General features: G+C 40.2%; 4 protein-coding genes across 4 annotated transcripts in view; 1 reads left to right on the forward strand and 3 right to left on the reverse strand.

The window, feature by feature from the left end:
* Window positions 1-15881, reverse strand: part of LOC307120036 (uncharacterized protein) — a 20207-nt gene extending 4326 nt beyond the window's left edge. The window contains exons 1-4 of the mRNA XM_079806862.1: window positions 15792-15881; window positions 12941-12997; window positions 12493-12593; window positions 1-564 (exon numbers count right to left, since the gene is read on the reverse strand). The exon at window positions 1-564 is cut by the window's left edge and continues 2090 nt beyond it. Of these exons, the coding sequence (XP_079662988.1) occupies window positions 1-564; window positions 12493-12593; window positions 12941-12969 (694 nt within the window). The 5' untranslated portion in view covers window positions 12970-12997; window positions 15792-15881. The remainder of the gene's footprint in view (window positions 565-12492; window positions 12594-12940; window positions 12998-15791) is intronic.
* A 14653-nt stretch (window positions 15882-30534) lies between these two features.
* Window positions 30535-39210, reverse strand: LOC307119686 (uncharacterized protein). Its single transcript, XM_079806111.1, has 3 exons — window positions 39175-39210; window positions 38943-38976; window positions 30535-32128 (listed from the first exon to the last, which is right to left on the reverse strand). Exon 3 carries the CDS (start codon window positions 32119-32121, stop codon window positions 30592-30594), a length of 1530 nt encoding a protein of 509 aa, XP_079662237.1. The 5' UTR covers window positions 32122-32128; window positions 38943-38976; window positions 39175-39210; the 3' UTR covers window positions 30535-30591.
* Window positions 39211-42798: 3588 nt separating this feature from the next.
* LOC307119444 (uncharacterized protein) lies at window positions 42799-46737 on the forward strand. Its single transcript, XM_079805715.1, has 2 exons — window positions 42799-42828; window positions 44319-46737. Exon 2 carries the CDS (start codon window positions 44322-44324, stop codon window positions 45882-45884), a length of 1563 nt encoding a protein of 520 aa, XP_079661841.1. The 5' UTR covers window positions 42799-42828; window positions 44319-44321; the 3' UTR covers window positions 45885-46737.
* A 5526-nt stretch (window positions 46738-52263) lies between these two features.
* On the reverse strand, window positions 52264-67291 carry LOC307119712 (uncharacterized protein). Its single transcript, XM_079806159.1, has 3 exons — window positions 66635-67291; window positions 57132-57180; window positions 52264-56955 (listed from the first exon to the last, which is right to left on the reverse strand). Exons 1-3 carry the CDS (start codon window positions 67037-67039, stop codon window positions 55322-55324), a joined length of 2088 nt encoding a protein of 695 aa, XP_079662285.1. The 5' UTR covers window positions 67040-67291; the 3' UTR covers window positions 52264-55321.
* Between the last annotated feature and the right edge of the window lie 57520 nt (window positions 67292-124811).

The following is a 124811-nucleotide window of genomic DNA, read 5'->3' on the forward strand; positions in this document are numbered from 1 at the left end:
CATCTTCAAAAGAGGTCGGGTTACATTGTAGCTGGAAGTCGCCATAAAATGTACACTTGAATTTTGAGGCAGCAGTCTTCAGATTTTTATTTAGATTAATTTTTGAACCAGCTGAAATGCCTTTTAACTGCTCTAATGCAACTTTTACTTCTCCGGCTATCACCCTTTTGTCCTCATCTGAAGAAACTTCTCTGTCAAAAACAAAGCAGGCATCTGCTCCGTACAGCACTGCTGTCACTACATGTGTGGCTACATCATTGTCATAGTGAGCCATGTCTCCAGAAGTAAAGTGGTTCATGACCAGTTCTTTAAACTCAGTGGTTGAATGATAAAGTAATGTCAGTCTCTGTTGATTGAATGATTTCTTGGTGTCCTTGAGATAATTGGCAGCTCCACTTACACCGATGAGTCCTCCTAAAAAACTCAGTTTCAGACAACCATCAATATTCAGCAATTTAGATTTTTCCTCAAACGAGTCTGAAGCTGTGACTGTGAAAAGTGTATTGATTTGGGGTTTAGTGATTATGTTCTGTTGCAGCTGCTCTTTACTCCAAAGTCTGATTCCTGTAATAGAGAAAAATGAATAATTTGTGTCTAAATACTTTATTCATTAATTAAACAGAAATTTTCTGTTTCTTACCCCCATTGGCCATTCTCTTCAATGTATTTTTATATTTATTTACATACATTACAGGTGAATCACTAAATATAAGAAACATCTGTGGATTATCACATTAATGCCATTTCATAATGCAGAGCTACCAACAAGCACAAATAATTCAAACCATATATAAAAAACAGACAGAATAAAATAAATGATTAATGAAAATCAGAAACACAGAAAAAGACACAATAGAAGCAATAATAAACTGACTGAGAATGGAACCAGACATGTGCCATCATCTTTGATGCTTTGGATTGCAATTGTGAAGTGATTGTGTCTATAGCACGTTGTCACCATTATGCTGTGTTTAGTTCATGGACTCGATAACGATATGTATCGCGATAGACACATGTGGCGGAGGGGGCGTGGTTTTGCAAGGTCTGTAGCGGGAGAGAGAGAGCCGAGCCGAGTGGTGAGTAAGTAGGTCAAGTGCTGAGTAACACCTGTGTCTGATTGCAGTAATTGGCATGGAGAGACTGCATATAAGCTGCAGATTGTCGTTTCGATAATCTCAACACGCACAACCGCCCATTTTTGCCGCACACACGCTCGTGCTGACGCGTCGAGTATAAATTTTTTTACATTTTCATTATTTGAGTGTTTTTCATGGCTGTGTTGACATTTCTGCCTGAGGGGATTATAATCAGAGGAAGGTTAAGTTTAAAATAAAAATGTTTAAAGGTCCCATGGCATGAAATTTTCATTTTATGAGGTATTTCAACATTAATATGAGTTCCCCTAGCCTGAATATTGTCCCCAAGTGGATAGAAATGTTGATCGGTGTAAAACCGAGTTCTGGCTGTCTTTCTCTGCCTTTGAGAAAATTACAGGCCAGACTAGCCAATCCTGAAGTCTCCTGTTTTGACGTCCACACAGGAACGGTTATCTCCCTTTCCTCCACCCAGAGAATCTGGCACGCCCATGCAAACGCTCGAGAGAGATCATGGCTTGTGAACGAGTGAATGCTGGCAGTTTCTCAGTGTTTGGATGTACAAATGAAAACAGAAGTCTTTTTTTTCAGTTCCTTCTGATCTGTGATCAGTGATTTCTTATGTGTAGCTAATTTTTTATTATTCGTGCACACACTGCGGCTTCTCTCTCTCCCGACAGAACAGTGTTTTCATGTTTTCTATCTTGTGAGTCAGTGTTTTTGTACGTCCTCATCGTGTCTATCTGTTCTACAATGTGCATACAGTCATGAGTTTCTGTTCAACATCGGCAGACTCACATCTCTTTAGAGATAAACCTCACGCAAGCCGAGGCTCGGGCTGCACTGACCGGTCGGCCTTCAACATCCCCGACCCCCAGTACTGCATCTGGCCCACAGCGGAGGCACCAAACGCGGCGCGAGATTAAGCAGAAGGGGGGTAAGCGTGAGGGTATCCGGCTAGGCTAGCCAGCTATCCCCACAATAAACTGGATTACATTCGATTACTGCTGTTGTGTCTTTGTTTGAGCTGTGTACTCAATGCGCGTCACTGACGCTTTTCATATGATTGGAATATATCTAAAAATAATGCTATAATCAACACTTACTAACTCGTTCATCTCGCTGTAATGGTACATTGCATGTGTTACAAAGTTGGTAGAATAATGATGAAGACGGACTCGGCGTGACTGGGACTCGTGTTTATTCAGAACTCTCAGATACAAACACAATAAACTCGCGCTGACAGACAGCGCTCTCACAACTCAGTAGTTACTATAAATAACTTTGTTAGCAATCGCTCCGTCTCCGTGATGTCCGGTTCGCGAACGAATCATTCTTTTGAATCGGTTCTTTTTAGTGAACTGAACCAGTTCACCAAATCGAACTGAATTGTTCTAAACGGTTCGCGTCTCGAGTCAGCGCTGATCCATAATTTACTAAAGTTACTAACTTTCTGACATGAGTGACAGCCCCTCCGACTAGAAATAAACTAATAACCTGAAGTACATTCTAGTAACTACAACAGTTCACTGAACTGAGACGTGCTGAGAACTGATGTGAAGTGAACTCAGGTCCATCCGTCTCTCTGGCAGCAGCTTGTGCGTCGTAGACCTCGTTAAACCACGCCCCCTCCGCTCATTTCAAATGCAAAGATGTCAGCCAATCACAACAGTGGCCGTTTTTACTGAAGTCTCACAGCAGACACGCCTCTTGAAACAGGGCATTCAGCCACAGGGCAAACAGTAGTATAGAAAAAATGCCTTTTATTTCTAAATTATGACATTTTATGATGTAAAAGTCATACTAACAATATAAGTACACCTCAGGAAACATTATAAAATAATAGAAAAATGCCATGTCATGGGACCTTTAAATGTAATATATTTTTCTCCTGGTCCTTATTTTAAATAGGTCATAAAAAATTTTAAATAATTATCGATATCAACCAGTCCTAACTTTTTAGTTTGTATTTCTTCAGTTCCTGTTTTCATAGTTGTGTTTCCTACATTTCCGTTACTATGATCACCACCATTATGAGTTAATTTATATCAGCTGTGTATATTTCATTATCTCATTTGAAATATACCTGCCTTTTTGGATTGTTATTAAACTTTGGATGTTTGGAACCTTATTCTTCTGCTTTTGCCTATATTTCTGCACGCACCATGACACGTGTGTGAAATCAGTCCAGTGGCATGACAGATTGTCACAGGTGGGTGGGGATATCGTCTTGAGGGTCAGAAGCTTCACTGGAATGGCTCATTCAATAGGCTCAAAAGTAGCCATAGACAAGCCTTCTAGCACCACAGCCTGTTCCCAAGCTAGAATTCTAGTGCGGCTTGCAGGCCTCAGCCTCAGTGTACCATGGAGGAAGCGCGTCATTAATGGGTGTCTCCCTAACGACTCGTGGTAAGCAGCTATGGTCGCCGCATATATTTTTAGAGTGGAGGGAGATAACCCTGCAGAAAACCGCTCTTGCAGAAACTCCAGCACTGTACCAACAGGGCAGTCAACTGTGTCCAGCTGACGATCTCTGCACCACGAAGTGAACACTCTCCACTTCAGGGGGTACGGCTTCCTCATGGAGGGAGCTCTGGTGTGACGTATGGTCTCAACAACCTCAGTTGAGAGACCTGACTCTAGAAGTCTGGCCCCCTCTGAGGCCAAACCAACAGTTTCCATAACTCTGGGTGGGGGTAAAAGATTAAGCTCCCCGCCTGAAACAGAAGGTTCCTCTTGACTGAAATCTTCCATGGAGAGCCGTAGAGGAGGGACACAATGTCCGAGAACCTCAAGCCGGACAGAACAGGGCTACTAGTAACAGGGGGGCTGGATGCGTAAGGGAGAACCAAAAAGTGTGTCATTTTTTTAGATGCGAACAAGTCCATCTCCGCTTGGTCGAACTACTCCCATATCTATTCCCTGGGCCTCAGCCCCTGCCTCGACAGAATGCCTGCTAGAGGTGTGAATCGTCACTGATCTCACGATTCAATTCGATTACGATAATCATGTCAACAATTCGATATCAGGATGCATCACGATTCATTGCATCCTCAATTTTACTGCACATGGCTACGTTTTCATCAATGAATACAAGCAGTAAGATATATGAACTCCCTTTTTATTTGATCTGCTCCAAGAAAGTAAGCTTCCTGAATACAGCAAACATCAAACACAAAATAAGTCTGAACACAGCAGACGACAGGAGTTTTTAGAACAACAAAAACAATTAATTAGGCTACTAAAAGCGCATAAAAGTAGTGTACTTAAGTTATAATAATGCACACATGATCGCAGAGCATCTGCTCTTAACATCTGCTCTTAACCTTGATCATGCATAGTGGGTTGCCCCTCAAGGAAAACTCCTTGGTCTTGAGCCACCACTGCCAGGGTTTCATGTACAGTAGGCCAAAATGTATCATGTTGGACACAGCTGTCATCAGGGGTGATAGAGCTTGTCCAAAGTGAAGAATGCGATATTGGTTTGCCCCCAAAAGCGAATCTCAGGAACTTCCAGTGATGAGTAAGGATGGGTATGTGAAAGTATGCGTCTTTGAAATCTATTGTAATAAACCAGTTCTTGGATCTGATTTGAGTCACGATTTGAATAAGGTCAACATTTTCGAACTTGAGCTTTCTGACTGAGCAATTTAGTTGGCAAATGGGATGCAACCCCCCATCCTTCTTTGAAATTATGAAGTACCGGCTGTTAAATCTAGACTTCCTCTCAGGTGGAGGAACGCATTCTATGGCCTCCTTGCCCAAGAGAGTTTTTACTTGTTCCATTACCAGAGCCTGCTTGGGGCCCACCACAGTGGTAAAAATCCTGTTTAAATGAGGTGGATGACACCCATAGTGGATTTTGTATCCTCTTTCTACAGTCTGCCGGTCCCATTGTGACATATTTGGCAGAAGTTTCCACACTGCCAGATGGTCTACTAAGGGAACGATCCTCCGCCTTTTTCCGACCCGACCCACATTCTTTCCAAGGGAAACTCCTTCTGTTGTGCTCTGTACAAAGAGCTAGCTGTGGGCTCTGGCCATCTAAATCCGGCGGGGGAGGTAGCGCTTGAATGTTGCCACCTGCTTTTTTGCCTTTCTCGAACCTCTTGACTGCATCGCTGAAGAGGCCAGGAGGGGTAAGTGGAGCGTCCAAAAGAAACACCTTGTTTTTAGATTTTATATCAGACCAGTTTAACCACAGATGTCTCTCCGTGGCCATCAGGGCTGCCATAGAATGGCAGATGGCTCTGGCAATCTCCTTAGTGGCCCAAAGAGAAACATCTGTGGCCCGGTGCAGCTCCGGGTTTACCCCCTTGCCTTGAGGTCTCTCAGCAGGTCTGTCTGGTACGCCTGCAAGATGGCTATTGTATGCAGACACGCACCAACCTGACCTGCTGCAGAATAAGCATTATCCACCAAAGCTGCCGTTGTTTTGCACGGCTTGGAGGGTAATGTTTTGGCCTTCAGGGACAATACCGTAGAAGGGGACCGATAGCTAGCGAGCGTCTGTTCCACCTTAGGCATCATGCTCATTTAACCCATCAATGTTAGCATATATGTTGGACTGGCTGAAAGGGGCTGAAAAGCCGGGCTGAATTTTTTTTTTTTCCATGACTTAGAGGTTTCATTACGCAAATCGGGAGGCCCCGGCGGAGAGGTTGCCATTTCCCTTACCGAAAACGTTCATCTTATTTACTTTTGGGATGAGCACCCTGCTTCTCGGCAGGCCAATCAATGTTTAACTGAGCCACAGGACGAGTTACAACCTTAACAAGCTCCTCGGCTCCTGATAGATTGCTTCCGTCTCCTGTCTCCTGTCTGCCCCCTGCTCAGCTAACTTAGTGTTTGTAGCTCTGTACAGTCTTGCTTTTGAATCTCTATTTTGATATTTTCTTTCTACTGCTAAATATAACTTACTCATCACCATACATTGTTTAAATATTGCCTATCACATTAAATTTGACATCACTAGCTTTTAATCTAAATCACCATCACACGTTAGCATTTCGCTAGCCTGTTAGCTTGTCATCTCTGCACCCGGGTCTCCTGTTCATTAAACAACCATGGTGAGTTGGATTAGTAAATAGTGTCCAGCAAACAACTGTGGTAAATTGGATTAATAAACAAACACAGTAAGCCATGTCATCACCTGTCATTGTCACTTGCACTGCATGCTGCATGTTTAGTATAGGCTTCTCCATTGGTGAACAGGGCTTCACATGTGATACATGTAAGGAGGTAGTTAGGCTGACAGAGAAGATTTCAGAATTAGAAACAGGCATCCATACTTTATCTGAGAGTAGTGAGGATGTAACAGCTTTAGACACTGATTTGGATGCGAATAGCTTAGTGAACTCTGTACATTCTTCGGTTCCGGCTGCAGGGCCCCCGCAGCAGGGAAACTGGGTGACGGTGAGACGGCATAGGCTCTTCTCTCTAGTAATTTGGCATATAGTCTTAGAGCTAAACCATGACTCACTAGGGCCCAGGTCAGGAAGCAGACAAACTGGCTAAACCGACCATCTGCTAGCTGTCTCACGTCACCGGAGTCAGATAAATCCCAGCACATAGAGACTCTTTCACCTAGATATTATCACATAGAGACTATGTGTGTCTGTTCCCCGAATTAGTAAATACAAAAAAACATCAAAACCATTCAAAAGTAAAAATTGAATACATGTCCAACAAATAAACAACAGATATACAGATGAACAATTGATAAAGCTTGGGTTGCTGAATATTCGAGCCCTTTCCCCAAAAGCGCTAATAGTTAATGATATCATTACAGATAATAATCTAGATGTGCTGTTTTTTGACAGAAACATGGCTAAAACCTGACGACTACATTACTTTAAATGAGTCCACCCCAAAAAATTATTGTTATAAACACGAGCCGCATCTGAAAGGCAAAGGGGGAGGGGTTGCTATAATTCATAATAATATCTTCAGTATTACTCAGAAGTCTAGTTTCAAATATAATTCCTTCGAAGTTTTGGTGCTTTATGTAATGTTATGTAGTGTAAATGATAAATCCCGTTTAACATTTGTGTTAGCTATTATATACAGGCCACCAAGGCACAATACAGACTTTATCAAAGAATTTGCTGATTTTCTATCAGAATTAGTTCTGGCCGTATGTAAATTACTAATTGTTGGTGATTTTAATATCCATGTAGACAACGAAAAAGACAAATTGGGATTAGCATTCAAAGACATTCTAAACTCTATTGGAGTTAGGCAACACGTGTTAGGACCCACTCATCGCCATAATCATACTTTAGACCTAATATTGTCACATGGAATAAATGTTGATACCGTTGAAATTCTGCAGCAGAGCGATGACATCTCAGATCATTACCTAGTATCATGTATACTTAATTTAGCTAAGGCTGCAAAGCCGCCCCATCGTTTCAAAAATGGCAGGACAATCACTAAAGATTGCTTTTTAAATAATCTTCCTCATCAGTATCATCTCCTCAGCATCCCAGATAGCTTAGAAGAACTCGATGTTGCAACAGAAACTATTGACTCTCTCTTTTCCAGCACTTTAGACACAGTTGCTTCCATGCACTTAAACAAGATTAAAGAAAATAGTCCAACGCCGTGGTACAACGAGCACACTCGGGCCCTTAAAACAGCAGCCAGAAAAATGGAGCGCAACTGGAAGAAAACAAAATTAGAGGTCTTTCGTAATTTGTGGAAAGAGCGTATTATCGCATACAGAAAGGCCATAAAAACTGCTAGATCTGCTTATTTCTCGACTCTCTTAGAAGCAAACAAACACAACCCTAGGTATTTATTCGATACAGTGGCTAAATTAACCAAAAATATAGCTTCAACTTTTGATGTTTGTAAACAGCACAGCAGTAATGACTTTATGAACTTCTTTACATGTAAGATTGATAATATTAGGAATAAAATTTTAACCATGCAGCCGTCTACTACAGTATCACATCAGACAGAGCATTGTAGTGTCACTGAGGAAAAATTACACTTATTCACTGCTATAGGAGAAGAAGAATTGGCTAAACTTGTTCAATCATCAAAATCAACAACATGTATGCTTGGCCCTGTACCGACTAGGCTATTAAAAGAGATGCTACCAGAGGTCATAGTTCCTCTTCTTAATATCATTAATTCATCTTTGTCATTAGGATATGTACCGAAAAACTTTTAAGTTGGCTATTATAAAACCACTTATTAAAAAAACGCAACTTGATCGTACAGAATTAGTAAATTACAGGCCAATCTCAAATTTACCCTTTCAGTCAAAAATACTTGAAAAGGCAGTGTCTTCACAATTACGTTCCTTTTAGAAAGAAATGGTATCTGTGAGGATTTCCAGTCAGGATTTAGACCGTATCATAGCACTGAGACTGCTCTCATCAGAGTTACAAATTATTTACTCTTATCATCCGATCGTGGCTGTATCTCTCTATTAGTGTTACTCGATCTTAGCGCTGCATTCGATACTATCGACCACAACATTCTTTTAAATAGACTCGAAAATTATGTAGGCATTAGTGGAATTGCATTGGCAAGGTTTAAATCATACCTATCTGACCGTTATCAGTTTTTGCTAGGACCGCTACTCTTCACCCTGTACATGCTACCACTGGGAGATATCATTAGGAAGCATTGCGTTAGTTTTCATTGTTATGCTGACGATACTCAGCTCTATATTTCTTCACGCCCTGAAGAAACTTACCAATTCACAAGATTAACGGAATGCATAGCTGATATAAAACATTGGTTGACCAGTAATTTCCTGCAACTCAATTCAGAAAAAAACAGAATTTTTCATTATTAGACAAAAAAGCTCCACAAGTAGTAACCTAAAATACTGTCTAACACTTGATGGCTGCTCTGTCAAGTCCTCGTTGTCAGTGAGGAACCTGGGTGTGCTCTTTGATACCAATCTTTCGTTTGAAAGCCACGTTTCTAGCATCTGTAAAACTGCATCCTACCAATCTAAATTACGGCACATGCTCTCAATGCAAAATGCTGAACAGTTAGTTCATGCGTTCATGACCTCAAGGTCATGAACGCATAGATTGTTCGCATAGATTATTGTAATGCTCTACTGGGTGGTTGCCCTGCTCGCTTAATAAACAAACTCCAGCTGGTCCAAAACGTAGCAGCTCGAGTTCTTACTAGAACCAGGAAGTATGACCATATTACCCCAGTTCTGTCAACACTGCACTGGCTTCCTATTAAACATTGCATACATTTTAAAATCTTGCTTATTACTTACAAAAGCACTAAATGGTTTAGCTCCCCAATACTTGAGCGAGCTCTTAACATATTATACTCCATCACGTCTACTGCGGTCTCAAAATTCAGGCCAGTTAATAATGCCTAGAATATCGAAATCAAAGGCAGGTGGTCGATCCTTTTCCTATTTAGCACCTAAACTCTGGAACAGTCTTCTTAGCATTGTTGACATGACATCATCAGAAGAATGGCATCTATGCTAATGATAGTCTCTCTGTTTTATCCCGAGGTTTACTACAGTCAGCCGGATCCGGGCCGTATCCAGATCAGATGCTGGACCTGCGCCCAGAGAAGACCAACGCATGACCCTGAAGTGTATGCAGAGACCGTGTCAATAAGACTCCCCCTGAAATTGCCTCAGCGACACATCATCCACAATAAAACCCGTATCCAGCATGTTGCCTCCGATCTTTCGAATATTGCACTTTAATAATTGTTTCATCAATACGGCATCCTCAATAAACCCATCTCCGGCATGATAACTCCGTTATTTTGAATATTCCTATTTAATAATTGTTTAATCGACACATCATCCTCAATAAACCCGTCTCCTGCATGTTGCCTCCGATCTTTCGAATATTCCAATCTATTATGACCTCTGACCTGTAAAGTTGTCAGAATAATAATCATACGCTGTTTGTTAATTGGTCAGAGGAGAACTGGCACCCAGACTGAGCCTGGTTTCTCCCAAGGTTTATTTTTCTCCATTAGGTCACCTGATGGGGTTTTGGTTTCTTTGCCACAGTCGCCTCTGGCTTGGCTTGCTTGCTCAGTTGGGGACGCAACATTTTTCAACTAACTATCCAAAAAAATCTAATTATTAAACTAAATTAACCATATAAACTAAATTACTGATCTAATTACTGATTTAAAGCCCACATTGTCACTGTATGATAATTGAAATGAACTGATGACATCACCGTTTTCTCCAAAACGTCTATACGGCTGAATAAAATTAACTATTAACACTATATAAATTTAACACTGAAGCTGCTTTGAAACAATCGGCATTGTTAAAAGCGCTATATAAATAAAGTTGACTTGACTTGACTTGACTTGACTGGTACTCAGGGGATGAGGGTGTGCCAGGCTGTCACATAGAGAACCGCAGAGTGGGCTTCCGATCCCAGTGAGAGAGCTCTGGATGCCACGGCTGAGGGCAGAGAAAAGGCAGAGGAAAGGCAGAGATCGTCTCTAACCCCTCCGCGATATCCATTTGTGAACCCCACAATTACAGCCGCCGCACTGCATCAGAAGCAGCGGGGCCAGAACCGCCGGGAACTCAAGCCTAATCACTCCCCTTAAAGAGTGACATGCGGCTTGCTGAGGCACAGGAGCTGACAATGTTTGGTCTGGGTGTGCTTTATAGCTTCCTGGTCCTGACATCAACCGCCTGTGATGTTCCGTCATGCCATTGGACTGACTTCACACACGTGCTTCAGATGCAATCACACAGAGGTGTTCCCTGACTCTCATAAATCACATAGCATTTTTGGTAAAATAGTATTATATTCTCTATGGGGTCTTAAAGTAGCCTGGCTCCGCCCTCCTACGTACTTCCGCTCAATTTTCATTTTCCTTCAGTACTACGTCTGGGACTGCTGTATATGCTTAGGTTTTCTCCCGAACAATTTTTTATCGGTCCAATCAGCGAACAGAGGGAGTGGCTGAGAGCGATGACGTTGATGTTGTGCGCTAGTTTGAGTTGTAGTTCAGTAATGGCGGCAGTGAAAGATGCGAGTTTGTGGCAGTGCTGACGAATGTCCAGAAGTTAAAGCCGGAGTGTGGCGAGGTGGACGAGCGAGCGAGACATGGGTGGAGCGAGCGAGATCGGTGTGCGTGATTGAGAATGAGACACTCCGGTCTCCAGTCCTCTCATGAGGGAGCACGGAGGGATATAAGGACGAGCGACACCGGTGAAGGACGAGAGTGGACCAGGCCTGGATTTTAAGTTGTGTTTTGTTTATGTTTTGTTATGTATGTGCGCGGCAGTCGTCCGTGAGGGGCTGCCGCTTTTACTTTCATTTTGTGTTTATTATTTGATTAAAATTTGTTAAACGTTCGCCGGTTCCCGCCTCCTTCTTCCCTGAACAAACAAACTCCGTTACACGGAGCAAGAACAATCACTGCTGAGTTTTGTTGGTGGCCATGATGTTGTGGTCTGGGAAAAGTCTTTTTCAGCTCACTCTGTTAGTGGTGAAGGAGTTGGCTGAAGCAGTTAGTCTCCCACCACCCGGGAAAAAACCCCAGGCTGAATTACCGACTGCTTTTGACAAACACCAAGGTCGTGTGGTAATGTAATTGTTCTCCGAATCCACATCTCTGAGTTTTCAAGAATATATCACTTCAAAATTCACTGTTTATATCCTTTTTAGACCCCTGCAGAGCACCGTGCGGTTGCGTGCGCTATAATTTGGATGCATTTCTAGACTTGTATTTCTTTAAATACTGGCAAGAGTTTACAAGAGCAAAATATTTCATCACCGCTCAAAAAATAAAAGAAGAAAAGCACGTAGACATTTGAATTGGGCAGTTTATTTACGGCAGCATTTATTCTTATCATACCAAGCACATGACATTTTATTTACAGCATCCAATCATGTTATGATTGCATGAGATATGCACCACGAGAGCAGCGCGTTCTGATCACAAAACTCTCCTCTCCACCGTGAATAAATCACAATCCGAATGCACAAGGTTTTATCACTGACACTGAGGTGGTGTGCACAGATAATGTGAGAATCAAAGGCGAACGGCGTGTGACATACGCCACGACCAAATGTTAGCGATTGGTTAGGCAGATCCAGAGTGGCACTGGGCAGATCCAATAGTTTTAAACTTCAACAAAGTTCCCGCCTTCAAGGAAGTAAACGCTTGTCAATGGAGAGTGGCCAGACTATGTACAAATTAAATGTACGAGAGTCTGGTAAGACCAGGCTAGTCTTAAAGGCCATAAGATCCGAATGAATGCTGGGAAAGATACAACGTTTTAGGGCTGTAATAGATTCATATTGCCAAAAGGTTTAGTACACCTGTATATTGTTTTATTTTACTATATTTATTCATGTGCCTTGAAAACATTCAAGACTATACATATTTGGGGTAACAGTCCGTTCATCACCTGGTACGAGAGCATCTCTCCTGCAGTCATACAGCATCCCCACGTGGAAGGGTCTCCCTAGAGCTGCAGTCTCTATTGAATTCACTCCCACTGGATCCATGCTAGATAAAACACAGAAAAGAATAAATAAACCTGATCAATATTTTTTTTAAGATATTATTGTCATTCATTTTGGAATTTAGTTCCTAAAAATGAGCTTGTCTCTAGAAACAGCGCAGTGCCCTGAAATTCCTCATATTTTAATCAAGGTTTGTATTGTAGCCTAAATATTATACTTTTTGCAATTAATTCATCCCGAATTCTGCCTATTTTTGTTTTGTTAAACAAAAGGTGAATTTAAAGCATAATATACGTACATAAGGCGTGAATGAATGGTTTCTCTAACAGTCAAATGAACAAAACAATTAAATCCAGACTCAATTTGCAGTGTATAATAATGTAGTCTTACCTTTTTGAAGACAGTTGTGTGTCTGTCATGACTGGTTCATCACAAAGCAATGTGTTGCTAGATAAAGTAAAAATAAAATTATTCTTTGTGCAAAAGACATTAGTCAACAATGTCTACCGAAGAGCTAAATAAACTGTTAATATATACATTATACATGGTTTATTATCAAGCACAGCTTTAGTTCAGTCAGGCCACGTAGGCATAGTGCTGCTGTCAGCTGTTAAATCAATCCCTACCATTCTCCTATTAGACCGGGATATATATACACGTGACATTACTGCTCAGGAAGTACACTTGAACTGCTCTCAGCCCTCCCTCCCTCCCCACTGTAAGTGTCAGCATATTACTGTCCACCTTTTGGCTGTCATCATCTTCTCTTTTTTTTCCAGATTACCAAGGCTTCAAGTCCTAGCTGTTATGGACCTCACTGGTGAGAGACACTCATCCTCATAGCAAGCTACAGTAGACTAGGGATGGGGAATTTTGTCAATTTCTCATTTTGATAGGTCTCAAAAAATGAGCACTCAAGTAGGTTATCAGGGGCGAGGCGTCTCCGTCATGGAGATATGAAACCCTTTTAAGACTATTACGAAAATTAATGTTGATAAATACAAACATGACATGAAAACATGTCTATGAAAACATGAACATATGACTTGAAAAAATAGCTGCTAGATTATGATGCATAAATGTTTTTAAAACAAAATAATCGTCTCAAATAATAATATTGTCAATAATATTGGGCATTGTATTTGAGCTGAAACTGTGAATACACCACCCTGCAGAGCTTTGCTAGCGGGTTAATAAACTCAACCAAACGCATCCTATATTAGATTAATCAGATATATGCCTATTAAAACTTACATCAGCACAAAAGGACGCAAATGCGCACGTGAACTTGATCGTGCTAGTTTTTTACAGGCTATGGTTTGAAAGGGAAACTCACATTTTGAATGCACTCTTCCCTTAACAACAACGCTGATACACGGGCAACTAAAGCACAGAGAAATAACATTCTATTACAATCATGTTCTCATTATAATGCTATGTTCATAACAGATTGGCACTGCACATCTTGCACTTCATTTTATTTTACATGATCAAAGTCGAATCGAATAGGCTTCATTATGAGAAACAACTTTGAATAAAACAGGTCTACTGTTAAAAAACATGAAAACAAAATAACACTGCTGCATCAATGATTTTGAAAAAGAAATAGCCTATCTAAAAAGATTATGACCGTAATAACCCAGAGCCGATAATGTCGGGCATTGCATTTGAGCTGAAACTGAAGAGAATGAACATCAGTTGGTAACGGCAGCGCTTTGCTAGCTGGTTAATAAACTCAAACGAAGGCATCCTTTATGACATTAATCAGAGTTCAACAATATAAAAATAATCTTAAAACTTGCATCTGCAGAAAAGGTCCCGTGTGCGCACGTGAACTTGACCGGGCTAGTCTGATGTAACTCTCGTTGGGGATTTCCTTGAACAGATGATACACTGGGAACTAAAGCAAAGAGAATTTACAACATTCCATTACAATCGTGTTCTCATTATAATGCTATACATATGACAGATAGGACCTGCACATCTTGCACTTAACTGTGATTCCAGGCATCACTGCAGTGCGCACTTCAATTTCACTTTATTTCGCCAGTCTGGAAGGCATGTTGTCTAACGCTAACTAATCAGACCTCAGGTAGGCCTACTGCCCAAAATGCCGCAATAACTAATCAGAAAAATCGACAAATATTTTTTAAAGTCAGGGCAATCATCGTTTTCATGATCGATCGTCGCTGTCATGTTCAAGTACTCGATCACTGTTGCCCATCCCTACAGTAGACGTCACAGGATTCACTGCATGTTTACACATTACCACTATTCCATTTAAAGACATTACTAAAGTGTTTTAAATAATCTATCACTCAAGCAGATGGTTCCATGGGGGTCAATGCAAAGCTCTTGTATGTTCTAGTAATCATGGAGCAAGAACCCCCATAAAGAAACCATACCACCAAAGATAAACTGCGTTTCAATAAACTGAAGTAATGTGCCAAAGTGGTCCTGTCTTAAATATCCTAATACATAATAATATGTATTATTGTGCATTTTCACTATCAGGGCAGGGTCATTAACAGCGAGACCAAAATAAGCATTTCCTCTGTCAAACCGTAACCTGCAGCACAAACTATTTTTATGTGATCAACTGCACAAAACAATTAACCTGCATTTGTCCAAAAATGCACACATTTACAAAAATAGATGCATTCTCATGTTCACGTCATTTATCTTTAATTTATATCTTTAATACATTTTTTTGTGTCCCGTCTCATGACATTTAGTTTCAGCCAGAAAAAGAAAGTGAGCTCCCAAACAGAAAACTGTTATGGCATTGGTGTTATAATGTAAATTCTGACAAATGTATATGTACAAAATATGGATATGCATTCCAAAGTCACACAGATGGAACAGAGGAACACCAACATATGAAATTAAAATAAATTCACGATTATGGCAATGTGTGATTTATCTTTAATATCTGTTATTTATGAAGAAAAATGTATAAGAATAAAGTAGCATCACACATATATTTCTGCCACATTCTGTGATCAGAATCCACATTAGATCGTAAATGGATGTTATTTCAAACACTGAGAAAAAGGTTTAAAATGTCATAATTGTCGCTGGTATAGCAGACTTTAAGATGACTGATATGAAAAAGAGAAATGAGTATCTGTGCTGGCTGTCCTCTTGTTGTGTATCAAATATTATGTCTTTTGTTACTTTTTAACTAGTGGGTCTCAACAATAATCAGGCAATAAACAAGTTTTAATGTGGATCTACTTACGGTTTTTATATGTCCTTCCAGTTCCAGTTGACTTTAAACACTTGGATGTGAATAGGTCAACAGTTGTATTTATAGTAGGCATGTGAGGACACATATAAGGGGAAACCCGTATGGTCATGTGATTTATGAAAATATGCAGATTAATGTGATTTGAAGAACAGAATTCCTTTCCATTTGAACACCCAGAATATATTGTTTATAAACTTTGTATTTCTGAAATCGTAACTGTGTGTTTGTGTATCAGCAAGAACCTTTAACTGATATATACACTATATTGCCAAAAGTATTGGGACACCCCTCCAAATCATTGAGTTCAGGTGTTCAATCACTTCACGGCCACAGGTGTATAAATCAAGCTCTAGGCCTGCAGACGCTTCTACACACATCAGTGAGAGAATGGGCCGCTCTCAGGAGCTCAGAGAACTCAAGCGTGGTACCGTGATCGGTGGACACCTGTGCAATAAGACCATTCAGGACATTTCCTCACTACTAAATATTCCACACTCAACTGTTAGTGGTGTTATATCAAACTGGAAGCAACAAAATGTTATATAGGGCCCTCTAGTGGCAATAATCATAAAGTGCACTAACACTCAAAATCTATTATGCTGTTTTAACTAGTCTGCATGAACTGGAATTATTTATTTTTTCTTAAATTTTTGGGTGAATGTAAAGATAAAATAAAAAGCACAATAAAAAAAAGATTTAATTAAAGAAATCATCTAATTTGTATACTTACGATCATTTTGACCCATGTCTCAAAAGGGGAGAGGATGAAATACATACACATTTTTCACTATTGCTCGTGTGCAATATGTTGCCAACCCATACAGTATTGTACTATATTGTAAAATTCAAACTAATATACACTGATTCAAGTCAGACACTAATCAATCAGTGCTGCGTTGCATGAAGTCGAACACACCTCTTATTAATGGCTAGGGCCATACTTTAAGAAACAACATCTTCACGTCTACTTTTCCATTGTTTTTCAATTTAAACATGCTAGACAGACAACGCTTCACAGCATAAAAAAAGGCCCCCAACAACAGGTTTACATGCATGTGTAACCCCTCCTGTTCGAACCGCCAAACCCGTGTCCGCCGACATGAGAGTCGGACGCTCTAACAAGGAGGGTAAAGGCTGCAACCTCTAGCATCAGTCTCTAGAGCATCTCTTGAGATCAGAGGAGTGAGGTTTACTCGCACAGCAAACACTAGCTGGCCTCCATTACACATGCAAGGTCAAAAAACACTTTCATTGTCTTATAATATGCATTTATGTTTACCTTATTTGCTCAACGAGTCTCAAAAGATTTGATAAATTTTTCTAAACCCCTCTTTTGCGTGACGCTAATCTGCGGTGATTGGTCAGATCAATGACCCAGTTAGTTGTGATTGGTATACTGCGTTCAGCGCATGATGGAAACGGAACGTATGAACAGACATGGCATCCATTTTGCCTTTCAAATTGAAGCCTCCATCGGAGAGCAGACAATAAAGCCTGTGTCACAGTAGCATGTTACTAGTGGTGTTTACAGACAAAATACTTCTACTGGTTAACACGGAGTAGGCCTACAGTATACAGTGCTCGCATCACTTACATTGTATTATAATAATGATGGTGCTTCGCACTGTTCTAAAAATAAAGACTCAGAGAGGACATTTTTGTAGTTGTTTTGTGTTTATGTTAGCGAACCTAGCCCACTGCTCTGTGGTAAACACCCAAACAGTCATGGTATATGCGTTAGAAACATATTGATAAAGCACTGCAGTAGTACACCAACGTATTGATCTATTCTTTACCATTACTCCAAGTAATAACAACGACAAACATTAGACACACTTCTAGACAATTGACCTATCGGTAAGCCCCGCCCCCCTTAGTTCCCTTTCGTTCAGTCACTACGACGTAACGTTAGTGACTAACGAATGGGGGTTTCGCTTAGAAGCCTATCAACTTCGAGTTTTGAGAAAACGCCCAATGGCGTGCCAATGCCATGGGCATGCGGAATTTGCATACGTAACTCCGCCTCACTGCGTGAGTATATAAGGAAGTACGAGGCAATATCGCATTATGTTTCTGCTTTCGGAGCCAAGAGTACCTACCTCTTCACTCCTACAGCCTTCTGAGACTCTGTCAGCTTCTTCGAGACGAGCAGCTTTCCAGTCGGTGTTGGTGTGACGGCGCGTTCCAGTGATCGCATACTTCCTGCCTGCTGATCTGTGCAGTGGATCTGTGCATCCAGCTGGTGTGTGTTTCCCTGGGCGCTTCGGCATCGACTGCAAGGTTTCCTCTCATAAAAGAGCTTGCACGTGACATGTCCTTTTCAGGATGTTTCGTCCGTGCACTTCTGGGTGCGGTAGATCGTTTTTTTCTTTTGACGGGCACGAGCGCTGTGTGACGTGTTTGGGCTTTCAGCACGCTCAGGCAGCGCTCGTGGATGATTCATGTTCCCTCTGCGGGAACCTGGCCATCTCAGTGCTTCGATCGAGACTCCGTGAATTCCGTGCTGATGCCGGAACGAGAGTCCCCTCCGCCACCCCCCAATCTGCGGTCTCCTCTGGAGGCGGCACTTTGGCTGGTGACCAGGGTGATCTGAGGGTGACGGTGTGGAACAAAGCTCCGACGCTAGTTCCTCGGCCCACACCCCCCTCTCAGGCACTTGACCCGGTCCGCGCTCAAGCGTCTACATCGGGGCCGGCTCCTGCTGTCCCGACTGTGGCGTTTGGCGCGGCGGAAGAGGAAGTGATGTCTATCGCCGCATCACAAGGTGGGCTGGAGTCATCTGAGGATGATGATTCGGCTGTGCTGCCACCTTCGGGTGCGCCAGCATTGCCCGAGTCGGACCCAGAGTTGACAGCCATGCTGTCTCGGGCTGCCGCAGCGCTTGGACTGGAGTGGAACCCTCCGCCTCAGCCCGAGCGTTCGCGGTTGGATGATTGGTTTTTGGGGGCGGCGCGTCCGGACACCCGTCCGGCCGCTCCTCCAATACCTTTCTTCCCCGAGGTGCATGAAGAGGTTGCGCATTCCTGGAAGGCCCCGTTGTCTTCCCGTGAACGTTTGGCGGCCTCTTCCGCCTTCACCTCTCTCGATGGAGCCGCGGCTCATGGGTACACTGGGGTCCCCCCAGTCGAACGTTCTGTTGCGATGCAACTGTGTCCTCAGAGCGCTTCGTCCTGGCGCGGTGACCCAAAGCACCCCTCCAAAGCCTGTAGGTTTTCGTCATCCCTGGTGGCGAAGTCCTATAGAGCTGCGGGGCAGGCCGCCGCTTCTTTGCATACCATGGCAACTCTTCAGGCTTACCAAGCCAAGTTGCTGTGTGAAATGCACGAGAGAGGGGCTGATCCAGGACTCAGCAATGAGTTGCGTGCCGCCACCGACCTCGCTCTCCGGGCGACGAAGGTGACCGCATGCTCCCTGGGTCAGGTGATGTCCACAAATGTGGTCCAGGAGAGACACCTATGGCTCAACCTGTCTGATATGCGCGACGCTGAGCGAACACGTTTCCTCAACGCCCCCATATCGCAGGACGGGCTATTCGGCGGAGCGGTCGAGAGCTTCGCCCAACAGTTCTCGGCCGCTCAAAAGCAGACTGAGGCTATAAAATACATCCTGCCCCGGCGGTCAGCTGCTGCCTCCACCCCACCGCCCGCGCAGGTGCCTCAGCCTGCTCGCCGCCGAGGACGCACTCCCGCGGCTTCCTCCGCCTCTGCGCCACCCAAGCAGCAGCCTCCACCCGGGCCGCGCAGAGGCAGCCGCAGGAAGGCGTCCCAGTCCGCTCCAGCCCCGCAGCCCGCGAAGAAACGCCAGGCTAAGCGGCGCTCCTGATGCGGACGGCTCAGGGATGGGCAGTTCTTTCCAGGAGACGGCGGCAGGGCCGCTCCTTCCCCCGGTGGAGGGCCGGGGGAGAATCTTTTGTTCAGCTGCTGGCCCCTGGGTCAGCAGCACCCTAATGTGGTTAAAGAAAGAACTGACAACCCCATCCCTGAGCCCCCAGAGATCGGTGACGGCAGTGCACGCCACCCTCGGGTCTCGCCACTCTCGTCCCTCTCTGTCGCCAGCCCCCTGGCGGAGCAGACCCCAGTGGAACGCGAGTCCTTCCCTGGTCTCCTCTGTCAGGGCGCAGCCGTTAACCGTGCTCCGACCCGGGGACGCCCAACAGCCTCCCCTGTCCGCGCCGGTAACGCTGCCTCGCTGCCCCACCCAGGGTACGTCTGTCGTCCGTATGACCCCGTTGGTGCAGTCTCTGGAAGCCTGGCTTCAGCTTCCGGGGCTGTCCCGCTGGGTTGCCCGGACCATCAGGCTCGGCTACGCGATTCAGTTCGCGCAGGCTCCTCCCCGTTACAGGGGAGTCCGCTATACCATGACCGGGGCCCATGCCCCCGTCATGCGTGCGGAGATTGCCACTCTACTGGCGAAGGGTGCGATCGAGCCTGTCCCTCCAGCCGAAATGAGGTCGGGGTTCTACAGCCCCTACTTCATTGTACCCAAGAAAACCGGTGGGTTACGGCCAATCCTGGACCTTCGCATCTTGAACCGATCCCTTCACCGGCTTCCGTTCAAGATGTTGACTGCGAAACGCCTTTTCCAATGCGTTCGTCCGTACGATTGGTTTGCAGTGATCGACCTGAAGGACGCCTACTTCCATGTCTCCATCCTTCCTCGACACAGACCATTCCTACGGTTTGCTTTCGAGGGGCGGGCATACCAGTACGCAGTTCTCCCATTCGGGTTATCTCTGTCCCCTCGCGTCTTCACGAAGATCGCCGAGGCAGCCCTTGCGCCCCTTTGGCAGCACGGGGTCTGCATCCTGAACTACCTCGACGACTGGCTCATACTTGGCCACTCTCGAGAGCAGGTTTGCGGACACAGAGATCTGGTTCTCCACCACTTAACCCGTCTGGGCCTTCGGGTCAACTGGGAGAAGAGCAAACTTTGCCCCGTGCAGAGGATCTCTTTTCTCGGTGTGGAGATCGACTCGGTCGCCATGTACGCGCAGCTTTCGAGCGAGCGCGCGCAGTCTCTGCTGACTTGCCTCCGACAAATCGAGAGCAAGAATGCGGTTCCACTGAAACTATTTCAGAGGCTCCTGGGGCATATGGCATCTGCAGCCGCGGTAACGCCGCTCGGATTGCTTCATATGAGACCGCTTCAGCACTGGCTTCGCGATCGAGTCCCGAGATGGGCATGGCAGTCTGGCACGCTCCGGGTCCAAGTGACTCGGGCCTGTCTACAGACGCTCACCCCGTGGTCGAACCTCAGCTTTCTACTGGCAGGTGTGACCTTAGAACGAGTTTCCAGGCATGTTGTCGTATCGACGGATGCCTCTGCCACGGGCTGGGGTGCCATGTGCAATGGACAAGCAGCCGCGGGCTCCTGGACAGGACCCCAGCGCCTTCTGCATGTCAATTGCCTCGAGTTGCTGGCAGTACGGTTCGCCCTGCACCGCTTCCGAGCGCTGCTGAAGGGTCAACATGTGCTTGTCCGGACAGACAACACGGCTGTAGTAGCGTACATCAACCACCAGGGCGGTCTACGCTCCCGCCGTATGTCTCAACTCGCCCGCCATCTCATCCTATGGAGTCAGAAGCGCCTGAGGTCCCTTCGTGCTGTCCATATTCCGGGAGTCCTGAACCATGCAGCCGACGAGCTCTCGCGGTTTCAGCCTCTCCCGGGAGAATGGAGACTCCATCCCCGGACGGTTCAGCTGATTTGGGAACAGTTCGGCGACGCACAGGTAGATCTGTTTGCCTCCAACGACTCTTCCCACTGCAGCCTGTATTATTCCCTGACCGAGGGCACGCTCGGCACGGATGCACTGGCGCACAGCTGGCCGCGGGGCCTACGCAAATATGCGTTCCCCCCAGTGAGCCTACTCGCACAGCTCCTGTGCAAGATCAGGGAGGACAAGGAGCAGGTCCTTTTGGTCGCCCCGTACTGGCACGGCCGGACCTGGTTCCCCGAACTCATACTCCTTGCGACAGCCCCTCCCTGGCCTATTCCTCTGAGACCGGACCTCCTTACTCAGAGACGGGGCACACATTGGCACCCGCGTCCGGACCTTTGGAGCCACCACGTGTGGCTCCTAGACGGGACGCGGCAGGTTTGAGTGGCCTACCGCCTACGGTGGTCGCCACCATCACTTCCGCTAGGGCAGAGTCCACTCGGCATGCCTATGCGTTGAAGTGGAACCTCTTCGTCACCTGGTGCTCTTCCCGCCAAGAAGACCCCTGGAAATGCCCGATCGGGTCCGTGCTTGAGTTTCTCCAAGAGGGGCTGGAGCGAAGGCTGTCTCCCTCCACCCTCAAAGTATATGTGGCCGCAATATCTGCCCACCACGATCCCTTGGAGAACAAAAAGGTAAGTCAGCACGACCTGGTCATCAGGTTCCTGAGGGGAGCCAGGAGACTGAATCCTCCTCGCTCTCCTCTCGTACCCTCTTGGGACCTCGCAGTAGTGTTAACTGCTCTGCAGAGAACTCCCTTTGAGCCTTTGCGGTCGGTCGATATTAAGTTTCTGTCTATGAAGACGGCTCTGCTGACCGCATTGGCCTCAGTCAAGAGGGTCGGGGACCTGCAGGCATTTTCGGTTGACGAAGCGTGCCTGGAATTCGGGCCGGCTAACTCTCACGTGATCCTGAGACCCCGGCTTGGATATGTGCCCAAGGTTCCCACCACTCCATTTAAGGACCAGGTGGTGAACCTGCAAGCGCTGCCTTTGGAGGAGGCAGACCCAGCCTTGGCATTGCTCTGTCCAGTACGCGCCCTCCGCGCTTACGTAGACATGACGCAGTGTTTCAGGACCTCAGACCAGCTCTTTGTCTGTTATGGTGGAGAGCGGAAGGGAAGTGCTCTCTCAAAGCAAAGGCTGTCTCACTGGATAGTGGACACCATTGCTTTGGCTTACCAGCAGCAAGGCCGACCATGTCCCCTTGGTGTGAGGGCACACTCCACCCGGAGTGTGGCTTCCTCTTGGGCTCTAGCGCATGGCGCCTCGCTAGCAGACATCTGCAGAGCTGCAGGCTGGGCGACACCCAACACATTCGCCAGATCCCATTCAGAGATCACGCTACAGGCAGCTCTTGATGACGTCGACTGGGACATGTTCCGCGCGAGTTCTGAGGACGTCAGCGAGTTCACAGAAGTGGCGCTCTGCTTTATTAACACACTGACAGAGCAAGCCACACAAACAATAACTATAACGTCCTTCCCTAATCAGAAACCGTGGGTGGACAGTTCAATCCGCACTGCAGTTAACTCGCGCACCACCGCTTACAATGCCGGTCTCCTAACGGGGGATATGAGGGAGTACAAAGCTTCATGTTACGCTCTCCGGCGCGCCGTTAAAGCCGCAAAACTCCGCTATAAAGACCGAGTGGAATCTCATTTCCAACTCAACGACTCCCGGCGGATGTGGCAGGGACTGAGGACCATCTGTGCTTTTGGAACTAAATCCTCTGCAGAGGTGAGAGCTGATCCGTTACTGGTGAACGAGTTAAACTCTTTCTACGCTCGCTTTGATGGTAATCGCGGCAGCGCGACTCCGGAGAGTGACGCGTCAGAGAGAGTCCCTCAGAGCAGCAACGGTCACGTGATCTCTGTCACGGAGGACGAGGTTCGGAGGGCACTCAAACGTGTGGATGTCAGGAAAGCTGCTGGGCCGGATGGTATTTCAGGTCGTGTTCTGCGGTCCTGTGCTGATCAGCTCGCAGGGCTCTTTACATCCATATTCAACGAGTCCCTTGCTACATCTGTTGTCCCCACCTCCTTCAAACGATCCTCCATCATCCCTGTACCTAAGATCAGTAAACCCTCTTGCCTAAATGACTATCGTCCAGTGGCTCTCACATCTTTAGTCATGAAGGTCTTTGAGAGACTCATTAAAAACAACATTTGCTCCTCCATTCCTGACACTTTGGACCCTCTTCAGTTTGCCTATCGTCCCAATAGATCGACTGAAGATGCCATTTCTCACGTCCTTCACTCCTGCCTCACTCACATCGACAGCAAAAGTGGGAACTATGTCAGGCTGCTATTTATTGACTATAGCTCAGCCTTTAACACCATAGTTCCCATTAAGCTAACACACAAACTCCTGGATCTAGGCCTGAATTCTTCTCTCTGCCTCTGGATTGAAGATTTCCTCACTGGCAGACCCCAGGCGGTGAGAGTAGGCCAGTTCACCTCCACCTCCATCACCCTGAGTGTTGGAGCTCCACAGGGCTGTGTGCTGAGTCCCCTGCTCTACTCTCTCTACACCCATGACTGTTTGTCCACACACAGCTCCACCTCTATCATCAAGTTTGCTGATGATACTGTTGTCCTGGGTCTCATCTCCAACAACAATGAGACGGCATACTTGGACGAAGTGGAGCAACTGACATCATGGTGCCAGGACAACTGTCTCTCTCTGAATGTTAACAAGACCAAAGAACTGATTGTGGACTTCAGGAAGAGACAGCATCGGTCATACTCCCCTCTCATGATCAGCGGGACACCGGTAGAGAGAGTGAGCAGCTTCAAATACCTGGGTGTGAACATCTCCGAGGATCTGACCTGGACTACACACATCCAGACACAGGTGAAAAAAGCCAGGCAAAGACTGTACCACCTGCGCCAGCTGAGGAAATTCAGGGTTTCACCAGCCATCCTGAAAACTTTCTATCGAGGGGCGATAGAAAGTGTCCTGACTCAGTGCATCACAGCGTGGTACGGGAACAGCACCAGTCACGACTGCAAAGCCCTGCAAAGAGTGGTGCGCTTATCCGAGCGCATCTCAGGCTCAGCTCTCCCGTCTCTGCAGGACATCTTCACCAAACGCTGCAGAGGTAGAGCTACTAAAATCACCAGAGACATTAATCACCCTGCAAACTCTCACTTCACCCTGCTGCCATCTGGTAAGCGCTTCCGTAGCCTGATGGCAAAGACTGAAAGACTCAGGAGGAGTTTCTTCCCCCAGGCCATCAGACTCCTGAACTCAGTCACGTGACTCACTTCACCCCCGCACACGCATAAACATACGGTCTTTCAACATTAACATCCACATACTGCAATTGCACTGCACTTTACTTTACGTCCCTATTGTTACTGCGTAACAACCTGTAATAAACCTTGCACATTATACTTCTTTATATATACATATTATATATTTTATGTTAACCACTTATTTTTAAGTCTACAGTTTATCTCACTTATCATCCACATATTTTTTATATTTTTATTTTTATCTTATTTCCTATTTTTATCTTTTACTTGATTTATTTATAATTCTACTTATGTTAATACTTTTTATTCTAACTTTATTCTATTTCTATTTAATTTCTTGTAACTGTTATTTGCACTGTCCATGGAGCGGACCTGTTTACATTTCACTGCCAGTTGTATATTGTGTATATAACTGTGTATGTGACAAATAAAACTCTTGAAATCTTGAATCTTGATTCTACAATCTCCGAGTGGAGCCAGTGTCCGACCATGTACTCGCCCCCCCGAGGGGCCGGTGATGGGCCAGGCTCAGGTGTCTTCGCTTGCTCGCCACTCCACTCCACGGACTGGATACGTGCGATATTTCCTCAGGTGAGCTCCCCGAGAGCCCTGAGCTCCTCCAGCACTGTCGACGCCGACATCAGTTCAGTCTGCCCTTTCGAGCCCAGACCCTCATGTCCGGCCAGGTGCCCCATGTGCATGGTTCCCTCCGGCGACCCCCACATGTGTATTTCACCGTAAGTCTCCGCAGTGAGCGGGTTTCTTCCCTTGGCGTGTCCCCGCCACCCCTAGGGTTAAAAATCCACCTTCGGCTGGTACCCTAAAGATCTTCCATATGCAACCCTCAGCGGGTCATATGTGTCTCTTAAGTCCTCCCCACGGGTAGGCATTTTTGGCATTCCCTCACTGGGATATGCTTCCCAGTGTACCTTGGTAATCCTGTGTTAAGTGGGAGTCCTTCGTCCGTACTAGTCTTACGACAGGGTACTCACACTTACGCAGGGCGCTGGAAGACAGCTGAGTGGCGGGATTATATTGGGACCCCCATTAGTTAGTCACTAACGTTACGTCGTAGTGACTGAACGAAAGGGAACGTCTCGGTTACGGATGTAACCCTCGTTCCCTGAGGAGGGAACGGAGACGTAACGTCCCCTTGCCACTTCAGTTGTGCTACCTGGAACGCAGGAGTTCAGTCTTGGCTCCTCAAGCAGGTAACATAATGCGATATTGCCTCGTACTTCCTTATATACTCACGCAGTGAGGCGGAGTTACGTATGCAAATTCCGCATGCCCATGGCATTGGCACGCCATTGGGCGTTTTCTCAAAACTCGAAGTTGATAGGCTTCTAAGCGAAACCCCCATGCGTTAGTCACTAACGTTACGTCTCCGTTCCCTCCTCAGGGAACGAGGGTTACATCCGTAACCGAGACGTTACTGTTGCTAACTCGGACAAATAAACGGAGTTGCTATATCTTACAATGACAGCTGTCAGTGTGAAAACCTTATACCCATATGTTTTTGGACACAGAATGTAGCGTATATCCCGTCCGAATGATGGCCAAACTTTACTGATGGTTTATCAAGTTTATTATGTCCTTTTTCACTCCAAAAAATCATCGTAAGAGCTTAACAAACAAAGCATAAGAAGTGTACACTAACGTCTTATTCACAAACTCTCTCTCTCCGTTGCATTACCATTAACATACACAGCAAACTACACAAAAACACTCATACAACTAACAGTAAACAAACATATACACAGACCGTATATGTTTGTATGCCTTTTCGAGGGTGCAGTTAATAACTGGTAAACTTTGTATCTGCAAAACAACTCCGATAAACTGCGTGAGAGCTCTTCCTTTCACCAACTTACCCGTGGACTACAATACCCATCAAAATAGGAGTCCTCCTTAGTGGGACAGATAATATACACTTTAAACATTTCAAAAATTAAATTAATTTACATTTAACCAGTTTAATATGAAGAGGCACTGAAATGTAGACCTTCGTGTTTTTGACCTACACCGTTACAGGTTACATGATGTGAAAACAGTTAGTTATTTAGGTTTGTATGTTAGCAGGGACTTTAATCGTAACTTAATGAGAGTTTGACAAACAGAAAATCCTCTCAGGATACCTGGAATCAGTGTTACAGTACCTCAGGCACGACATTTGAGCATTTTTGTAGCTTAAACACCATCAAACCGATGAGAGCTTCGGATTTTCCAATGTTTCTCTATGGCGCTGAAACCTATAGATGTCCAAGTTCCGGTCCCAGCGCAACTGATACTCAACTGCCATTGGCTCATCTGCATTCAAGGGGCGGGGCTTACCGATAGGTTAATTGCGAGGAAACACATATTGCTGTTAGCTGGTTGGCCAGAGACCTACAAGCTGCGCGGAGCGTACACAACACACACACACACAACTAAATACATATTGTGCATGATACAGAACATAACAGCAACAATTATTAATCATAATACATTGTAGGTTGTGATTCGGAGGTTGAAGAAGCAGTCGTCAGTAAAATGACAGGAACACAGCACAAGGTTTGGGCTATACTAATGTGGTACCATTGCAAAGATAAACTTTAACCACTGATTCTTCACATGCTTGTCCTTGGGCAGTGAAAAAAACAACTGGCTTTACATTCACATTGTAGAGCACAGCATCTTCTCGACTTGATGTATCCACAGGAATCAGCTGCAGTGTTTAAGTTTCCCTGGTGTCTGCGCGTGCAATAAGTGGGCGGGCAATTTTATGCTAATGTTTCGTCATGACATCACAACAAAACGGTTTAAGATTCGTTTGAACAACGATTCATTTAATTGACTCCGAGTCAACTCTTACTTTTGAGAGACAACTTTATATACGGTGCACTTTCAAATGTAAAACTTTGCAAGATGTTTTCATTCACTTAGAGCTGTTACACACTACATGAAAGGTAATTTTCAAAAATCCATAATAGGCGCTCTTTAAGATAAGTGTTACGCAATAGCATTCAAAGTTGTAGCATACGAAAGCTTTTTCTGAGTAACCCCTGCTTTTTTATCTAACAGTCTTTAGTGATGCTCACTTTCAGTTAGAAGTCACCCTATTTGCAGGTGCAATTGTAATTATAACATGGGGGGTGTCCCCCTTGGTAGAGATCGCGTTCGGGACGGGTGCAATCGAAAAGGGCACTTTCACTTTCAAGGGGGGGGGCAGCTACTGGTCCAGAGAGCTTATAATTTCTTAAAGATTCGGGACGGCATGCCGAGTTGAATGATATCCAATTTCTAATAACCCATAACCCAAATAACCCATACCCATCAGCCATTTTGAATTTTGTTGTAAAATGTTGTATTTTATGAACGCATTAGTGTATCATTCCGGTATGGGTAATTGGCATGATGCCCTGAAGGAGCCTGAGAAGTTTCAAGTCAACGCCACCTAGTGGTAAAATCAAATATTCACATGCTTAAAACTATGTGGTTGACTTATTTTTACTTGGAATCCTGAATCCTTGCCAAGATCCATCAGTACCAAACATGCTAGGTTTCGCCTTATGGTTTGTGCAACATTGTGATGTAGGGCCCTATCTTGCACCCAGCGCAATTGACTTTGTACACCGACGCATGTGTCATTCCTATTTTGCACCCGCGCAAAGCGCGCTTTTCCCTCCACAGAAGCACGTCGCTAGTGAATGAACTTGCGCTCCTTGGGCGGTTCAGCGCAAAAAAGGAGGCGTGTTCCGGCGCAAACAATCCCTGGTGCTATTTTGCTGTTCCATTAAACAATTGCGCCACTGACCAGAAAAAACCTAGTCTAAAGTCAGTGGCGCGTTGTTCATTATGCTATTTTAAGGGCGCATGCTTGACCATAATGTATAGCGTGCACAACGCGCATACACTTTGCTCATGTAATCTACACAGATGCAACAGTTATTTTTGCAAATCATAAATTGTTACACTAAAAAAATATTAACACATGAGATGACGGAAATCATTGTGGTGTGCCACGAAGATGTGAAAAAATAGGCATAAATCTAGCTTACAAATGATTCAGGCTAATTGTAATAATTAAGGATAAGACCTGTTTGCCCAATAGTGGCAAGACATATATGTATATAAGGACATCTGACAAATTGGTTTGTCCGTCAAGAACCAGGAAAAAAAATCGACTGAAAAAACTGAAAGACTGAAAAAAAAAAAGACTGTGAAATCACCTTTACCATAATGTACAACATTACAACTTCACTTCTCTGTCTTTCACTGCTCTAACAAGAACATCAGTCTCCTCGGCTGTGAACCGCTCCTGGCGTGCGCCTGGTAAATACGCCATAATAATAGCAATCCATAATGGAACTTGCGCACCTGCTTTTAAAGGGAATGTTGGATGACGCTCGGATTGGTTTATTCACGTTACGCCCAAACCACACCTATGAATAATGAAGCTACTTCAGACCAACCCATTTTAGATTTGCGCCGGGCGCAAGAGCCATTTATCCCGCCGGGAAAATAGCAACAGCGCCAAGACCCGCCTACAAAGTTACTTGTGCTTCGCGCTTTGACACTTGCGTTTCAGATCGTTAAAATAGGGCCCGTAGTGTTTTAAAGAAATATCTTCAAAACTGTTAGTCCGAAGTCGGATGTGGGTCATTTTTCAAGTGCTTCATTTTTCACAGAATTTGAGATGCTTATGTATGGGGGCACTCTGAGGACACAAAAAAAGCGGTGGGACTGTGTCACTTGGTTGCGCTATAATTGAACAAAACATGAAATTGGCTTTAACTACAGTACTGTTGGTCTGATTGGCTTCAAAATTACATGTAGTGTCTTTGTCTCAGTTGATATCATATTCCATTATGACATTGGTGTACCTTGTAAAACATGGCCGTCTTTTTAATTACAAAATGACAAAAAAAGATCAAAAGCTGTAACTGCAATGGTTTTCCATGGATTGGCATATTGTTACGAAATGCCATGTTTCTTCAGCACCATGTCCTGAAGGTACTCAGGGCAGCGCTCCCTTGTGGTTTTAATGAAATTATATTATAAGAAATTATATCTCATTACAACTCAATGTATTTATGGTTAAAATAGTCTCCAAAAGTCTATTTACTTACTTTTTTCAATTGATCTGCTGCTAGTTTCCTTATTTACTTCTGTTGTGCTTGGCCTCGATAATTGCTGCTTGCAGAGATATTTTTTTTTTGATAGGGCTTTTCAACAGATTTGCGAAAGGGTGAGTCAAACAGCTGATGCTGTCTAATAGCAGCATGCTTTATCTGGATATTGATAATAATCAAAATATGATATTAATTCAAATTTGGTCAATGGGTATCCTTAAGCCTGTGCTCAGAGGATTACATGACTGCTTTGATCAAGGGTGGTATTTGGCCTGAAAAGTCTCTGATCGACTGCATTACAGTGTAACGGAGGCCAGCTAGTATTTGCTGTACGAGTAAACTTCACTCCTCTGATCTCAAGAGACGTTCTAGCGACTGATGCTAGAGGTATGCAGCATTTAGCCTCCTTGTTAGAGCATCTGACACTCATGCCGGCGGACCCGAGTTCGAGTCCTGCTTGGAGCGGGCTGTTCGAACAGGAGGGGCTACCAATGTAAAAACTGACTTGTCAGAAGGTGTTATTAATAGCAGATTTATTAAAGACATAATATCCTCCATAATCAGAATCCTTCAAGAATAAAAAAGGCATGGCATGACTGATAACTGAATGAATGAAGAACACAAAAAAAACAACCAGATTTACAAAGAAATACATTTTTATTTTATTTTATTTAACTAGATGATGGATTTTTTAAAGGGTTATTCACAATATATTTTCATGTATTTCAGTGCTTGTTTTTTTTCTTCTCCTGCTCTCTTCTTGATGTTTTTCAGTATTTCGGCCTTTTCGGGTTCATTTATTTCCTCCAGCTTCTCAATCAGAAAATCAATGTGCTGAAGTGTGATCAGAGAAACAGTGTTGAGTGCGATCATCTCCAGAGAGTCCACACAGTGAAAAGCTTCCATCACCAGCTTTATTTTCTCTTCCTTTAATTCTTTCAGCTCTTCTTCCAGCTTCTTGACCAAAGACACACGCTCACCAATCTTATCATCATATTTCTTCTTTAACTCTTCATTTGTCCTCTTCTCTTTCTTTGTCTTTGTTTCATATATTTTTGCTTCTTTGATGTGTTTGCTGTAGTGGCATTTATTAGTGCACACTATACAGTGATTGTCTTTCATCTTGCTGCACTTTGAGAGATCTCTGACCCACCAGCATCCTGGATAATGACAGTTTTCCTCACAGACGGTGCAGCACATCGCCATACTGGCTTTAGAGCGATCAATATCAACCTTCTCTTTATAGGGCACGTCAACTTCATACTCAAAGTTCTCATCGTTCTTGACAAATTCTTGAGTTTGTTTCAGCTCATTTTTCTTTAGTTCCATATTTTGAATATGTGATTTTATATTGGACATTTTTGTCTCCAACTTCTCCCGTTTTTGCAACACATCTCGAGTCATCTTCAGGGTTTTTGGTTTTATATTGTCAAGCAATTTGAAAAATCCTGTCATTCCTTTAAAACTGAGATTCCCTGATTGCTCTTGGATCATCTGATATTCTTCATGAAATGTCTCCCCTTGGCAGTTGTCAAACAGGAAATACACTGGCTGATCCTTGTCATTCACTGCACACTGGAATTTAGCCTCTTTAACAGCCGTCAGGACATTTTTAGGGTGAGCACCATGTGAGTATGTGACGAGCAAGACAATGTTTTCAACAATATCTTTCCCAAATAAAGACTGAACAGCATCAAATATGTATATTTGTCTGTCGGAGAGTCGATTTTGGCTTGCTTTAACCACCAGGCACACTGCATCTATTTTATGGACCCAGTCATCACATTTGCTTAAATTAAGCAACCTTATTGCGATCTCTTTATCATGCTCAACTCCACGTGTGTCTCCATATCCTGGTGTGTCGATGATTGTTAGATTGATTGGACTCTCTTGTAGATAAAACCCATAAACAGTGATGCTGGAGGTCTGACTCTGAGCTGATGTTCGGTCACTCTGATCATCTGTGATCTCAAACCAAACCTTGTCTTCTCTCTTTACTCCTAACATGTAGTTGATCATTGCATTGATTAGTTTTGTTTTTCCTGTCCCTGTTTCTCCCACCATCAGAATGGTTTTATGGGGTTTCTTTGAGTCTCTCTCCCCAAAGATAATTTTTCTACATGGTTCAGAATCATCAGGAGAGTCTGTTGTTGATTTCAGATGGTATCGAGTAGGAGTCCCATTCTCTATTACACTACTTTGATTGATGATTGCATCTAAACTGGCCATGTTCTGTCTGCAATGTAAAGCAGAAAACAACATAACAAAAAGACATTTAGGAACAACAGAATGTCACTCGCAAATCATCACATATGGTTGCTTGGTTAGGACATTTTTCAGCATTCAGGGTACTCCATTGCTTTCTGTTGTTGACCACTTCTTTGCATGCATTTGTAATAGTAGAAATTATTTTATAACTATTTCTAAATAAAAGATATTTTGGAGCACCTAACCCCTACTCTAAACCCACCCACTTCTCAACAATACAAAACACGTAGCAGGAAAATAAAAGTACAGTCACCATACAGTATATTGCAAACGCTGGCCAAAAAACAGTATAAAAATATTACAAACAACTTGTGTTGCATTCCAAATCTTCTGAAGCCGTACAATAACTTAAACAGATAAAACTTAAGGTTTTAATCTCTGAAAATGATCCCGCTCCATGAACATGCAGTCATATCTCATGAAAAAGATACACATTTTAGCATGACTCAATCAGTCACGAAACACGTGAGAGCCAATGCCACGAGAGCCATGTGGTGTTTTTTGGGGGTAGAGGGAGAGCGCAGCACAACCTAACACTTTTTGACTTTCTCAGCTTGTGTAAATCCATTTGGGGTTCAGAGTATTTTTTCCCCATATTATTTTCACACATATCTAGTACAATTATGTGGTTTTGTTTAATTAATACAGTGTATACTATTTTCTTTATTTACCCCGAAAGAATAGAAGTGAAGTGTGACAACATGCCCAATTGGCGGAGCATGTTGTAACATCACCATTTGAAATCTGATCTAATAAAAAAATATACAAGGAAAACTAAAATATTGTCAATAAAATATAATTATTAACGTTTATATAAATTATGGATTTGTTTAATATATGGAATTTTCGTTATTTTGATATCATTTCTGAACATTGACTCTCAGTCTTTATTCACCTGGTTTCTCAATAGAATTCAACTAACTATATTGCTAACATAGAATAGCATAGTTCTAATATCGCAACTGGGATTTAAACCCAGCCAGTGTCTGCTGGTTAGGTGAGCATTGAAGCCATCTAAACTGCTAAATAACAGAAACGATGCTCATAAAGATAATAAATGATATTGCCTCAATACAGATACAGGCAAATTATCAGTGCTGGTGCATTTGACACTGTCGATCACAACATACTTCTTGACAGGCTGGAAAACTGGATTGGGCTTTCTGGAATGGTCCTAAAATGGTCCAGGTCATACTTGGAAGGAAGTTATAATGTGAGTATAGGTGACTATAAATCTTAGTGGACATCCATGACATGTGGAGTCCCACAAGGCTCAATTATTGCACCACTCCTATTCAAGCGGTACACGCTCCCACTGAGCCAAATAATGAGAGAGAGAGAGCCAAATTGCCCTATCGCTTAACGACTACAGCCCCATTGACTCCCTGTGCAAATGCATTGATGAAATTAACAATTGGATGTGCCAAAACTTTCTTCTGTTAAACAGACAAAACTGAACTCATTTGTAATGGAGGCCAGCTAGTAGTTGCTGTTGTAGTAAACCTCACTCCTCTGATCTCAAAAGACGCCCTGGCGACTGACATTAGAGGTTATAGCCTTTAGCCTCCTTGTTAGAGCGTCTGACTCTCATGCCGGCGGACCCGAGTTTGAGTCCCATTCAGGGGTGCGTTTCCCAAACAACAACGTTACACACTGCTTAACTACCATAGTATGTTGCATCGTTGAAGAAATCAACTAGCTAGTCACGACTGTTTCCCGAAACCGTATTGCCGTTCAACCACGTTGGTTAATGATGTCACGTGGTGGAGTAATAACTGTTTTTAATGAATTAGTTTGAGATCGAATTCATGCTAGATTTTTTCTTTTTTCAGTTATTTTTCTTTATTTCCAGATACACATATAGGCTCGTTCTTACGTACTATAGCATGTACGCGCATGTGCACTCTTCAAAAAAGGTGCTTTAAATCTCTTGACAAAGACATAAATGACATTTGTATGTATTCGAAATAAAAGATATAGGTTGTACTGAATGTCAGCTTGCTTATTTTGCTCAAGATAAGGATTTTTTAAGTCCACATGTCATGCAAACAAGAAACTATGCTTCTAACCAGATCTGTCGTTGCAACGACAAAGTTTGCGATGCTGTTTGCGAATGTTTGTTGGAACCATGGTTTCGGGAAACACGACTTGTTTAACTATGCTGATAACGACGGAACTTGCTACCATAGTTGGCTAACGATGCTTTTGGGAAACGCGCCCCAGAGTGGGCGGTTCGAACAGGAGGGGTTACAAATTGCATTTGGAAATAAACATGAAATTCTCAAGGTGAATGCATACCTTGAGGCTAGGGGTTTAAAAAAAAAAAAATCTAGTTGGAATCTTGGTGTGATTCTGGAGTCAGACCTTAGTTTCAGTAGTCATATCAAAGCAATAACTAAATATTTAAGTATACTATCACCTCAAAAATATTCCAAGAATTAGATTCTTTGTTTCCAGACAAGACTTAGAGAAACTTGTTCATGCTTTAATCACTAGTAGGTAGACTATTGTAATCAGTACCGTCGCAAGGGCTGTGCCAAGTGTGCGACCGCACAGGGCCTCGCGCAAAATAAAGTGACAGCTGACTTGATGATGTAAAGCCAATAGTTAAAGTTTGTTTTTGTAAGACATAGTTAAAAATGTGTCTTGTGATGCTGTATTATTCTGCTTGTTAAAAATGTATTTTGCTGTAACTTGCTTTTTCTTTTTTTTTACTTACAATATTTCTCTGTGCGTGAGACCATAGATATTATCATAGATATTAGGCTACCTGAGAAGTTCAAGTAAATAGGCTACTTTTGAAATCCGCGCTCATTGAAGGATGTGCATTTATTGAATGGACGGATTTAATCTGACGGTACGAACAAAAGGTTTTTATTTAACACTATAAAGTTAAATAAGCATATAGGCTTACTATTACGCACCTTTCAGAGCCGTCGAACAAGTTTTTAAGCGTTTGCAAAAAGCAAGGAAATTGTCAGACATCCATTTAGCGCATGTTCACTGAGGAAAACAACTGAAAAACAGCACTGGTTGTTCTCTCAATAATGTCTGTTTATTTTACTGACTGAGAAATCACTTCAGATGATTCAGTGAGAGAGCAGTCCAAAATTAATTAAAGTGGATTCAGGCCGTTGTGCAAATGCGTTTGACCCATTCACAATTTAAAACATAGGCCTAATTTAAGTGCCAAAATGTGCGCTCTGCGCAGTTCAGTTACACAGTTTAACTTCTTTGACCTAATGCTGTTAAACTGAATATAGCTACCATCTTTTCTTAAATATTTACAAAAACAACAAATTTTTCGTCACTATAGTAAAAGTAGAGCCCTGTTAACAGGGCCGTGCCACTGCCCCTCATCAGCTGAGGTGGCCCTCTTGCCCCCCTTCCCTCCCTCACCCCCAGAGTATTGCCATAAAAGCGTTCTGTTTCGCTAAAAATCCGCCTATCCGCTCCGTGTTTTTCCGCTCGCTCCGCAGAATCGCTCCCGCTCTCTGTGGAGACGACAGTTCTGTAATGTTGTCATCCCATTAACAGGTAAATTACAAACTACAATCCACATTACAGACCGTGGTTTATCTGCGGAATTAGTACACTACTTTGGTAGTTTGTTTTTATATTTCTGTCGGTAATGTTTTGCTCCTGGTATTCTGTTAGTGCTAACAACTTGTGCAAAATATTCACGCTCTTGGAAGATAATTAATTGTCTATTCAAATTATTGTACCTGTTCTGATCTAATATAAACAACACCAAATGTGCTGTTATCAGTACACTTTGTAGACAAAAAACAATGACTTCACAAAAAAGACCAATGGACTCAAAAATGGAGGCTAAAGCCCATTGAACTTTGCAAATATGGATTCAAAGTCAGCGGGTTAATGGTAACACTTTATAATAACTGCACACTATGAAGCATTAATTAAGCATTAGTAAATAGTTAATTCATCATTTATAAAGCATTAATAGACATGAATAGGCAGTTTATAAATACAGTTATAAATGCTTTATTCTTGATTTATAAGCATATCTATAAATGTGTTTAATAATTGTATTTTCATACTTTATAAATGATCAATTAATAATTTCTAAATTAAGTATTACATTATTTACAAACCAGTTATTTAGGAGTTGTCCGTGGTTCATAAGATCATTTAGAAAGTGTAAGTAAAGGATTAATAAACTATTTAAATGTACATTTATAAATCTTATTATTGAGATATATAATAATAGTTGCTCAGTTATAAAACATTTAGTAGTTGTCAGTTAACTATTTCTGTGAGCTCATCTAAAGTGAGGACTATTTATGCCTCGTAAAGCTTTTACAAAGGAGATTTAAAGGCTCAGTTCTCTTCTGCACGGCTGTTCTCTAATGTTTTAAAGTTAGTACTGTTTTGACAAAGCAAAATATTTTATTATATTATTATTGTTTCATCTAAATTTAATTTGTTGTATTTTGGAACTCTTTTAATCCAGTGTAATCCACTGGTATATTTTTATTCAGCAATGTTTACACTTTACAGAAAAGTATTTTTATATCATATTGCAGAAGCTTAGTTTCATTTGACTGCAGTTATGTTTTCTGGCGGTCTACAGGAATATTATTTTATATGACATTTGAAGAGGTTTAATTTTAATTTGATATTAAATTACTAGTTTTTACAGTCTCCACTTTTGCATTTTGAAATAAATATTTCTGTGCTATATTCCTCTGTGTTGTTTGTTTTCTTTTTCTGTGCAGAAGAGAACTGAGCCTTTAAATCTCCTTTGTAAAAGCTTTACGAGGCATAAATAATCCTCACTTTAGATGAGCTCACAGAAATAGTTAACTGACAACTACTAAATATTTCATAACTACCTGAATTAATTATGAATTACAGTATACATTTTAATAAAGCATGTATTAACACACTGAGCAACTATTACCATATGTCTAAATAATAAGATGTATACATGTATATTTAAATAGTTTATTAATCCTTTACTTACACTTTCTAAATGATCTTATGAACCACTGACAACTCCTAAATAACTGGTTTGTAAATAATGTAATACTTAATTTAGAAATTATGAATTGATAATTTATAAAGTATGAACATACAATTATTAAACACGTTATAGATATGCTTATAAATCAAGAATAAAGAATTTATAGCTGCATTTATAAACTGCCTATTAATGTCTATTAATGCTTTATAAATGATTAATTAACTATTTACTAATGCTTCATAGCGTGTAGTTAGACAGTTTGTCACACTTTAAATCCTATAAAGTATATTTCACATTCTAATCAATTGTCTGAGTTAATACTAGTATAAATAATCATATTTCAGATATTTGATCAAGAATATGTTAATAGGATACACTTCTAAATGAGTTGTATCATAGGGTACAATGCTGGGGCTAAAGGCACAACCTAAGAAAAAATGCTTTTTAATCATGCATGTCTAAGTTAATACTTGTTAAAAAAAATCTCTTTAGCAAAGTTTGTACTATGAACTACATTTATTTTGATAAATGAAATAATTCATTATTGTTCATAAATATTAAAATATGTTAATATTCAAATATTTCAAAAATACAGATTTTTAAAAAAAAGTAAAGATTCTGAAAGCATTGAATGAGATCCCATAATCATTTAATAAAGCTTTACCGTACTAACAAATACAAATATTTTTGCAAATATGATGATTATTATCCTATTTTTAAATCTGATGGTTTCATTATTAATATGGTGATTATCTCTAAGGTGGACACCCAACTTGATATATGATATTTCCCATCAAAATGCCTGTGCACGGCCCTGCCTGTTAACATACCCCTGGGCATCGCAGCCCTTGTGATGGGCCTGATTGTAATGGACTCCTCACCGGCCTTCCCAAAAAACCATTAGACAGCTGCAGCTCATACAGAACGCAGAGCAGAACCAGAAAATATGACCATATTACACCAGTCCTCAGAACCTTGCACTGGCTACCGGTTACATTTAGCATCGATTTTAAAGTATTATTACTGGTGTATTAATCACTGAATGGTCTAGGACATCAATAAATTGCAGATGTGCTCACTGAATTTAATCTATAAACAGATTTACATTTACATTTATGCATTTGGCAGACGCTTTTATCCATAGCAACTTACAGTGCCCTTATTACAGGGACAACCTGGAGCAACATGGAGTAAAGTGCCTTGCTCAAGGACACACTGGTGGTGAACGCTGGGATCGAACCAGCAACCTTCTGTGTGTCAGTTCCATGGTTTAACCCACTGGACCACCATCTCACATGGTACTGGTAATATCATCAGGATCTAGTCCGTTAGAAATACAAAGGGTTCACTCAAAGCAAGGAGAGTCTGCTTTTAGCTATTTATTTTTGGTTACTATTTTATGTATGTATGGTTAGGGTGTCTGGTCGGGAGAGTTGAGAGAATTGGGAAGTGAGACGGTGAGTTTACGCACATACTCAGACAGGGAGCCCTGAATTTAGTATTTTAGCCTTTAGTTAAATACAAATGTTTTTATTATTTCTTATGCATTTCATTTGTATTTCTTATGCATATGTTATTATTTGATCATTATTTGAATATATTATAAATAAACTTGCCTTGCCATGTGTTACAATTAGCCTGCATTAGGTTGTGCACCGCTAACCCCTTTTTTTTTTTTTTTTATAATTATTGTGACTGCACTTATACGTGCATGACCAGGCTAACAGGTATTTTATTTTAAATACAATAAACACGATATATGTACATATAAAATGCCAGTGAGTAGTGTTCTTACCTTTTGGTAGAGTCTGTTTCCTGTTTTGAGAGTCCTTAGAAAAAAGAAAGAAAAGTAATTATATAATATATAAATTTGTTTTTATTATTTGTTTACATTAAATCTATGTTTAATATACCCCCCCCCCCCCCATTTTATTAGCAAATATCTACACAGTCTTAGACACAGTTTAACTTGTTAAATATCATCTCAACATCACAGAAGAGCAGCACAAGTTGATTTACAATATTACCTTACATGTGCTTCTTTCTCTGACTCAGGTATTCTCAGACAGGATGATCTGCAGTTGTATTTATACATGAGACAACACCCATTTATGAAGGTCACATGTTTTCCAAGAAATGTCAAATCATTTGTTCCTTATAATTGAAAATGTGAAATTAGTTGTCAAATATGGCAGAGTTTTAGGTAACACTTTACAATAACAGTACATGAATAATCATGTACTAATACCTGAATTATCAACATAAACTCATGATTAGTGAAGATATGAACTAATCATGAGGCAATGAAGCGCTAACATTAACTACGGCTGGAGTCTTAAGGATTCCTGCATGAATAACAGCAGCTTTAACTACATGTTAGAACATGTTTGATTAATGCTTTAATTAACATTTAGGGCTAACTAAATCAATCAGGCTCCATGAGAAGGAATAAGAAATATTTTGACCTAAATGATTTGATTAAATTGAATCACTTTATTATTGTAATGATTTAAACTATTGACATCAGCAGCTTCGTCATAAACATTACTGGTAACACTTTACAAAAAGGTTTTATTAGTTAACATTAGTTAATGTATTAACTAACATGAACTAAGCATGAGCAGTTCATTTGTTACTGTACTTGTTAATCTTTGTTAACGTTAGGTAATAAAAATACAGCTGTTCATGGTTTGTTCATGTTAGTTCACAGTGCATTAACTAATGTTTACAAGATTTTAATAAAGTATTAGTAAATGTTGAAATTAACAAAGATAAATAAATGCTGTAGAAGTGCAGTTCATTATTAGTTCATGTTAACTAATGTAGTTAACTAGTGTTAACCCACATTACTGAAAGGTAGTATTAGTTTGTCATTTTTTTCACTGATCCTCCTTATAAAACTTAAAAAATACTAGATCGAATAATAATTTATCTTAAAGGGTCTTAATCTGTTTTGTGGTATTCTCTTTCCCATCAACTACTGTGACAGTTCCTGGGGAATCGGTTCCCCAAAAAATAACCAAACAGGAAGCATGAACTAAGGTCAAGGGATCGTTTGCTGGGGTCAGCAGTTCACTTTTCATCCAGACGCAGGCCATGATGATACCGTACCTTCATTATCGGACCTTTCGAAAAGCCATGTGCATCATCACTTAACTGGGCTGAATACTAGTTGTACTAGTACATGTGTGTGTGAATTAATTATGATGTGCCTCCTCAAGTAAAGTCATGACATAATGACGCTAGCATTAAAATGCTAGCATTACTGTAGGAACATACTGTAGCTACTAAACATAAATTAACTATACAAATCTGTGGTAGTTCTAAGTCTATTTTCCACATTTGATTGTACAGATATGTGTAATTAATGGCTAAATAATCATGTGGCATTCCAATTATTTGCAGATTATGATATTACAGATTATATTATGACAGTATAACATTTCAAATTTTTTCAAATAATTCAAATATTTCTTATGTATTCTTACAAAGCCTAATTGATTTACTTTACCTCGAAATTTTAATTAATGCATTATCTATCAAACATGTACTAACATTAAAGCTATATGTTTTCTTCATTGCCTCGTGATTAGTTCATATTAATCATGAGTTCATGTTGAAGTAACTATTAATTCAGGTATTAGTACATTTATTTGTGTACTGTTATTGTAAAGAGTTACCGTGTTATATATAATATGATCTCAACATTTACTAATACAATTTTATGATTAAAAAATGATATCTGTTAACATTAGTTAATGCATGTGCACTAACAAGTAGGCCTGCATGTACATTTTTATGAATTTAACATTAACAAAGATTATTAAATGCTGTAAAAATATATTACTCATTGTTAGTTGCAAGTATTGAATTGGGCTTAATGCAAAATCTTCTTATTTTTCATTTATATGAGAAACAATGTAATAAGAAATAAGGTGAAATGAGGGGGGGGGGTCGTCTTGGTTTTATGCAGTTGTTGCATAGCCTTTATGTAGATTATTATAATCTGCATACAATAATCATCAATCATTATACAGCAATTAGTTATGGTCTTCCAACCTTCGTCGAGTGGTAATGCAAGAATGCTGATATTCACTGAAGGAGAGATGTCTTATTGTCACCACACAACAGTCCACATAAACATCACTTGACACACTCGTGATCGTTTAAAAGGAACTAGAGCAGGAAAGGGTGATTAAGGTGAAGAAAAGTTCATCACAACTAACTTTGTCCTGCTTTGTATCTCTATATTCATTCAAGTTATCTTCATCACTCAGTCATATCCACTGAATGTGACAGATATATCTGCACAATTTTATACAAATAAATATATACAATATAGCTAAATCTTAACTTGTTGATCCTTTCAAAATATCTTGGATATACCGTGTTTGAAACCTCAGGGATCGGTGCCCATCCTCCAATACAGCAGAAAACCCCAAAAATACAGTGAGACGGGCTGTGTCAATACTTTCAAAAAGCCTCTTGGTGCGTGGACATTATAAAGCTAACATTGTACTTATTGAGCTGGAAAGAGATTGACGGATCTGAGCAGACTTCTCTCAATGTTTTGATTATGCCTAGGAGGTTAATATTGGGGGAGAGAAACCCATAAATGGCATAGTAATAGTAATTAATGGACAATAAATTAGGTTAAGAGAATTAATTTTAACTTAAAAAGTCTACTTCACCTTTAATGAAGTGCCGCTATAAAGACTTCGCCTGACACAACGTGACAAACAAACAAAAAATATGCGTAAAACTATAGCCTAGTACCAAAAACATGCAAACATACAAATATAATAACAGGACATGTCACAAAATGCGACCCTAAAAAGGACAGAATACTCAAGAATAATCACAATGTAATCAACAAGTTCTGTCGCAAAATGAACATCATAAGCCTTTTTTATTTTTAGGTTAGGTGTTAAAAAATGACAGTGTGAATGCTAAGCGAACCAGGACTAAATGTGTCATTTTCTTTTTTTTGGTCTGAACCAAAAGAACCAAGAGAACCGAACCACAACACTGTAAAAAAATATTTAAAAAGTAAGTTACCTGGTTGCCTTAATTTTTAGTTCATTGAAATAAAAATTTTTAGTTAATACAATTAACATTTTTTGGAATCGACATCACACTTTATTCAAATATTATTAAAAGATTTTGTAAGCATGTTGCATAATTGTGTGTTTTATTTGTAATAATGCAGTGAAACATGCCAAATTGTGCTATTTTCATGATTTATCACAAAAAAGATACAAGATACAATAATATTTTGAGTTTCTATTTATTAAACCAATTTCCTTCTTTGTATTAACTCTTTTTGTTTTCAATGAACTCAAAAATTTAAGGCAACCAGGTTACTTACTTTTTTAAGTTAAACCAACAATATTTTTTTTACAGTGAAGTGTGAACAAACCCTAAAGTTTTATTCCTGGTTAAATAAAGGTCAAGTAAGCATTCTCTAAATGTATCTTTACTGGGGAAACTGCATGTTTGAATCCATGTTTAAAACAAATCTCAATTTTTCAACCATTAGAAAAATGTATTTGACACTGAAAATGAATTGACACTTTCTTGGAAATCATGTGACCTTCATAATGGGTGTTGCTCATGTATAAATTCATCCGTAGATCTTGCTGTCTACAAAACCTGAAGTGGGTCCGAGAAAGAAGCACAAGGTAATATTGTAAATCAATTTGTATTGTTCTTCTGTAGCCTCTGTGACTTTGTGATGATATTTAGTATCTCAATAGTGTGTAGATATTTGCTAATAGCCAGTGCTTTTTAAGTACAGAAATGATAAAAAGGGGAAGAACAGATTTAATGTTCCCACTGAAAAAAATAAGTACCAATATAAATTATGTTTAAACTTTCTACAATTTTTTACTGTCTTTGTCTTTCTGTTCTAAAAATGAAGGGGGGTGGTTAACATGTATTTACAATGAGACTGTCATTTTATTCGTTAGATCTTAATTTCAATAAGACTGTTAAAACACATTTCAATAATTAAATATGACTCTAAAATCTGCTAAAATAATCAACAAACAGTACTATTTACACCTTTCATGCCATTCTTACCCTTTCATTATTTCCAGCCCATTTAGTTCATCTGTCTTTTTCACCATGAAAAAGTCAAACTACAAAATACAACCAAAGTTATATTCTGCAGTGGCTACAGCAGGGATGGTTATAGTGTCAGTTGATATTCAGAGCTTAGCCCTAGACTTCTATGCATATGGAGCCATCCTTTGATTTAATGTTATAATATAAGTATTATAATACTTTAACCCTCTAAAGCCTACTGGATCATAATTGATACATGAATTTCTAAGGCCTCTAAATGAACAACATGATCAAAACGTTGCTGTTGCACTCAATCTACAGCATGCCTTCTGTCATCTGATTGATGGTTTAGACTTTTTTTGTCTTTTAGTCCATCTCTTTTGGTCGTGTTCCACGTGTCTTTTTGCTGTGAAACCTTTACTGATATTTATAAAGTAAACATAATCCTTTTAAGGTAACACTTTATTTTAAGGGTCCAGAATAATGCATTAGTTAAGCGTTAATTAAGGGTTAACTTGTTCACAATCACAACTAAGCATTAGTTAAGCACGAACACACTAGTAATTAATGATTAACTTTACATTTAAAGGGTCCGTAATTATGCATTAGTTAAACTAGTAATCAATGATTTGCTTGTTCACAATTATGCATTAGTTAAGCATGGACACAATAGTTATTAATGATTAACTTCACATTACAGTAAGGGCATATTAGACATTATTTACAACTTAATAAGCCATATATTATTTTTCTGTAGCTGTGTAATTATATGTCTGTATTTTCTGTTAAGTTAACTGAAGAATAAGCTAGTAATTATGTTTAATTACTGTTGATTTTGCCGTTATAAATTGCTAAAATAGTGTAATAAAGACAATTTGAGCCCCTATTCTGAAGTGAAAGTTTTATTCTCATTAATTATGGCACTTATTGAATGATATTTAAATTTATTAACCAGAATAAGCCAATAATTAAGCCTAACTACCATTAATACAGTACTAATAAAGGCAATTTGACCGCCTATTCTAACGTGAAAGTTGTATCCTCATTAATTATTCTATATATTAATTTTCTATTCTAATTAATTTTTGCTTTACATTGCTGACAGAAAATGGCCAGTTTAGGACCAGAACTAGGCAAAATGGATGCAATCATCATTCAAAGCAGTGTAATAGAGAATGGGACTCCTACTCTATACCGTCTGAAACCAACAACAAACTCTCCTGTTGAATCTAAACCATATAGAAAAATGATCTTTGGGGAGAGAGACAAAAACAAACCCCATAAAACCATTCTGATGGTGGGAGAAACAGAAACAGGAAAAACAAAACTAATCAACACAATGATCAACTACATGTTAGATGTAAAGAGAGAAGACAAGGTTTGGTTTGAGATCACAGATGACCAGAGTAATCGATCTTCTGTTCAGAGTCAGACCTCCAGCATCACTGTTTATGGGTTTTATCTACAAGAGAGTCCAATCCATCTAACAATCATTGACACACCAGGATATGGAGACATCCATCGTGATAAAGATATCACTACAGGCTTGCTTAGTTTAAGTAAATCTGCAGAAGAGATTCATGAAGTAGATGCAGTGTGTCTGGTGATTAAAGCATCTCAGACTCGACTCTCTGACAGACAAATATACATATTTGATGCTGTTCAGTCTTTATTTGGGAGAGATATTGTTGAAAACATTGTCTTGATCTTCACACACTCACGTGGAGCTATCCCTAAAAATGTCCTGACGGCTGTTGAAGAGGCTAAAGTCAAGTGTGCAGTGGATGAGCAGAATCAGCCAGTGTATTTCCTGTTTGACAACTGTCAGTCAGACGCCGCTGATGATGAAGATGAAATTCTGGAACAGCCATGGAATCTCAGTTTTAAAGGAATGACAGGATTTTTCAAATGTCTTAACAACATAAAACCAAAAACCTTGAAGATGACTCGAGATGTGTTGCAAAAACGGGAGAAGTTGGAGGCAAATATTTCCAATTTACAATCACATGTTCAAAATATGGAACTAAAGAAAAATGAGCTGAAACAAACTCAAGAAGAGTTAGAACATGTCAAGAACAATAAGAACTTTGAGTATGAAGTTAACGTGCCCTACAAAGAGAAGGTTGATATTGATCCTGCTGTAGCCAGTATGGCGATGTGCTGCACCGTCTGTGAGGAGAACTGTCATTTTCCAGGATGCTGGTGGATCAGCGGTCTCTCAAAATGCAGTGTGATGAAAGATAATCACTGTACAGTGTGCACTAATAAATGCCACTACAGCAAACACGTCAAAGGAGCAAAAATATATGAAACAAAGACAAAGGAGGAGAAGAGGACAAATGAAGAGTTAAAGAAGGAATATGATGATAAGATTGGTGACAGTGTGTCTTTGGTCAAGAAGCTGGAAGAAGAACTGAAAGAATTAGAGGAAGAGAAAATAAAGCTGGTGATGGAAGCTTTTCACTGTGTGGACTCTCTGGAGATGATCGCACTCAAGAGTGATTCTGTGTTCACACTCCTGCACATTGATATTCTGAGTGAGAAGTTGAAGGAAATAAATGAGCCTGAAAAGGCAGAAACACTGGAAAACATCAAGAAGAGAACAGGAGAAGTGCTGGAATACATGAAAAGATGCATCAAATCAGAGAAGTGCACCCTGGACCCTATGTGATATAATACTATATATGTATTCATTAAAAGATTGTGTTCATATATGCATAATTTGTGAGTTTGACCCAAATCCTTTTGTTGTTTAGAGAATATTTGTCCTGAGAAAATGAAAACTTGAATAGTGAAAGTCTCTCTTGAAAGGCTCAATATCTGAACAATGTTGTTAATTGATTTTACTGCATCTTGTGTTTGTGCTCACTATAGTCCCCTGTTAGCCTATTAGTCCTGAACAGTTCCATCTCATTGGTAAATAAAAGGTGTCTTATTGTCTTTCTTTACAGAATAGCATGCTCTACTAGCACTAAAAATGCCCTTTGCTTGTTTAACACATAATGTATTAACTTCTGCATAAAGTGTCCTGGGAAGATCCAGTTCATTCAAGTTGTGTTTTTAGTCACGACTAGAGATCATATGATTATATGACCAATCTTTCATTCAGAATAAAACAAGACAATTCTGCTTGTGTAAGCTTTTTGGCTGACCTCCTTAGTAAAGTTAACTCAAATCACCAAATAAGGATCCCAAATGTATTGTCATACAAGGAGATTTTTTTATGAGGATCTTATTTGTTTTGTCTGTTCATGCATTAAATTAGCTGTCAGTTAGCAGTCACTTTTTTACTCTTCACTTTCCAAATTGATGCTATATACCCTTGATCTTTTATCTTAAAATGCTTTTCTCTTTTTTAATATTTTTTCTAAAAGTGGTTTTGGTATAACAGAGTTTCAAAGACCAATGCCTTTATTTTATGTAAAATCTGTAAAGCATTTTTATGTAAAGTTGTGTGTCTATATGACCATGTGTATAAGATATCATCCTGATAGTGTTATTTGACAATAAATAAGACAATTGTTAAAAATATATAAGCATATTTCAATTATCCTTCTCAGAGTGAATTTGCTGTTAAACACTGCCATATGATAACATTTCCTCAATTCTTTAAAAATGTCTGCTGTTTGAGAATAAGCACAGAGACAACAACATAAACATTTAAATGTGTTATAATAATGCTTGAAGAATCTTCATTCCCAGAGAACTAACAACAAACAATATTTGCAAGACATGGATAATATTGTGATATTATAATATGTGGTTGTATTATTGTTATGTGAATAACCCCCAAAAGCTATTCCTTCAGTTCATAGTTCATTTAGGATTTAAAAAAAAAAAAATACTTTACAGCAGATCATCTTAATCACAGTTTAATTCATGCTCAGATTTCATTTTCCTCATTTGGTTTTACATGTGCGCATTAAGGTTGGTCACTTGGAAAAGAAAATGGATGTCACCTTCACCGGATACATCCTTTTAGAAGAGCATTTAAATGTTATCATTAAATAACTGTATATTTTAAATTGGTCCAGATAAAGCACAAGTTTCATGACACACAACCACCACTTCATGGCAGTTTCTATACTCTCTGGAGCTTCTGACATCAGCTGCAGTCATCAAACACCAATAACTGTCATAGAGCAGTCACTTTGCTGATTGCTATTTAGCGCTTTTGTTTGTAAGCACAAATAAAGCTTAGTTTAGACGTCATATTGGACATTCCAATTTCTCCCATTCATTTTAATAAAAGTGGTCTATCTTTGCTATACGTGGTCTCTGGTGTTGCTCAGAGACACACAACGATTGACTTGGATTTAATTTAGTTTGGTACCATTTTTGTAAGTGGAGCAAAATTAAGTAATCAGTAATATTATGTCAGCAGTATCACACTAAAAATCATGCCACACACAAAAAACTGCTTCTTCAGCGGTTCTTTGGGGGGGTTGAGGTGCTATATAGCAATACTGTATACCTGTTCTTTAAAGGTTTTCTAACTTTTTTAGTAATCTTAGTCTTTAAGTTTAGCTGGGGAAAGAATGAAACATTTAAATGCAGTGTATTTCCTAAAGATAACGTGGTTCTCAACCTTTTTGCCCCCAAGGCCCTCCATAAGGAAATATTCCATTGCTCCCCACACAAGAGTTTTGACCTCAGAAAAGCAGTGATTCAAAACAGCTTTTACCATTGTAGTGAATTCCCATTCATAGCAAACATATATAGATGATGCATCAACAGTGTAAACCCTTGTGGAGTGAACCGTCGGAAGGATTTTAGGGACCCACATGTCCAGGGGTCCCACTAAATGTCAATTTTCATTTTAAAAGAGTAAAGGAGATAAGGGTAAAGGAAATATGCAGAATATTATTAATGCAGAACATTATTATTTCTCACAAAGAAACAATTTATATTATTAGTAAGCAAATATTGCACTACAGATGCATCTTTAAACAACAGTTCTGCTTTATGTGACAGTGGGTGGATTGTGTTCTGTTATTTTAGAATATGGGAAATTTCCACAAAACTTTTTCTGGTTCCTCCTCTTTGTCTAAAATGTATCTTCCTCAATATAAGCTTGAACTATTGAACTGTTGTTCTGAACATCAGAAAAACTTTGCTGAAATATATCCATTCTTCATATAGAAATAATTGTTTAGGCCCAATTTAAAAAAAAAATATTAGTTTTGCTACTATTTTCACAAGTACTGTGTACATTTTCAAAAGGCCAAACCGATCACATTTGTAACACAGATAGTTATTCTTTCAAAACCTGATCCCATGCTTTCCTTACAGTTATACAGATTTTCAGTCCACATAATAATTTTTATAAACAAAAGATTATTGTAATATCATGTAATGAGAACATTTGGATTAATCACCAAAACACAACAGTTGTTACGGAAGCACACTCAGAGACTAAGATTGCAGTGCAAGGTTTGGTTTATTGACAATAATTGAGCAGTATGGATATGATCAGATAAGTAGGCCGAGAGTTGGAATCTTCAACAGAGCAATAATCCAAACTTCCAGATCTTACAGATACTGGAGAGTTGACTGACCAATGACTGAGGTGAAGTGTGTGCTTACATGGTTGTGCTTATGAAGGTGCAGACGAGGTGCAGGTGTGTGTGATAATGAAGCGCATGCAGGTGAGAGCCAAGGAGGATGCTGGGAAGTGTAGTGCAGAAGTGTAACAACAGTATGATCTTCTTTCAATTTAGTAATTTTAAAAAATTGGTTCATTTAATAGCAACAATGCAAGATACATGTTTCGTTGATGATTTACTTACAGTAACACAGGCTACAGATGCCACATTAGAAAATACACTTACCTAACTTACATATATACATTTCATAATGTTTATAATATTTGTAATAGTATCTATTCAGTGTGTTATCAAAATGTGTGATGAAGTTACGACACAGCCATGAGGTTTTGTGCTATAGAAACAGAGTTTGCTGCCAATAGAGTAAATGTTCTCACTGTGCCATATGACCGATTGTATACTGTAGTTGACCTTTACTGTATAAACATGGTATCTGTTTACAGTATCACATTATGGCATACATACTGTAATGTTAAATGCTGTAATTGATGCCATCAGTCTCCCTTCTGATGCATCTCTGATCAATCTGATGTTATGCAGTCATTGACGGTTTCCTCCCCCTTGATCTATTGCAAATCTCTCTGTCACACACACACTCCAAAAATATTTCATTTCATTTGGTTATCCGTATCATACCGTATAGAATTCTATACATACCAAATGTTTCATTGATTATTTCATTGCTCAGTTGTATCAAATAAACTGAAAATGGAAGAGATGCAAATCAGAAGTTTGATAGTAATAACTTTATTAAAGGCAGTTACTGTGAATGAAATGTTTATATAGATGAAACACTTACTTTGTGATGTGAAAAGGACACTTTGTGATTTTGTGTATTGTCCTAACACAATTGAAAATTAATTCATTTTTAAAAGTTGCATGTAAAAATAATTGGGCTTGAACCCTAGTCATAGTGTAATGTTTGAAAAAGTGCACTTTTGATGACCTGTTGTGGTATAAGTACTATGAGTTTTGAAAATGTAACACTTGCTTGTGAAAATTGCACCAAAGCAATACAAAAAAACCCTCCAAAAAACACAACAGTACTTTTCTGGAAGATCAAGTTTTTACAAGAAAGTTTCCCTTTATTGAAGGAATAAAAACTCTATAAAAGGAAGCTCTACATTTATCATGATACAGTGAATATGATTAAGTGAACCATTGTGAATAGTTTCAGTTCTGTTCATTGCAGTCTTACACAAGTTTGTGGTGGATTTTGTTGTTTCTGCCTTTCTTTCACACGGAGTCAAGTCACTGAAAGTTCAAACAATGTCAATATACCACATATGATGTAAATCTTTTGTTTTACCCTTTCATGTTTGGTATCATTTTAAATCGTCCCCTTGGAATTATAAGGTTCTATCTGACATTTTTGTCAAAATTGAGTAATTCACATATTCTTATTCTGTGACAACTTCTTTACATTATGTGATGGTTTTTTTTTAAGTTTTTAAGTTTTTTGGAACTTTTTATTTAGAAAATAAAAAGGTTCTTTCTACACAGTCAAAAAAACTTTAAAGCTCAATATCTCCAAACCAGTCAGAATGCAGATAGAACCTTATAATGCCAAGTTGGCGAAATGTCTCATTGCAATTGGTAAAATGGTCTCAATTTCACTGCAGTCACTGCTATTACCAGAACGATTGAAACCTTATGAGAATTCTGTTCTCCTGGTGTGGGTGGTGTCAAGTCACCTTCATTTCTATAGCGCTTTTCACAATATAGATTGTTTCAAAGCAGCTTTACAGTGATAATAAGAAATTAGTGGAAGAGAGATTGTTTTGGCTGTACATCAGCTCTAGAAAAAGTCCAGCTAAAGTTTTTGATTGAATTATTTCCACTGTGAATAATCATTAGTTATTTACTTTGGGGCCATGTGCACAACACCATTTTCAACTAAAATAGAAAACTCTCAATGCGTTCTGGCCGCTCATCCGCACCGCAAGCGTGTTTCAATACGTATGTGTGTATGTGCATAGTTTTTCTTTACAAAATGACTACAAAATTGCTTGTCTGTTTTGCATAATACAGCTTTTTTTAGACGTTACGATCATTTTAATAACGTTTTCTTCTGTACAGAGGGAAAGTGAAGGAGGCCTTTACAGGGGAGAGTCTAGTTGACACAGTCTGCCTTGGTCGTGTCTAGGCGCAGGTCCTTCATCTGATCTGGATCCGGCAGACTACTGTAAACCTCGGGATAAACAGAGAGACTATCATTAGCGTAGATGCCATTCTTCTGATGATGTAACGAGTACATCAGGTGTTATAGGGAGTGGCTACAATGTGTATGTAGACAACTTCTACTCAAGTCCAAAGCTATTCATGGATCTCTACAGCATGAACTTTGGAGCATGTGGCACCTACAGGGACAACAGACGAGGATGCCCCCGCACAACCACAAATGCCATGATCAAAAAGGATCCTAGGGGCACCATCAGGTGGATCCGTGACGGCCCTCTGGTTTTTGTAAAGTGGATGGACACTCGGGAAGTCTCTGTCTGCTCCACAATTCACCTGGCCTTCTCTGGCAACACAGTTCAGAGAAGGGTAAGAACTCAGGATGGAGGCTGGGACACCAAATCCATTCCATGCCTAACCCCTGTCACTGAGTACAACAAGCATATGGGAGGTGTTGATCTTTCTGATCAACTCATCCAATACTACTCCGTTCACCATAAAACGATGAGATGGTACAGGACATTGTTTTACCATTTTTTGGACATTGCTGCGACCAACAGCTACTTAATTCACAAGGAAGTTTGTGCAGAGAAGCAGCAACAGCCCATGACCCATAGGGATTTTCTGGAGGAGCTGACAGCCCAACTCTGTGGTGTTACCGTTGCTGTTCCCCCCACCCAGCAACAAAGTGACCATGTGCCTGTGCCAACATCTGACCAAACTGATACCAGCAAGAAGGCCTCCTATGGTAGAAGGCAATGTGTGAATTGCAAACAGACAAGGCAGGTCAAACAGGCCACCCCCTGGAAATGCAAAGCCTGTGATGTGGCCCTCTGTGTGATTCCTGATAGGAACTGTTTTGAGGCTTAATTGGCACCTGTAAATAATCAAAATCCAAAGAGGCCAAAAACGCCTGGACTTTTTTTGGAAAAATGTAAATAGTTTTGGTTCTGTACAAGTTCTCATGTTTATTCCTGAGTTCCAGGACCCCAAAGACTTTTTTCCAGAGAAAAATATGCTTAGCTTTTATTTATTTGTGTGTTTTCAATAAATATTTGAGTGATTCAATTTCCGTTTTATGTTTTCATTTGTCTTTATGGTCCCATAACTTTTTTTACATTCAGGTGACATCAATGCAACACCAATATACTGACAGTGCAACTTGTCTTGAAAAAAAAGAGGTGTGTCAATTGTCTGTGCACAACAGGGTTGATGTTTTACAAGCTTTTTTAGTAAATAAAACCAGGCGGAAAATTAATTGTAAAAATACCCTTAGGTCTTAAAGGGTTAATGTCTTTAATTGGTTAAAGAAAAAACAACCACAGTTATTTAGTTTCACATGTTTGCCAATCATATTGTCCCTGTAATGATGTAATGAAGGCCCAAAAATGTCATAGAACAATATATATACAGCCATTATCGGGGCCAAGTGCAAAGAAGAAGACAAGACATGCCAAAATGGCTGGAAGTGTCAGATCAACTGCAGCAATGAGCAATTAAAGACCTATTAAGGTGATTTTAGGGAAAATATACGATAAATACAGTCGATAATAATGATTTAATGATTTATCACTTTCAACCAATAGGTGGAACAGTTACGAAATGTATGTGGTGTGGTCAGAATAAGGGAACAATGACACATGCAAAGTTTGGTGTCAATATATCAAAGCAGGGTGTCAATATAGAGTCAATATGTCATTGCAGAGATATAGCCACAAGAGGCCATTTCATTATAAGTATGGACCACATGGCGGTGCTGTTTTGAAACCTTTTAAGTACCTTAAAGGCATGGTGCTAATGGCACATACCAAGTTTCGTAATGATACACCAATTAATTTGTAAAGTATAGCATTTTATATCATAATACTGCATTGTAGTCTATGGGAATTTCATTTTTTGTTCTATTATAGCGCCACCAAGAGGCAAAATACTATCATTTTTTTATGTGTCCTCAGAGTGAGCCCATAAATGTGTGTGTCAATTTTGATGAAAATATCTAATTTCATTTTAGAGTTATAGACATTTATTTGAAAAAACGCGTAAAAGACACCTGATTTTGATTGGATTTTACTCCCCCTTACAATATTTTGACATTTGGATATTAGCAAATAGCTATCGACATATGTTTCCGAACTTCTGACCCTGGTTTCGTCTCGATCGGACTAGCGGTTTCGAAGATATCAGCTAATGTTTTTAAAGCTGTAAATTACAACGCTGCACAAACCATATGCCGAAACCTGGCAAGTCTGGTATCGTTGGACTCGGCAAGGATTCAGGAGACAAAAAAGTTACTCCCATGAAACTAAGTCAATCTCACCCAAAGTTATAAGCATTTGAAAAAGAAAATTCTCCACTAGGTGGCGCTGTTTCAAATCTTCTTGGGCTCCTTCAGGGCATCATGCTGATGACCCAAACCGAGTTTCGTAACAATCCGTTCATATGTTCATAAAATACAGCATTTTGGCACATAATTCAAAATGGCCGATATGGTAAGATTGAATATCAGACGGCATGCCGTCCTGAATCTAACGAGACCACTTTTATGATTTTTGGACAAGCGGTTCAAAAGTTATAAGCAAAAATAGGCATTTTTCATCTCGCCGAAACGCTGCAAGTTGCCTCAGGTCACGCTTGTGATGACATGTACCAAGTTTGGTCTGAATACAATAAAGCGTTGCGAAGATACAGCCTTACGCCTGTTTTTGCAAGTGCTTTGTAAAATTTGTTCACACGTTTATCCAAAACAATTTGACGAATCAACTTGAATTCCATAACTTTTTGTCAGCACTGGCTGAAGATGATCTGGTTCAATTTTCGTGCAAATTGGATGAACCGTCAAGGACGAGTTCGCAAAAGTAGGTTTTTAGGAAAATTCCAAACGGCGGGAAATTTATAATGATGGGAAATGATGTCATAGGGTGACATCATCGGATCGGCATGAGCTCAGGAATCAGAGGAAAAAACAATTTTGTTTCTAGCCCTTAAGGTTCAAAAGTTATTAGCATAAACATGAGTACATATTTGGACAGGTGGTGGCGCTAGAGGGATTGAGTTAGAGACACCAAAATTGTGCTATGGTGACAGATCAGACCGTCCTCTATGAGTGTGCCAAATTTCACAACTTTTTACCATACGGTTCTATGGGCTGCCATAGACTCCCATGGCGGAAGAAGAAGAAGACGGGAAGGGTTTCAATAGGCGCCTTCGCATCTTCAGTGCTTGGCCCCTAATTAACTGCACAGTCCACATTTATAGCAAAGCAGAGCTTAGAAATGTATATCATGTTTTTCACCTGTTGAATGATATTCAGCATTTTCTCATATGACCTCTAGATAGAGCTCAAAGCATTCATAGACAGTGTTGGGGGTAACGCATTACAAGTAACTTGAGTTACGTAATAATATTACTTTTTCCAAGTAACTAGTAAAGTAACGCATTACTTTTCAAATTTACAACAAAATATCTGAGTTACTTTTTCAAAAAAGTATCGCAAGTTACTTTTTCACATTTAATTTGACTGACACCTCTCCTGCCCCCATGTTGAGAAGAATAAGTGCAGAGGCGTTGTGTGTAAACATGAGGGTTATTGTAGTTCCAGACTAAATGTGAGCATTTATTTATCTCACTTGCACAATAAAGATTCAGTACTCCTTAAAATAAATAAAATCAGTCAAATGCAAAATCAGAGTACTATGCAAACCTCCAATAATTAAATGTTAATAAAAACAACTATTTTTATGCATAATCTACCTTTATATTTAATTTACCAATGTCTTGCTGCCGACCTTTGATGATGAAAATTACTAGATTTTTTGTTTTTATTGGTAAAACTTTTTTCTCCTGCGTCCTATTCTACCATTATCCAGAATGGCAGCACAGCAGAGCTGCGCCCTCTACTGTTCATGCGTGAATTCACATTTTTACCTCAGCCTGGGGCTTATTATTTCAATTTTGGTATGAAGAGGTCTTTACCGTTACACAAAGATATAACTTTTTTGTTATAAACAAAAACAAAAACAAGCCCAGACCAGGTGAGAAAAAGTAACGCAAAAGTAACGTAACGCATTACTTTTCTTAAAAAGTAACTAAGTAACTCAATTAGTTACTTTTTAAGGGAGTAATGCAATATTGTAATGCATTACTTTTCAAAGTAACTTTCCCCAACACTGTTCATAGAGATTCAAAGCAACTTACAAATGGAAAACACATGCAAATGTGATGATAGAAAAATGTTAGATTCACATAACATTGCAGTTACGATCAATGATAATACAGCTTTACAGCACATAAGACATGTTTTTGAACAAAAATCCTATCTTCAGATTTAATGTTTGAGCATCATTTGAGACGAGGTATTGTTTGTGCTTTTAGTTTTAAATAAACGTGTCATTGCTCTGTGTATTCCTCCTCCTGCTCTCTTCTTGATGTTTCCTAGTGTTTCAGCTTTTCCAGGATAATTTATTTCCTTCAGCTTCTCAATCATAAAATCAATGTGCTGAAGTGTGAACAGTGAATCAGTCTTGAGTGCGATCATCTGCAGAGTTTCCACACATTGAAAAGATTCATTCAGCAGCTTTACTTTCTCTGTCTCTAATTCTTGCAGTTCTTCTTCCAGATTCTGGACCACAGACACACCATCCCTAATCTCACCATCATATTTCTTCTTTAATTCTTCATATGTCCTCTTCTCCTTTCTTGTCTTTGTTTCATATATTTTTGCTCCTTTGATGTGTTTGCTGTAGTGGCATTTATTAGTGCACACTGTACAGTGATTATCTTTCATCACACTGCACCATGAGAGATTACTGACCCACCAGCATCCTGGATAATGACAGTTCTCCTCACAGACGCTGCAGCACATCGCCATACTGGCTACAGCAGGATCAATATCAACCTTCTCTTTGTAGGCCACTTCAACTTCATACACAAAGTCCTTATTGTTCTTGACATGTTCCCTGTTCTTCTCCAGAGCTTCTTGAGTTTGTTTCAGCTCGTTCTGCTTTAGCTCCGTCATGTGAACACGTAACTGTAGATTATTGATATTTGCCTCCAAATACTTCCTATTCTGCAACACATCTCTAGTCATCTTCAGGGATTTTGGTTTTATTGTGCCAAGAAACTTGAACAAACCTTCCATTCCTTTAAAACTGCGCTTCCATGATTTTTCCAGCCTCTGTTCATGGTCTTCCCCTTCTTCATCTTCTTCTTCATCAGTGGCGTCTGACTGGCAGTTGTCAAACAGGAAATACACTGGCTGATTCTGCTCATTCACTGCACACTTGACTTTAGCCTCTTTAACAGCCGTTAGGGCATTTTTAGGTCGAGCGCCATCTGAGTGTGTGAAGAGCAAGACAATGTTTTCAACAATATCGCTCCCAAATAAAGACTGAACAGCATCAAATATGTATATTTGTCTGTCAGAGAGTCGATTCTGGGTTGCATTGATCACCAGACACACTGCATCTATTTTATGAATCCCTTCTGCAGATTCACTTAAACTAAGCAAACTCTCAGCGATCTCTTCATCTTTCTCAACTCCACGTGTGTCTCCATATCCTGGTGTGTCGATGATTGTTAGATTGATTGGACTCTCTTGTAGATAAAACCCATAAACAGTGATGCTGGAGGTCTGACTCTGAACTGATGGTCGGTCACTCTGATCATCTGTGATCTCAAACCAAACCTTGTCTTCTCTCTTTACATCTAACATGTAGTTGATCATTGTGTTGATTAGTTTTGTTTTTCCTGTTCCTGTTTCTCCCACCATCAGAATGGTTTTATGGGGTTTGTTTCTGTCTCTCTCTTCAAAGGTCATTTTTCTGTATGGTTCAGATTGATTAAAATTGTCTGAACTTGTTTGCAGACGATATTGAGCAGGATTTCCATCTTCAATCTTCAATCTTTTCTTGATGAGTTCAGTTTTACTTAATTCTTGATGTAAACTGGTCATATTTGTGTCTGTGGTGTTAAAACAAAAAATGTTAATTTACACAGATTAAGTTGTTAAATTTAAAAATAACAGATTGCAATATTGTTGTGTTTTGCTATGAACCCTGGGAGCTGTTGTCTGGTCTTTAAGGTTTATTGTAGAATTTACAGAAAAAAGTAATGGACAAACATGTGCAGTGACTTACGGGATGACCAACGCTGTGAATGGGATTCCTGATGTAGAGAAGAACTGACCTGTGAATCAAAAGGGTGCAGGTTCAAACCACATGTGGGTTATTACTAGCCACATTTACATGGACACTTTTTGTTTCAATCGGAATGATTTCATGAATCCGAACAGTGTTTTCTGATTGAAATTTCAATTTGTTTGGCTATTCCAACACTGTAAAAAAAAAAATCAGGTCTCCAAGTGAAGTTTTAGTAACTTATTTCGGGAGGAGCACGTCCAGATAATTAAACCTATCTAAACAATGGAGCACGCCAGATAATGTAACCTAATCAAACCCAAGATGAGCACCCTCAGATAATTAAACCTAATTAAACACATGTGGAGCACATCAAGCCAATCGATTTAATCAACGATAAGAGGTGTGTGTATATATACAGCATATTTACCTTCTTTCGTTGACCGTTTTTATTTTTAGCATCCCTCCACCACCCCATCTCCTCACTTTAATTTAATAAACTCATTAGACGTCAACACAATCCATAATAAAATACAGTCTAGTTCTAGACTATCTTCATCATGGGGGGGTTACTCTGGGTTCGGGCCAAATTCCGAGCCCGGAGCCCTCCCCCGGACAGCACGCCAAATACGCATAATCTTTACTCCATTTAATTTGATGTACGTGTGAACTCGTGAATTGAAATTTTTTTTTGGCCAAATTGAATTTCTTGAATTTAAATTTAATTAAATTGCATCAGTTCACAGAAATTCAATTTGGTCAACTGAAAAATTTAGATGTGATCGCTCACTAGATCATTTTCAGTTGGAGACGTGATTTTTTTTACAGTGAATTGAGGTGTTTAAATTGAGCATTTTCAATTGGATTGGATATTTAAACCAAGTGTAATCGGATTGCAATGTTCCATGTAAATGCACCTACTAACACAGATTTTAAAAAATTATCAAAACTATATTCATTATAAAAATACTATATAATTTTACATGAATTTATAACTATAATTGCACCCAGACTAATTATCAATACACTTCAAGTGTGTTAGTGATTAGTTAACTTGAAGTTTGCTATTTTGAAGCAACTAATTAAGTATATTTTAGTTGTAATTAAATTGTAGTAAAGCATAATTTTAAATGTATCGAGTGTACTTTTATGTGCTAAATTGGAACGACTTCAAGTATACTTAGTATAATTTACACTGTTAAAAAGGGCATGCTTCACTTATTACTAACCAGACTGACTTAATATTTGTGTCTAATATTTATGTCTACAGAAGAGGTTTAGATGTTGATGATTTATTGTTTTGTTTGACATCACCATGATTTTTTTGCTTTAGTTGGGTTCTTGACCCTTGATTTTTGAACATTAGTTTTGTTTTGTTTTTTTGTTTTTTTCCAGCTCGGGCAAGATCACAAAACTGAACTCTGGCTTAAGGAAGGCAAAGTAGAAGCTGAGGAATCTAGTCTCAGATTAAAGTGGCACTGCGTCTCTGACACGATCGGTAACAAGCAACAAACTATACCAGATGTAATCCCCACCATGAGAAATGTGTACCGAACACTCGCCAGCCAATACAGTCCTCTTGGATTTATTATCCCATACACCAGCCAAGCTAAAGAAGTCCTCATTCAGCTCTCTGAAAGAGAGACAGAGGATGGGATAATCCTATCCCAGACAGCAACATCTAGATATTAGAAATCATATCCCAGATCAGGCCCACATCTGGTATGTGTTGAATCCACATGACATGCCCCAGACAAGGGGGGGTTTGGCTAGTTCAATAAAGACAGCCAATAATTTGAATCCGGACCTCAGTATTTTTCTGTTGTGTATATAATAAATATTGTGAAATAATTGCCTAATATAGTATTAACACTATTTAGTGCAGCAAAGATATTGCACAGCACCAAGATCTTCTCATCTGAGCTGCCTCTGCGGTGTGTCACCACTCGTCAACGTCAAAATATTTGAAATCAAAGTAGGGACATAAAGAGCGAGCTAAGATGTAAGTAGCTAAGCTAAACATTTCACATTTGGCAGCTGTTTAAGGGTTGAAATGTTAAACAACTGACAATAATAATCAGCTAAATTAATACATTTTATTTAATTTAGCCATTTTGAATTGAAAATAGGCCTGTAGTCTATAATTTACATAATTCGTCAATGTGAGGGGACAAGAAACATTAACAAAGCCGCTTTCTTCATATAACGCAGAAGATTAATAATGAATGTATACATATTGTGAATGAACTTTTAAACAATATTTAACCAGCGTTCGTAGCCTTCAGTAAATTAACCTGTCTAAGAAAATTGTTAATAAAAAAATATTCTAAGTATCAGTTGACATTATGTTTACTTCACTGACGCAGGTGAAAGTCAGAATCAGTCAGAGCTAAGCTTTAGGAGGGCAAGAGACAGAACAAGTTTTTGACATGTTTTTAAAGCTATATTTCTTATCCATTTTTGGCCTTCAGATGTCTTAAAATGCACATATGTGGATCATTTTATAGACCAAATAAATAAAGCACCTTTAGCCTTTAAAACAAGCGTGCTTACTGACCAGTTATAAGATAGAGATCCTACAAATGTTCATTTAAATTTAGTGACTACTTCAAAACTTCCAGTTTCACAACATGAAACAAAAATTAAAAAAAATGTCCACCTCCTCCCCCTCCTTCATCAACTCTTACAGCTGATGACTTTGCATCATTTTTCACAAACAAAACCTCCTCCATCAGCAGTCAATTCTCCACACCACAAACTGACACACACATCACAACAACTATCACACACACGCTCCCCTCCTTCTCTCTGCTCTCCGAAGCAGATGTCTCCAAACTCATCCTTTCCAGTCATCCCACTACCTGTCCGCTTGATCCTATCCCCACCTATCTCCTTCTGGACATTTCTTCTTCTGTTACTCCTGCACTCACTCACATTGTCAACACCTCTCTTCACACCGGGACCTTCCCCACAGCATTTAAGCAGGCTCGGGTAACCCCACTGCTTAAGAAACCCTCTCTAAACCCAGCACTTTTAGAAAACTACAGACCGGTATCCCTTCTTCCTTTCATTGCAAAGACTCTTGAGCGAGTTGTTTTTAACCAGCTCTCTACGTTTCTTGAACAGAACAACCTCCTGGACATCAACCAATCCGGCTTCAAAAGCGGGCACTCAACTGAGACTGCCCTGCTCTCGGTTACGGAGGCACTCAGACAGGCAAGAGCAGCTTCCAAATCCACAGTACTTATCTTACTGGATTTGTCTGCTGCTTTTGACACAGTTAACCACCAGATCCTCCTGTCAACTCTCATGAAGATGGGCATCTCAGGAACCGCTCTCCAGTGGTTCAAGTCTTACCTCTCAGGTAGGTCCTTCAGGGTGTCATGGAGAGGTGAAGTGTCTAAGTCACATCATCTAGCTACTGGAGTTCCCCAGGGCTCATTGCTTGGACCACTTCTCTTCTCCATCTACATGTCATCACTGGGATCGGTCATTCAGAAACATGGCTTTTCCTATCACTGCTATGCCGACGACTCTCAACTCTACTTCTCATTTCAACCAGATGATCCATCGGTTGGTGTTCGTATCGCTGCCTGCCTAACAGACATTTCTGCCTGGATGAAGGAACATCACCTTCAACTTAACCTTGCAAAGACAGAACTTCTTGTTGTCTCTGCCAACCCAGCACTTCACCACAATCTCTCCATTCAGCTAGGTTCATCAACCATAACTCCGTCCAGGACAGCCAGGAACCTTGGAGTTGTGATTGATGATCAGCTAAAATTCACTGACCACATTACTGCAACAACCCGGTCCTGTAGATTTGCAATATACAACATTAGGAAGATTAGACCCTTCCTATCAGAGCATGCCACACGACTACTGGTCCAAGCTCTTGTTCTCTCCAGACTGGACTACTGTAATGCTCTTCTAGCGGGCCTTCCGGCATGCACTATCAAACCCTTGCAACTGATCCAGAATGCAGCGGCGAGGTTGGTCTTTAGTGAGCCGAAGAGAGCACACGTCACGCCTCTCCTCATCAGTCTGCACTGGCTGCCAATAGCCGCTTGCATCAAATTCAAGGCACTGGTGCTCGCCTTCAAAGCAACCACTGGCTCTGCACCAATAAACCTAAACTCGCTCGTTCAGACTTACACACCCTCCAGGAACTTACGTTCTGCTAGTGAACGACGCCTTGTGGTGCCATATCAGAGAGGCATGAAATCGCTCTCACAGAGCTTTTCCTGGGCTGTTCCCACCTGGTGGAATGACCTGCCTATCTCAATTCGAGCGGCCGAGTCTGTAACCATTTTCAAAAAACACCTAAAGACACATCTCTTCCAGCAGCACCTGACAAATCAAGAATAGCACTTATCATTCTATTAATTTTCTGTCTGTCTAATTTATGAAAAAAATAAAAAAAAATAAAACTGTCCTGTGTGTTCTGAGCTAGATTAACTGAGACTTGCTACAGCACTTGCATACTGTTGCCCTTGACTGTTCTAGTTGCTTCTTTTGCTCTCATTTGTAAGTCGCTTTGGATAAAAGCGTCTGCTAAATGACTAAATGTAAATGTAAATGTAAATATGTTAGCTCAGGTCTGTCATGTGAATTTGTGGGGAAGATTTGGTTATCCATTCCAAATAATATACAAGCTTATTTCAGATAATAAAATGGTTGTGTGACAGTGTGTGTTTGGATTGAAAAAGGTGGTTAATGTTGTAGTAAATATTTTTGTACTGTGCAAATAGCAATAGATGCTGTTTACACCAATTGTTAATAGCAACTAGATTCTTAAAGACAATTGCCATTTACACTCGATAGATCCATCCAGCAATAGATGATATTTAAGTGCGAATAGCTAGATGCTTTACTAAGTGCAAATAGTGATATATTCTATTTACACCATATACAAGTAGCAGTCCTTTGCAATATGTGTAAATAGTAATTACATGTAATTTGTACTTATTTTGACAGAAACATGCCACTTGCACCTCAGTATTGTTGTAGTACATTAACAGGATGCAATAATAATAAATGCTTTATATGCTTTAATTCAATAAATGCTTTTATTATTATTAAACATTTCGTTAGGGACTTTATTTCCACATTTAAAACATTTTCTTTTTTTTTTAAGTAAATGCCTTTCCGATGTAATTTGTGATGAGAAAAGAAAAGAGCAAGCTCTGCAAAGGCAGATTCGAACCCGGGTTCATCACGTCCAAACAACGATTCATTAGCCATATGCTTTACTGATTGAACCACTGAAGACATTGAATGATGAGTGTTTTTTTTTTTTTATCTTGTTTGGCACAACCAGGGATTGTTAGGCGGAGCTAGTGTGAATAGCACTTGCCAACAAGGCATGCTATTTGCACTTGGTGTGAATAGACACTCCATAAATATTTTCAGTGCATCAAAAAGTGTGCTCGTTATACCAGCAGACAAGATAATCTAGCGCAAATTAGTGCATAAAAAGTCACCAAAATGAAGTATTTGAACATTATTAAATACAAAATGAGGGGAAAAAAGAAAACTCGGATCTATGGAGGGAACAAGTACAATGTAAGTGTCTAAAATGCATTCACACAGTTCAAATTAATGGTAAATGGTTTGTCCTCTTTAACAATGCAGTTAAACTAAATGTACGAATCTGAAATAACCTCAACATTATTAGCAACAGTGAAATAAGATAGGATTCACGTAAAAGTGTAGTTTCGCTCCCTGCACATTTTCGGCTCCCTGCACATTTTTGCAATATATGCAGGACACCAAAGACCCTCTTTTATACCTTTCGTGTGGGAACAATTTCTTTGTTTTCAAAACAAAGTTGCAGCTCTTAGATCTCAGAGTAAACTTTCTCAAAGTTGAACAGGTTAGTTGCCTTTCATCTCTCCCTTGCTCTCTCTGCATGTGTGTGTGCATGCATTAGGTCTCATTGATTCACTCACATGTGTTCTACATTTGATAGCTGATTTCATTTGACAAATGATTTCATTAGCTGATTTCTGATTTCATTTGACAAATGATTTCATTTGCTGATTTCTGATTTCATTTGACAAATTCCATACAGATGCTCTTTGTGACAGTCACACCTCTCTCTCTCTCTCTCTCTCTCTCTCTCTCTCTCTCTCTCTCTCTCTCTCTCTCTCTCTCTCTCTCTCTCTCTCTCTCTCTCTCTCTCTCTCTCTCTCTCTCTGTGTTTGTGTGTGTGTGTGTGTGTGTGTGCGAGTGTGTGTGTTCTCTGTGTGTGTGTGTGTGTGTGTGTGTGTGTGTGTGTGTGTGTGTGTGTGTTCATTTGTGTGTGAGCGTGCCCATGTGTGTGTGCATTAGGTCTCACCCCTTTTATCTTAGTTCTGCATTTGTGGCTGATTTTATTTGGCTGTGGCAGTCATACCTGTGTGTGTGTGTGTGTGTGTGTGTGAGTGTGTGTGTGTGTGTGTGTGTGTGTGTGTGTGTGTGTGTGTGTGTGTGTGTGTTTGAGTGAGCATGTCTTTCTACATTGCATTTTTTCTCTAGTACCAGGCCTTTATTTCTGTGTAGAAATTTTCTGATTTATGCTGGAATTATTGATTTTATTTGTCAATTTCTAAAAAAATGCTTTCAATTGGAGTCACACCTGTGTGTGTGTTTGTGTGCGTGAGTAGGGCTGTCACTTTTGAAAAAAAATCCTGTTCGATTTTTGAGACACAAGTGTTCATTGAATCGATTCTAAAATCGATTTTAAATGCCATTTTCATTTTCAACGCTAAATATAGCCTACGCCAATCCACGGACAACTAACGGGCATTAGGATGAAAGTAAAGAGGGCGCTTGAGACGCACAAGTCAGTAATATTTCTGATGATTTATTTTGTGCACAATGACAAACAGGAGTGCAACATTCTGGGAAAAAAAACATTAAGCAGAGTGGACTGCCATAACGTCAAAGAAAAACATTAGCTACAGGCTTTAACATGGCTGTGTTTACCATTATAAATTCCACACAAAAAAAATTGTAGCCCATGAAAAGAGGTTGATAATAAAGCTTAAAAGCTTTATAAAGCTTTACTAGCCTACACTGAATGTGAAGTTTGTGTGGATAATAACTTAACGTAATTATTCAACCGTTCAAAATGAAACTTTGAATGAACTTAGCTTGCGAACAGGCCATGTGTTTTTTTAATTGACCGTAACCGACACTTAAGCTATGCGGGCGTTACTGATGAAACGTGCAAATAAGGCTCTATTACAAATTATTGGACAGGAAAACAAGTCTATCAACATTTTTGGGGTCCAGAGCAGAGCGTTTTTTATTCACTATATGCCCAGCTGTTGAGAAGACGCGCTCCGACCGCACTGATGTTCCAGGGACACTCAGGTACTTCATTGCCAGCTGCGCAAGGTGGGGGTATTTCGAACTGCCAATCTTCCACCACAAAAGCGGCTCGCTGTCAGCTGGCAAAGGTGGTTCCTTTTCATAAATCAACATCTCCTGTAAGAGGTCGCTTTCGACGTCATTCACTCTTTCGTAGCCCCTAAGGGCATTTCGGGTTGAGCGAGCGGCGCTGAGAGGAATGAGAAAGCTGCTCTCCCTTCTGGAGGAAATAGCGCTCATTCTTTTCTACGCACACAGCATTGTCACAATATGAACACATGCAAGTTTTAAAAACATATTTCAACATATTAATAATACCTGTTAGTAACTTTTTAATTTGTTTAATTCGTTCAAAAATAATAGTGTAAATGTTTGGTTAAAATCGATTCCCTATTTTCGTTTTCGAAACTTGTGATGGTTGGTCCGATCGATTGTGCAATCGATTTTCGAACGTAAAGTGACAGCCCTATGCGTGAGCATGTGTGTGTGCAAGTGATCATGTTCGTTCCACATTACATTTGTGCTATAGTACCAGGACTTCATTGTGGTATGGACATTTTCAGATTTATTCTCGATTTATAGATTTTTTTTGACAAAATAAAAATAAAAATAAATTTTTTTTTCGATTTTGCCATTAATTTCAATGTGGTCATGACCAAAGGTCATGAGTGTGACTTTTTTTTTACATACCTTTAGAACAACCTAATCAAGCCCAGGTTTTTTTGTGTGTGTATGGTTAGATAACTTAGAAAAAGCCACAAGATTTCATTCCACTGAGATATAGGGAACCATTATTTTTAACTAAAGAAAAGTCGATTGGGGTCATATTGACCCCAAAGCACAAATGAGGGTTAAGACATCAATGTGTCGTCACGAGCCGCAGGGTTTAATTTGAAGTTGTCTGTCCATGTTTTTTTTACTCTAATAGAATTAGACTCCATTGACAAGCATTATATGAGTGACACACAGCAACGGTTGGAGTTAAAAATCTTCATTTGTGTTCTACTGAAGAAACGAAGACACCTACATCTTGGATGCCTTAGGGGTGAGCAGAAAAACATAAAATTTTCGTTTTTGGGTGAACTATCCCTTCCTTCTATTGTAGCCCGTGGTGGTTGTGTTTTTCAATTAATAAAATGATAAAAACTTTTTTAAGTAAGCATACCATGTCAGCGATATCATCGTTGTATCATCCGTACAAACATTCGATGTAACAACAGTACTCCTATGATCTTCTCCATCGTTATTCGTTTTTGTTGCACTGGAACACCCACACAAACTTAACAAAAACCTAAGTAACACTTTAACTACAAAAACACGTCTCGTGCCAGAGTCGCAGCTGCGCCGCACCACTGGAAGTCTAATAACAGTCATAGCAACTTTTGTTGGTAATAATACATAGCCTACACTGAAAAAAATTATTATTGCCCGATTAAATTAAGCATAATTAATTTGTGCTTGTTTAAATAATTTAAATTTAGTTTTTTGGTTTTAATTTAAAAAAATGATTTTGTTCTATGGGAATTGCATGTGTTTTTGTTTAAATTGAGATAAAATAAATTAATTGCAACCACTTACGATAAAATTTTTTAGTAAATTCAACGAATAATTTTTTTCAGTGTACCTCTGTGCCAGCTTTATAGTTTTTATATATATATATATATATATATATATATATATATATATATATATATAAATATGTATACATTTAATAAACATAAACTGGGTTTTATATGCTTTATTTGTGTTCATAATGATTAAACTATCCATAAATTATTAAAAACTCACATCAGCAATAAACATTACGTGTACATTATTGTATGTATTTTTGTATGTATTGTATTCATTTCTAATATCTTTAACTCTCCTGTTCAAACACCTTTTAAGACAAAAGATCGTGTGTGTTTAGTGCCATCACCCAGCCATCATATTAAAGACCACGGCTATTTATTGAGACTTTTCCATTTGTAAAATTATTCAGGAGTCGACTCTGAAAAACCTGGATCTGAACACCCCCAGAGAACGGCTGTGTGTGTTCTCCAATTATGTAATGTCACCGTATGAACAAAATGGTATTGAGACATTTGTATTTGTAATTGTATGTATATACTGTAACAAGCTTTAATCCTCAGAAATAAATCTCATACCTTATATGATGGACCAATTTCACTGATGGGTCTGATGGTGTGATTGGTGTGTTTCTGTGAATCTCTGCACACTACACACACAGGCTGTTCGTCCTCCAGACAGAAGAGTTTGAGTTTCTCATTGTGTAAACTGCACATCTCCTCTTCAGACCCTGATGAACGTCTCTCATCTCTCTCCTTCAGGAACGACTCACACAAGTTTTCTAACGCGAGATTAGGAGGATAAAAGTCTTTTGAGCATCTTCTCCGGCAGACAGGACACTCCTGAGTGTTTGTGGTTCTCCAGGCCTTTTGAAGACACTCTTTACAGAAACTGTGACTACACGACAGAACAACAGGAGACTTGAAGATGCCACAGCACACGGGACAAGACAGTTCTTCTGCAGATACACGAAGTGAAGCCATTCTCACTGTTTGAGCTCCAGCTGTCAAAACTTTTCTTTCACTTTGTGAACGATAGTTTCAAGAATGAATAATTGTGAGAAACAGATCTGCTGTCTGTTCAGAAACAAACCTCTCATAAATCCTTGATGGAAGTTTTTCCTCTTCGTTCTTCATTGATCTCTGATTCCTTGCTTTTGTCAAAAAAAAAAGAGAGTCAATATAACAGGAAGGAGAAATAAGTCAGTCTCTTCTTGATATGTGCTAAGAGGGTATGATCATAATTTGGTGTGTTGAAACAGGTCAAAGAACATTTCTTCAGGTTAAATTTTAACCAAATGCACAAACACAAACACACACACACACACACACACACACAAACACTCACATTACACGCACATTACACACTTTCAAAACAATCTTCATGAAATCATCACATATAGTCATTATTATTTGATGAACATTATTTGAATGTCCTTTAAATATTAAGGATATTTTTGCCTTAAAAAGGTTGGATAAGAGGAAGGTCGTATACAGAAAAATTCCCTGGCCGTTTCTCAAAACCAAGTAGGCCCTACGTGAACTTCAGACTTGTGTCCTTGGTAGTTCAGACTTGCCAAGTTCGACTCAGGAGAACGAACTCCCTATGGCGGCAGTCACATGTAGCCTAATATGCAAAATGCACGCACGCGTTGTCACAGCTACATAAACAAATTTCCGCACACAGGAAGACAGATGTTAGGGTAATATTTTACATTTATTTTAATCACAAAAACAAAGCTTTACTTCAAGTTAAACAGGCCTACATTGCTACCTACATAATAAGCTGTTTTAAATGTAAAATGTTCAATGCCTTATCGCACTGACGTGACCGAGCCCGACCCAAACCCGAACATCATTTCTAAATATCTGTACGAACCCAGCCCGGCCCGTCGGTTACCGACGGGTCCCATCGGTCTCGGGTCGGGTATCCATCCTCTAGTCTTTAGTAGCTTTTGTGGGTGTTGAGAGAGGAAATGTCATTGCTGCCAAAGGAGGCCTTTCTGGGCCATCAGATTTCAGCAAAAATATCTTAATTTCTGTTCTGAAGCTGAACAAAGGTCTTACGGGTGTCGAACGACATAAGGGTGAGTAATTAATGACAGGATTTTCATTTCTGGGTGAACTAACCCTTTAACTATGATTTGATTCATCAGTTGAAGTAATAGCATTGATGCAAGCAATAATTAATATACCTTTATCACACTTCGTATTTCCGGTAAGTGAAGCTGAATCTTCTCGCAGGTGTTGCTGCAGCGATCCGCTGCTCTAATACTAAATAATGACATCCTTACCTCAGATTTGACCATTTCCTGACACTAAAAGAATAGAGGAAAGCATGGGTGAGACTGATATGGCGGGATGAAGGTACTTCTTTTAAAGTAATACGCGGGAGTATGTTTGTGTGTTGTAGGCCTATGCATTTCCAAAATGAGGATGTTTACATCTCATATCATCAGCCTGCTGAAATGTTCCCATCCAAATGTGCATTCTGAATAATAAATCTATTTCTAACCTGCCGCAGTCCAGTGCTAGTCTTCTCTTACTAATCATATTACATACCTGATGAATTTACATTTTTAAATTACTTTGACTGATAAACACCCTTACGAAAGTTAACCATGGTTTTATTATAGTAAGAATGTAGTAAACATGTTTTTTTTTTTGTGGATTGACCATTAGTATTAGTTTTACTACAAATACCATGTTTTTTTGTTTTTTTTGTAATAAAACCATGGTTAATTTTCGTGACAGCAGTATTAAATAGATGAATGAATGCAAAATTGTGGCATAAATAAATGTGTGAATTACAGTGAAATGATTGTCAATGAAAAATGACAGAATAATGACTAAAATATTTAATACGAATAAATAAGTATGTTCATTTAGATCTTATTCGTAAGGTCTCACACACATCGCGGTCACTATTTAGACGAGCACTGACACCGTGTGGAGAAATAATCACGTGTGTTTACGACCCTCGGCTTATGTTGGATTAAAAAACTAGAGTTCAGCAGAGTTAGGAAAATCCTGAACACAGTAATGATCAGTTTATCTCTTCTCCTGTCTCTGAAAATTTCCAGATTTTTAAATCATCCTCTGGATGCTTATTATTTGTGAACAAAAGTGACGTTTGTTCAGCTAGGTGACAGCACATTGAGAACATGCATAACCAGAAGAATCTACGCACTGCTTCAACGCACACTTCCGGTATTCAATTCCTCTGTGATAAAAAAAGGTCTATTAATTTGATTATTTCACTCAGCAACATTTCCAACCATTCTGCTTACCCTCACTGCAATCTCATTTGTGAAGCAGTCTGGGTCATATTTTCTCATTTGACTCGCTTATATGCTTATATCTTTACAAATATTTATTGCACTTTTGCTTTTACACCACCAAAGCAAAACCTTATACATGTACAAACTTAACACTATATTTGTTATTTTGTTCTGTGTTTTACATTACAGAAAAGAAAATAATGGCAAATTTAGACAAAGAGGTTTTCAAATTTAACGAAATCATTAAGAAAAGTGACTTAATTGAAGATGGTAATCCTGCTCGATATCGTCTGAAAAAGATAGGTGGTCTGGATCAAACTGGGTTATACATTAAAAAATGACCTTTGGTGAGAGAGACAGAAACAAACCCCATAAATCCATTATGATGGTGGGAGAAACAGGAACAGGAAAAACAACCCTGATCAATGCGATGATCAACTACATGTTAGGAGTAAAGAGAGAAGACAAGGTTTGGTTTGAGATCACAGATGATCAGAGTGACCGACCATCAGTTCAGAGTCAGACCTCCAGCATCACTGTTTATGAGTTTTATCTACAAGAGAGTCCAATCCATCTAACAATCATCGACACACCAGGATATGGAGACACTCGTGGAGTTGAGAATGATAAAGAGATCGGCAAGAGTTTTCTTAGTTTAAGTAAATCTGCTGAAGGGATTCATAAAATACATGCAGTGTGTCTGGTGATCAATGCAACCCAGAATCGACTCTCTGACAGACAAATATTTGACGTTGCTCAGTCTTGATTTGGAAACGATATTGTTAAAAACATAGTCTTACTATTTGCACATTCAGATGGATTTCATCCTAAAAATGCCCTGATGGCTGTTAATAGAGTATAAACAAGCACAAGCTGAGGTAAGGAGGATAATAAGGAAAGCCAGAAAACAGTATTGGATGGCTTATTGTGATGAAATTGGGAAGAATACACCAGTAGAGGAAGTATGGGGTATGATTAACCCTTGTGTTATGTTGGGGGTCAATTTGACCCGTTTTGATTTTTAAGTTGTCAGAAATATCAGTTAACCTATGTTTTTTTTCTTTAAATTTTGTGACTTTTTGTCATTTAGGGTCATGAACATGCATGCAAAGTTTCAACACGCTGATGTGTTTTGACATATACACACACATTTACTGTTACGTTCGTGATGTTCACGGGTCAATTTGACCCGCATATTTTAATGTTCTAAGGCAATTGTAGAGACCCAAAATAATAAAATTTCTTGGTTATATTTTGTTATTTTAGTTCCCTTTCGAGGGAACTCGCACTGCATCGGGACGACGCTTTGGGGATACTCCCTTAGCATCAGCGAATCTGAAACCAGAATGCCAACTAGGCCAATCCGATTGGCGTGCGTGATGACGTCATCGTGACGGCATACCCGGAAGTATAAAAGGGGTGCTGGAACGTAATGGCGGTAGTTATTGCTCTTCAGCAAGTGCTATCTGTCAAACTGTCTGTCTATTTACTGTTGTATGTCAGTGAAAGTGTGTGATTGAAATGAAGTGTGAAAAAGTGAGAGAGTTCAAGCAGTGTGTGCATCCTTGCCCTCGCTACATGTCGGGCTCGGATACACACCTGCTGTGTGTGCACTGCCTGGGCGTTCAGCATGCTCGAGCGGCTCTCGAGGGAGCCGCTTGTGAGCATTATGAAAGCTGACGCTCAGAGTGCTCCGCTCTCGGCGTGAGCCCCGTGGATCGGCGAGGCTGGTCATGGGGCTCACGGATGGACTGTCAGCGGGACTGGGACTGCTGAGGCATCTTCCCAGTCTTTATCTGACAGTTCAGATGTTCTCCTTCCCCGTGTGGAAGCCCGCGCTGCGGCTTCTTCCCCCGGGGCGGAGGACGCGATGTGTGAGAGGTCTGATTCTGAGGAATTAGACGTACTCAGCATCGAGGCAGTCAAAGTCATAAGCACTTCTTAAATATACAAGATTCCATCCACGCGATTGCTGGAAAAAAAGAAAAAAAAAAAGGCAGCGCGCAGGTTATGGGTCTGCAATTAATGTGAACACACGCGATCGGTGTGCATGAGATACTGGTTGGCTTAACGGACGAGTCCGTATAGTAAAATAAATCAGTATTTGTCTGATATGGCTGCATTTAAGTCTGAGGATTTAAATTAGATATTATCTGACTCTGAGGAGTTAGATATTCAGTCATTTCAGACCATGTTTCACTGTATTGTGTGACACTGTTTGGGTTTTTTTTTCTCGAGGGATGAAAGCCAATTGTATTATGACGGCTTGAACCACGTTGCTGAGGCAACGCGGGGTCTATGAGTCCGTATAAATACAAATAAAACAGTGTCGTCTGATTAATTACGGCTACATTTAATTCTAAGGAATTAAAATTAAATATAATCTAACTTTGAGGAGTTAGATATTCAGCCTATCATTCAGACTATGTTTCACCTTACTGTGGCTGCATTTAATTCTGAGGAATTAAATTAAAATATTATCTGACTTTGAGGAGTTAGATATATTTTTTATTCAGCCTATTATTCAGATCAGGTTGCACGGGTTTGGTGATTATGATGGCATTTAATTCCGAGGAATTGAGTGTCATGTTATCCGACTTTGATAAGTTGGATACTTTAATTCTGTCACCCAAGCGTGTTTAACTTGTGAACTGGATATTCATCTAAGATGGAGCCCTCCTGAAGTTGATGTCGTTCTCGCCGCCTTGTGGCCTGCGGGACACATCAGTTTCAGGCAATTGCTAATCGCAGTGTCCGCTCTAGGGTTGTGGCCCTGTTGAGCTGCTCCCTTAGATGAGGCCCCCTGCTGGCCAGCCCCCTCTCCCGAGTAGGAGCGATCGAGGTCGCCTCCCCTGTGGAGTTTTCGGGAATCGATGCTGTGTTCCCGCCGTCTAGTACGCTTCGGGCCACATCGTTTCCCCGTGCACGCGTGCTGCACCAGCCGCCTCTAGCAAGACTTGCGGTGGTCCAGCAAACGCGTACGCACACCGAAAATCTTCCTCGATTTCGCCCTGCCGGTAAGCCGCTTCAGGGGGTCGGGGAGGAGGCTCGGTTGACACCCGAGACCGGCCTCGAGAGGCTGGTTCCCTTAGCAGATTATCTCGGCGCATGGTTATGCCTCCGAATATATCAGCTTGGGGCCTGCGACTGTAGGAAGGGGCATACAGACTGCAGTCCGGTTACCTTCCCCTGAAGTTCAGTGGGGTGGTCTGGACGGCAGTGGTCCCTGGGCAGGTTCGGGTAATGGAACAGGAAGTTCACTCCCGGTTGGTAAGGAGGCCACAGAATGTGCTCCTCCGCCAGACAGGGAGTCCGGGTTCTACAGCCAGTACTTCATAGTTCCTAAGAGGGATGGCGAGTTGCATCCAACTTTAGACCGGAGGTACTTGAATCGTTCTCTGAGGAGATTCAGATTCAAGATGCTTAGCATTTCCTCCATTGTGATTCAGATCCAGTCTGAGGACTGGTCTGTCACGATGGGTCTGAAGAGGACGCATACTTCCCTGTATCCATCCTTCTGTGTCACAGGAAGTTCCTGAGGTTCGCTTTTTGGGGCAAAGCGTACCAATATCGGGTTCTTCCAGGCGGCCTGGTCTCTAAAATGAAGCTAGGCCACAGCATCACTGTGAAGCAGTTGAAGGTCTGCTGGGGCTCATTGCGGCTGCGTCCAACAGAATATCTCTTGGCCTGCTGCATGAGACCCTTACAGTGGTAGCTGGGAATCAAGGGGTTTTCCTCTGGGGGAAAACCATTCTGTATGATCAGGGTAACGCGCAGATGCCTTCGTTCCCTAGTCATATGGAAGAAACCTTGGTTTCTGTCCCAGGGGCCAGTGTTGGGAGCGTTCTGTTGCCGGGAATCCGTTTCAACAGACGCCTCCCTCACTGGCTGGGACGTGGTTATGGGAAGTAAACCAGGTGGCTTTCCTTGAGGGGAAATCCATTCTGTATGATCAGGGTAACGCGCAGTGGCCTTCGTTCCCTAGTCATATGGAAGAAACCTTGGTTTCTGTCCCAAGGGCCAGTGTTGGGAGCGTTCTGTTGCCGGGAATCCGTTTCAACAGACGCCTCCCTCACTGGCTGGGACGTGGTCATGGCGGCCGCTTTGCGAGAGGTCTGTGGGAGACCAGGCATTTCTCCTGGCACATCTACTGCCTGGAAATGCTGGCGGTCTACAAAGCTCTGAGGAGCTTTTTCCCGGACCTCCGCGGCCACCATGTCCTGATATGGAAGTAAACCAGGTGGCTTTCCTTGAGGGGAAATCCATTCTGTATGATCAGGGTAACGCGCAGTGGCCTTCGTTCCCTAGTCATATGGAAGAAACCTTGGTTTCTGTCCCAAGGGCCAGTGTTGGGAGCGTCCTGTTGCCGGAAATCCGTTTCAACAGACGCCTCCCTCACTGGTTGGGGCACGGCAGGGGGGTTTGAGGTTGCGCCCTCTTTGCAGACTGGCGCATCACATCCTCCTGTGGTCCCAAGGGAAACTGTTGTCCATCAGGGCAATGTATGTCCCGGGGGTCCAAAATCAGGGAGCAGACATCCTGCTGAGGCAGGGGCTGAGGCCCGGGGAGTGGCGACTCCACCCAGAGGTGGTGGAGGCCATATGCAAGAGGTTCGGCCCAGTGGAAGTGGATCTGTTTGCGTCTCGAGAGACGTCCCACTGTCCACTGTGGTTTTCCCTCACGCATCCAGCTCCGCTGGGGCTGGATGCCATGGTGCAGACGTGGCCGAGGCTGCGTCTGTACGCATTTCCCCCGATTGCTCTGCTCCCGGGAGTCCTGGAAAGGGTCCGTCGACAGGGGGTCAGTCTACTTCTGGTAGCACCCCGTTGGCCGACTCGAGTTTGGTTCTCGGATATCATAGCTCTGCTAGCAGGTCAGCCGTGGGAGATTCCTCTGAGGAGGGATCTCCTATCTCAGGCGGCGGGTACGATATTTTACCCCCGCCCGGAGATTTGGAACCTATGGGTCTGGCCCCTGAGGGGACCAGGTACATAGAGGCTGGCCTATCGGCGGAGGTGATAGAGACCTTACTCAGCTCCAGGGCTCCGTCTACGAGGAGACTGTACAGCCTCAAGTGGAATGTATTTTCCACTTGGTGCAGAGAACGTGAGGTGGACCCAGTTAACTGCCCAGTGGCTTCAGTGCTGGAGTTCCTCCAAGATCGTTTTTCTGCAGGGCTTACCCCGTCCACATTCAAGGTGTACGTGGCTGCCATTTCGGCTTTCCACACTCCTCTGGGTGATGGGCCTCTGGGTAGGCACCAGCTGGTTGTACAATTCCTCCGTGGGGCTCGGAGGATGAGGCCTGCGGCTCGGACCAGAGTTCCAACCTGGGACCTGGCAGTGGTTCTCGAAGGATGGCTGAGGCCCCCTTCGAACCATTGGAGTCGGCCGGACCAAAGGATCGGACTCTTAAGGTGGCTTTTCTCCTTGCCATTACCTCTCTCAGGAGAGTGGGAGATCTCCAGGCCTTGGCGGTAACGCCGACCTGCCTGGAGTTTGCCCCGGGAGGAGTAAAGGCCATCTTACACCCTAGGCCGGGCTACGTGCCTAAGGTGCCATCAAGGGTGGTCAGGTCATTGGTCCTGCAGGCATTTCATCCTCCGCCTCATGTGACGGCGGAAGAGGGGAGACTTCACCTACTCTGCCCGGTTAGGGCGCTCAGAGTTTATTTGGCGAAGTCTGCACAGTGGAGGAGATCACAACAACTGTTGGTGTGTTTTGGCTCACCTAAGAAGGGATTGCCTGCGTCTACTCAGACAATCAGTAATTGGATTGTCCAGGCGATTACCATGGCCTATCAGGTGCGCAGTTTGCCTTCACCTGTGGCTGTGAGGGCTCATTCCACCAGAGGCATGGCCTCTTCGGTGGCCCTTCTTTCTGGGGTCCCCTTGCAGGATATCTGCGAGGCGGCCGGGTGGGCTACCCCACACACTTTTATCAGGTTTTATAGCCTGGATCTCCCTACGACGCCTGGTGCTAGGGTGCTCCAGTCCTAGCTGTGCCCGGTTTCCGGCTTCACACTAGGGCAGGCGCTACCCTTCGGTGTGGCCTAGTGGGTACTCGTTCCCCAAAGCGTCGTCCCGATGCAGTGCGAGTTCCCTCGAAAGGGAACTGCTCGGGTTATGTATATAACCCTTGTTCCCTGAGAAGGGGAACGAGCACTGCATCCCGACGCCACACCTTGGCGCGCCTGGAGCGCATGCTTCAGAGCAATTACTACCGCCATTACGTTCCAGCACCCCTTTTATACTTCCGGGTATGCCGTCACGATGACGTCATCACGCACGCCAATCGGATTGGCCTAGTTGGCATTCTGGTTTCAGATTCGCTGATGCTAAGGGAGTATCCCCAAAGCGTCGTCCCGATGCAGTGCTCGTTCCCCTTCTCAGGGAACAAGGGTTATATACATAACCCGAGCAGTTTTTTACTAACCTATGAAGCTAAAAAAAAATAGCTTTTCCCCATTTTTTTCAATACAGAAATATTTTTTGTATGCCACAAATGGTAAAAATGAGCTATAATTTATTTTTTCAGTCTATCTGAAATACTATCTAACCTACATTGTTTTTCTTGAAATTGTGTACCCTTTTCTCATTTAGGGTCATTAACATGCATGCAAAGTTTCAACATGATAATGCGTTGTGAAATGTGCATATCAAAATTTTATACACTCTTGCTGTTTGTGGGTCAATTTGACCCATATAGGACAGCTGTTCAAAAGCAACTGTACAGACACAAAATACAAAACACTTTGTTGTATCTCAGTGCTCTTCAACTATTAACAACTTCATGAAGCAGTGTTTTGAAATCGGCCATCACTGTATAAGGTCGTAAAAGTAAAGTTTAAAACAAGTTATAGAAGTTTATGAACATGAAAATATATAACATATATATATATATATTATTTTATAATTTATATAAAATGTTTTGTAAAATGTATATTTTATATAAAATATACATTTTACAAAACATGATCAATTCTAAAACCTCAAGAAAATCAAAACTAAATATCTGAACAAATTCCGTACCAAATTTTAGGTTGATATCTCAAAAAAAAATAAAAAAGTTTTTGTGCGCAGTACCAAAGTTTTCCACTAGATGACATGTCGACTCTTCGATTTCCATATATGGTTTGAGTGATCTGAACGTTATATTTTCATACTTTTCAAAATATCTATGAAGTAGACATCCTATTCAGAAGTAGTTTGGGCAGTAATGTTAATATTTGATTTGAATTCAATCTCTAAAATGCATATAAAAAAACATATGGAAAGAGTCAAAACGTGCGTTATAGTTTGGTACCGCATCACAAATGACGAATCTATCGCTATTTATCTCCTGCTCTGTCATCTCTTTTGAAAATCAGTCACCAAATATGAAACTTAGAGTCTGAAAGCTTTAAAATGCTATATAGTTGGTCAAGATTACTTTAGGTTTAGACTAAGATAGTATTGTTCTAAATGTATAAAGGCAAGTGTCCTAAGGGCCAATCTTAAAAATAAAAATAAAAATGGTTAAAAGTATTTTTATAAATCGTAAATTCAGATATTTATTCTTTGTAATGTGTGAAAAGTATTGATATTAAAAGTTAATTGTTTGTACCTGATTGTATGTGTTTTTTCATCGTGTATTTTCATAGTGAATTGTATTGAATCCAATTAGGGTCAATTTGACCCGGACCATAAGGGGTGTAACCAGAAATCGAACAGTGCACGAGGGTTAAGAAAATGAAAGGGATTCAAAAGTGTAATGGGTATCCAGTTTTAAGTATGGAGGGAGAAGTAGCTGTGGAGGATGGAGATAAAGTGGAAATATTTTTAAAGGCATTTATAAAAGTAAATAGTTCAGAGAATTTGACTGAACAGAGTAGGGAAATGAGGGAGAGTGTGATGAAGGAATATCCTGATATAAAGAAGAAAAAAGAGGCTGACGATAATTTGTTAGATGTACCATTTTCTATGAGTGAGTTAAAGAATGCAGTAAGAAGAATGAAACAATCTACTCCAGGAGTGGATGGGATTAGTTACTGTATGATGAAGCATTTTAGTGAAACATCAATGGAAGTGATTTTAACATTTTATAATAGAATATGGATAGAAGGTATAATTCCTCAAAGTTGGAAGGAAGCATTAATTATACCTATTAAAAAGCCTGGGAAAGATCCAAGTAATCCTATAAATTATCGTCCAATAGCTTTAACTTCTCATTTATGTAAGATAATGGAGAGAATGATAGCTGATAGATTGAATTATCATTTGGAAGAAATTAAATGGTTTTTTTCTTATCAAAGTGGGTTTAGGTGTGGTAGAGGGACTATGGATCCAATAGTATCTTTAGAAGACGAAATAAGAAAGGCATTTATAAATAAGGAGAGTGTCTTTGCTGTTTTCTTTGATATAGAAAAGGCTTATGATATGTTGTGGAAAGAGGGGTTATTAATAAAGTTACAGAAAATGAGGATAAAAGGAAGAATGTATAATTGGATAAAAGAGTTTTTAATTGGAAGAAGTATTCGAGTAAAGGTGGGTGGAGCTATATCTTTAAGTGGAGCAATTGATAATGGTACACCTCAGGGCAGTGTAATAAGTCCACTTTTATTTATTATTATGATTAATGATGTTTTCTCAAGGATTGATAGAAGTATGGGGAAATCATTGTTTGCTGATGATGGGGCTATCTGGTTTAGAGGAAAGAATATAGATTATAACATAAAGAAATTGCAAATTGCGCTAAATGAAGTTGAAAAGTGGTCAGGGGAAAATGGTTTTAAGTTTTCAGTGGAAAAAACAAAATTAATACTTTTTACTAAAATGAGGAGGAATGTGGATGTTAAGTTAAAATTATACAAAAAAGAATTAGAGCGTGTAAGTATAGTAAGATTTCTAGGAGTTTGGTTTGATAGTAGATTAACTTGGAGAGAGCATGTTGAAAAAATGGTGGGAAGATGTAAGCGTGTAGTGAATGTGATGAGATGTATTTCAGGTCAGGAATGGGGAGCAGATAGATTGGCTTTAAAAACTATATATATATCTATGATAAGATCTATAATTGATTATGGTTGTATTGTATATGGTTCTGCAAATAAATCTCATTTAAATAAATTAGAGAGAATTCAGTCTCAAGCATTAAGAATTTGCTGCGGAGCATATCCAACTTCTCCAGTTTCGGCTCTTCAGGTAGAGATGGGTGAAATGCCTTTGCATATAAGAAGACAGCAATTAATGGCATCTTATTGGGCAAATTTAAAAGGTCAGAGTGAGGAACACCCAACAAGGAAAGTAATGAGTCCTAGTTGGGAATATGATAAGAGAGAGTGTAATAGTTTTGGATGGAGTGTAAGGAAATTGGTTAGAGATATGAGATTGGAGGAGGTTGGATATGCTCCAATAATTCCTTTATCTCGAGTACCATTATGGATCATGCCCCAACCAGAAGTAGATTTAAGTTTATTAGAAAAAAGGCAAAAGGAAGGTTCATATGAAACAGAAGTATATAATGTAAGGGAGTATATTGGGTCAAGATATGGAGAATATATGCACATTTTTACAGATGCTTCAAAAGATTCAAAAACTGGTCATGTGGGTTCTGCATTCATTATTCCAAAGGTTAAAGTGTATAAGAATAAAAGGATATCAGATTGTTTATCGGTGTATACTGGAGAGATGTTTGCAATAATTATGGCAATAAGGTGGATTAGGGAAGTTAAAATATCCAAGGCAGTAATATGTTCAGATTGTAGTTCAGCTCTAATAAGTTTGAAGGAGATGAAGTCAGAAACAAGACAGGATATGGTAATAGAGATAGTTCAAGAATTATATTCAATTAAACAAGCTAATTTAGAGGTACAGTTTTTGTGGGTTCCAGCTCACATTGGGTTGAGAGGTAATGAGGAGGCGGATGCATTAGCAAAAAAGGCAATAGAACAAGAAATAGTAGATATACAGATTTTATTTAGTAGGTCAGATATTAAATCAATTATTAAAAAGAATATTCTGAAATTATGGCAGCAATATTGGGACAATGAACTAAAAGGTAGACATATGCATCAAATACAGTCAACAGTGGGTAAGGGAAGAATATCAGGTAGGAGTAGGAATGAAGAGAATATGATTACAAGACTAAGATTGGGGCATACAAGATTGAATAGTACATTGTACCTAATAAGTAAGCATCCAACAGGTTTATGTGAGTTATGTGAAGTTAGTGAAACAGTTGAACATGTAATAATGCACTGTAGGAGATATATGGTTGAAAGGAAAGAGTTGAAGGAGGAATTAAATAATATAGGAGTTAAGTTGAATATTCAAAATGTATTAAAATCAGATAGGACTATAATACATTTATTGGTAGATTATTTGGGAAGTACTGGGTTAAATAAGCGTATTTAAAATAGGTGTTTTTTATTTTTATTTTTATTTTTTTTCCTGTCATGAGGGCTGAGAGTGGACGGAGGAGCTGAACACGCAGCGCCGGATGAAATTCGATGATGTCTCTATGCGGGTAAATAAGGGAATTTATGTTGGGTATAGAGATATAGGAAGTGTCAATGGTCCATTTCTGCTATAGGTGGCGGTAATGCACGTATTTGTTTGCGATCCGCCGTAAAATAAGAAGAAGAAGAAGAAGAAGAAGAAGAAGAAGAAGAAGAAGAAGAAGAAGAAGAAGAAGAAGAAGAAGAAGAAGAAGCTCAGTGCAAAGAGTGTGAGGAGGTGGGTAGGAGTGTGGTGGGGCTGGGAGTGTGGATCTATTGTTTTCAACACTGGTTTGACATTTGGCGCGGGTGGAGTTTGTTCTGCGATCAATACAACTTTGCGGCGATTTGGCACGGCTGTACTGTGACTGGACCGGAGATGGAGGAAGGAGATGGAAGAGGAAGAGATAAGGAGAAAGATAGAAAGAAACAGCAGGTAGGAAATAAAAAAGATAATCTGAAGAAAAAAAGGAAGGCAAGCACTCTAGGAACAAGCAGTAACTCAGATTGGAGTGGGGAAGAGAGTGATATGAGTACATTAAATGAAGGAAATGATGTAGAGCACAAAGTAGTTATCAAGTTTCGAGAGGAAGGGGGAGTGGAAGGTGTTAATCCGGTTAGATTGACATCCGCATTAAAAAAGACAATTGGTGATATAGTTACAGCAAGAGTACTGAGAAATGGAAATTTATTGATAACATGTAAAGATGTGGGTCAAAAGGATCGGGCACTCAAATTAGAAACATTGGGGCAGTTTCAGGTGGAGAGTGTGATAAATGATCAGGGAAGAAGAAAATGGAGTAAGGGGGTGATTACAGGTATTCCAGTATGTGTAGGAATGGAAGAGGTGAAGACTAACTTAAGGGGTGGGAATATGATGAGTGCACAAAGACTTCAGACAACAAAAGATGGAGTTAAGAATGATAGTCAATCTGTTTTGTTACAGTTTGAAGGAGAAGTCCTCCCAAAGAGAGTAACAATCGGATATATGAGCTATTTTGTTAGACCTTATGTGCAAAAACCACTTAGATGTTACAATTGTCAGCGATTTGGGCATGTAGCAGTAATGTGCAAGGAGGAAAGAAGGTGTGCCAGATGTGGAGGAAATCATAGTTATGGTCAGTGTGGGGAAGGTGTACTACCTAAATGTTGTAATTGTGGAGGTGCCCATAATGTGGCTTATGGAGGGTGTGCAGTGATGAAGGAAGCGGTACAGATACAGCATGTGAGAGTGGGACAGAAGGTGTCATATGCAGAAGCAGTTAAAAAAGTCAGAAATCAGACAACAGAAAATGGAGGTGGTGGTAGAGTGGACATTGAAGCAAGGCAAACAAGGCAGAGTGAGGGGAATATGATGCAAGTGAATGTAAGGAAGCTAGTGACATTTATTGCGGGGGTGATTAATGGTACAGCAGATGTTAAATCAAAGACCGAAAGAATACAGTTGATTGTCATGGCTGCAGTACGACATTTGGATGTAACAGGACTGACATGGGAAACAGTGAGAGATGATCTCAAACATCAGTCTAGTCAGGAATTATGGGTTGGTTGATACTAATCATGTTTTTATTAATACAATGGAACGCCCGAAGTTTGGTAGCAAATGGGCAGGAGTTTAAAAAATGTATTGATGAAATGGTGGAAAAGCCAGATGTTATGTGTATTCAGGAAATATGGCTTAGATCAAACTTGGATTTTGTGATACAGGGTTATGTGGTTGTTCGTCGAGATAGAAATGAAGGGAATGGGGAAGGATGTGCTACATTTATTAAAAAGGGGATTCCATATAGGATCCTGGGATTGGGAAAGGAGTTAGAATATGTGGTGGTGGAGGTATGGGTAGGACAGGGCAGTGTATCTATAATTAACTTTTATAATCCGTGTAGGAGATTGGAATTAGATCAAATGGAAGAAATTGAGGGACAGGATAGAATAAAGGTCGTGTGGTGTGGGGATTTTAATGCTCATAGTTCTCTTTGGGGTGGAAAAAAGACGGATGAGAATGGTCGGATAATAGAGGAATTATTGGATTTGAAAGGGCTGGTGTGTATTAATGATGGTAGAGGTACACGGATTGATATGGCTTCAGGAAAGGAGTCCGCAATAGACCTTACTTTTACGTCTAAGGATATAGCAAGACTATGTGAATGGGAGACATGGAAAGAGTCAACAATAGGGAGTGATCATTTTCCTGTATTATGCTCAATTAGAATGAAGGTGGAAGAACAATTTGAAGAAGGATGTGGGAGATGGATGTTTGCAAAGGCTAATTGGACAAAATGCAAGGAGCTATGTGAGGAAAGGTTGGATGGAGAAGTTATAGATATGGACATTGAAAAAGAGTATAGTAATTTCCAGAAAATTATTAAAGGGGTGGCAGATGAAACCATTCCTAAGAGTTCTGGGAAAATGAGAAGGAAAGCAGTTCCATGGTGGACAGAGGACTGTGGAGAAGTAGTAAGAGGTAGGAATAGGGCTTTCAGGCAATTAAGACGGACTCATAATTATAAGTATTTGTTGCAATATAAAAAGGCGCAAGCGTTAGTAAGAAAGACCATGCGTCAGGCTAAGAGGAATTATTGGCATCAGTTCTGCAGCTCAATAGGAAGAATGACACCTGTGGGAGAAGTATGGGGAGTGATAAGGAAGATGTGTGGAGTAAGGAGGGAATGGAACTATCCTGTACTGGTTAGTGGGGAGGAGAAGGCAGTGACTGATAAGGAGAAGGCAGAAATGATGGCAAACGCTTTTGTAGCAATACATAGCTCTGATAATTTAGAAGGAGATTGGAAGGAAGGAAGGGAAAAGACATTGAAGGCATATCCTGGAGTCTTGAGGAAAAGGGAGGAAGTGGATGATGCATTGAGTGCACCATTTTCTAGAGAAGAGATGGAAAGGGCAATTAATAGAGCAGGGATGACATCACCAGGAGGAGATGAAATGTGCTATATTATGTTGTCTTTTATGGGTGAAGTAGCATTAAGAAGACTGCTTGGATTATACAGTAGAGTGTGGGAGGAAGGCCAGCTTCCAAAAAGTTGGAAGGACGCAGTGGTAGTTCCAATTAGGAAACCAGGAAAGGATCCTACTAAACCTACTAGTTATAGACCAATTGCATTAACATCTCATATAGGTAAAATTATGGAACGTATGATAATGGATAGACTGGTCTATTTTTTGGAGAAGAGGGAATTAATTTCATCATTTCAAAGTGGATTCAGGAAGGGTAGAGGTACAATGGACCCAGTGGTATGCCTGGAAGATGAAATCAGGAAATCCCAGGTTAATAGGGAAACAGTGGTGGCAGTCTTTCTAGATGTTGAGAAAGCGTATGATATGATGTGGAAAGAGGGGTTGTTAATTAAATTAGATCTTTTGGGAATAGGAGGTAGGGCATTTAACTGGGTGAAGGATTTTCTGTATGGACGATCTATTCGGGTGAAAATTGGGAAAGAACTATCGGGTAGATATATTGTAGAAAATGGAACCCCCCAGGGCAGTGTTATTAGTCCTTTACTCTTTACCATCATGATAAATGATGTAATTTAGGAGATAGAGCCTGGTATAGGAAGATTGTTGTTTGCGGATGATGGGGCTTTGTGGAAAAGAGGAAGAAACATAAATTATATAGTAAGCAAGGTCCAGGAGGCAATAAAATTGGTAGAACATTGGTCAATGAGGTGGGGTTTTAGATTTTCAAAGGAAAAAATTAAAGTGGTGTTCTTTACAAGGAAAAAAGTGGCAGAAGAGATTAATCTCAGATTATATGGACATGTATTGGAGAGAGTAGAGTCTTTTAAGTTTTTGGGAATGGTTTTTGATGCTAAGTTAACATGGGCAGGCCACATAGAGAAAATTATGGTAAAGTGTAAAAAGGTTTTAAATGTGATGAGATGTCTTACAGGTGTGGAATGGGGGGCAAGCAGGCAATCACTGAGGGAGATATATGTTGCACTGATTAAATCGGTTATTGATTATGGGAGTATAGCATATAGAGATGCAGCAAAAACTACACTGACCAAGTTGGAAGTTTTACAAACTCAAGCACTTAGAATATGTAGTGGGGCTTTTCGGACGTCACCTGCAGTGGCGTTGCAGGTAGAGATGGGTGAGATGCCTCTACATTTAAGAAGGGAACAGCTGGCAGCTAACTATTGGGCAAACTTACAAGGACATGACAGGTCTCACCCCTCGAGGACAGTTCTGCAGGTATGCTGGGAGCATGGAAAGATTAAAAGTCAGAGTTTTGGATGGGTGGGTGATGTTATAGGAAAAGAGATGGGGCTGGAGGGAAAGAAATTTAGCCCAACCGTTCCGATGCCAGTCAGGCCACCTTGGCTTCTTGTACAGCCGAGTGTGGACTTGCAGATATTAAATAGCTACCTAAAGAGTAGAAGGGATGTGGATTTATGTGAAGTATTTTATAATCAGTTGAATAAAGAGTATTATGGATATTTGGATATGTACACAGATGGATCTAAAGATCCTAAGTCTGGACAAACAGGGGCTGCTTTCGGAATACCAAAGATGGGGATTAAGGTACAGAAGAGACTGTCTGATCATTTATCTGTCTATACAATAGAGCTGGTGGGTATTTGGTTGGCACTGAAGTGGGTAGAAGAAGTTAGACCAGATAAAGTTATAATTTGCTCAGATTCCAGTGCAGTTTTAAAAAGTTTGCAAACATTTAAATCACAAGCAAGGCAGGACATAGTATATGAGATAATAGAATGTTACACACGCATTTGTCAGAGAGACAGTATGAGAGTAAAATTTACATGGGTTCCAGCACATGTAGGGGTCAAAGGAAATGAAATTGTAGATGGTTTGGCAAAGCAAGCTAGTAAAATGGAAGCTGTTGAAATGCCAAATTTAATAAGTAAAGCAGAAGCTAAGGCCCAAATTTGGAGGAAAACTATGGAAAAGTGGCAGAGATGCTGGGATGCAGAGGTGAAAGGGAGACATCTACACGGTATACAACAAAAGGTTGGGACAGGGAGGGTCACTGGAAGAAATCGCAGGGAGGAAATAATCTTTACTAGACTAAGGGTTGGACACTGTGGATTAAATAAATATTTATGTAGTATAGGTAAGCATATATCAGGAAAGTGTGAATTTTGTAATAATATTGAGTCTATTGAGCATGTGATATTAGAATGTCAGAAATATGAGAGGGAAAGAATAAAGATGAAAGAAGATCTAAGAAGAGTGGGGGTTGAAGGAAATTCACTAAAAGAAATACTGGGGAAAACATCAAATGAACATTTGTTTAATTTCTTAAAGGCTACAGGTTTGGTAGATAGGATATAGTTTGCAAATAAAGGTTGTTTTTTTTTTTTTTTTTTTTTTTTTTTTTTATATATATAATATATATATCAATATTTAGATATAGGTATCTCTGAAGCTCCGGTCCACACTCCAGTACAGTAGGTAGCGGTAATGCACCATTGAAGTTGGATGCCAACCGCCGTTAAACACCAAAGAAGAAGAAGAAGAAGAAGCTCAGTGCGAAGGTGGTCAGGAGGCGGTTTGGCAACAGCTGATCTGTGACTGGAGCGTGCATGGTAGGAAGTGGTGTTGATTCCGGTACACTGTAAAAAATTTATAATCTTCCCAACTCAAAATTTTCTAGTGACTGGTCACATCTAAAATTTTCAATTGGCCAAATTGAATTTCTGTGAATTGAATTTTATCCATTGTGGCAACAGTCTGTTAACATGGGCTCAATTAGAAATAATATGTTGAGCCAATGGAAAAATGTAATTTACCAACACTGTAAAAAATGTCAGGCCTCTCCAATTTAAAATTTTCTAGTGACCGATCACATCTAAATTTTTCAATTTGGCCAACTAAAAAATTTAGATGTGATCAGTCGCTAGAAAATTTTGAATTGGAGAAATGTTTTACAGTGAAACTGTGTGGTTGGTCCAATTAAATATTTTAAACAATTGTTTATTTCTCACTGTCCCAAAAGACAAAAATGACTAAAAACATAAATATATTAAGCAAAATACAGAACATGACAACAGGGTTGACATTTTATCACATTACTTTATTAACAAGTAAATTCCAACACAGGATATTTGGGTGAAAATACCTTATTTTCAATAAGGAAAAACTCTGAATACATTCAATAAGTCTTCTGTATAACAGGATGTCTTAAAGTGGTGAAGAAAACACGGCACTGCAAGCTAAAAACCTGCAAATAAAAACTAACATTAATGACAAAGCTCCCCTGCATCACATCTGGCAAGAGACAGAACAGAAGTTTCTTCATTATATAATGAGGATGAGACGAATGAATGGACATAAGAAAATCACAAGCTTGACGTGTTTGGTATTAAAAAGGCAATAACTTAAGCCCTGAAAGAGGCCGAAGCCAAACGCACCGTGTTCAACAGTCGCATGCCGCACATATCACACAAATTACTTAATTTCCTTATTACCTATTGTTTTAGACATATAAGACATGAGGAAAATAAAACTATTGGCTACAGGCTACCATTAGATAATTGTGGCAAACGAGAACACACTCATGAAACCAATGAATGCATGAACTCGTGATTCTACAAAATGTCTTTTAAACTTCATACCCGGTCATAAAGCAAAACTCTAAAGAGAATAATTTTTAGTGCTAAATACTCACCAACATCTCTGTGAGATGAATATCTCTCTATTCTCTTGGGAATGTCTGTTTCGGTCTTCAGCACCTGCTGGTTCGGCTCCGCTCGCGCTGCCGCTCGCGCGCTCCGCATTTGAAATCTCCACACGAACGGTTTTCTTCAAGTGCATTTTGCGCATGCGTATACCGTTTTTCGGACGTAGGACTTGTTCAGCCAACATGGATTTTTCACTTCGACTTCATAGATTGACTGAGCACAATTAAATATGTTCGGTGAATATACAATTTAAATTTTGAGTGAAGACCTTAAGCTATGATTAGTACAATGAATCTTTTTGCATGGCGATAATTATTTGGAAGTCATTTATTGGGCCAATATGTAATGATCAATTTGCACAATTTTTCCCCCTAATTTTTTTTTACAGTGTAGTGATCTGGAAATGGAGGATGAAACGATTGGCGCGGACAGCGGAGGGAATGGGAAAGGTGAATGGAATGTAGTAGTAAACAGGAAAAGAAGGAAAAATAGTGGTCAGGTATCAGAAACTGATAGTGAGAAAGGAAATCATGTGGCAAGAAGGAGAAAAGAAGAGTATAAGGTAGTGATGAAATTTGCTGCCGGGTCTAGTAATGCCATTAATCCGTTGAAGCTTTCTAAAGCTATTATGGAAATGATCGGAATGATCGAAAGTGTCAAGTCATTTAGGGATGGTAGATTGATGTTATTTTGTAACAAACAACAAAGAACAGCTTTAGGTGTAAAAATAATTCTAGGGCAAAAAGTGATATGTTCGATCCCAGAAGAAAAAAAATGGGTTAAAGGAGTTATTTCAGGTATCTCCCCAGATTTTCCAGTAGAAAAGATTAAGAAAAGTTTAACTGGAGCAGCAGTGTTAGACGTTAAGAGATTGACATGCAATAGAAACAATGAGAACACTGAAAAAATGTCAGTTATGATTAACTTTGATGAAGAGAAACTACCTAGTAGAGTGTTCTTAGGATTTGTGAGTTACATGGTAAGACCATATATCCCCCCTCCGCTAAGATGTTATAAATGCCAAAAGTATGGACATGTAGCGGCAGTGTGCAGGGGTAAACAGAGATGCGGGGGTGAGCATGAGTACGGCAAGTGTGGACAAGACGTTTCTCCCAAGTGCTGTAATTGTGGTGGTGATCACAGTGCGGGATATGGAGGATGTAAGGTGAGGAAACACGCAGTCCAAGTACAGAACGTCAGAGTAGAGGAAGGAATATCATATGCTGAAGCACTAAAGAAAGTCGGAAAAAATAACGAAGTAGCAAGTATTACGGTATCAATTCCTCAAGGAAAAATTATGAACGATGAACAGGGGGAAGTTAATGAGACCTCAAAGATTGCAGACAAAGTGGCATTTGTAACATTTATGGCAGAAGTTGTGAACTGCTCTGCTCAAACAGAAAGTTGGACAGAAAGAATCAAAATAATAATCAAAGCAGCTGAAAAGTACTTACAGATGGAAGGAATAACTGTAGACATGATTAATGAGAAATAAAAAGTACAGATAACAAACACGCAATCAGGATGTGGTGGATCTTAATGGTAATATTAATACTGCAGTGGAATGCTCGAAGTCTAATTGCTAATGGGCAAGAATTTAAGAAATGTATATAAAATCAAGAAAATGGCCCTGATTTAATTTGTGTGCAAGAAACATGGCTCAAACCACAGTTGAATTTTATAATACAAGGGTATACAATAATAAGGAGAGATAGAAAACAAGGGAATGGTGGTGGGGTAGCTACATTTATTAAACAAGGAATTGGGTTTAGAAAGGTAGAAGTTGATATAGAACAAGAGGTAGTGGTGGTGGACATGGGAAGGGAATCAAAGTATAAAAGTGATACATTTTTATAATCCATGTGAGAAGTTAAATAAGAATGTACTGGAAAGTATTGGAGGGAATAAAGGAAGCAAAGTGATATGGTGTGGTGATTTTAACGCACATAATTCATTGTGGGGGAGTGCTAAAACAGATTTTAATGGGCTGGTGGTGGAAGAAATGCTTGATTGGGGAGGATTAGTTTGTGTTAATGATGGGGGTGATACAAGAATAGATGTTACTCGTGGGCATGATTCTGCATTGGACATAACGTTAATGTCTGAAAACTTGGCAGGGAAATGTGAATGGAGCATAATGAATCAAAGCACAATTGGAAGTGACCATTTTCCAATATTTTCTAAAATAGGGGTGGATGTAACTCAAACAGTAGTGGAGAGTAATCCAAGGTGGAAGTTGAAGACTGCCAACTGGGATATGTTTAAAGAATTGTGTAATAATAAAATGGATGAATTAAATGAAGTGAATGGAGACACAGAGATATTAAATGAACAAATAAATGAAATTATTAGGAATACAGCAGAGGAGGTAATTGGAAAAAATTTAAATACCAAGAAAAGAAAGGCAGTTCCATGGTGGAATGAAAGATGTAGTGAATTAATTTCAAAAAGAAATAAAGCTCTTAAGAAAGCAAGGAAAACATTAGTGTTCAATGATCATATAAGCTATAAGAGAGCTCAGGCATTGGTGAGGAGAGAAATTAGAGTATCAAAGAGAAATTATTGGAGAGAATTTTGTAATAGCATCGGGGAAGAAATAGACATTAATGAGTTATGGGGTATGATTAGGAAGATGGGAGGGATTCAGAGGAAAAATAATATACCTGTTTTAGCTAATAATGATAAAATAGCGGTAACAGATAGTGATAAAGCAGAGATGCTAGTTGAATCATTTGTAAAGGTATATAGTAACGCAAATGCCAGATGATATGAGGAAGTATAGGGAACAGAGTGTGAAGGACAATATTAAGATATATATTTTTTTAAAATACCAGCAGGAGGTACATTAGATTCTAATTTTACATTGTTTGAGATGAAGAGAGCTTTGGCAGGTGTTAAACAGACTTCCCCTGGTAAAGATGATATATGTAATGAGATGGTTAAACATTTATCAGATCTGTCATTGAGTATGATACTAAAACTTTTTAATATGGTATGTGAGACAGGGGCTTTGCCAGAAGCCTGGAAGCATGGAGTTATTGTACCAATAGCAAAACCTGGGAAGGATAATACTCAGACCAGCAATTACAGACCAATATCATTGACATCAAACATGTGTAAGCTAATGGAACGAATGGTTATGAATAGATTGTTGTATGTTATAGAAAGCAATAACCTTTTATCAGCTTATCAGAGTGGATTTCAAAAAGGGAGAAATACCATGGATTCAGTATTATGTCTGGAAAACGAAATAAGAAAAGCACAAGTTAGTAAAGAGGTTGTAATTGGTGTGTTTTTTGACGTAGAAAAGGCGTATGACATGCTTTGGAAGGAGGGTATATTAATGAAGTTAGATAGTATGGGGATAGAAGGGAAAATGTATAATTGGATCTTAGATCACCATAGATAGATTCTCAAATAGCTTACCTGATCTGTCTCAGCTGCTCAGTGAACCCAAACAAACAGATGAACTAGAGGAAATGGCTAGCAGTATGAGCACGATTTTATCTAGCACATTAGAAATTGTTGCACCAATTAGATTAAAAAAGGTTAGAGAGAAACCTAAAGCACCATGGTACAACAGTGCTACACATGTTATCAAGAGAGAAACTCGTAACTTAGAGCGTAAATGGAAACAAACAAATTTAGAGGTCTTTAGAATCGCGTGGAAAGATAGTATGTCACGTTATAAAAAGGCCCTAAAAGCAGCCAGGGCTGAGCATCTCCGCAAAATAATAGAAAATAATCAAAATAACCCAAGGTTTTTATTTAACACCGTGGCTAGACTAACAAATAAACAAACATCGCCTGAGCAAAATATTCCGTTACAGTTTAGTAGTAATGATTTTATGAATTTCTTCACTGAGAAAATAGAAAGCATCAGAAACAAAATTGTAAATGTACAATCTTTAATGATGTCTTATGATTCAACCGCAACTATCGCCCATCAAGAACTACTACACCGCTTTACAACTATAGGACAGGAAGAGCTAAATAAACTTATCATTGCATCTAAACCAACAACATGTTTATTAGATCCAATACCCACTAAACTACTGAAAGAATTGTTACCTGTAGTGGAAGAGCCTCTTCTCAATATTATTAACTCATCTTTATCTTTAGGTCATGTTCCAAGAATATTCAAGTTGGCAGTCATAAAACCTCTAATTAAGAAGCCACAATTAGATCATAATAACCTAGCAAATTACAGACCAATTTCAAATCTTCCATTTATGTCTAAAATACTAGAAAAAGTTGTGTCCGCTCAATTGTGCGCTTTCTTGCAAGAAAATTATATCTATGAAAAATTTCAATCAGGATTCAGGCCGCATCATAGCACAGAAACCGCGCTCGTTAAAATCACAAATGATTTACTTCTAGCTTCTGACCAAGGCTGTATCTCAATACTAGTTCTACTCGATCTTAGTGCTGCGTTTGATACCATAGATCATAAACTACTCTTAGATCGACTTCAAAATTATACTGGTGTTCAGGGACAGGCATTAAACTGGTTTAGATCGTACTTATCAGACCGCTACCATTTTGTCTGTCTAAATGGGGAAAAATCAAAGATGACGTCAGTAGACTATGGGGTGCCGCAAGGATCCGTGTTAGGCCCTCTGCTATTCTCTATATATATGCTGCCACTTGGTAATATTATAAGAAAACATGGAATTAATTTCCACTGTTATGCTGATGACACTCAATTATATATTTCATCACGACCGGATGAAAACGCTAAATTATCTAAACTGACAGCGTGTGTTGAAGATATTAAATACTGGATGACGTGTAATTTTCTGCTATTAAATTCAGATAAAACGGAGGTGTTACTTATTGGTCCAAAAAACTGCCCACAAAACCTCTCGCAATACAATTTTACCTTGGAAGGATGTCCTGTCACTTTATCCACTACAGTAAAAGACCTGGGTGTTATATTAGACCGCAACCTGACATTCGAAAATCATATTTCATATGTTACAAGAACGGCATTTTTCCATCTTAGAAACATTGCTAAGCTACGTAACATGCTATCTATTTCTGATGCAGAAAAGTTAGTTCATGCATTCATGACCTCGAGATTAGATTACTGTAATGCTTTATTAGCTGGTTGTCCTGCATCCTCAATAAACAAACTACAGTTAGTCCAAAACGCGGCTGCTAGAGTTCTTACTAGGTCAAGAAAATATGATCATATAACACCAATTTTATCATCTCTACACTGGTTACCTGTGAAGTTCCGTATCAATTACAAAGTATTGCTACTGACCTATAAGGCCCTAAATGGTTTAGCTCCAGTGTATCTAACGGATCTTCTATCGCCCTACAATCCATCGCGCTCTTTAAGATCACTAAACTCTAGGCGTCTGGTCATTCCTAGGATATCTAAGTCCACTAAAGGAGGGAGGGCTTTTTCACATTTAGCTCCTAAACTCTGGAATAGTCTTCCTGATATTGTTCGAGGTTCAGACTCGCTGACCCAGTTTAAAACTAGATTAAAGACGCATCTCTTTAGCCAAGCATTCACATTATAATTATCTTTTTATACTACAGTTAAATCGGATCAAAAGCATTAATATAATATTCTGAACAGCAGCTACGCTAATCATTTCCCATCTGCTTTTCTGTTGTTATCTCGGGACACTAGTCCCGAGGTAAATAGTTCATCAGCTCCAGTTTGTATCAGCCTCTCATGGAGACTTCGGATGCCCCGACACCTGTGATGAGACGACTCCACGCCGGTGAAGAGACGACTCAACGCCAGCGTTGTTATGGCCTAAATTAATACACGATTGATTAACTTTTTCGAACATTATTCTTTAACATTGTCTTTCTAACATTTTTACTGTACATCTATGAAATGCACTTTCTGTAAAGCTGCTTTGAAACAATGTGTATTGTGAAAAGCGCTATACAAATAAATTTGAATTGAATTGAATTGAATTGAATCTTGAATTTTATGTATGGAAGAACAATTCAAGTAAGAGTGGGGTCCTCATATTCACATACATATCCTATAGAGAATGGTACTCCTCAAGGAAGTGTAAGTAGTCCTATTCTTTTTAACTTGATGATAAATGACATTTTTTCTAATGTGGATGTGGGAGTAAGTAGGTCATTGTATGCGGATGATGGAGCTTTAAGGATAAGGGGGCGAAATGTTGCTTATGTAGAAAAGAAAATGCAAAATGCAGTAAATGAGGTTGAGAATTGGGCAAAGAAATGGGGTTTTAGATTTTCTGTGGCAAAAACTCAGGTGTTATGTTTTTCGAATAAGAAATCTAAGAATATTAAAATGTATGGGCATCAGTTAGAAGAAGTAAATGTAGTTCGATATTAAGGAATGTGGATGGACTCAAATTAACTTCAGAATACATATTCAGAAAATGATAGAAAAATGTAAAAAAGGGATAAACATATTAAGGTGCTTAGCAGGAGTTGAATGGGGGGCAAGTAGACAGTCATTGAAAAGAATATATAAAGCAGTAATAAGATCTAACATTGACTATGGTAGCATGGTGTATAGCTCGGCAAGTAAAACTTGTATTAAAATGATTGAGGCAATACAATCACAAGCAATGAGAATTTGTTGCGGAGCAGTGAGATCCTCTCCAGTGGTAGCGTTACAGGTAGAATCAGGAGAAATGCCTCTAGAATTACGCAGACTTCAATTGAAGATGGGATACTGGACTAGAGTAAAGGGTCATTTAGAATGTCATCCAGTTAAGAAAATTTTAAAAGAATGTTGGGACTATGAATATAAAGAAAAAGTAAGTTTTGGGTGGACTGTTGGGAAGGAGGCACAGAATATGGGATTGAATGTTTATGAGATTGCACCATCAGTGGCGATTCCTGCAATTCCTCCATGGTTGTTTCAAATGCCACTAGTTGATCTAGATATACATAATGAGATTAAAAATAAGGATATAAACATTTCAACAGTAACAATGATACAACAACATATTAATCAAAAATATTTTTCAGTATTACAGATATATACTGATGGGTCTAAAGAACCAGAATCTGGAAGAACAGCAGCAGCTATGTATATACCTAAATTTAAAGTCAAAATAGCAAGGAGAGTATCAGATCATATTTCAGTATATACTACCGAATTAATTGCAATATGTATAGCTTTACAGTGGATAGAGGAGGTGCAACCTAATACATCAGTGATATGTTCAGATTCAATGGCTGCCCTTAAAAGTTTACAGAGTGGAAAATCTGAAGCACGACAAGACGTAATATATGAAATATTACAGTGTTTGTACAGAGTAAGGCAGTTGGGTATAATGGTATTTCCTTTGGGTGCCGGCACATGTAGGAGTGGAAGGGAATGAGGAAGTGGACCAGCTGGCAAAGAAAGCCCTGAAACAAAATCAAGATGAATTTACGGTTTCAATAAGTAAAGCTGAAATGAAGAGATTAATAAAGATTGAAGTAAGAAAGAAATGGCAAAAAATTTGGGATTGTGATCAAAAAGGAAGACATTTATATCAGGTTCAGGGATGTGTTGGTGCTGAAAGGATAAGGTATGGCAATAGAAGGAAGGATGTGATCATATCAAGATTGAGAATAGGGCATACAACATTAAATCACAGTCTGCAAAGGATGGGGAAACATGAAAATGGTTATTGTGACAAATGTGGTCTGCCAGAAACGGTAGAGCATATTCTTTTAAGATGTGTTGCATATGAAAGTGAAAGATCTCAGTTATCCCATGAATTAGAAATGATAGGAATTAATAATATATCGATGCAGGTGCTATTAGGAAATGGGTTAATGCAATCAAGGGTATATGAAATAATGGTGAAGTATTTAAAAAGGATTGGAATAATGGATAGAATTTGAATATAGTTTTTTTTTTTTTTTTTTTTTTTAAGGTAAAGAGATGATTAAGTAGCCTATATGTGAGCTTCACACTCCAGATCAGGAGGTGGCGGGAATGCACCTTTTTAAGTTGGTTTGCCAAACCGCCATAAAACAGAAGAAGAAGAAGTCCTGTGCTGATCCATTGTCTTTGTTCATGTTGGTGTCCGGAGGCGGCTGGAGAGGTCCTGAGTCCGGTGGTCCCGAAACGGAGGAGGAGGGGAAAGGCTCCCTCTGTGCCAGTTCCGGTGGTCCCAGGTCTGGTGGTCCTGAGTCCGGTGGTCCCAAGCCCAGAGACTATCCCGGAGGTTTCTGCCGTCCAAGACGCGCCGCCCAGGAGCCTTGCCCTGCCCGCGCCGCCCAGATGCCTTGCTCTGCCATGGAGTCCAGAGAGGACACAGAGTCCGAAGACCCCACCTCCTGAACTCTGTGGGCCGCCCTGGCCTCCCGAACTTTGTGGTCCGCCCTGGCCTCTCAAACTTTTTATTTCTCCCTGGACTGTCCTTTTGTTCCCCCTGGGTCTCCTTGGTGGAGCGTCTGGTAGCCGCTCCGTAGGGAGGGGGTAATGTCACATGTCTGTCCTGTCTCGTATAGCACAAGTGGTGTTTTGTTATTTTGAGCAATGTGCTCTTGTCTTTGTCTGGATCCCATCCCTCTTGTTATCTAATTATTGATTAATTTGCCCCACCTGTTGTTCCCCATTACCTGCCTTATTTGTCCCCTATTTAATTTCCTTGTGTTTTCAGTCCTGTGCTGATCCATTGTCTTCATTCATGTTGGTATCTTGTCCTGATGTCTTCGCTTTCCCTGCTCCTTGTTCTTGACCTCGGTGTGTGTCTGTATTATGTTTGATCTTCCCCCTCTAGGGTATTTGTTTTGCAGTTCTGTTTATTTATTAAATATTTTGGTCCTCTGCATTTGAGTCTTTATCCCTTTTCCTACCCACACGTGACACTTTTTAGATATTTATAAGGCATTCGACTTATTAAAGTCCAGAGTCATTACCACTTCATGTGGCTAAACATGTGAAACACCGCAAACACATAATATATATAGAATATAGCAGCTAGGATTGCGAGCCTTTTTTATTAGAAAGGAGAACCTGAAAGGAGCGATTTGGATGTGCTTCCAAATCGCTACTATTACCTCAAACACCCATAAGGCACGCTCATCACGTTCTGGACACCGTAATCCTAATAATCTGCGTAGTGTACCTATTTCCTCTGCTACATTAATGTCCATTCCAATTGGTCTGTGGAAATGCCAGTCTGCTGTAAACAAAGCAGACTTTATTTCATCTTTTTCCACTCATTCACATCTCAGTCTCATGGCTCTAACTGAAACCTGGATCAAACCAGAAGACACTGCCACTCCTGCAGCTCTCTAAAATAATTTCACTTTTTCACACACCCCTCGCCCGATTGGGAGGGGTGGAGGTACTGGTTTGCTCATCTCAAATGATTGGAGATTTGAGCCCATTACATCTCTATCTGGCAACCGCTCATTTGAATCACACTCAATCACTATCACTCATCCTGCTAAAATCCATGTTGTAGTTATTTATCGCCCTCCAGGTCAACTGGGTAACTTCTTTGAGGAATTGGATATTTTCCTCTCTCACTTCCCTGAGGATGGCACTCCTCTGGTACTGCTTGGTGACTTCAACATCCACCTTGATAAACCCCAGGCTGCAGACTTCACCACTCTTCTGACCTCATTTGACCTTAAGCGAGTATCTACTACAGCTACTCACAAATCAGGTAACCATCTGGACCTGATCTACACACGCTACTGCTCCACAGACAACACTTTAGTTACTCCATTGCACACCTCAGATCCCTTTCTCATCACTCTTAACCTCATACTGACTCCTGACACAACACACACTCCTCCACAGATCACCTTTCGGCATAATCTACGCTCGCTCTCTCTCTCTTGTCTATCCACTATGGTTTCATCCTCACTCCCTCCACCTGCTCAGTTCTCAGCACTAGACACTAACAGTGCTACTGACACTCTTTGCTCCACTCTAACATCTTGCTTAGACAACCTCTGTCCCCTTACATCCAGGCCAGCCCGCACCACCCCCTCTGCCCCCTGGCTGTCTGATGTTCTCCGCGAACATCGCTCTGGACTCCGGGCGGCAGAGAGGAAGTGGCGCAAAACTAAAAACGCTACTGACCTAACCCTGTATCAGTCTCTTCTTGCTTCATTCTCTACTAATGTCTCCACTGCTAAAACTACATACTACCACAACAAAATCAACAACTGCTCTGACTCTCGTGCACTTTACAAAACATTCTCTTCGCTCCTTTGTCCTCCTCCTCCCCCTCCTTCATCAACTCTTACAGCTGATGACTTTGCATCATTTTTCACAAACAAAACCTCCTCCATCAGCAGTCAATTCTCCACACCACAAACTGACACGCACATCTCAACAACCATCACACACACAATCCCCTCCTTCTCTCTGCTCTCCGAAGCAGATGTCTCCAAACTCATCCTTTCCAATCATCCCACTACCTGTCCGCTTGATCCTATCCCCACCTATCTCCTTCAGGCCATTTCTTCTTCTGTTACTCCTGCACTCACTCACATTGTCAACACCTCTCTTCACACCGGGACCTTCCCCACAGCATTTAAGCAGGCTCGGGTAACCCCACTGCTTAAGAAACCCTCTCTAAACCCAGCACTTTTAGAAAACTACAGACCGGTATCCCTTCTTCCTTTCATTGCAAAGACTCTTGAGCGAGTGGTGTTTAACCAGCTGTCTACGTTTCTTGAACAGAACAACCTCCTGGACATCAACCAATCCGGCTTCAAAAGCGGCCACTCAACTGAGACTGCCCTGCTCTCGGTTACGGAGGCACTCAGACAGGCAAGAGCAGCTTCCAAATCCACAGTACTCATCTTACTGGATTTGTCTGCTGCTTTTGACACAGTTAACCACCAGATCCTCCTGTCAACTCTCATGAAGATGGGCATCTCAGGAACTGCTCTCCAGTGGTTCAAGTCTTACCTCTCAGGTAGGTCCTTCAGAGTGTCATGGAGAGGTGAAGTGTCTAAGTCACATTATCTAGCCACTGGCGTTCCCCAGGGCTCAGTGCTTGGACCACTTCTCTTCTCCATCTACATGTCATCACTGGGATCGGTCATTCAGAAACATGGCTTTTCCTATCACTGCTATGCCGACGACACTCAACTCTACTTCTCATTTCAACCAGATGATCCATCGGTTGGTGTTCGTATCGCTGCCTGCCTAACAGACATTTCTGCCTGGATGAAGGAACATCACCTTCAACTTAACCTTGCAAAGACAGAACTTCTTGTTGTCTCTGCCAACCCATCACTTCACCACAATATCTCCATTCAGCTAGGTTCATCAACCATAACTCCGTCCAGGACAGCCAGGAACCTTGGAGTTGTGATTGATGATCAGCTAAAATTCACTGACCACATCACTGCAACAACCCGATCCTGTAGATTTGCATTATACAACATTAGGAAGAATAGACCCTTCCTATCAGAGCATGCCACACAACTACTGGTCCAAGCTCTTGTTCTCTCCAGGCTGGACTACTGTAATGCTCTTCTAGCGGGCCTTCTGGCATGCACTATCAAACCCTTGCAACTGATCCAGAATGCAGCAGCGAGGGTGGTCTTTAATGAGCCGAAGAGAGCGCACGTCACGCCTCTCTTCATCAGTCTGCACTGGCTGCCAATAGCTGCTCGCATCAAATTCAAGGCACTGGTGCTCGCCTTCAAAGCAACCACTGGGTCTGCACCAAAATATCCCTAAACTGGTGGAATGACCTGCCTATCTCAATTCGTGCGGCCGAGTCTGTAGCCATTTTCAAAAAACACCTAAAGACACATCTCTTCCAGCAGCACCTGACCGATCAAGAATGGCACTTATCATTCTATTCATTTTCTGTCTAATTTATTTAAAAAAATAAAAAAAAACTGTCCTGTGTGTTCTGAGCTAGATTAATTTGACTTGAGACTTGCTACAGCACTTGCATACTGTTGCCCTTGACTTTTCTAGTTGCTTCTTTTGCTCTCGTTTGTAAGGCGCTTTGGATAAAAGCGTCTGCTAAATGACTAAATGTAAATGTAAACCTTATTTCCACTTCAATGCCATATCTCCACATCTCTGTATCTTTTGAATTCAAAGTCTGTTTCTGTTACATTGTTTGTTATTTTGTGCAGGTCTACACGTTATTATGTATTTTATTTGATACAGATGTACTTCTATATTGTCATGTATGGTGTGAGTAACTACAGTATTTGATTAAGCAATACATTGAGTTAATCTAATCCATGACTCTGGCTCCTTTTCATTGGACATTCATTTTGTATTTGGCTCTCTAATTTGGTACCATAACAGTCTCTAATACACATATTCACTTTGTCAATAACTAAACATAGCACAACTGGAAGGAAACTTGGCTATAAAAAAGTAATGCTATTGAATCATTTTCTCCATATTTCTCCAACTGGTGTCAATGAAGTTGACGTGAAGAATGAAGTGTGTGTGTGTGAGAGAGAGAGAGAGAGAGAGAGAGAGAGAGAGAGAGAGAGAAGTTGAAACAAATTATTTTCTATTGTTTGTATTACTGGAAGCAACTCTGGCTTTAACTGTTATGCCATATTAGCGCCAAAACGCTATTTATTGTTTGAATTTCACATTAAAACTTAAAAAAATGTAAAAGTTTAGACTTTGTTTAATATCAAAAGCAGGTTTGGCAATTTGGCGTGATATTAAGTTGGGCAGCGTGAGAGCGTGAGACAGAGCCTGAAAGCGTGAGTATCATGCCAAATACTTGAGAGTTGGCAACCCTGCACAGACTTTAACGAAAACCACTTTTTCAGAACCTGCTGTGTCTGCTGTGTCCTCTCATTTACAGGGCTTTGACCAGCAGATGTTGCTAGCGTGCCACTCACTTCTGCTCCATGGCAATAAGCATATATAGTGTTAGCAATGCACTTTTAATAGATTATAATTCTACAAGAAAATAAAATAGACTAGTTGATGATCTCTGTCTCAACTTTTACACAAAAGCTGTAGCAGCATTTGTGGCGGACTTACAGATTTCTTCAGTGTTGATGCTCTCACTATGGCTGAATTAGTTTATTGCAGTATTTTCTATTCATTAATGCTTCATAATTATTTGCCAGTCATGAAACTACAGAGGAAAAAAAACAGTTGTGCAAAAAACATCTTTAATGCAGGCTTTTGACAGATCAGAATTTTCATTAAACTTTATCAATGCAAAAGTTCTCTCAAAACACTATTGCTGAAAGAGAAGTAAACTAATGAAAGTCAAGGGTCAAGAGGTCAACTAAAGCAAACACTTTAAAATGAAACATGTTTCAAATGAAACATCCAATAAAACAATCTAAACCTTTGTTAATCTCAATAAGAATTTCGACATATGACAGAAATGATTTAAATAATTTAAATATCTAACTGCAGTTGCTTCAGTGTTACTGGTTACATTCTCCATTTTATTAATCAGTAAAGTTTTTTTGAGGAGGACTTTACTTCATAGAAAGTTGAGTTGAAACAACTTAATCTGCATAAATTATGTTGTTTCAGGAACATCATACTAACCTTAAAAAGAATGTTCAGAAAACATTCTTAGAACAAAACATTTTTAGCTGGGAAGTAACTTTGTAAGTAAATGATAACATATTCTATTAACCCAACCCTAACAGACTAATACTCTAATGAGAGTAGTGAAGTGTAACTTCTCATGCTTATTGTAACCCAGACTCACTGAAAAATATTCCTCTATCCAAAAACTTTCACCTTGTTTCTTGCAGACAATATTATTTTATGACTTCAAAGCTCTTTTTCTATATAGCATGACCTGCAAGCAAGTGCATTTTAATATTTCCATCATATGCATACACTCTCTATATATGTTTTTTCTGATGCAGCAAAATTTCTTCGCTCAGTTCGTGTTCTAGGAGTCCTGTTCAACTCCAATGAATTCAAATTGTCAGACGCAATTAAGATAAAACATGTTCCATGTCTTGCTAAATATTCTGTTTGTGTTTTATTGGGAATGAAGCAGCATGAAGGTCATTCATCTCTTCTGTCTTCATTATATCACACAGGTCTATTTCTATTCATATGTGGGCGTTTTTTTTTTATTATTATTCATACAATTGTCGTTTTGAAACAGTGATGCTAGAGTCATTTTCTCATATGGCCTTTAAGTGGCAGTGCTAGTCCAATAATAAGCACTGTGTCCTCAAACAGCCCCTTAGTGACTGAGAACATGCACATTATTTTACAATAAATATTAATGCTTTGGCCATTTGTTATTATAATATTATCAGTATCTTACAATTACATTTTTATTCATATGTTGCTCTCAACTTGTGCTGCATGTATTCCTTGAAAAAATAGCAAGAAAATAATTGCAGTAATCAAATAGTATTTAGATGTTTTGTATTATTTAGCAGGTGCATATATCCAAACCAACTTATAAATGATAATAATACAAGCAAGTGTGATGATAGATATGGACACAATTTCAATTTCTGAGTGTGCTACTATTTGACCAACACACTTTACTCTTAAAGGGACAGTTCACCAAAGAAAATGCTGTCATTATTTACTCACAATCATGTCATTATGTGTCATGCCTATATGTATTTTCATTTTGGAGTGAAATATTACTTCAGGAAAATGACTATATTAGTGGAGCGATAGACCTGAGGGCAACACCCTGAAGTTTAAGTGACCCGAGTTCTTTCTTGGTCTTTTCCTGATCTAGTTCTCCTCTATCACTTTCACTCCCATGGTATCAATCTTTTATGTATCCTCCTGTTTTTTTCCTCCTGCTCTCGTCTTGATGTTTTCCAGTGTTTGGGCTTTTTCAGGCTCTTTGATTTCCTTCATCTTGTCAATCAGAACATCACTGAAGTGTGATCACTGCTCCAGAGCTCCTCGAGTTTGTTTCAGCTCAGTTCAAAACCCATGAAGCATTAAACGTGTGAGGCTCGAAAATTACAGATAATGAACAACACAGTCCAGATTTACAGTAAAGCAGAGCTTTCATGACTGTAGAAATGTGTAAAACAAGTCTAGAGGAAAAACTGTATCATTGATATGAACACAGATATATACATTAAAGTGTCCCTATTATGCTATTTTAAAGGTTCTTAATTTTGTTTTAAAGTCTCCTACAACAGGTGTACATGCATCCAAGGTCAAAAACACTTTCATGTTCTCAAAATATACATTGCACATCACCACCTTTTTCAATGATTCTCATATGACTCGTCGGCTGAATGAGTCTATCTACTGCTCTGCTCTGATTGGTCAGATGGTCCAGTCTGTTGTGATTGGTCTACTCTGCTCTGAATGGTCAGATGGCCCAGTCTGTTGTGATTGGCCTACTCTGCTCTGATTGGTCAGATGGCCCAGTCTGTTGTGATTGGCCTACTCTGCTCTGATTGGTCAGATGGCCCAGTCTGTTGTGATTGGTCTACTCTGCTCTGAATGGTCAGATGGCCCAGTCTGTTGTGATTGGCCTACTCTGCTCTGATCGGTCAGATGGCCCAGTCTGTTGTGATTGGCCTACTCTGCTCTGATTGGTCAGATGCCCTAGTCTGTTGTGATTGGTCTACTCTGCTTTGATTGGTCAGATGGCCCAGTCTTGGTCTACTCTGCTCTGAATGGTCAGATGGCCCAGTCTGTTGTGATTGGTCTACTCTGCTCTGATTGGTCAGATGCCCTAGTCTGTTGTGATTGGTCTACTCTGCTTTGATTGGTCAGATGGCCCAGTCTTGGTCTACTCTGCTCTGATTGGTCAGATGGCCCAGTCTGTTGTGATTGGTCTACTCTGCTCTGATTGGTCAGATGGCCCAGTCTTGGCCTACTCTGCTCTGATTGGTCAGATGCCCTAGTCTGTTGTGATTGGTCTACTCTGCTTTGATTGGTCAGATGGCCCAGTCTTGGTCTACTCTGCTCTGATTGGTCAGATGGCCCAGTCTGTTGTGATTGGTCTACTCTGCTCTGATTGGTCAGATGGCCCAGTCTGTTGTGATTGGTCTACTCTGCTCTGATTGGTCAGGCTCCCTAGTCTGTTGTGATTGGTGCGTGTTGGAAGCTAATGCACATTACCCTAACTTCAGCTCAGGAGGCTTCCTCTGTCCTCAGTGATTGTACACACTGTAAAGACAGTAACAATGTCGTTGATTTTAGCAAATCAATCCGAGTGCGAGTCTGGTAATCAAACATTGGAAGAATGTCTAGGTTACTATTGTAACCCCCGTTCCCTGAAGGAGGGAACGGAGACGTTACATCAGAATTGATCAATTGTGGATCTCGCCTGACCCGCAAATCGTCAGTTCAGTTCTGATGTAACGTTGACCGTGACTGACTGAGAGGGAACAAGTTATTTATCCTGAACTCATTTTGAGGTGCATTATGATATCTCTAAACTGTAATTCCTCACCATAAGCATTAATACGTGTATGTCCATCAACAAACCCATGTGTATATTTCTAATTTATTGTGATGCACATGCGGGAACTGTATCAATAACAGCGCATACATTAGCCCAGCACTAACGTGAATGACTGATGGAACATTAAAGTTAGCAAAATAAATCTTGCTCCATCCTTTATCTTTACTCAAAGTAGTAATGCCTGACAATCCTCATTAATACACACAGTTTTAGGTAATAGTGGCCCACAGCTGATAAGCAGAAGTATTTCAGTAAGACAGTAATAATGTGAGTTAGAAGCTGAGAAGCTATAACACAGCTTTTCTTACTCTTCTTTAACTGTATATGATGGAATGTATTTAAGATTTTATATAATTTTATATATGGATTATTATAATACAATTGTCACGCTTTCAGGTGTGTGCGTAGCAAGCAAACAAATGAAGAGTCAAGACGGATACAAAAACAATACAAAGTTTAATCCAAACAGGCAAAAATAAAAAATAATAGGACAGAGAAACACACATAACATGAACGGAGACAAGACCAGGACTTAGGCCGTTTCTCAATATGTGTTCTTGTCTGTACTTGTGTTCTTCATGTGTTCCTGTGAAACATCATCCGCTGCCCAAATACTGTTCCAATTCAAAGTTCATATCAAGCCAAGTTCAGTTCAAATCACAGATGCGTCCTTGATCCACCTCTTTATCGAGAATGCCTCGAGAGGTGACTTGTGTGGACTTGATTTAATTTGTCTTCTCTCACAGAAAATCTTTGGTCTCATGAATCTATTATTTGTTCCCTGGCAAATCCTTTGGACTGAAGTTTCATAACGTTATATTTTTAGGCTATTTAACTTTACCATTGTAGCCAACTAGAGCTGACTGTATGTTTGACTGAATTGTTTGCTTTAGTTCTTCTATAGCTTCTTATACCTTTGACTTATACTTTTATAATGGCTATTATTGATCACACATAAACTGACATTTAACTTAACAAAAAGAGACAGGGTAGTGTTTGTAATATTTAATTTTATTACAGTGCAGATAATCATATATATGCACACATATTTCCAGAACCACATATTAATATGTTCATTATTTTTAAAATGTATATGAAAAGAGGCAGGGTTGTGTTTTATACATTTGTTTTGTTATGAATACATGCAGTAAAGATAATCAATTGTCTGAACCACATTTGTGTTGCTATTAATATGTTTAAAGATTTCTTTTAATGAAAATGAAAAGAGACAGAGTTGTGTTTTATAACATATTTCATTTTATTGTTGTCTAAAATATACATACAGAGATAACGATATCAAGATAAAGATATCAAGAATGCTGCTGTTCCTTTTGCAGAATCACCAGACTTGTTTCCTCCTGTCCTCTGGACTTCATTCTCCTGAGTTGAACTTGGCAAGACCGAACTACCAAGCATGCAAGTCTGAACTTTGCGTGCTTGGCATTGAGAAACGGCCGAAGTGAACAGCTGGAACTTAAATACACAATGGTGATGAGATCAATTTGTGTGTATGCATGCTTAGTGAATGAGACCCAATAACTTTATAATTTATTTATTTATTGTGCACTTTCGACTTTACAACTTTGCAGAAAGTTTACATTCACAAACAGCGATATTACACACTACATGAAAGGGCATAGTGGCACTTTAACAGTGCTTTATACACTCACAGACATCAACAAATCAAACACACCAATAGTGACATGCTTCATGCAGCATACAAAACTCCTTCACAGCTCCCAGTGTACATTACAGCACAAATACATTATCCAGATAAAGTTACATTTATATTTACATTTATTCATTTAGCAGACACTTTTATCCAAAGCAACTTACAACTGAGGAATACAGGAAGCGATCCGTCATGAAGAGGCGAATAATCACAAAAAGTGCCCGAATGTAACGTGCTGCTCTGAGACAGAAGGTAGAAGATCCAAACGCAGCTTTATTAAAGTGTAATCCACACTCGTAGTCATCAAACAGGCAAGAGGTCATAACATGTAATCAGTCCAATAAGGCAAACAAGACAAGGGAGACAGGCAAACGGGTAATCCACGGAACAGGCATGAAATCCAAAACCAAGAGACATGAAACCAGGGAGAAGGCTCAGAAATGCAGTATAGACAAACAAGACTTCGCAGTGAATGACAGAGTGAACATGGGGTGCATTCCATTCGACAGGGTCCCTACGCACTGTTCACTGCTCCCTACTCCCTGAGCATGGTATATCAGGTGAAGTGGACTTCACTGACAATAATCGCTCATTTGGAACGCCCTGCAACGTCATAAAAGAAAGGCAACGACGGGTGCAGATTATGATATAACATACATTAATATTGTAATTTACTTTACTTTCAAATATAAAACCATATAATAAGCATATACAATTACAAAACACAGTATGTATCTAAAAAATATAATCAAAACATTGTCCATTAGTTTTATTAGTTTACTTATATTGACTATGAACAGATTTGAAGCTAGGAGTCTGAGCTGTTTTGGGGCCCTTTAGAAGTTTTGACATGCTCTGACATTTGTGTTTTTGTTCAGTTGCTTATATACACATTAATGGCAAAAGTGTAATTACACTGTATTCAGCACAAACTGGGATACCATATGTGAGCAACATGTATGTACATGCTTGTATTTTTGAGAGAAAAATGTTTATGCACGGATTTTGAAAAAACAAAAAAAAATGTTTTAAAATTAAGGCCTCAAAACACACAATAGATATGTGTTCACAAGACTTTTGACTCCATCTTGTATTTCCATAGAGTTTTTTCTTTAAACTGATGTGAGAATCATTGAGCCTACTCATTCACATAAAACAATACACTGATTTAAAATTTGTAAGACAGTTTCTCCTCTCAAAGCCAATATGCGAGGAGGCATGATATCTAATGAATAATGATGAGATAGCACCTGAGGTAACAAAGGACTCGCATTAATGAGCTGCATAATGAATGAGCTGCAGGTAAGTCTGTGACAGAGAGCAACAGGGCAAAGGAAATATATATTTTTTGTAGTTTATTATATTTGGAATGTAATCAACAAATGCCTATTATATTTTAAATGATCAGAAGATTTGACTACACTGCAAAAAATGCTTTTCTTATTTGGTATTTTTTTTTGTTTCCAGTCCAAAAAATTTAAATTCTTAAATCAAGATTAATTTACTAGATAAGTACAAATGTCTGGGCGGAAAATCAAAATGAAGTGAGTTTTTGCTTAGTTAGTTATTTAGTTAGTTAGTTAACTTTATTGTCAATGTGATACCATGTGACATTGACATAAACAGCTTCCAGAAATCGATCAATGAATATGAAAACCGTCGGTACCTTCTAAAGATAGTAATACGAGCGTCAGCTGCTCTCATTCATAAAAAACTCTTCACACTGGCAGCCGGAGGGCACTCCGTGCACATAATAGCTGTGTCCCAAAGTGAAGGGCGCGCACTTCGAAGGCCGCATTTGAAGTGCGATTGCGTCATAGCGGCACTACAAAGAGTGTCCCTATGTGAAGGCTGCACCCTCTGAAGGCCGCATTTGAAGTGCGATTGCGTCACAGCGGCACTACGAAGGGTGTCCCAATGTGAAAGCTGCACCTCTGAAGGCCACATTTGAAGTGCAATTGCGTCACAGCGGAGCGACGAAGGCTGCCGCAAGTCGAAAGCAACTTTAAAATGCGCCCTTCGTTTCTCAGGCAAAGGAAGGGTACAGCAGATGGAACCTTCCCACAACTTCGCAGCCTACCCTATCCCAGAATTCATAGCACACTGGTGACTACAGGATTTGACTGGTCCGCATTCCCGCGGCACTCAATCAGATTTCTTGTGGCGCGGGATTAAATTTCCCAGTGAAAGACGGTAGCGGTCGCCAAGTCTAGCCTGGATACTATTGAACACAACAGCGCAACCGCTTGAACTTGAAGTAAACAAAACGTTTCGTGCATTCACACAGTCCCAAGTTCCCTGCCCTGAGCAACCTGGCAAAACTTTAATTTCCCAATTTTAACTTGCATAAATGTTATTTATTTCTCAACCATTCTCTCAAGAAGAGGAATCAGTCCCTTCTCTCCCTTTTCGCTCTTTCTTTCATCTTTCTTCTTTCTGTACTTTCTTTAAATACAAATTAGATCTGTGCGGGGCTGTTTTTTCGTCCCGCTCCCGCAATAGGATCTATTCCACACCCTCCCACTCGTGCTTCAAATTCACTCCGTGCTCACCCGCTATAAATTATTTTCCCGACCCGACCGATCCAGCTAAATTTAGATTTCGTTTCCAGGATCTCACTTTTAAATTTAGAAAGAGAGAGATTGGAGATAACAAAAGTAATAGGCTATGTTGGCCATCAATCATTTATTTTTATCATACTGTCAACACCGTAGCTAAAAATGTTACAGACAAAAATAGGCTAAATCAAATGGGACATCTGTCACTCAAAACTATGAGTCAAAATGCAAATAAACGAAAACTGCTGACTTTACTAGCTGTACTGCAAAATGAAGTATTTTATATGAATGAATGAATAAATGTCGCTCACTGACGATGGTCCATTACCGAAAGTCTCCTCCAAAGGCTGAATGTAAAGTCGTGGCCGGGATGCACAGAACAATTTCTCTATATTATTATTATTATTATTTTTTTATGCAAGTTATTTGTAAATTAAACAAAGTAATTGCTGTCTATTGTTTATTTTCGTTAACTTGAAATATGTATAGGCTAAATACAAGAGAAGTGGTTGTTCTGTACATTGTTTATTTTTGTAATGCAAGTTATAATTTGTACATTAAACAAATTCATATATGTTCATATATTTTCTTGTCATGCAAATTAAAATGTGTAAATGAAAATAAATTGGTCTATACATTACTTAAAGAAGGCTACTTTTTACAACTATTCATAGACCTACAATATAACTTAAGTTTAACATAAGAATTTAAACTAACGGCTAAAACAGAAGAAAACATTTGTAGCTATGTACACTTTAATTGAGCTAAACGGGTCTCCCGCTGGTGGAGCTGGACAGGGATGGGGAATAATGCACAATAGAGACCAGGCCTGTGCCAGCGGGACATCATCTTCATCTGACTGGGATGAGTTCATATTTCCACTGTCCGCAGGTTTGCGGGCCTGAATTGGTCGACGGCTGCAATGTCATAAAAAGTAGGCCTACAATGCATCTGCGATGATGTGAGTTGAATAAAAATAAGTACTTAAATAAAGACTTGGACGTAAATGTATAAATGTTTAAAATATATTGTAACAGTTACATTTAACATAATAAACAATAGTTGCAACTTAACAATTAAATATTTAACCATAGGCTACCGATTTACGTGCTTATGGTCCGGTCTCCCATCGTCGCAGGCTTTGAAGCATGTCAAAATTCAATAAAACTCATAAAAAGCACAAAAAAACCCAAAACTTTTCTGCTCCATTTCTCTTTTTAAAATCTCCTCATGAACGTCCGCTGTCAGTTGTCACACACCTGCTACAGCCCATTCAACAACGCTCGGTTCAGTGTTGCCAAGTCTGGAATTGGGCTGCATTTGCTGTTGATGAGGGTTGTTTGTATCCTATAGTTCACAGGTTTAAGTTGTCTTTACTTTAGTAATATTTCTACCGGGCGCCCCCCGCGTTTTGGCTTATTTTGCCACATTTTTGCCGTGATTCCACTACTTTTGATTAGCAAATGGAGGGGTTTTGTTGTGCAGACCTGGCAACCCTGTCCCTCGGTTCGCCCTTCGTGCACTTCGCGCACTTCGAAGGCGTGGCCTGACCTGGCCTTCGAAGTGCACGGCCTTCGAAGTGTGCACCCTTCACTTTTGGATACAGCTGTAGTCCATATATAGCATGCATGAAGAAGATATCTTCTTCATGAGTGCTATATATGGACTACATGTGCACGGAGCGCCCTCCGGCTGCCAGTATGAAGTATGAAGAGTTTTTTATGAATGAGAGCAGCTGACGCTCGTATTACAATCTTTAGAAGGTACCAACGGTTTTCATATTCATTACTCCATATTAACAAATTACGGTCACTATATGTCTTTGAGAATGAAACAGAGGTCAACACATCTCCCATAATCCTTTGCCCGGACTCATCAGCATTCATTGATTACATCCACCTGCACCCCATTACCTTGTTAGCTTACACTATATAAGCCCGGTCATGTCGATCATTCATTGCGAAGTATTGTTTGTTGTTAACTGCATTTCTGAGCATTTTCCCTGGTTTCGTGACTCTTGGTTTTGGATTACTTGCTTGTTCCGTGGATTACCCTTTTGCCTGTCTCTCCTGTCTTGTTTTCCTGTTTGGACTGCTTACCTGTTATGACCTCTTGCCTGTTTTTGACTACGAGTGTGGATTGGTCTTCTCACTGGCTTTCCCAAAAAGACCATTAGAAAGCTGCAGCTCATACAGAATGCTGCTGCCAGGATTCTGAGCAGAACCAGAAAATATGACCATACCACACCAGTCCTCAGATCCTTACACTGGCTTCCAGTTACATTTAGGATCGATTTTAAAATCGAAATCCCTTCGGTGCGAGGACGATCCGTTTAGATCTGCTCTGACGGATAGATCTGTATAGCCTTGGTGGTAAGAGGAAGGACCGTGTAAATCCGATCTGACGGTCGAACAAAGTAGAGATAGCCCTGGTGTTCCTGTCCAGGAAGATTTGTCTGTAATGGTAATGTTTAAATGCACAGTTACCTCACAAATATTTTTTGAGTACTCCCTCCGGTGCGAGGAAGACCCGTTTAGATCTGCTCTGACGGGTAAAACATCTAGAGAACGCCCTCAAGTTAGGCCAAGAAGATTTGTCTGTAAGGGTACTGTCTAAACGCACAGTTACCTGACAAATATGTTTAAAGTAAACCTGACTCTCCATTTTTTTCCACCCCAGATAGGGGATTTCATCTTTATTTTTATTTTATTTTAATTCCTATTATAACTGTTATACTATATATATTTTTATTTGTATTCACTTATGACAATTTTAACTTCATTTCTGTGTAAAGCACTTTGAATTGCCACTGTGTATGAAATGTGCTATACAAATAAACTTGCCTTGCCTTGCCTACCTTTAAATAAAGCTGCATGTGGATCTTCAGCCTTCACGTCTCAGAGCATTTTGTTACAGTTACCTTCTTGTTTCATGTAGTTACAGGGTAAGTGTGAATCTGTGGCTGTAAATTAAAGTGGTTTTTGTTACCCTCTTGTTTCATGTAGTTACAGAGTAAATGTAAGCTTTTCATTTCAAATAATAACATCATGACAGATGCAGGTTTTTTCCCTTTTTTGTTTCTCTTGCTTGGCTTCTCCTCCCCTTGTTCCTCTTCTTATTTTTTGTTATTTCCACTGATGGATCTTAAAGGGGTGGTAAACCACGATTTCACTATTCTAACTTTAGCTAGCGTGTAATGTTGTTGCTTGAGCATAAACAACATCTGCAAAGTTACAACGTTCAAAGTTTAAAGCAAAGGGAGATATTTGCTTTTAAAGAAATCAGTTTCTAAGGACTACAGCAAACGGCCAGCAGGCGACTACACACATTCCTCCAGGGTTGGTGACATCAACAGGCTCAATATTTACATAAACCCCTCCTCCGAGAATATTAAATAAGGGGGGGGTGAGGCCATTTTGTATCGCGGCGCTGTTGTGGTATAGTTAGGCTGGAGTGTTGTTGCCGCGATGCCAAGGAAACGCTGTTATATTCATCCGGATTGCAGGTCTGGGGTACTTGCTTTGTTCAGCCTTCCTTGTGGGACAGGGGTGCGTTGCAGAGCGCTTAACATACAGCATGTTATATGCACGTGTGTTTGAGATGGAGGGGAACAGGCGCGTGCGGGGCTCCCGCAGCACATCTCACGGAGGAAAACTTCCACCATCTTCGCGAGTTCAATGCCGGATTTGCACAACATCAGCTGCGTGAGACAAACACTGCCGGTGCGTGGATGCACGACGGGCGCGCTGCACATTTCACGGAGGAAAACTTCCACAATGTTCGCGAGTTCAATACAGGATATGCACAACGGCTTGTCCTGAAAGCTGGATTTACAAACAGAAGCTGTTTACGGGCCACAACCTGTAAGTCTGATTTATATTTCATCGATGTGTTTTCCTGTAATAGGTTGTAGCAAGGAAGTAAACAGATGACAACGCTATTCTGCAAACCAGTCTGTTAAATGCTCATTCATACTTAACGTTATCCGACGAACACCTAACGTTACAAACACTAACGTTAAAATCTCAACAGCGAACTTGGCATTAGTGTAAATTATTCTTTGATTAGAGCTTTTATGTATTATTTATCTACAGGCTTGCTAAACATGGTTCTGTGTGTGATTTGGCTAACTTACTAGTAAAGCCAGTGTTTAGTGTTAGTTTTGGGTTAGTTCTTGCGACAGATATTTGGCTATAATCGTTCTAAAAATACAAAAGTAAAAGTGCTATTCAGTAGCGATCACTATAGATCTGCAGTCTTTACTCTTGAGGACTGAACAGCTTCTGCTCGATCATCTTCACTCAAATGTTCTGGGTCTGATTCGGGCTCAGATTGGTGTGGTTTTATTGACGCCTTTGTTTCTAATACTGCCAAAGCACAGTCTACCAGTAAAGGTAAGGGGCGTGACGTTTCCGACAAACGTGCACTAGGCGGTTAGCGAATCACAACACACTGGGCCAGCTAACCAATCAGAGCCCATCGCGTATTTTTGAGGGACCGGCTTCATACAACCCGGAAAGTATCAGACCGTTTTACAAGGAGGGACAGAGCAGTGTAGAATAGAGGTCAAATATATGAAAAATAATGATTTTTTTTTTAAACGAAGCATGAACACATGTTACAGTGCACCCCACAAACACAATCAAGCCTTCAAAATAATGTGTTTTACCACCCCTTTAAGTGTAATCCCATGTCTTTTGATATTATGTATTATTATTTATTTAAAGAAAAAGCACACCCAGAAATGCTCTCATAATTTACTAATCTTTTCGCATCCGACCGTAAAGCTTCAAGCTTTCATGACGTTCTGGCATCTCTGTCTTCTAGTCTTGTGTGTTTCTCATTGCTATTATCATATATTATGTTATTGTTTGTTTAGGCCTACTGTTGTGAGCATTAATATAAAACAACAACAACAAAAAAACGGAAGGCATCCGACATCTGCGTGACCAGAGTTTCTTGGCACACTTGCGTCACGCTTCAAGTTACATCAAGCGTGAACTAACCCTCTCATGCGCGCACAGATGACTGCTGGTCAGAAGGGATAGTCTACAGTTTAAAAAGTCTAAAATATTGGTATCGTTTCACTTTAGAAGACATTGATTCATCCATTGGGGTCGTATGGATTACTGTAGTTATTGCTGGATGTGCTGTTTGATGCTTCAACATTAAGGAACCCAAATGAGTTTTCATTAGCAGCGATTATTAATTTTTCTGTGTTCATGTGAAGAAATAAAGTTGTATACATCTCGAATGGCATGAGGGTAAAAAATGAGTAAACGGTGAGGACTTTTCTGCGTTTACTGTATTTTCTTTAAATACATAATACAGAATAACTAGAGACATAGGATTCCTTAAGATTCATCTGTAGCAAGAACGAAAAAGAAGAGGAACAAGAGGATGAAGCCAAGCAAGAGAAACGAATAATTGTTGTAAATCTGTTTTAAAAAAAGTTGTTTTTAAAATAAAGATTTCCAAGTGATATCAGATTGTGTATGTGTTTTTATTGTACTTACCCTGTAACTACATGAAATGAAAGTAGAATAAAAACACTTTAATTTACAGCCCACAGATTCATACTTACCCTGTTACTACATGGATCATTACCCCTTAATTAAAAAAATACTTACAGTATAAATGATTTAATTTTCCTGATAGTTACCCCTTTCTTCCCCAAATATTACATATTGTTCCTGCTACAAACAGAGGGGACACGGAGAACAGATGGAGGAGGTAAACAGAGTTTATTTGTAGAACCAGGAAGTGAGCGGATAAGGTGAGTGTCAGAAGTGCAAGTCCAGCAGAATGACGATGTCAATGTCAATGTCAATGACGATGGGTGATACTGTACTCTTGATTGCAGGTTGTGTCGGAGATCCAGACGATGGAGACGAAGGAGCCAGGAGACAAGACGTGGGAACACTCAGGAGACTAGGAGATACGAGGGAACTGGTAGGTAATGCAGGTGAGTCCAAAGAAGCAAGCAGTAGCGTGAGAATGTGCAAACAAGACCGGACAGTGACTGAGTGAATGCGTGGGGCTTAAGTGCAGGCAGTGATTGCAGTGATGATGATGATGTGCAGGTGCGTGTGATCAGTACATTGGTGAAGGTGCACGTTGTGTCTGGGAGAGGGTGGAGCCTGGCGTGCTTGTGACAGTTCCCTTATACCTACACGTCTTTGCTGGTTTTGTGCCCGATTTCACTACATGGCCTAGGTTTGCTGTGGTTGTGGTTCTATGTCTGTATTTACTTTATTAATTATGTAGTCTTTAGACTTGTGTTCTTACTTTTAATTTTTTATTTTGAGTATTCACTTTTAGATTTTACCATTAAATTATTTATTTTTGTCTTTTGTTTTAATTACTTGAGTAATTTACTGTTATCTTTTGGCTATTTCGTTCTTTATTTTTTGCTTTGGGGAATTATCGTGCTCTCTCTCCTTACTGTGTTGTGCCTCTGTGGTCTTGTTGAGTCTTGTCTTCTTCATTCCTGTCGTACTGTGGGTGTTGCGTGCCCTTCTCGCTGGTTCACCTTGGCTGGCAGCCAGCCCGGTGTGGTGCTTGATGTCTTCATGCCCCTGGTTACAGACACACATTGAGACCTCGCCCTGGTCTTTGCCACGTCCTGCCTAGTGCTGCCATTGCACACACAAGAAACATGTCATCATATTCCTTCTTTACATCTTCATCTGTCCTCTTCTCTGTCTTTGCTACATATATTTTTGCTCCTTTGACATGTTCTCTGTAGTGGCATTAATTTGTGCACACTGTACAGTGCTCATCTTTCATCATGCTGCACTTTGAAAGACCGCTGACCCACCAGCATCTTGGATAATGACAGTTCTCTTCACAGACGCTGCAGCACATCGCCATACTGGCTAGAGAAGAATCAATCTTCTCTTTGTAGGACACTTCAACTTCATATTCAAAGTTCTTATTGTTCTTGACATATTCTATGTGAGCTTCTTGAGTTTGTTTTAGCTCATTTTTCTGTAACACTTTACATTAAGGTTCCCTTTGTAAAGGGTTTATAAAGGTGTTTGTTAATGATTAATAACTAATTTACAAATGCATTATAAATCATTGATAAGCAGTTATAACTGCATGAATAAAAGGGTGACTTTAACGCAATGCCTGCCAAATAGTGAGCCCTTTTTAACGCACGTTATAAATGCTTAACCCTCTCGAGTCGGCCGTCGCGCCGGCGTGATTGGCTTGCTTTTTTTCTTATCAGTGCCAAAGAGACTCAAATAACTCTTGTCGGTTTTTTTATCATTCAGGCAAGAGTTATACATCATTATAATCTGTTAAGTTTCTATTTTTTTAGTACAGTCACAATAAAAACAAATTGTTGTGCTTTTTGCAAAATAAAGAAATCAAACATGATGCGCAATCTGCAGCCTCTCTGTCAAAGACGTTCATTCAGATAGTCTTCAGAAAATGACCTCTAGCTTAGTGAATTCTTGTCTTACAAACATGAGACATGACATGTGTCTAAAGAAACGCTGAAATGTCAGGTTTTAAACACTGTAAACCAAAACAAAAACAAATATTCTGTGTTTATATAATCCGTTTGAAAGCAGACCGTTGTTAGTCGTTCCTGAGCAGCTCATTATACGTTAATGCGCCCACGACTGAGGCGACGCCCACACACACATCAGCTCAAACAAACACATCGTGCAACGAGGCGCACTGAAGCTTTCTTTGTTTAAATTAGCTCAAAATTACTGTCAGATGTAAGTAATTACCTTGACAAACTATACATCATTTAAAAGATCTAAGACTCCAGCTTCCATTTTTGACCTCTGTTTTATTCTCAAAGACATATAGTGACCGTAATTTGTTAATATGTGTCAGGAGTTATTGTTACGATCCAAGCTCTACTATCAACAATATTATTATCTTGATTATTTATTATTATTGGGATTTTTATTGGGATTATTAATAGTCTTATTATGAGTAGTTTGCTTGGGTTCTGTTGTGTTATTTTTTGGTATTAGCTTTGGTTTTCTTTTCTTCCGAGGGTAAGCTCCGCCCCTGAACACCTGCTGCCGATTTGGTAATGACGCTGAGAATTGAATATAGGACGGAGGGAGAGTAACCGTGTGGCTGGCTGATCGTACTACTTCCATCTTATTCCAGTCGCCTGACCACTTTAGTCACTGAGTTTGTGAAGTGCTGAGCACCCTTGAGAAGTCATTTGATGTTTACCTAGCTCCATGCTGATGACGAGTTGCAACTGGAAGACCTTGATGTGCGACCGTCTGGCTGGTAGCTGAAGCTGTGTGTTTGAGTTGTGTTTGGGTATCTTTTTATTGTGTTTCTTTTGTTGTTTGTTTTGTGTGTTTGTTAATTAGTTTGTTTATTTTGTCGGGGTTGGAAATCGTCCTCCCAGTTGCCTGATGCAACGTGTGAGACGTAATAAATGATCAAAATGCTTTCTTTGGTCTCGCGTGTCCTTTTATGTTGCGTTCCCCTTTCCTAACGAGCACATTTAATGCGGGGTTCGTAACAGTTATGAATATGAAAACCCTTGGTACCTTCTAAAGATTGTAATACGAGTGTAAGCTGCTCTCATTCATACAAAACTCCTCATACTGTCAGGGATTCTGAAACTTAGGACCCAGATGCAGGGTGAACAATGAAGACTTTATTAACACGACTCTAGACAGGGCACAACAAGGAAGTGACAAGGTGTGAGTTCAAACAGCAGGGCAGGGGACAGACACCACGATGACAGGCAGGGAGGACGACCACTGAGACCAGTCCAGGGAGACCATGAGCTTGCGGATGGCTTTGGAAGCAACACCAGGCAGGGCGATGGTGGGAAAACCCGGACAGGAACGCCAGGAACCTGAGACTTGATGTCCTCTCCCAGAATCAGCTCCAGTCTTGACTGCCCGGGATAAAGCGACAGTGGCCAAGGGAGACTCAGGACACAGGGCAGGAACCAACACAAGACACACACACACACACACACACGACAAGACAACAAAAGATAAACAAGAGCGAAAAATAAAACCTAAGAATAGGGAAACTGCAACTAAGTATCAGAAATCTAAAAAGGAAAACAAAAGAGATATAATAAACTATAACAAACAAGAGGAGCTAGATAAATACTAGAAATGAAAGACTGGAACTAGAATCAAAGAAAAGTAAAAAACCAAACAGCAACTATGCAGGAAACTAGAGAAAGAAAAATAAGATCACTAAACTAGAGAGAAAACAAAACCAAAGCTAGAGAAAACCAAAAAGTAAGGCTAGGGGAAAACAAAGCTAATAACTATAACTATGGCAAGAGTAACAGCAATCACAAGGACAAGATAAGCCAGACAACGAATGCACACAAACGCAACGAACCAGCAAGGACATGAGGGAAAGTAGCACAATATAAAGGGACCAGAGCACATGAGGATCAGGTGAGCACAATTAGTGAAACAAGGACTAGACAATGACTAAACAAGGGGGCGTGGTAAAGGGAAACAAGGAGGCAGGACGAGAGGAACACACAAACAAAGACACAGCCATGTGCTCAAGCACAAGACAAACAAAGAAACACTAAACAAGGACAAAACAGACAAGACTGTCAGGGCAGGATCCTGACAGTACCCTCCCCCCAACGGACGCCTCCTGGCGTCCACACTGGGCAAAGGAAAAAGAGGTGGTAACAATTGGGAGGGTGGGCGGGGAACAAAACTGGGAGTACCAGGGCAGACAGGAAACCCGGGGGGCAGAACTGGGGAGGAAAATAATCCAGGAGAGTAGTTAGGGACTGACCAGGGAGGTGCTGACTTCGGGAACCCATAAGGACCAGGTAAAAGGGAGGGTGGGATGGGAGGGGTAGGGACAAAACTACGGGTCCTCCTGGGAACATGGGTTTGCTCTAATGGGTGGGGTTTGAAAGTGACCTTGGTGTCAAAAACAGTCTTAGGGAAAAGTTCTTGATTGGGGACAGATTTAGGGAAGAACTCAGGGACCATGACTGCATTGGCACGGAAGGTGGATCCTTGGGGAACAGACTCAGGAAACAACTTAACATTCCTCAAGACTTCAGGGACAGACACGGGACTTGACTCGGGAGCGCCCTCCTGGGCTGCACTGGCGAGTTCGGGGACTGGCTCATGTGCGCCCTCCTGGGCAGCACTGGCGTGCTCGGGGACTGGCTCGTGTGCGCCCTCCTGGGCAGCACTGGCGTGCTCGGGGACTGGCTCGTGAGCGCCCTCCTGGGCAGCACTGGCGTGCTCGGGGACAGGCTCGCGAGCGCCCTCCTGGGCAGCACTGGCGTGCACGGGGACCGGCTCGTGAGCGCCCTCCTGGGCAGCACTGGCATGCACGGGGACCGGCTCGTGAGCGCCCTCCTGGGCAGCACTGGCGTGCACGGGGACCGGCTCGTGAGCGCCCTCCTGGGCAGCACTGGCGTGCACGGGGACCGGCTCGTGAGCGCCCTCCTGGGCAGCACTGGCGTGCACGGGAACCGGCTCGTGAGCGCCCTCCTGGGCAGCACTGGCGTGCACGGGGACCGGCTCGTGAGCGCCCTCCTGGGCAGCACTGGCGTGCTCGTGGGCTGGAGCCCGCACTGGACTGTGCACTGGGATGACTGCAGGAGCGCACTCGACCGGCTCTGGGATGACTGCAGTGGGTTCTGGGATGACTGCAGTAGAGCGCTTGGCGGGTTCTGGGATGACTGCAGTAGAGCACTTGGCGGGTTCTGGGATGACTGCAGTAGAGCGCTTGGCGGGTTCTGGGATGACTGCAGTAGAGCGCTTGGCGGGTTCTGGGATGACTGCAGTAGAGCGCTTGGCATGCTCACTGGGCTCAGGAATGGCTGGAGCCGACACTGGACTGGGCTCAGGAACTGGAGCTGGAGGCGACACTGAACTGGGCTCAGGGGCTGGAGCTGGAGCCGACACTGGACTTGGCACAGGGGCTGGAGCTGGAGCCGACACTGGACTTGGCACAGGGGCTGGAGCTGGAGCCGACACTGGACTTGGCACAGGGGCTGGAGCTGGAGCCGACACTGGACTTGGCACAGGGGCTGGAGCTGGAGCCGACACTGGACTTGGCACAGGGGCTGGAGCTGGAGCCGACACTGGACTTGGCACAGGGGCTGGAGCTGGAGCCGACACTGGACTTGGCACAGGGGCTGGAGCTGGAGCCGACACTGGACTTGGCACAGGGGCTGGAGCTGGAGCCGACACTGGACTTGGCACAGGGGCTGGAGCTGGAGCCGACACTGGACTGGGCACAGGGGCTGGAGCTGACAGATTCAGGCCCTCCTGGACCAACAGGTTAGGGGCCTCTAGAAGGGCATCTGACTTGCCAACATTAGCCTTCCTTTTCCTCCGCTTCTGAGGGCATGACAATCTGTACTCGACGGACTCTGGACTGGCAGGAGCGGACTCTGGACTGGCAGGAGCTGACTCGACTGGCTCTGGACTGGCAGGAGCTGACTCGACTGGCTCTGGACTGGCAGGAGCTGACTCGACTGGCTCTGGACTGGCAGGAGCTGACTCGACTGGCTCTGGACTGGCAGGAGCTGACTCCGGAATGACCGTAGCAAACTTGATGGGCTCAGGATGTACCACAGCACACTCTACGGGCTCTGAACTGGCAGGAACGGCTGGAACTGTCTTGGTGGAAACAGAGACTGATGCAGCTGTCCGAGCCGCCCTTCTCCTTCTCAACCTTCGTTTCTCAGTAGGATTAAACAGAGGTTCAATGGCTTGACTCGATGAAGGAGGAAGAGTGAGGTCATCACTACAGACAGGCTCTGATGGTGTCAGGATCTGCCAATCCCCGCGATGATGCAGGTAATTGGAGAAGTTCCAGAAGTCCAGGACCCGAAGTTGTTCCATTTCCCACTGTGGTAGAGGGTCATCCAGACAGATGTTAAAAGCATCCTTGAGGGCTGCATCATCGTACTCAAGGCCCTTAGCCATAGTCCAGAAGAACTGGGCAAAGGACCGCACCTCCCGGCCCTGTTGGCGAAGAGATGCCACTCCCCGCTGGAGCGCCACCCTCTCCTGAGCAGTTGCTGGAGGAACAATATGGAAGCTCATCCTGCTGGGTCCAAACTGGCTGGTTCGTTCTGTCAGGGATTCTGAAACTTAGGACCCAGATGCAGGGTGAACAATGAAGACTTTATTAACACGACTCTAGACAGGGCACAACAAGGAAGTGACAAGGTGTGAGTTCAAACAGCAGGGCAGGGGACAGACACCACGATGACAGGCAGGGAGGACGACCACTGAGACCAGTCCAGGGAGACCATGAGCTTGCGGATGGCTTTGGAAGCAACACCAGGCAGGGCGATGGTGGGAAAACCCGGACAGGAACGCCAGGAACCTGAGACTTGATGTCCTCTCCCAGAATCAGCTCCAGTCTTGACTGCCCGGGATAAAGCGACAGTGGCCAAGGGAGACTCAGGACACAGGGCAGGAACCAACACAAGACACACACACACACACACACGACAAGACAACAAAAGATAAACAAGAGCGAAAAATAAAACCTAAGAATAGGGAAACTGCAACTAAGTATCAGAAATCTAAAAAGGAAAACAAAAGAGATATAATAAACTATAACAAACAAGAGGAGCTAGATAAATACTAGAAATGAAAGACTGGAACTAGAATCAAAGAAAAGTAAAAAAACAAAATAAGATCACTAAACTAGAGAGAAAACAAAACCAAAGCTAGAGAAAACCAAAAAGTAAGGCTAGGGGAAAACAAAGCTAATAACTATAACTATGGCAAGAGTAACAGCAATCACAAGGACAAGATAAGCCAGACAACGAATGCACACAAACGCAACGAACCAGCAAGGACATGAGGGAAAGTAGCACAATATAAAGGGACCAGAGCACATGAGGATCAGGTGAGCACAATTAGTGAAACAAGGACTAGACAATGACTAAACAAGGGGGCGTGGTAAAGGGAAACAAGGAGGCAGGACGAGAGGAACACACAAACAAAGACACAGCCATGTGCTCAAGCACAAGACAAACAAAGAAACACTAAACAAGGACAAAACAGACAAGACTGTCAGGGCAGGATCCTGACACATACTTCATACTGGCATCCGGAGGGCGCCTCCGGCTGCCAGTATGAACAGTTTTTTATGAATGAGAGCAGCTGACGCTCTTATTACAATCTTTAGAAGGTACCGACGGTTTTCATATTCATTGATAGATTTCTGGAAGCTGTTTATATCAATGTCACATGGTATCACCATGTGACATTGACATAAACAGCTTCCAGAAATCGCTCTAACAATGTTAGACTAACATGCAGATAGACAAGTTTGAAGATAATCAACACACACTGCGACAATATATGGCTTATCTGTGTTATTTATACCATGTTGGGTGTTTTCATAATAGATTATATTTATAATGCAATGCTACTCAAGCTTTTATAATTATGCAGAATATTGTGAAATATATTTTCTGTCTGATTTTTTGATCCAAAGCCAAAAGTAAAGTAAGTTTGGAGTAAAAACATGGTTTTAATCTCATTAGCTAATTGTTGTGTTTTAATAAATTGGTGTAATAAATCATAAATTATAGTTTAATAAAGCATAAATTGTTGTGGCAGAGAATATAGATTGTTTTAAGTTATCTGGTCTACCTTTATGAAGCAACTCTGCACTGTGCCCAAGCAGAATTTCCCCTTGGGGACAATAAAGTTAACTAACTAACTAACTAAGCAAAAACTCTGCTTTGATTTTCCGCCCAGAAATTTGTACTTATCTAGTAAATTAATCTTGATTTATGAATTTTAAATATTTAGACTGGAAACAAGAAAAAATACCAAATAAGAAGAAAATTTTTTGCAGTGTAGTCAAATCTTCTGATCATTTAAAATATAATAGGCCTTTGTTGATTATTCCAAATCAAATAAACTACAAAAAATATATATTTCCTTTGCCCTGTTGCTCTCTGTCACAGAGACTTACCTGCAGCTCATTCATTATGCAGCTCATTAATGCGAGTCCTTTGTTACCTCAGGTGCTATCTCATCATTATTCATTAGATATCACGCCTCCTCGCATATTGGCTTTCAGAAGAGAAACTGTCTTACAAATTTTAAATCAGTGTATTGTTTTATGTGAATGAGTAGGCTCAATGATTCTCACATCAGTTTAAAGAATAAACTCTATGGAAATACAAGATGGAGTCAAAAGTCTTGTGAACACATATCTATTGTGTGTTTTGAGGCCTTAATTTTAAAACATATTTTTTTGTTTTTTCAAAATCCGTGCATAAACATTTTTCTTTCAAAAATACAAGCATGTACATACATTTTGCTCACATATTATGGTAGCCCAGTTTGTGCTGAATACAGTGTAATTACACTTTTGCCATTAATGTGTATATAAGCAACTGAAAAAACACAAATGTCAGAGCATGTCAAAACTTCTAAAGGGCCCCAAAAGAGCTCAGACTCCAGAGGCTTAAAAAAATTATGTATTAACCCTTATTTAACTCAAAACCAGATTCCTGATTTATTTAATGATGCTGCAAAAATAGACTTTCATAATGAGACTGAAGGGTGTTGTATTTGGTTTTCTCATTAATATCTCACGACTGCCACATTTTTAAAAAATGTTCCTTACCAGAAGTTACAGTCTTACCCATGATATTCCACAGCAGTGTATAAAAACAAACAAGAGCACAACCATAATCTGATGAGATATTAATAATGAATTTCTTAATTCCAATATTAGTTACTTAGTTAGAACCTTAATGTAAAGTGAACACATGTGAACCATTTCATAATGAGTTACAAACATTAATAACCTGTGAAAGTGAACCTTAATGTAAAGTGAACACATGTGAACCATTTATTAATGAGTTACAAACATTAATAACCTGTGAAAGTGAACCTTAATGTAAAGTGAACACATGTGAACCATTTATTAATGAGTTACAAACATTAATAACCTGTGAAAGTGAACCTTAATGTAAAGTGAACACATGTGAACCATTTATTAATGAGTTACAAACATTAATAACCTGTGAAAGTGCACCTTAATGTAAAGTGAACACATGTGAACCATTTATTAATGAGTTACAAACATTAATAACCTGTGAAAGTGCACCTTAATGTAAAGTGAACACATGTGAACCATTTATTAATGAGTTACAAACATTAATAACCTGTGAAAGTGCACCTTAATGTAAAGTGAACACATGTGAACCATTTATTAATGAGTTACAAATATTAATAACCTGTGAAAGTGAACCTTAAAGTAAAGTGAACATGTGAATTATGCTATGTACACATAATTTTTTAATAAAGTTTTTCTCTGATTAAATATTTTATTGTTGATGCATTGTATCAGTAAACACAACTTTAAACTTGAACATTAACATATTAATACACATTATTATTAATCAATAATTATTTTGATATCATGATAAAGGCCACTGTAACCTGAGCATCTGACCATCCACACTTTAGTTACGTTACCTGCGCATGACAGAACCGTCCGAGGGAGCGCCAGAGCGGGTATTTGTGTAAGGTAACTAAACTAACACAGCGTTTACACAATTAATATAAACACTTGAAAAACATAGTCTGCAATGTCACCTCAGCTTACCCATCAAATCAAACACTATGTTAGGTTAAAACATTTTCTTCAGAGCACGAACAGTACAAACAGCATATTGACTGCCTCTCTCATGAAAAGCATCTGTATCAGATGCTCACTAGCACCAACTCCTGTCACATGCCAGAACACACGTGCTTTAGTGATGTGAACATGAAAGAGTAGAATAAAGTATAGTCTAATAATTGTCTAGTTTTCTGTTCACCTGCTTAGAGATTCTTATTTTTATATTATTTTATTCTGTTGTATTTTCAGTTTCCTGTTCCTGGTTTCTAAGTCATTGTTTGTTTCTGTAGATTTGGAGCTGTCTTGTTTAGTTGCTCATTTAGTCTTGTGTATTTATATCCCTGAGTTTTAGTCTTTTGTTTGCTGATTTTGTATTTATGTGGATAGTTTCTCCTACGTTTTTGAGTTCAGTTATCTTCTTAATAAAAATATGCAGCTGCATATAATTCCTGCTTCCTCACTGCTCTTCTCAACCAACTGTGTATAGTATACATTGCATACAACAAATAGGTATAGTATGCAATGTATTCTTTTTATAAGTAGTAGTAATAGACCACCCTGTTTGTTGACGTACGCAACGGCCGCAGTGTTGTCCATACGGACCCGAACGTACTTGCCTCGTAGCAGCTAACAACTCGAGGCAAATGATATGCCATTGCAGTTACAATCCAGCTCCATACTGAGAAAAGAGATCCTCTCGAGCGCAAAGCATAGGAATGGTCTGTGTCGAGGGAGAATCGAGACATGAAAGTACGTGTCCTTCAGGTCAATCGCTGCAAACCAATCTTGGGGACGGATGCACCTGAAGATACGTTATTCCAAACAAATAGATTATTATCTACAAATAAATATAAAGAGGTTCACAAAAAAATTTATAAATTCACAAATAAATGGAATGAGATCCACAAATATATGTAGGAGTTTCACAAAAAGGAATTTGATTCACAAATAAATACAATGAGATTTTTGAATAAAAAAAAATCCACACATATGTTTTTATGTCACAAACACAACTCTGCCTTGCATTCATTTGTAAATCGCAGCACAGCGCGTGGATTTTGAAACATGATGAAACTCAACAAAAATGCTGTCTATCCTGCTTAATCCTATTAAAACAGATTTCCAGCACGGAGTTGTTTGAAACTATTGAGAGCTCTATGGCTCTAGTCAGCACAATATGACCATTATCTGATTGGCTTAAGTAGACGGTGGGTGGAGTCTACCTATTTGTGGATTTGTGTGAGTGTAGACGCTAAATTTTTTTCAAAATCAACGCGCTGTGCTGCGATTTACAAATGTGCAAGAAGAGATCCACCAATGCAGAGGAAGCCATCAACAAATGCACAGGAAGCGATTCACAAATGAATGCAGGGCAGAGTTGTGTTTGTGACATAAAAACATATGTGTGGATATTTTTTTTATTCACAAATGTCATTGTATTTATTTGTGAAACTAATTCATTTTTGTGAAACTCCTGCATATATTTGTGGATCTCATTCTATTTATTTGTGAATTTATTTAATTTTTGTGAATCTTTAAATTTATTTGTGGATAACAATCTATTTGTTTGGAATAACGCAACAAATCTACCCCCATAGCAGGGACCCGACTCGGACGGCATGGCGGCCCGAAGTGGGGTCTGAGTGTGCAGTGCAACACTTACCTGCTGCTGCTGAGGGGGTGCATGGGTGTGAGGAGGCCTCTTGTGTGTATCATGTGTGTGACCCTGCTGGCGATTTGGAGAGGCACCAGAGGGTGACACGGCATGGAAGTGCCAAGTGCACTGAATCCAATTCAGCATGAGCACGCACTATTATAGTGGGAATCTCAGCATCATCTTCATTTTCAACACATAACAGCCCTCTCTCCGATGCAGCGATTGAACATTGATTGCCCCAAAAGAAACGCTAGGTCCCCTTTTTTTTTTTTTTAAGGACCAGCAATCCCATCTGTAAGCTACCAGCAGGCATGCAAGATAGTGAGCGTGGCCGTGAGCAGTGTTGCCACAGTTACTTTAAAAAAGTAATCTGATTACTGATTACTCCTTTAAAAAGTAACTTAGTTACTTTACAGATTACTTGATTTTAAAAGTAACTAAGTTAGATTACAAGTTACTTTATTAGTTACATTCAGCAGCTGC

This window comes from Gobio gobio (assembly GCF_949357685.1).
Source record: "Gobio gobio genome assembly, chromosome: 23".
Lineage (NCBI taxonomy): Eukaryota > Metazoa > Chordata > Actinopteri > Cypriniformes > Gobionidae > Gobio > Gobio gobio.

What these genes read in the sequence shown, in the direction of transcription:
- LOC307119712 (XM_079806159.1), bottom strand. Translation starts at nt 67,039, where the DNA reads ATGGCTTCACTTCGTGTATCTGCAGAAGAACTGTCTTGTCCCGTGTGC. An exon ending in AAATTGGTCCATCATATAAG is followed by an intron (nt 57,181 to 66,634) that starts GTATGAGATTTA and finishes TTTGATTCACAG; the next exon opens with GTCAGTTCTTCTCTACATCA. An exon ending in TTCACAGCGTTGGTCATCCC is followed by an intron (nt 56,956 to 57,131) that starts GTAAGTCACTGC and finishes TTAACACCACAG; the next exon opens with ACACAAATATGACCAGTTTA.
- LOC307119444 (XM_079805715.1), top strand. Translation starts at nt 44,322, where the DNA reads ATGGCCAGTTTAGGACCAGAACTAGGCAAAATGGATGCAATCATCATT.
- LOC307119686 (XM_079806111.1), bottom strand. Translation starts at nt 32,121, where the DNA reads ATGGCCAGTTTAGATGCAATCATCAATCAAAGTAGTGTAATAGAGAAT.